General features: G+C 49.5%; 3 protein-coding genes and 2 long non-coding RNA genes across 13 annotated transcripts; 2 read left to right on the top strand and 3 right to left on the bottom strand.

The window, feature by feature from the left end:
* Positions 1-10,247: 10,247 nt before the first annotated feature.
* Positions 10,248-25,190, bottom strand: LOC132504820 (TSC22 domain family protein 4). Of its 3 annotated transcripts, XM_060122491.1 has the most exons (6): positions 24,395-25,155; positions 22,921-23,962; positions 20,501-20,667; positions 15,482-15,530; positions 12,450-12,839; positions 10,248-10,707 (listed from the first exon to the last, which is right to left on the bottom strand). In XM_060122491.1, the coding sequence occupies exons 2-6, from the start codon at positions 23,680-23,682 to the stop codon at positions 10,474-10,476; spliced, it is 1,602 nt and encodes a 533-aa protein (XP_059978474.1). In that variant the 5' UTR covers positions 23,683-23,962; positions 24,395-25,155; the 3' UTR covers positions 10,248-10,473. The 3 variants fall into 3 exon arrangements, with proteins under 3 accessions (XP_059978474.1, XP_059978472.1, XP_059978473.1); XM_060122489.1 differs by lacking the exons at positions 10,248-10,707; positions 12,450-12,839 and adding an exon at positions 14,368-15,045 and having other exon boundaries at positions 24,395-25,190; XM_060122490.1 differs by lacking the exons at positions 10,248-10,707; positions 12,450-12,839; positions 24,395-25,155 and adding exons at positions 14,368-15,045; positions 24,206-24,344.
* A 2,353-nt stretch (positions 25,191-27,543) lies between these two features.
* On the top strand, positions 27,544-35,918 carry NYAP1 (neuronal tyrosine phosphorylated phosphoinositide-3-kinase adaptor 1). Of its 2 annotated transcripts, XM_060122895.1 has the most exons (7): positions 27,544-27,629; positions 28,882-29,033; positions 30,509-30,864; positions 31,330-32,850; positions 33,697-33,915; positions 34,356-34,465; positions 34,949-35,918. In XM_060122895.1, exons 2-7 carry the CDS (start codon positions 28,966-28,968, stop codon positions 35,210-35,212), a joined length of 2,538 nt encoding a protein of 845 aa, XP_059978878.1. In that variant the 5' UTR covers positions 27,544-27,629; positions 28,882-28,965; the 3' UTR covers positions 35,213-35,918. The 2 variants fall into 2 exon arrangements, with proteins under 2 accessions (XP_059978878.1, XP_059978879.1); XM_060122896.1 differs by lacking the exons at positions 27,544-27,629; positions 34,356-34,465; positions 34,949-35,918 and having other exon boundaries at positions 27,838-29,033; positions 33,672-33,907.
* Positions 35,919-36,036: 118 nt separating this feature from the next.
* LOC132504823 (uncharacterized) lies at positions 36,037-79,433 on the bottom strand. The gene is made up of 3 exons (XR_009535118.1): positions 78,441-79,433; positions 73,629-73,736; positions 36,037-36,464 (listed from the first exon to the last, which is right to left on the bottom strand). It is a non-coding gene; the product is annotated as an uncharacterized LOC132504823 (long non-coding RNA).
* AGFG2 (ArfGAP with FG repeats 2) lies at positions 78,694-100,816 on the top strand. 4 transcript variants are annotated; one of them, XM_060122485.1, is made up of 13 exons: positions 78,702-79,054; positions 87,496-87,589; positions 88,439-88,554; positions 89,663-89,816; positions 90,383-90,548; positions 91,224-91,349; positions 91,994-92,026; positions 97,085-97,205; positions 97,394-97,476; positions 97,667-97,747; positions 98,615-98,758; positions 99,262-99,347; positions 99,676-100,816. In XM_060122485.1, the coding sequence occupies exons 1-13, from the start codon at positions 78,834-78,836 to the stop codon at positions 99,733-99,735; spliced, it is 1,485 nt and encodes a 494-aa protein (XP_059978468.1). In that variant the 5' UTR covers positions 78,702-78,833; the 3' UTR covers positions 99,736-100,816. The 4 variants fall into 4 exon arrangements, with proteins under 4 accessions (XP_059978470.1, XP_059978471.1, XP_059978469.1 ...); XM_060122486.1 differs by lacking the exon at positions 91,994-92,026 and having other exon boundaries at positions 78,700-79,054; positions 99,676-99,815; XM_060122488.1 differs by lacking the exons at positions 99,262-99,347; positions 99,676-100,816 and having other exon boundaries at positions 78,697-79,054; positions 97,053-97,205; positions 98,615-98,753.
* On the bottom strand, positions 88,219-99,501 carry LOC132504822 (uncharacterized). Of its 3 annotated transcripts, none has more exons than XR_009535117.1 (5): positions 99,088-99,501; positions 97,344-97,536; positions 91,438-91,620; positions 90,470-90,576; positions 88,219-89,975 (listed from the first exon to the last, which is right to left on the bottom strand). It is a non-coding gene; the product is annotated as an uncharacterized LOC132504822 (long non-coding RNA). The 3 variants fall into 3 exon arrangements; XR_009535116.1 differs by having other exon boundaries at positions 91,447-91,620; positions 99,088-99,500; XR_009535115.1 differs by having other exon boundaries at positions 90,470-91,620.
* Positions 100,817-102,375: the final 1,559 nt, after the last annotated feature.

The raw sequence follows: 102,375 nt of genomic DNA, 5'->3' as shown, positions 1-102,375 counted from the left end.
AGTCCCACCTGTGACTTCCTACTCCTGTCTACTTCAGAGCCGGGTTTCTCCTTCATCACCCCCTAACCCCTACTTCTGTGGAGCGGGCCTGAGACAGGGGTCAGCAGCCCTTCGGGACTGTGCTCATTCTCCTCTGCCTCTTCCTCGCAGCCCCCAGCTTTCTGCCTCTCCTCACTGGCTCCTGGGTCTTAAAGGTTCCCTTGGGGAGGGGAGCACAGCCTGGAAAGGGAGCACAGTTGGGGGGCCAGAGACAGGAGGCCAAACGGAAGGAGTCTGACCCCATCGGGTGGGCAGACTAGGACCCAGGGGTACATACTACCTACCTGAGTCATCCTTCCTTACCCCAAACCCTATTGCCCTGTGCATGCCAGGCACTGTGCTGAGGTGAGCTCTGGGACACAGCCCTGAACAAAGCCCAGGGGACAGGGGGACGGGAATTCAGGGAAGGCACCTCTCTCTGAGGTAGCTAGAGACTAAATCCAAAGGAGGAATGAGAGCAAGCCAAGTGAAAAATGTGGGGGAACCACTTTCAAAACAGAACAATCAGCATTTGCAAGAGGAAATGAACTGAGACTAGCCAAGCACAGCAGAAGTGACTGCAAAGGGACACCTGGAGAGATGAGGCCAGGCAGGTGGGCAGGGGCCACAGCCAGGCGCTGAGGCAAGGAGTTCGGATTTCATCCTAAATGCTACAGGATGCCCTGAAAAGATCTTAAGCGGAGAGATGACATGCTCCAAGTTACACTGAAATCTCTACCTAACCCCATAAGAATTTTCAAAAATATATCTGTGTGGTAAAAAATAAAATAAAATAATGTAAAATAACCTCACCCCTGTTGGAATGGCTATCAGCAAAAAGACGAGAAATAACAAGTGTTGGCAAGGACATGGAGAAAACGGAACCCTTGTGCACTGATGAGAATGCAAATTGGTGCAGTCATTATAGAAAAGAGTAGAGAGGTTCCTCAAAAAATTAAAAATAGATCTACCAGGGGATTCCCTGGCAGTCCAGTGGTTAAGACTTGGTGCTTTCACTGCCGTGGGCCCGGATTCAATCCCTGGTCAGGAAACTAAGATCCCACAAGCTTCGTGGCGTGGCCAAAGAAATAAAATAAAATAAAAAAAATAGAACTACCATAAGATCTAACAATCCCACTTCTGGAGATTTGTCCAAAAGAAATAAAAACACTGGGCTTCCCTGGTGGCGCAGTGGTTAGTAATCCGCCTGCCAGTGCAGGGGCCATGGGTTCGAGCCCTGGTCCGGGAAGATCCCATGCCGTGGAGCAACTAAGCCCGTGTGCCACAACTACTGAGCCTGCGCTCTAGGGCCCGCGAGCCACAATTACTGAGGCCGCGCGCCTAGAGCTCATGCTCAGCAACAAGGGAAGCCACCGCAATGAGGAGCCCGTGCACCACAAGAAGAGTAGCCCCCGCTCGCCCAACTAGAGAAAGCCCATGTGCAGCAATGAAGACACAGTGCAGCCAAAAATAAATAAATAAAAATAAATAAATAAATTGCAGCATTATTTACAATAGCCAAGACATGGAAGCAACCTAAGTGTGTCCATTGATGGATGAATGGATAATGAAAATGTGTATATATTATTCAGTCATAAAAAGGAAGGAAATCCTGACATTTGCAACAACATGGATGGACCTTGAGGACATTATGCTAAGTGAAATGTCAGACAGAGAAAGACAAATACTGTATGATCTCACCTATATGTGAAATTAAAAAACACCAAACTCATAGATACAGAAAACAGATTGGTGGTTGCCAGAGGCAGAGGGGTAGGGGGTGGGCAAACTGAGTGAAGGGGGTCCAAAGGCACAAACTTCAAGTTATAAAATAAGTCCTGGGGATATAATGTACAGCATGGTGACTATAGTTAATAATACTGTATTGTATATTTGAAAAATAAAATAACAGCTAAAATGAATAAAGTGGGAGGAATCACTACCTGAAGTTAGGGCTTACTTCAGTAATCAAGGCAGTGGGGTATTGGCAAGGGACAGACATATAGATCTATGGAACAGAATAGAGAACTCAGAATTAGATCCAACTGATTTTTTGTTTTAAAGAGAAAAGTGAATATATGATCCAACTTTTTAAAATTTTATTTTATTTATTTATTTATTTATTTATGGCTGTGTTGGGTCTTCGTTTCTGTGCGAGGGCTTCCTCTAGTTGCGGTGAGCAGGGGCCACTCTTCATCGCGGTGCACGGGTCTCTCACTGTCGCAGTCTCTCTTGTTGCGGACGGAGCACAAGCTCGAGATGCGCAGGCTCAGTAGTTGTGGCTCACGGGCCTAGTTGCTCCACGGCATGTGGGATCTTCCCAGACCAGGGCTCGAACCCGTGTCTCCTGCATTGGTAGGCAGACTCCCAACCACTGCGCCACCAGGGAAGACCCGATCCAACTGATTTTTGACAAAGGGGTGAAAGGAATTCAGTGGAGAAAGGATGATCTTTTCAAAAAATGGTGCTGGAGCAGCTGCACATCCATAAGCAAAAAAATGAACTTTGCCCTAAACCTCACACCTTATACAAAAATTAACTCAAAATGTATCACAGACTTCAATACAAAACTATAAAATATAGGGGAAAAAACAGATGAAAATCTTCAGAACCTAGACCTAGGGGAAGAGTTCTTAGACTTGATACCAAAGGCACAGTCCATAAAAGGAAAACTTGATAAATTGGACCTCATCAAAATTAAAATTTTTTACTTTGTGGAAGACCCTGCTAAGAGGATGAAATGGCAGCTACAGACTGGGAGAATATATTTGCAAATAACATCTCCAACAAAGTACATATATATATATATAAAGAATATTTTTTTAAACTCTCAACACTGTAAAAAACAAACAATCCAATCAGAAAATGGGCAAAACACATGAACAGACATTTCACTAAAGAGGCTATATGGGAACTTCCCTGGCGGTCCAGTGGTTAAGACTCCACGCTTCCACTGCAGGGGGCACAGGTTCAATCCCTGGTCGGGGAACTAAAATCCTGCATGCTGCGTGCCACAGTCCCCCCCCCCCAAAAAAAAAAAGAGGCTAAACGGATGGTAATTATTTGAACATAAATGAAAAGATGTTCAACAGCATTAGCCACTAGGAAAATGAAAATTAAAAGCAGAATGAGATATCACTACACACCTGTCAGAATGGCTAAAATTAAAAATAGTGATAAGAGCAAATGCTGGTAAGGATGTGGAGTAACTGGATTACTCACACATTGCTGATGGGAATGTAAAATGAAACAGCCACTCTGGAAAAGAGTATGCCAGTTTCTTTTTTTTCTTTTTTATAAATGTATTTATTTATTTTTGGCCGCGTTGGGTCTTTGTTGCTGTGCACAGGCTTTCTCTAGTTGCGGTGAGCGGGCTTCTCATTGCAATGGCTTCCCTTGTTGCGGAGCATGGGCTCTAGGCACGCGGGCTTCAGTAGTTGTGGCACGCGGGTTCAGTAGTTGTGGCTCGTGGACTCTAGAGCACAGGCTCAGCAGTTGTGGCACACATGCTCAGTTGCTCCGCGGCATGTGGGATCTTCCCTGGCCAGGGCTCGAACCCGTGTCCCCTGCATTGGCAGGCGGATTCTTAACCATTGCACCACCAGGGAAGTGCCTGGCAGTTTCTAACAAAATGAAACACACACTTAACTTGTGACCCAGCAATTGCACACTTGTGCATGAAATGAAAACTTACACAAAAATCTGCATACAGATGTTCGCAGAAGCTTTATTTGGAAGAGCTCCCAACTGGAAAAGCCCAAATGTCTTTCATTGGCTGGTTAAACAAGCTGTGGAACTATACCATGGAATACTAGTCAGCAATAAAAAAGAACGTGTTATTGATAAATGCACAACTTGGACGAATCTCAAGGGAATTATGTTGCATGAAAAAAAGCCAATCCCAAAAGGCTATGTACTACAGGATTCCATTTATATTATATTCTTGAAATGACAAAATTATACAGAGGGAGAACAGGTTAGTAGTTGCCAAAGGTTAGGGAGGGGAGAGGGAAAGATATGGCTAAGGATATAAGAGGGCAGCACAAGATAACCCTTTGATGGAGCTGTTCTGTATCTTGACTGTGGTGGTGGTGGTCACAGGAATCTACATGTCATAAAATTACACGGAACTAAATATACACACACACATACACAAATAAGTACATGTAAAATGGGTGCAATCTGGATAAGGTCAGTGGAGTGCATTAATGTCAATTTCCTGGCGGTGACATTGTACTGCAGTTACGCAAGATGCTATCACTGAGTAACGTCCGGATGAAGGGTATACAAGAGCTCTATTATTTCTGACGATTGCATATGAATCCACGTTATTTCTAAATAAAAGTTAAAAAAAAGAAAACAGAGGACTATGTTAAAATATTTGCAACTCATATCATAAAGGGCTGATGCCGCTCACATTTAAAGAGTTTCTCGACAAAGAAATAATAACAAAACTAAACATGTATACAGCACATAATATGTAGCAAGTACTGTTCTAAGTTTTTTCAATGCATTCATTCATTAAATTCTCACATCATTCCCATATCATCTCCATTTTATAGGTGAGGTGACTAAGGCACAGAGTGGTTAAGCACCTTGCCCAAGGCCACAGAGCTAGTAAGTGGTAGCGCCAGGATTCAAAACCCAGCAGTCTGGCTCCAGAATGCAAACTCTTAAACTCTGTGGGTCTCTAGAAAAGACTAGAAAAATTGTCAGAGCATAGAAACGGTAAAAGAAAAACAACTGGGTCTTACAGGAGAGGAGAGAAATCCAGAGAAGGGTGGTGCAGACCTCCCTGCACCCTGGGAACCAACCTTCTTAAGGGCCCCATCTGCCCCAGCTTGGGCAAGCCCAGCCCACGTCACACCTCATTACACAAGGCACAGACTCCTCCTTCAACACAAAAAGACCAATCCCCGCCTTCCAAAACCTGCCCCTCTGCAGCCACCTGCTCCAGGAGGAACTGAGGGAAAGGGAGACTGGCAGGCCAGGACTCAGCTTCAGCAGTGAGACAGACACAGCATCCCAGGTGAGCTGGGAGACAGGTGTGGCGCAGGTAGGCTCAGCTTTTGAAACAAAGAGGACAGAAAAGGGAAGAAAAGAGCCCCTCCCTTGGAGGTCTTACCAGCCAGTCTACCCTGTCCCCGCAGACTGACCCAGTGAGCAGATAGGCAGCTCCAGTAAGGAGTAGACAGCGCTGGCAAATTGGGCAGCAATGACCCAGGGGACAAAGGACTCAGCATGAGGCCACCACCAGAAACACCTGCTCCCAGGCCTGCAGCCCTCCTGGCCCCTTGGAAGAGCTCCAGCCCTCTGAATCCCAAAGGTGTTCCCCTCTCATCCCCCTCCTCCCTCAAGTCCTGGGGGACCATGTGCCTATTTTGGGGGGAGGGGGTAGACAAAGGAAGCTAGCCCTACAACAGTCCTAGAGACTAATATCTCATTTGACAGGTGACATCTTCCCTTAGGTAGAGGGTAGAGAATGCCAGCCCTGCTATCCTACAACCTTTTCCTCTAATTAATCGCAGTCCTGCCACTCCTGAGAGGAAAACAGGAACAAGTTAAAATATTACAGAGACCCACAAGTGCACACAGGCACATCTATGTGTGTACTTCCAGCTGGACACACACCCTGCCTGCGTGTCTGAGGCCAAGACCTTCATGCCTTTGCCCAGCCCACAGTGGGGCTCAGGACTCGCTCTCCTCCCCCAGGGCTCAAATACGAACGTGGATGAGGCTGAAGAGGAGGGAAGGACAGGGGTAGAAAGATGATCCAGTGTCCAGGGCTGGGACTTTGTCTCTGGGATCAAAGGCTTAAACCAAGAATATTTTACCCTGGGTCAACTCTCTCTGTGGCAGCTTTGAACTGTTAGCAAGCAGAGCTGAGGGAGCTAAAGGCACCATGTGTCCCCAACACTGAAAAGCATGCAGTGGATAAAGGGAGCACAGGACCCGACTGGAACCCCCTGGAAGCTGGCTGGGGACAGATCAACCAGCCGTTTCAACCCATCATTTTATCTGAAGAGCTTGAGGTCCAAAGAAGGAGAGGGATTCACCAGAGTCCCACAGCAAAGTGGCAGCAATACTGAGACCAGGACCAGGATCTCCTGACTCTCTCTCAAGTACTCTTCCTGTTACTCACGGCACATGCCATTCTTTGTCACTTCCAAAACTGGCGTTCCCTCCACCAGAGAGCTGTTTGGAAAGTGCTTCCCACACACTAGGTGAAGGTTTACTTTCTGGTTCATTCAGCACTGTTTTAGGCCACGGAGATAATAATCATAAACAATAGATCATAACCATTAGCATCATAATAGCACATAACATTTACTGAGCCCTTATGGTGTGCCCGTCATCACCTCCCTGACCCTCATGACAGACCTATGACACCAGTACTACTACCATGCCCCACTTCACAAACGAGGAAACCGAGGCTCAGAGAGGTTAACCAATTTACCCAAGATTACACATCAAGGAAGTGTTCGCTTAAACCACTTCCCATGCTCTTAACTACTGCATTCCACTGCTGCCACCCAAGTATACTGGTAAACAAATCAATATGATAATTTCAGATACTGTTAAGTACTATGAAAAAATAAAACATGGTGAGAGATAGAGGATGACCTTGACCAGTGGCTCTCTCCCAATCTGTAGGTCCGGTGGTCAGGGCAAGAGTCCACAAAGACATAGCGACGTCTGTACAGAATCCAGAGGGGCAAGGAGCCCACCATGACAAGATCTGAGAGAAGGGCATTTTAAACAAAGGGGACAGTTTGGGTTTTGTTCCAAGGGCGATGGAAAGCCATTGGAAGGTTTAAGCAAGGCAGTGACATGTTTTGCTGTGTGATGAATAGATTGTAGAGGGATCCCAGGGAAAAAGAAGAGATCTGACATTTTCAGGAAATCTGATGATGAAGGGGTGGAGGGGAGATGAGGCAGGACTGAGAATAGAGCAGGGGCATCTGGGACCAGCACTCTCCTTTGCTCCCCACACTTCCAGGGGCCCCCGCCCCATTAGGATGGGTGGATTTGAAAATCAAGACCCCTGGTCCCAGCTGGGCCCACCTATAGCCCTACCACCTCTGCCTCATGGAGTCCAGCAGCCTTGGGGGAGGGGAAGTGCTTGGGGTCTGATGGGGACAGGAGGGCAAGGTGTCCAAGGCGAGCTTTTTTTTTTTTTAATTAACATCTTTATTGGAGTATAATTGCTTTACAATGGTGTGTTAGTTTCTGCTGTATAACAAAGTGAATCAGATATACATATACATATATCCCCATATCTCCTCCCTCTTGCATCACCCTCCCACCCTCCCTATCCCACCCCCTAGGTGGACATAAGGCACCGAGCTGCCAAGGCGAGATTTTTTTTTCTTTTGGCTGTGCCACGTGGCATGCGGGATCTTAGTTTCCCAACCAGCAGTTCTGCACCCCCAGCAATGGAAACTCGGATTCTTAACCACTGGACCACCAGGGAAGTCCCTTTTTTTTCTTTTTTGTCTTTTTCTTTTTTTTTGGCCAAGGTGGGATTTTTGCTCAAAACTCTCATCAGGGGACTTCCCTGCTGGCGCAGTGGTTAAAAATCCGTCTGCCACTGCAGAGGACACAGGTTCGAGCCCTGGTCCAGGAATTTCCCACATGCTGTGGAGCAACCCATGTGGCACAACTACTGAGCCCGCATGCCACAACTACTGAAACCCTTGCGCCTAGAGCCCATGCTCCGTAACAAGAAAAGCCACCACAATGAGAAGCCCGCGCACCGCGACGAAGAGTGGTCCCCCCTCTCCGCAACTAGAGAAAGCCCACGTGCAGCAAGGAAGACCCAGTGCGGCCAAAAAAAAAAAAAGACTCATCGGCAGGAAGATTTCCCCAGGGGTCACACTGTCCCCCACTGCTCTCTACCAGGAAAGGGCTGGGTGGGTAAGAATCCCACCCCCCACACAAATCTCCACCCCAGGAGATCCTATATGCTATAATAATCCTATAATTCTATATTCCTATATAATCCTATAATTCTATATTCCTATATAATCCTATATTCCCCCCAGTTGGGAATATCGTCCTCACGTCCCAACATGGGCCTTCTCCAGGGCTCTGGACTAGATTACTTGGGATGGGGAGGAAGGAGGCTGCCTGGGTGCACTGGGACATCTAGGAAAAGCAAGTTCTATGGACTTTCCCCCTCCGTCCCATCCCTTTCGCTCCCATGAGTTTATGAGTTTCCTGCCCCCGCTTGGCCAAGCCCAGACAGGACTCCATCATGTCTGGGGAGGGAGAGACGGTGGGAGGTGCCAGCAGCTCCCGTGGCTGCTGGCTGAACTCACCTTCCTTTCCTCCCCTTGCCTCCTAACGACGCTGAAGAAGCCAGAGAAAAATGGGAGGTGTATTCCTTCCCACAAGCCCACAGCCTCAAGCCCATTGGCTCCTGGGCCTGTAGCTACTTGCAAGGCTATTTACTAGTGACCCTCAGGGGCGCCCAGCCTTCCTACCCTCCTCTCACCGAAATTTCCTATTAGGTCCCCAATAGGAAGAGGAGCGTATCTCTAAGGATTTGGAGGGGCTGGTTCTGGACCTTAGACAGTGAGGCACTACTCCAAAACCCTGGGACCCATTAGTCCTCCAGGCTTCGCGGGACAGACCCACCATGGCCTGTTCGGCCCCAGAACAGTTCCTGGCACACAAGGGAGATGTGGTGAATAATTGGTGATTGAAAGCCCCATAATTGAGCCACTGTGTATTAGAATGTTTTGAGGGCCTGACTGGCTTCAGGCTAAGCTCAGAACTGATTCCTGGAGAAGCCACCACATTCATGTATTGAACACCTGCTGTGTAACATGTATGTAACATGTCCTGTGTGAGCTAGACATTCGTTGGATGAATGAAAGCTGCACGACCTTAAACATGACCTTTCTGTCCCTCAGTTTTCCTCTCTAAAACATGGAAGTGATAATACTTCATCATAAAGCCACTGTGAGAATTACAGTACTTAGAACAAGACATAAAAATAGTCACAGTAGGTGTTTAATAAGTGGTGGGTGGTATGACGAGGGCTGTAAATGTTGGGGTGCGGTGCACAGCTAACAGGCTCAGGGTAGCAGAGCTGTAGGGCATCGGGCACGGCAGCCGGGGGCTGCTCCGGACTTCTGGGAAAGGCCACTCAAATTCCCAGCAATGGTGTCCAACTTTGCCAGAGCTGCGGGGGGTGGGGTTGGGGGCCAGGAGGAGAGTTTGCTGACTTTTCTAGTGAACTGGGCGCTTCCAGCAAACCATCCCTGCTGCTCACCCGCTCCCAGCTTTGCTCACGCCTCCTGCTCACACCTAATTTCTCGGTGAGCAAGACCCAGTAGCACAGCCGTCCCTCCCCCGCTCCCAGGGCCTCTGCTGCCCCCTAGGCTCGGGCGCGGCTGCCAGCCCTTGCACCTTCCCCCACCTCCAAGCCCTGTGAATTCTGACATCCCCGAATTTTATCGTCTCGTGAAATATCCCTGCTTTTCCTTGGGGAGCCACCTCTGCGCCCTCGCGTGGCCCGGCAAGACGGCAGGCTAAGGCGGAGAGGGGACTTGAGGCTCCACGGTCTCCCCTCGTGTTGCCCCCGCCCCCCAACCTCGCACCAGATCGCCACGGTCTCCAGCCTCTGCTCCCGCGGCGCCAGGCAGACACCCTCCCGCGCTCTCCGACCGCCGACACTGCTGGCCCCCGGCCCGGGCCCTCTGCGCCCGGCGGCCCACCCTCACCGTCGGGAACCCTGGGAGCTGTAGTTTTCGGCCGCCCTCGGCAGGGGCGGGGCCCACAGAGCCTGATGCGTGTGCGCGTCCGCCAAGTGAGGGACCCTGACCCTCGCCATGGCCGGGCCCAAGAGCGGCAGAGAGGCAGGGCAGTGGACCAGCTGAGGAGGCGGAATTTCCAGCGAGGTCTCGTTCTCCGTAGGGCCCTGGACAAGTCCCGTAACATCAGCAATATTCTGTCTTGTAGGATTTCCAGCGAGAGCCCAGGCTCAGCACCTGGTACCCAGCATGTCCTCAATGAACCGGTGCCTCTGAGACTATCGTTACTGGCCCGGCACAGTTGCCAAAGGCAATTCAGCCCCTATAAGTGTGTGGGGGGCTGCCCGCCACCCCGACCCCCGTTACTCCCACACATATTTGGGCCAGCGCCCCAGGTGCCCCTCCCTATCCCACCCAAGTTCCCCTCAGTGCCTCGGGCCATCCACAAACACACTCTACCTCTACTCAGAAATTTCCGATATTTATTTCCCAACATTTTGATAATTTTTTACAAATTGAATAAAAGGAATGAAGGAGAGTACGTGGGCCCCCAGGCCAGGCCTTGGGGTCCCGATGAGAGGTGACGGTTTGAAAACTTCTCCTCACCCACAACTCCTGGCCTGCTGCCCTAACCTCTCCTATCAACCTTACCTAAGAGTGAGGTGGGGGCTTTCTGAGGATGTGGGGTTCCCCCCTAGAGGGGACTCTGGGAATCCTGTCTCAAGCCCTGAACTGGGTCAGGTTGGGGACAGATGTGGGCCCGGATGTGGCGCCGTCGCTGCCTCTCCTGCCTGCGGGCCAGCCGCTGCAGTCGTTTCCGAACGGCCCACAGCACCAGGTACACTTCCTGCAGCATCTCAGTCCCTCTCGACTCCAAAGGGGACCCGGTCTTCATTTGGGAGGTGACTGAGGTAGAACTCACAGATGACTGTGAAAGAGAGAAGATGAGCACAGATGAACAGCTTGGTCTAGGGGGAAACCACTGGTGGAACCACCTGCAGATAAACGGCAAAGGCTTGTCTAATTCCACCTGCCCTGTCAAGCCTCAGCTTGGGCAACGCCTCCTCCAGGAAGCCTTCTCGGCCTGTCTCTACTCTGGTGTTCACCCTGTCATACCACATTTTATGCACTATTTGTTCTGCGGACTCATCTGTTTTCAATACCACCATGCAAGCTCCTGGAAGACAGGGACCATGTCCGACCCACCTTTGAGTCCCCACTAGGGTTCCATGGAGAGTGCATTAAAATGAAGGCCAGAATGACACCCCCAACTCTGTCTCCAACCCAAAGCTCTCGCCTGACCTCCAGGCCTGTATATCCCACTGCCTCCTAGGCGTCTCCCTGCAGATGTCCCTCTGACACTTCAACTCATCCTGTCCCAACGCCCTAAAGTCGTTACTTTCTCCCCTAAGTCGGCTCTCCTTCCAGTGAATGGCTCCAGCCTGTTTTCATGTCTGTCTCTCCCTCGCTCCTCACCGTCATGCAATCAACCACGTGGAACAACAATTCTACCTCTTAAATATCACTCCAATCCATTAACTTGTTCTACCTGATGCCTCTCTCCCGGCCCAGAATATTTTATTTTATTTTATTTTATTTTTGACCACACCGCGCGGCTTGTGGGATCTCAGTTCCCCGACCAGGGAGTGAACCTGGGCCTCGGCAGCGAGAGCGCCAAGTCCTAACCACTGAACTGCCAAGGAATTCCCCAGGTGAACTTTCAAAAATTATTATTAATGCAGTAATACCTAATTCAAAACCAAAATAAATTGACTTGGTAGTAACCTAGACACTTCCCTTTTTAAATTAAAATTTTGACTGAGATAATTGTAGGTTCACATGCACTTGTGAGAAATAATACTTATACTCTTTACCTATTTTCCCCCTATAGTAAAATCTTTCAAAACTCTAGTAGTATCGTAGAATACTGACATCAATACAATCCACTGATCTGAATTTATTCATATTTCTCCAGTTTTACTTGTATTCGTGTGTGTGTGTGTGTGTGTGTTGAATTCTTCCCAATTTTACATGATACGTGCAGGTTCATGAATTCAACTACCATAGTCAGGATACAGGAGATTTCCATTGTCGCAAGGATCCCTCATGTTGCCCTTTTATAACCAACACATCTCCCTCGTCTCTCCCTCCATGCGCAGCCCCTGGCAACCACTAAACCACTAACTGGATCCCCACTTCTCTAATTTGGTTATTTCTGCAATGGTATATAGTATAAATGGAATCATACGATATATAATCTTTTGGGATTGGTTGTTTTCACGCAGCATGATTCCCTTGAGATCCATCCAAGTTGTTGCATATATCAATAGTTTGTTCCTTTTTATGGCTGAGCAGTATCATTCCATGATATATCACAGTTTAACCACTCACCCGTTGAAGGACATTTGGGTTGGTTTGGGCTCTTATGAATAAAGCTGCTATGAATGTTCACGTACAGACTTTTGTGTGAACATAAAATTTCATTTATCTGGGATAAATGTCCAGGAGTACAATCACTAGGCCATATGATAACTGCATGTTTAGTTTTAGAAGAACTGACCACACTGTTTTTCCAGAGTGGCCACACCATTTTACATTCCCACCAGCGTGAATGAGTCATGGGGGATAGGAGGGGGGTGCTGCTGGGGACAAGGGGGACAACGTGCTGACCTTCCAGCTGCACATCTGCCAGCCAGACTGCAGGGCGGAGACCATGAGCGTGGAGACAGATTTGACGGCAGTCCGGGGCAGCTGCAACAGCGATCTCGGCCCATGGCCCGCCTCCACCGCAGCCCTGTCCGTGGTGGTCTTGGCCAACACGCAGGGGTCAGCCGCCTTGGAGGACACATCCATCTTGGAGACCTTAGCCTCCTTGGGGGACTCAACCAACTTGAAAGTCTCAGACACCTTGGAAGTCTTCTCCTTCAACTCATTCTCCTTCAACTCCTTCTCCTTCTCCTTCAACTCCTTCAACTCCAACTCCTTCTCCTTCAACTCATTTTTCTTGGAGTCAGTGCATTCTGCGATGGTTGACTTAGCTTTGTGTTTCCAGAAGAAGACCTAAGAACCGAGACAGGGAGAGGACAGACAGAAGTGAGGGGCAGAGCAAGAGACAACAGTCAGAACGGAAGGCCCAGAGGAGAAGGGGCCTCCTCCCCAGCTGTCCTGTCCCTCACCACCTCCCTCTCCATCTTGTTTGGCCACAGGTGGCCAGGAGAGGAGGGAGGCCAGGTGAGGAAGTGCGGGTTTCTGTGACCTAGAGGTCATTGACCAGCACTTCCCACCCCAGCAGGGCAAGAGGAAGGGGCGATCTCTGAAACTCACCGAGTGACTAATCTTGCGCCAAATCCATCGCAAGAACCTCAGGACCACGGCCATTTCTTCCGATACACAAGCCCCAAGCAGGGGGCAGAACCGGCATTCAGTTCAGTGGGGAGGACAGGCTGCAGGCCAGTGGCCGCCACCTAAGGGGTCTCTGGGGAGCCTCTAGCACAGCAGTGAAGAAAGAAATAGAGAATCCAGGAGGAAAACTCCCCCCGGTGACTCATCCTAGGCCCTTCCTCCCCTCCCTGGGACAGGGAGAGGAGTCAAAGTTGATGAGAACCCAGAGGGAGGGAGAGTTCTAGCCCATTGTGAGAGCCTGCCTGGCCCTGACCCCAACCCCCGAGACCCTTCCAGGATCCCCGGAGCCAATCCCTGCACCCTTGGCCCTCCTTCCCCGGAATCCAAGGAAGGAAAACTAACATTTACTGAGCACCTGGTACTCCTTGGGCATTTCCCATGTCTGATGTCACGTAACCCTCCCAGTTGCCCTTCAGGGAGGTATTATTGTCAGTACCATTTTACCCAGGAGGAAGCTGCGATTCAGAAAAACCAAAGAAGCTGCCCAAGTCATAAACCTAGGGAGCCACAGGGCGGGGAGTACAAACCAGGTCTGCCTCCAGGATCCCACTCTCAGCAGGTCCCCCCTAGTGGGGCCGGGGTTCTCCTCAAGTGGAGGCTGCCGCTTTCCCCGCTTCCCCACTAGATGGGGTCCGTCTCCCTACCTGCCTCTTCTGCCTGGGCCGGAGCCGAGGCTGTCGAGGCTGTCGGGGAGGGGCCTGCTCACCCACAGGGCCCCATCCTCAGCCAGCTGGGGGTGGAGGCCACGGAGGCCAGCCAGGCCTGGCGAGGGCACCGTGTGCCCGGGGAGCCTGGCCCACACCCAGAGCTGAGACAAGGGGCCCATTCAGGGCCCCCCGCCCCACCCCCAAGCAGCCACCCAGATCCAGCCCGCAGAGGGGACACGCTGGGAAGCCGGGGGTGGATCCTGCACAATCACCAAAGGCTCCATTGTTCTCCTGTCCCCCACCAGCACGTGGGCCGACGCCCCCCCCCGCCCCCCCCCCCACCTCGCCTCGCCTGCCCCTTCCCAGGACCCAGGCCGCTGGCTCCCTTTTCCTTCCGCATCTCCACTCTGAGCCACATTAAACCTCCGCAGTCTGGACAAGATCTCCAGGGGAGCCCACAGCCTCAAGTTGCTCTCCCACAGGTGGAAACTGTTGGTGCAGGTCCTGCATCTGGACACAAGCAACGAGATGCCAACCTCCAGATTCAAGTTTCTTCGGATTTTTTAATTATAATTATTATTTTAATAACAACCTGAATCCCAGAACTTCCAGATACTTTCCGTACTCCCTCCCCTGGGCAGAGGAGAGGGGGGCACTCCAGGGAACAAGGTGGGGATGTCTGCCAGGCAGCCTCCAACACCCCCAAGCCATCTATTGCCGGGGCGGTCCCAGAACACTGACCCCTAGGGAGGGAGGAGGGGGGCTCCATCTAACACCCTGTCCTGATGCCCTCCCTCCTCCATCAAGGTCTAGGGATGCCCCAGCCCAGTCCCTGGGCACTATGGGGAGATCAAGGAAGGGCAGGGGACAGGCCACTTCTGAGCCTTCAACTCCCATCCCCGGGGATCAGGGGGCATTAAAGCTGCATAGGAAGAGGGGGCAGGCAGCTGGCTCAAGGCCTAGCAGCTGTGGCGGCCCCCAAAGGCACATTGTGAAGGAAGGGAGGCTCAGACTGAGGGCCCATTGGGCGCTGGGGGCCCCAGCCGCGGGACCCCCGAGGAAGGCAGCTGGGCCAGCTGCTCGGGGCTGGCCAAGGCACGCAGCAGTCCATTCTCCTGCTCCAGCGCGGCATTCCGCTCGGCCAGGTCCCGAATCTGCTCCTTCAGCACCTCCACCTCCTCCCGGACCGCAAACATGAGGTGGGACTTCACCAAGTCCTGGGGGTCCAGGGACAGGCAAAGCGTCAGGGGTCCCAGGCCACCCCAACCTCATCCCCTGCCCAGTGCCTTGAGGAGCCAGGTGTGGGAGAGCGTCCTGCTCCCAGATGATGGGGGACCACCGGGGAAGAAGTCAAACAGGGAAGGCGCAGGGGGTGGGGTATCGGGATGGGCACGGATGCCGGACAGAGGCAAGGTCAGGGCTCAAAGACGGAGACGGGGGCCAGGAGCAGGCTAGGAAGCAAGGTATGTCAAGGGTTCAGGAGGGGGCGAAGGACCCCAGGGAACCCAGCTGGGAGCAGGCCGAGGAGCAGAAGCCAGTATTCCCTAATAATGAGGACAGCAGGGATGGAGTACTGGGCCGGCCAACAGAGGCAGGGGCCTGGGCATCAGCACACGAGCCGGGACCTGCTGGAACCAAGATGGCTTCTCTTACCATGGCTTGTTCGATCTTGTTGTCAATGCCAACCAGGCTTCCGGAGCCACTGGAGAGACACAGGGAGACGAGAGGTAAGGAGGAGGAACAGGTGCCAAGCCAGGTGTCTGGACACCCCAGCCTGCTGCCTTCCAGGTGCTTCTCAGAGCAGCCTCTGGCCTCCTCCACAAGCCCCATTTGCTGCAGCCTCCCACCCACACCCCTGCCTGTACCTGTGACAGTAGAGAATCAGGGAGAGGAGAGTTTTGTCCATCCCCCGACGGGGTGAGGGCCGCTGCCCGGGCCCCCCCAGGCCCCGGTGCGGTGGGGGTCCAGATGCCCCTCGGATGGGGGATGCTCCCCGAGGGGAACAAGGAGAGGAGACACAGCCCCTCTTCCGGGGAGGCCCCGGAGCCATCCCCACCACTCGGGTCTCATACGAGGACACCAGGGACTTGACTGAGACCCCTGGCTGGGCCATCCCCAAGGGGAAAGGATCCTTGGGCCTCCCCAGAGGGAGAGCGCTGTATCATAAGGACTGCCTGGGGGGCTCAAAGCCCCCCTGGGCAGAGCAGAGTCTGGCTGGTGCCAGGCAGGCAGAAAGGAGACAGCGCCTAGGGGGTGCTGGCCTGAAAGCTATATACCACTCCCCAGGGCAAAGCCTGGTTGCTATTGGCTCCTCAGGGACACGGGGACCCCCTCCCGCCGGCTCCATGGTGGGCGGGCATTCCCAGACACGGGCCGGGCCAGTGTCCCCTTCTCACCCTGGCACCAATCCCAGAGCGGAGGGGAGGGGGGCCGGCTGAGGACAGTCAGCTGGGGGGCCGAGTCGGGGGAGGGGCTGCGGGGCCAGAGGCCTGGGGCAGGGAAGGGTGTGAAGGGTGAGGGACAGCCTGGCCCCAGGAGGCCTCTTCCCACCTCTGACCCCATCCTGCCCCCTCTGGGCGAACACTGGCCTCCCTCAAGGCCTCAGCTGCTCTCAGCCGGGAGGTGAGAAAGGGAGTGGGGGGTGTTTCTGATATGCTCGTGGTCTTCCTTGGATTATGAACAGATCCCTGAAACAAAGCCCACAGCAGGGATGACCCCTGGGGCCTAGCCAGAGAGTTCCCCTCCTCCCACAGTGAGGGTGAGGAGGAATGGGCAAGTTACCATGGCAACAGAAACAGAGCCTGAAACACGAGTACAGCCTATGGACCTGGGACCCGAGTCTGGTGTTTGGGATCCTGGAGGGAGTGCGGGCATAAGGAGAGGTGAGAAGGTGAGGCTGGAGGTGGGATACTGGGAATAAGTGCAGGCGCTCTGAAGAGTCCTGGGAACGGAAGACAGGGAGGGGAGAGCAGGTCTGGCTGCAGTTTATTAAGTGGCCACCAGAGGTCGACTCAGGCCTGGCTCAAGAGTCCCCAAGCCCAGGCTTTGGGTCCCAGAACCTGCACCGTCCTTTGCACCCTGTCCTTTCCTCCAAAGCTCCCTCTCCCCACCACTCAGGCCCCAGGTTCCTACCTCACCCTGCGGCTCACCACCCACACCTGTCCAGCTTCTGCCTCAGCTGCCTCGGCCCCGGGGCCAGCCCTCCACCTATGCCTCCCAGTACCGCAGGATCACCAGTCCTGACCTCCAGCCCCCAGTTTTGCCCCTCTCAGGGAAGGTGGCCCCAACATGCCGCCTCCCTCACCCTTGCGCTCCCTTGTCCAGCCCTCTCTCCTGGTTGTCAGTTCCAACTTGCTTTCCTGTGGGGGGAATTAGCGCTCAATCCAAGGTGACCCTTGGATGAGGCCCTGCAGCCAGGAAGGGAGCACGAGGGCACTGGGAATTTTCCATTTCCCATCCAAGCTCTGGGTGCAGAAGGCGCTGACAGGTGGAGTAACTAAGAGGGTGACCAGGCCTGAGAGAGCAGGACAGGATGGGGTGGGGGACGGAGACCTGGGACTCCTGGGGTTGGGGGGAGGAAACAAGTTTGAGAGCAGAGGGAGAAGAAACAAGTTTGAGAGCAGAGCGAGGCCAGCCAGCTGCAGCGTCAAAGCAGTTTTCAAGCTATTTCAAACCGAGACACCTGGGTGGAGACTGGGCCACCACAGAACTCTCCCCCCAGCCACCGGTACACAGACACACAGAGACCAAAGAGAGGCAGATTCACAGGAATAGGAACACTGGCCTTGCTTGGCGAACACTCAGTAAAGATGCCAAGTAAGTTGTTCCTTCTTGCCAGAAATAAAGGAATAACACAACAGTAAACGTTTGTCGGCTGACAGATGATCATCTCCTGTTTGACTAGCGCTGGAGAGTTTCTGACTGCACTTTCCACCGGCACATTCGAACATTAACGCTTCAAGGGACCACGACTCTGGCAACCCAAGCCCTCCCTTTGAGAACCCCTGAGAGAAGGTCTGCCTGGCGCTGTGCTGGGACCTCTGAGCAGGGTCAGGAGTGGGAAGTTTGGGGTTGACTGGATGGATCAGCCTTCACCACAAGCCCTCAAAGCTACTTTGTATGAGTCAGAATAAAATTTTCAAGACTTATTGCCATCTTCTCGAAAACTCATGACTTCGAGTGTCAACAGTGACTTCAAATGTGAGTGGTGTCCCCTGGAGTTGTGCAGAGCACGACATGCACACCTGGGGACTCTGGCCCTGCAGGACTCTTAAGTCCTGGGGCAAGGACAGCTGTAGAGGCTGGTCTTCCTTTTTGAAGGTCAAATGAAACAGCTTCAAAATGAGGATCAGATGAAGAAACAGGACATCTGGGAGAGGTGGGGAGGTTCTGATGCCAGGGACAAGGGCCAGCCCTGTTCCTTCACTGTGTTTTGATGAGCCCCCAGGAGCCTGGCTGCCCCGTCTACACTCCCTCCTGGATCGGGGCGGGGGGGTGGGGGTGGCGGGGGATGGCTCTTTGCCCAGATTGGGAGAGCTGTCCCTGCCTCTGTCCTGGAGAGAAAGGGCATCGCAGAGATGTTTGCTTCCTCCTCTTCTCTTGGGACACAAGCATTCCAGGAGGAGACGGGAGAGAAAGTGGCTTTGGGGTCCGACCCAGGCTCCAACAGCAGTCCTGCCACTTACTAGCTGGTGACAGTGGGCAAGTTTCTAAAAACCCTCCTCCTCTCTGTTTCTTCATGTGGATAGTGGGGATCCTGGGGTTGCTCTTAAGAATTATGTGACATAAGAGGTAGCATCTGACCCCAAGGAAGCACTGGATAAACATACCTTTTCTTTCCTGAGTTCCTGGAATTCATTCCCCGTAATGCCTGGATCCCCCATGCTGGCCATCTACCCACCTATGCAACCATCCCCTCATGCATCCATCCATCCACTTATTCAAGTACCTCCCAACTGCCAGGCCCTGTTGGGGGCATGAATTCACCATGTACCCTCTGTTCTCCCATCCCCAGATTTAGGATTGGTCAGGCATCCCCAACTCCCCATCTGGGATCCAGGCACTTAATACCCCAGTCCACTTTCCCTCTCAAAAGGGAGGTCCCATGCCACTCAGACCCTGTTCTGCCAGCTCCCGGCACACCAGAGAGGTGAGGTGGGGGCTACACGCCCCATGCCAGGGGGCCAAGGAGGTGGCCCAGCCCAAACACGCTGACCCAGCAGGGTGGAGCACGAGGGGTTGGGCCTGAGCCCCAGAGGCTTGGAGCTCAGCAGAGTAAAGTGGAGGCTGGGAGGCAGACCGGTCAGACTGGGGTGTTTGAGGGAGTGGGACAGAGGGAGGAGGGGAGGGAGGGGACAAGCCAAAAGAATAGAGTTCAGGAGGCTTCTAGAGGCAGAACTCTCTAAGAGAAAGCTGGAAGCTGGCCTCTCAAATCAACAGGGGTGGGGGAGGGACAGGGAGCCCTCCGTGCCAGGGAACCTCCCAAGTGGGAGGGGAGCGAGTGGGAAGCGCTGAGAATAGCAGCGATGGGGGCAGGTGACTCTCCCGAGCCTGGCCGACCTCACACCTCACACATTCCTTAGAGCAGGGAGCTCAGATGCGGCTCCCTGCCCAGCCCTGCTCTGTCCCTCATTCTCCAAGTACCTTCACCAGGCCCCTTGCCCTCCATCCCACCGGCCCCTATCCCCCCTTCTCTTTTCTCTCTGCCCCCCCCAAGGCCTCAGTCCCTGACTGGAGAAGGGGGGGTGGGGGGCGGGGTCGCCACGTGACTGGAAGGCAGGAAGGAGAAACTCCGCTGAAATAAGTCCCTCACTTCCCACTAAGCCCCGCCCCCTAGTGCCTTCCAAACAGGAAGTCCCTCCCCCAGGCTTCGAACCGGAAGTCCCACTCCTCCCTCCAAAATAAAAGTGGCAACTCCCTGGCCCCTCTCCTGGGTTCGTATTAGTCTACAGCCAGAAGGGAGCAGCTAGGCCATCTGACTCGCGATTTTGTTCCTCCCCTTTCAGCTTTCTGACTTTGCTACGTTGAAACCTGGCCCTCAAAACAGGAAGTTCTGCCCACCGTGCCATGAACAGGACATTCTCCCCTGAAGGGCGAACCCCAGGAGATCCTGCTCTCCTGTGCCTTCCCTGTGACCGACAGCCAGCCTCTCCACGGCTTTGGCTTGGCCTTGGCCTCCGGGGAGTGCTTAGCCCCCATGGTGATCCTAGCACAGAGAACCGAACCTTAGGGACATGCTTTCTTGGTACCAGAGGTCCCAGGATCCTAAAGTAGTCTGCGTGGACCCTGCAGGAGTCCCATTCCCCTCGGCAGGGAGAGGGAGAACTGGGAGGAGACCGACTCCCTATTCTGGTCTCCTGAACATTTGCCAGTAAATTCTTCGGGTTGGCCAGATGATCGCTAAATCTGCAAGAGCTCTGGAATTTGACAACAATGACTCCCTTCAAACTCTAAAAAAGTCTACCATTTGACAGTCCTAAGCCAGGGAGTCCCACCCAGCTCTCTCCACAGGGAGGGAGTAGGTCTCAAATCAGCTTTGCCCAATGTGTTATGCCCAGGCCAGGCTTCTCAGTTTAAGGGGTCCTCCCCAAGTTCAAGTAGAGGGAAGGACACCTACCAGGCAGTTTCACTCAGCTTTCCCAGGTGCTGGGTGGGGAACCGGAGCCCACCTACCTATCGTCATCACTGTCCAGGTGGCCACTGATGGCCAGCATGGAGCGGGCGAAGCTGAGGCTCTGGGCAGCCGCTGTTCCAAAGGGGTCTGGAGACTTGTGAACCAGACTGGCATCGGGGAAGAAGTAGAGGGCTGGGGAGCTGGGGCGAGAGTCGAGTGGGGGCACCTGGAGACAGACAGGTGGGAACTGTCACATTGAGTGAAAGGATCCAGCCACCTTACAACTTGCCTAGTAGTGTTCCTCCCTCCCCAGCTCTCCCCACACACCCCCATCTTCTGAAGACAAGGGACCCAGGCGTCCTGCCCCTGCAGCCCCTCTTACCCCCGGATCTGGGGAAGGAGGTACTAGAGACAAGGGAAACAGCACCCATCCTGAGGACTGGGTGAGTGGCTTCGAAAAAGTGGCTCATGGGGTATCGGAGAGGGGCTCTGGTCTGCACTCCAGTACCCTTCCACCACCTGAACTAGGACCCCTAATCAGAGGCCAGTCAGAGACTGTGCCTTCTGTTACCTGACTTCTTAAGGTGACTCAAATGTCACTTCCTCAGAGAGGCATTTCTCCATCCTGTGACTTGTGAATTCCACTGAACTGTTCTATTTTTTTTATAGCCCCTAATATCTGAAATTAAAGTATTTTTGCCTCCCTGCTGCTGGAAGGTAAGCTCCAGAGGGCAGAGCCTGTAGTTTGTTCAACAGCCATTTGTAGAATGAATCCTCAGAAACTGGTCCTCCCCCTCCTCCCCCCTCCACCCCCTCTACCCATTCTAGCCTCTCCTCTCAAACTTCTAGGGACTCAGGTGAAGTTCTGCTCCTGAGCTTGGCTCTTGGGGGTTGGGGACCGGAGCGGTTACAGAGATGGAGAGAGGCGGAGCCTGGGTGTGGACCCACACAGCCCAACAGGCGCTGGGGGTGGCTGCAAAAGGGCGGGGGCCACAGGAACAAGACGCCTCTGTGAGGCCCCAGGAGGCCCCAGCTTCTCGGAAAAAGCCAAGAACAGAGAGTCCAGGGTGGTTGGCGGGACAGAACAGAGGAAGGGGGCCCAGGTGGTGCCCCCTGCCCTCCTCCAGGCCCCTGTTAGAGGCAACCCGGGAGAAGAGGCATGAGGGAGTGTAGGAGGAAGACAAACTTTGGGGCAGGGAAACAGCAGCACAGAGGCAGGGGCATAAGAAGGAATCAGGACGTGGGGGAAGGAAAGGGAACTGGGGGCACAGAGGGGAGAGGGGCAGGGTCTGTGGGCCCAAGGGAAGCTCAGGCAGGGCTTAAGGATAGAGAGAGCTGAGGCTGGGGGCAAAGGGAGCTTGCTTTGGAAGAGTGTGTGCACAGGGACCAGTAAAGAAAACGCATCTTCTCCCCTGGGGTAGGAACTGAATGAAAGAACTCAAGAAAAGTGGGGGGTGGCATGAGAGACGTGAGTTTGAGGCCAGGAGCGGGTGGGGGGAGCCGGTCCTGAAAAGGCCCAGACACACAGTCTCAGGTTATTTTTATACTGTGGTTTGTGCCCAAGGCCAAGAAGGGGAAAAGTTCTCATCCTCACACTACCTGCCTTTCGTCCTGCATCCAACGTGTTATATTCTCCTTCAGGACAGACACATGCAACACCCCTTGCTGCCCACCCCCCACCCCAAGGACCCAGGCATCCTGCCCCCCAAGCCCGGACTTGTTCGTCTTTTGGAGGCAGGAAGCAGAATGAGCAAAGGATTTAACTCTTTCTCGGCTGCTCCCCACCTCTCTCCCACCGCATGGTGGCCACCCCCAGTGATTGATCCTGGAGAGACCCAGACGCAGGGAACTGAGACTGACAGCTGGGAGTAGAAAAGATGAACCAGCCAACGTCCCGTCCTTGTAATGGGTTCCCTCACCCCCACCCAATTCTTCAATGTCTTGGGGAAGTCTGTTTTGGGACAAAGCTGGAGGTGGGGCTGGGTGGTGAGTGGAAAGAAGACCCCCCCCACACACACCCAACTGGAGATGGAACCGCAAAGGAGAAATTTACAGTGGAATGCCTACTTTTTGCCCTTCCCTCCCAACCCCAGCAGGCCCAACTACCCCAGCCCTGCCTGGGGCCTCCACCCTCAGTGCGTGAAGAAGTGAGACCAAGACAGAAGGTGAAGGCCAAAGTGAGGAAGTCACATCTCCATGATGGAGAGACAGGACTGGGCTACCTGGAGCTGGAGACTCGGGCCAAAGGCAACAAATGAAAGACCAAAAAGAAAGAAAGTGCAGAACGTGGGGAAGACGGAGCCTAAGAGAGAAAACAAGGGCCAAGTGAGAGTGCAGGAAGAAAAAAGACGGGGCTGTCTGATGTGACGGACAAGTGACAATGGAGCGGGGAGAGGTCAGTATGGAAGCAGAGGCCAAGGTCGAAATCGACAAGCACCACCCCTCAGGTGTCTCCCCCAACCCTGAACCCAGCTCTTACCTGCCCCATCTCCTCTGGAGCAACCAACTCCATCCTCAGCCGCAGAGCTCCATCCTTCGTACGCGACAGTGGAGGGGTCCCTGCTGTTGAGCCCCCTGCCTCCACTTCTACCCTCAAAGAGGGCAGGGGCGTGGCAGCCCGGGAAGTGCCCGCGCTATCCCCCGTCCCGGCCTCTGGGGGGCGCTGCTGGGGCGCGGAGGCTGACAGGGGGGTTGTCTCCAACTTGGCCTTGCCGGGCACTGCCAGCTGGCCCAGCCCCCCGGTGAAGGAGCGGGCCTGAGGTCCAGGGGAGGTGGGGGGCGGGCGGAGCCAGGAGGTGGGGCCCTGAGACAGGCCTGGCTGTGGGGTAGGGGTGGCCAGGCCTAAGCTGGCCAGCTCCAACCTGGAATCCAAAGACCTGCCCCCATTGCCCCCTGAGGCCCCTCGAATCCCTTCCAGGAGCCGGCCAAAGCTAGGGGGCTCCAAGTCTCTCTCGTAAACATCCACACATGTCCAACGGCCTCGGCGATAAGGCTCTCCCAGGCCTTGGGGCAGCTTCACCACCCGGAAACGGGAGGCGGGGGCCCCAGGCGGTGGGGAGCCATTCCGGGGGGTGCCCTTGCCCCCTGGCTCGGGGTTGGGCTCCTCGTTGGGCACGCGGGGCGGGGGCCCAGTGGGAGCCGGCAGGGCAGGGGGATCTGGACCCCCTGGGCTCCCCGGACCCTCGTAGTCCGTGGTGACGCTGGTGATTTGGAAACTACTCTTCTTCTTGCCCCCACTCATGGTCCCTGGGGCTCAGGACTGGGCCAAGGTGGGCAGGGGGGCGGTGGTGGCTCTTCGAGGGGCTCAGGCACCCCTGGAACAGGGGGGCCACATGGTGGGGACATCAGGGCCCCTGGGGATGTCTGGGTCCGACATGGCAGGAGGGCCTTACGGGAACTGGGGGTGCCTGGTTGGTGAAGGGAGAACAGGGTAGGGGAGGTGGCGGGAGCTGGGGGGGCAGGGGCAGGTTTTTCCTGCTGCTGTCGCTGCCACCGCCGAACTCCAGAGCTGAGTTTGCAAACTGTAGAGAGAGAGAGAGAGAGAGAGAGACAGAGAGAGAATGTGTGAGAAAGCAGTGGGCAGGCCACCTCCGGGGCTTCCTCTCTGGGGAGCGGAATGGGGGGAGGAAGGGGAAACCGCCAGAGACAAAGAGACAGAAATGACAGAGACCAGAGCAGAGGGGACAGATCCGGGCGGGCGCAGAGAGCAGGAAGAGGCGGCCCAGACCCAAAGTTGGGCATTTCTCGCTGGGATTCAAACTCACGGGACCCAAGTCGTCCCAAGAGCAAGGGCTCCAAGGCCTGGGTGAACAGGAGTGAAGCCGCTCCTCAGCCCGGCCAGGCCGCCGGGAGGCCTGTGCTGGGCCACCGAGGCCCCCTGCACCGCAGCTCCCCCATCCCTGAGGCAGGCCCTGCCCCGCCGCCCCGCCGCCCCGCCCAACCCAGAGCCCTACCTCTCGGCCGCGGCCACCGAACTGGGCCGGGGGTCCCGGCCGCCTAAGATGTTGGGTTGTCCCTTCCCCGGGGCCTCGTTGCCCCAGCAGCTTGGGGGCGCAGGCGGCAATTAGAGGCTGGCCGGTCCTCTTCGGGGGCCGCACCTCGCCCCGAAAGGCATCTCCGCGGAAAGTTTGCTGTCCAGAAAAGAAGGAACCCCCGCCTCCTTGGCGGAGCCCAGGCGCGGCCTCCGAAGCCCCAAGGGTCTGCGGACCGATGCGGGAGGGGGCGCCTTAGCCCCCGACCCTGCAGGTGGAGCCGCCTCGGTGGTCGTCGCGGCGAGTGGCTCTCCCAAGTCTCCTTCCGCGTGGCACCGCTGGGTCTCCCTCCGCTCCTCTCGGTCTTTCTCTTTCGGGGCTGTTGACAACCCCCACGCCAGGAAGTCCTGCCTCCTCGGGCCTGCTGACTGCTCCTCTCCTCCTCCTCCTCCTCTTTCCCCTCTTCCTCCCCTTCCTCCGCCCTTTCTCGCTCCTGGGGCTCCCAGCCAGCTGGCCCGGGGCCAGGTCTGCCCCGGCCACTGCTAGTGCAGTTGCCGCTGCCGCTGCTGTTCCAGGGGCCCGGAACAGGATGCCTTAACCCCACACCTGCTGGGCCCCAGCCCAGCTCTTCCTCGGAGGGAGGGGCCGCGGAGGGCGGAGAGAAAGGGGAGGAGTTTACGGGGAGGCCCGGGATTCCCTTACTTGTAGGCACTTGCTGCCATTGGCCTACGGACGCACGGAAGAGTGGGGAGGAACTTACCAGGATCCTGCTGGGTGCCTGCTACTCCGTAAGCGCCCAGTAAATTGTTCTGGTGCTGCTGCAGCTGTTATTGTCATATCGTCGCTGGTTTTCACAGCAACCGTACGAGGAAGATACTGTTTTTCTCCCCGGTCCTTATTTTTTCAAGTGGATCCTTATGACAATTTTCAAACATGTCCCAAACTACAGAGAATGGTAAAATGAACCCCTAGGGACCCAGCAGGGGGTTTCAACAGTTGTCAACTCACAATTGAAACTCAATCTTGTTTTAATATCTTTTGTTGTAGTGTGCTGGAGTATTTGAATCAAACCCCAAACATCGTACTGTTCCTCTTGTTAGATGTGGAAATTGAGACCCAGGACGTTCAGAAAGGCTATCAGTGGTAGAGCAGGGACATTTCTCACACTCAGGTGTGTCCTTGTCTGGCTCCCTAGATCGGGATAGAGAAATGACAGAGACACATTCAGGAAGGTGCTGACTTGCATTTTCTCTCCAACCGCGGGTCACACACAGGCACCCGTACAGATGTGCCTGCCGAAGGAGGAACCTGGCTGGCCACAAGCCTGGACCCTTCCCCACACACCCACCTCTCACTCTTCCCACCTCTCCATCCCATCCCCTGCTCACTGTGGAGAATCCACACACACTCATAAAGGGCTTACTATGTGCTTGGCATGAAAGAATAAACCTCCAACTTCCATTTTCTCTTTTTTGCGCCCCCCAACAACATTCTGAAAAGAATTATTTTAGCAAAAGCAGCGTCTAACGACCATATCTGCCTTCACTCCCAGGTTCAGAAGGAAATGGATTCTAATTAATTTGGGTCATATGGAACTCTTTTCAAGCATATTAAAATTCTTCATATTTGTCCACTCTACATAATTATCTCATGGATTCTCAAAACAGCCCTGGGCAGAAATGGGGTGGGTTTTGAGCTCCAGTGGCTCTGCTAAGGACACTGAGGCTTGGGTTACTTGCCCAAGGCCTCAGAGCCAGCATTTGATGGCATTGAGACTGGCTCTGGGCTGTCTGACACAGCCTTCCTTCCTCAGCTTTAGCTCATGGAAATTTTTAACCACCCTTTAGGATTAGACAAAAACAAAATAATGCAACCCCCCTTGCCCCCAGTTTATCTTTATCTCGTTGTTAAAATGCATCTGCCTGTCTCTCTCCCTTCAAATGGTAACAATGACTACCGGAGCTCGATCCTGAGGCCTCCCAAGTGGTGAGGTGCAGGAAGCAGCCTCCCACGCAACGGCCCCACCCCCACCCCCAGACCCTCTCCCCTCTGGCAATATTCAGAACACAGCCCCGCTGCTCCGCCCCCAGATCCTCCTTCCCTCTGCGATAGCTCGCTACAAAGTATTCAACCTTATCTTTGCATCCTCCTCTTCCCACCAACTCAGACAATCAACATCACCTTGGACTCCTCCGTGTCTACAGTCCCAGGGACATTGTTGGTCTCTGTGGAAATGTTTGTTGAATGAATAAATAAGAGTTTATTCACACTAAGGTGTAAATGTGAAAGGATAGTTATGTATTTTAATGTGTTAACTCTCCCAGGGGCATTTGTGATAGCCTTTTAATATATGGGGCCATTTACGACTTATTCTTTATATTCATTACTTTGCGGAGTCAAAGGTTACTGGATGACTTGGGCCGCGGGGGCGGACGGGCAAAAGATTTTGAGCCCTGGCGGTGAAACAGGCCTGGACCCCTGGGAACCTGCAGGGATTGGCGACGAGCACCAAGAGAGCCAGCTCCAGTGCCCTCCCTGTACCTGGGGGGCGGCTGGAAGACGGGGCGCGGCCCAGGGAGCTCGCCCCCTGCTGGACAAAGACGCGGATGGTCCAGCTCCCGACTCTCAGAGCCCCTCAGCCCGGAAACCGGCCCCCCCTGCCGGCCTCGCCGCCTCACTGCACCCCGGGCCCCGCAGCCGCAACCTCGCCCGGGCCGGACGTGGTGTGCGCTCCCGGGGAGCGCCGGCTGCACGGGGTACGCGCGTGGGCGCAGGCCCCGGGTCGCCGCTGGGAGGCGCCGCTGCGCGCTGCGCCCAGCTTCGCTCCGCCGGGGCCTTGGACACCAAACCCAGCACGGCCCTGCCGGGCAGGGGCGAGGGGCTACAAGGAGCGGACGCCCCAAAGCGGGGGCGGGCTGGCGCCGGGTCCCCTGCACCCCACGACGTTTCTCCGAGTCCCCCCGCCGGCTCCGCTGGCCCAGTGCCCCCCACCCCAGCCTAGCGGCGCAGCGCAGCACGGCCACTCCCGCTCCGTCCTTGGAGGGTGTGGAAGGGTGGGTTTGGGGCCGGGGGCGGGTCTGGGGGCGGACCCGGAGGCGGGGCTGTCTCTGCGGCAGGGCCCTGTTCGGCTTCCCCCCGGTCTCTCTCTGTCTCTCCTCCTCCCTCCTCCTGCTCCGGGCGGAGCCCGGCATGGGGGGGCCGGCGCCCGGCAGGCCAGGTACGGTGATGTAGAAATTGGGGAGGCTTGGTGCGGGGAGGTGGGATGGGGGCACAAGGGGTAGGGAGGATTGGCGGGGCGAGAGACGGAGAAACCCAGGGTAGCAGGACAAGGGGAAGGGGAGGGGTGCCCGGGAACCTGGGGCCTTTGGATGGAGAGGGGGATGAAGCCGGCCAGGTTTGGAACAAACAGGGAAGGGAGAGGACGGCAGTGAGGAGGGGCGCCTAGAAGGAGAGGTGAGGCAGAAAGCGCAAAGGAGAGTGTGTTTGGGGGAAGGGAAACCAGGGCAGGTATGGAGGCCGCAGCTCAGAAGGTAGCTATGAGGCCAGACTGGACACCCCCGGGTGGGATGGAGGGGCGGGGACTGCGAGAGGGAAGCCGAGAGCCTCCCAGATCCCTGAGGAGGAAGGTGATTTGGGCGCTCAGCGAGGGAGGCGGAGACCTTCGCTGAGGGGCCAGGGTGCAGGAATAGGGGTGGACGGAAGCCCGGGCCCAGGCGAAGGACTGGTGAGGGGGTCGGCAGGGAATGGAGAGACATGGATGGGTGGTCTTGTAGCTGCCCAACTCAGAATGCCCCCACCCTTTCTCCAGCATCCCCGCCCTGCCCTCATGACACCCCCCAGCCTCAGGCCCCAAGAGGGGGTGGGGAGTCTGACCGTCTCCCCCTTCCCCAGCGGGGTGCAGTGTAGGCAAGTAGGCCCCGGCATGACTCCTTGTCTATAGGTACGTCCAGTTCGGTGCGCCGATTTGTGTGTGTGTGGAGGTCTGTGTGTGCTGTGGGTGTGTCGGGGTGTTTATGTCTGTGTGTCTGGCTGTTCCTAGGTTGTGTTTACCTGTGCCAATCAGCGTGTCTGGTCCTCTGTTGGTAGATATGGGTCTGTGGCCCGGTGGTTTGTGGGTCTGAACGTGTGTTTGTGTGGCCGCAGGGTTGCTGTAGGTTGGTGGGGCCTGTCTGTGTGGTGGCTCAGGATGTATTTACAGGATGGGATTCTGTGTCAGTCTGATCTCTCCAGAGTGTGTATCTGTGGCTCTGAACACCTTTGTCAGGGTGTGTGACTCTGGATACATGTCCGTCCGTGTCTGTACGTGTGGGTCCTGGAGGCGGCGTTGGGTTTTCTGTGTCTCCATCTGTTTTCCTCTCTCTGAGGACCAGAGTCACATCTCTGCTCCCTTCTCTCTCTTTCTCATTCATTCCTGGCCCCGACCACCCCACATCTTTCTTTTTTTTTCCTTTCCATTCCCCCCCACCAAGTGGATCCGGGACCCAGGGAGGGTCGCCCCCCGGGCCTGGTGGCGCTGAGCAGGAATCCCCAGCACCTGCCTCCTGCCCCACGACATGAACCTCCTCTACCGAAAAACCAAGCTGGAGTGGAGGCAGCACAAGGAAGAGGAGGCCAAGAGGAGGTAAGGCCGCATCCCAGATTGCCCCCTCACCTGTCCCACCTCTGCTTCCCTCGTGGCGGGGCCACATCCCTCTACCCTTCCTGACTCCAACAGCCTGGTCATCAGTCTGATCTCAGAGCCCGTGCTCACTACAGAATTGCTGGAATTGCACACGCCCTGTCCCTGCCCGGCTTCTGGCTCCTGGCTCCAGCCCCTGCCCTGGCCTCTCAGGGGGCTTCCAGCCCAGGGACACCCTGGGGCTCTTCCCCATCCCCAGAGGCCCAAGACACTCCTTCCTGACTCACCTCTGGCCTGTGATGTCCTCCTCTCTGTCAGTGTGGGCCTGGCTCCTGGTTCCCCTGTCACCTGACCTTGGAAGGGGCAGGCCCTGCTGCCCTCACAGTCCAGGGATGGGTCATTTGAGGGGCACCAGAGATGATCCATTTGGCCCCCTCCCAGTGATGGGGCTGTGTGTGTGTGGGAGGGGGGCAGGCTGGCCCTGCAGAGGAGCCAGGGCTGGGAACCAATACCCCCCCCCACACACACACACACAGCTCGCCCCCTCTCCTTGCCCTCCCGGGGACCTGGCACCTGGCCTCTTCTGTCTTGCTCCTTTCTCTTCATTCCCATCAGTGGCACAGCCGCTCGGAGCCTGAGTCAGAGCCACCTCCCTGCTCCCTTCTCCCTCCTCAAAACTGTGGAGTTTAATTCTTGTTGTTAATTAGATTAATCAGAGCTATCACTGCACTGATCTCTCCCTAATGAAGGGTTAGCAGACAGGGCCTTAATGAGAGCCCACCCCACTGCAGCTCTCCCCTCTTCCCTGCCAGCCGCACCCCCTCTTTACTTACACAGAAGCTCAGAGACAGTGAAAGGGAATGGGGGGTGAGCCTGGGAGGGTGACAGAGAGAGGACAGCGCCGAGGGAGAGGGAGAGGGAGAGGGAAAGAGAGGGAAAGAAAGAAAGAGAGAGAGGCAGGGAGGAAGAAGGATCAGCTGGGGGAGGCCGCTCTGAGGATGCGGCGGTACAGCCCGGGTCTGGGAAAGGAGGCGGTGTGGGAGTGGAGGCCGCAGCAGCCAGACATGAAGGGAGGCCAGAGGCCAGGTGTGGGCTAGCGTGAGGGTGAGAAGGAGCAGAGCCAGGGTGGCAGAAGCATGTGCCAGGCGGGGCTGCGCTGCCTGGGTTTGCATCTCTATGTACGAAGTTGTCCACACGTGTGTGTGCACCAGAGATGCCCAGGCTGGGGTCGGCCAGCTCCAGGAATGCTCCCTTGCACACAGGCTCACCCCTTCTCTCATCCCTGCCTTTTTCAAAGCCTAGAAATTCAGTCTGAAGCTTCTTTAGTGCTTTGGACCCTCAGGCTCCCCCCATCTCCACCCCGGCCCCCCTCCTCCTACCTGGGAGGCCACAGGGTTGCAAACCCCTCTTGGGGTATGGGAGCCGGAGGCCCAGGCCTGAGGCCCGACCTCTGCTCCATCTGGGCCTTCTCTCCCCAGCTCCAGTAAGGAGGGGGCTCCTGCAGGCTCCTCGGGGCCCGGGGCCGGCCCAGGGCCGGGGGTCCGCGTGCGGGACGTTGCCTCGCTGCGCCGCTCGCTCAGGATGGGCTTCATGACGATGCCCGCCTCCCAAGAGCACACCCCCCACCCCTGCCGCAGCGCCATGGCCCCACGCTCCCTCTCCTGCCACTCGGTGGGCAGCATGGACAGCGTGGGGGGCGTGCCTGGGGGGGGCGGGGGGGGCCTCACAGAGGACGGCAGCACCCGAAGACCCCCGGCCAAGCCCCGGAGACACCCCAGCACCAAGCTCAGCATGGCAGGGCCGGGGGCAGAGACGCCCCCCAGCAAGAAAGCAGGTGAGACACCAGCACCCCTGCCCAGTAGGAGCCGGGAGCTGGGAGGATCCATTCCAGGCCAGGGGAGGCCTGCCGGGAGGGTTCATTCAGGGAAGAACCAAGGAAGTGGAAGGTTCCATTCTCAGAAGGAGTGGGGGGGTTCCTTTTTGGAAGGGCCTGAGATGAACCATTCAAGGGCAGGGGAAGATCCTTGAAAAGTTCATTCTTGGGAAAGGGGTGGCCCTGGAGGGCCTTGAGGGTCAGGGAGAATTGAGGGTGGGAGCTGCAGATTCTGGGGCGTTCATTAGAAGGACAGGAGGCAGACCGGTAGGAAAAGAACCCACTGGGGCTGTAAGTTGAGGGATGTGGGGAAAATGAAGAGGCAGAAATGTCCTTGCCGGTGAGTCAAGAGGTCACACTGGGTCTCCCCATTTCCTTCCTCGACTTACAGCCCGGTTTCTTGTTCTCTTTCCCATTCCTGCCCAGGCTCACAGAAGCCAACCCCGGAGGGCCGCGAGTCCAGCCGGAAGGTTCCTCCACAGAAGCCCAGGCGAAGTCCCAACACCCAGCTCTCTGTCTCCTTTGATGAGTCCTGTCCCCCAGCCGCCTCTCCTCGAGGGGGGAACCCGCCCCTTCACCGCCTCAGTAGGGGGTCCTGTGTAGCTGGGGACCCTGAGGTGGGTGCCCAGGAAGAGGAGCCGGTGTATATTGAGATGGTGGGGGATGTCTTCAGGGGAGGAGGGCGGAGTGGAGGGGGACTGACTGGGCCCCCTCTTGGGGGTGGGGGGGGGCCGACCCCAACGGCTGGCGCTGACTCGGACTCAGAAGAGAGCGAGGCCATATACGAGGAGATGAAGTACCCGCTGCCCGAGGAGGCCGGGGAAGGCCGCGCCAATGGGGCCCCTCCGTTGACGGCAAGCTCCACACCGCACCAGCCTCACGCCCTTCAGCTCCACACCCAGCGCCGTCCAGCTTCAGCCCTCCCGAGCCGGAGGGAGGGGACGCCCACGAAGACCACTCCTTGTGAAATCCCGCCGCCCTTCCCCAACCTCCTCCAGCACCGTCCTCCACTCCTGGCCTTCCCCCAGGCCAAGCCTGCTTCCCGAGCCCCTGGCGATGGGGTCTCGAGGCTACCAGTCCTTTGCCACTCCAAGGAGCCAGCCGGCTCCACCCCAGCTCCCCAAGTGCCTGCCCGGGAGCGGGAGACGCCTCCCCCACCGCCTCCGCCTCCCGCTGCCAACCTGCTGCTGCTGGGACCCTCGGGCCGAGCCCGGAGCCACTCGACACCCTTGCCGCCCCAGGGCTCTGGCCAGCCCCGGGGGGAGAGGGAGCTCCCCAATTCCCACAGCATGATCTGCCCCAAGGCGGCAGGGGTGCCAGCAGCCCCTCCTGCCCCGGCTGCCTTGCTCCCTGGCCCCCCCAAGGACAAGGCCGTGTCTTACACCATGGTGTACTCAGCAGTCAAGGTGACCACGCACTCCGTCCTGCCCACCGGTCCGCCCCTGGGCGCTGGGGAGCCAAAGACGGAGAAGGAGATCTCAGTCCTCCACGGGATGCTGTGCACCCGCTCGAGACCCCCCGTGCCTGGGAAGTCCAGCCCCCATGGCGGGGCTATGGGCGCAGCAGCTGGGGTTCTCCACCACCGCGCCTGCCTGGCCTCCCCACACAGCCTTCCGGACCCAACTGCAGGCCCCCTGCCCCCCCTCTGGACCTACCCAGCTGCGGCAGCTGGGCTCAAGAGACCCCCTGCCTATGAGAGCCTCAAGGCTGGGGGGGTGCTGAATAAGGGCTGTGGAATGGGGGCTCCATCCCCCGTGGTCAAGATCCAGCTGCAGGAGCAAGGGACCGACGGGGGGGCCTTTGCCAGCCTTTCTTGTGCCCACGTCATCGCCAGCGCGGGGACACCAGAAGAGGAAGAAGAGGAGATGGGTGCCTCGACGTTTGGGGCAGGCTGGGCTCTGCAGAGGAAGGTCCTGTATGGCGGGAGGAAGGCGAAAGAGCTGGACAGTGAGTGAGGAGGGGGTGACGGGGAGGGGACAGGGGATGTCCGTGATGATTTGGGGGAGGTGTTGAAGGGCATACTTGGAAGCCACAGCCCATTGTCCTGAACTGGGAACTTTTCTGGGAGACAAGAGAGATGGGGGCATGCAGCAGACTGAAGGGATGGGGTCCCCGTGTGTGCTCTGGAGGGGCAGGAAGACCTGGGATGGGGACGGGGTAGAATCTGGTCTCCTCCTCCTGCCCTGTCCCGCTCTGTTCCCTGCCCCTCCCTTCGCTGGGCTGCAGGGGTGTGTTTGTGAGTGTGCGCACACTAGGAGCTAAACACAGCTGCCTCCCAGCCGTTACCATGGCAACCCATCCAGACAGGAGGGAGAGGAGAGGGAGGCCCCTACCGTTGCTTGGCAACGCAATGCTCTGCCAGGCTTACTCTGGGAGATGAGCTTAGTTCACATGCAGCCCTTCCCCCAATGCCCCCCTTCTCACTTCCCGGCTTTGGGAATTCTCCCCCTCCTAGGGAACAGCCCCCCCGGTCTCTGTTTCAGACGGTGTTTATTCTGGCACTGTCTGGGGCTGGAGGGGCTCTGAAGTTAAACTGGGGTAGGGGAGACCCCTCTGAACAGGGAAGAGGGTTTGGCAGCAGTAAATATCTATGATTCTCAGCCCAGGGGTGGTGCCAGGACTGGCGTCCCTCCTTCTGTGTATGTTCTGTGTGAAGCAGGGCCCCCCCCCTTCCCAGCTGTGACCTGCAACGGGGCAAGTTACTTCTGGTCCACCCAGGCCGCGGTGTGTATAGCTGGGGGGACAGCAAGACCCTTCTCCTTGTACAGTCTCAGAGCTCTCCTTGTCACCCAGGAGAGGTCGAGGACAGTGTCCAGGCCTGGAATGGCAGTGCCGAGGGTGCAGGCAAGGTGGAGCGTGAGGACAGAGGCTCTGTGGCATCAGGGATCCCAGTGAGGAGCCAGGGGGCAGAGGGCCTGCTGGCCAGGATCCACCACGGAGGGGACCGAGGAGGAAGCCGCCCCGCGCTGCCCATACCCTGCCAGACCTTCCCCGCCTGCCACCGCAACGGAGGTGACACGCTCAAGCCCTCGTACACCAGCACACAGATGGGCGGGCTGGGGGGAATCTCTCAGGGTCCTCATCCTGGGCCCTATATTTTTTTTTTTGCTGTACGCGGGCCTCTCACTGCTGTGGCCTCTCCGGTTGCGGAGCACAGGCTCCGGACGCACAGGCCCAGCGGCCATGGCTCACGGGCCCAGCCGCTCCGTGGCATGTGGGATCCTCCCTGACCGGGGCACGAACCCGTGTCCCCTGCATCGGCAGGCGGACTCCCAACCACTGTGCCACCCGGGAAGCCCCTGGGCCCTACATTATAATACCACATCTCCAACCCCTTTCCTCCTCTAATGAGGCTGGGGGTGGGGGCGGCCTGGCACGGGCTGTCCTCAGGGAACTGGGGGAGGGGAACGTGGAAGCCCCTTCCCTTCTCACCCCTCTGTCTTCTGCCTCAGACTTCACGGGAGGCTACCGCCTGGGGCGCTCCGCCTCCACCTCAGGAGTCCGGCAGGCCGCGCTCCACACCCCTCGGCCCTGCAGCCAGCCCAGGGATGCCCCGAGCCAGGTGAGGAGGGAGACGGGGTTGGGCATTTTATTTGTGAAGGAACAGGTAGGCAAGAAGGCCCGGGTGAGTGAAGAAAGGCAAGACTTCAGGCTGGGGCCTGCCACAGACTAACGGGGACGGCTGGAGAGCGAGGGGGTGGGGGAGATCCTGGGTAGCCAGCCAGGGCCGCCACTGGCCGACGTGCGCCTTTGTGCGTTGCGTTTAGAAAGAGACATCCCCTCTGGGTGGAAAAATGCATCCTGCTGGGAAGACAGCTTTGAAAAGGCGCCCCTTCCTGGGGTGAGACACGCACCGCCTGGCACCAGGGCGCAGGGAGAGAGGACGGAGGCCTTGGGGGCAAGAGAGGACTTGTTTCTGGGCCAAGCATTGGCCTCGGCGCTCGGCGGTGGGGACAGGGCCGGGTGACTCTGAGGTCCTTGACCCCCTTATTCCTCCCTCCCCCCCCATCCCCGTCGGGGCCGGCGGCGGGAGGAAGGGACACAGATCCAGCCTGCGCTGCCGCTGCCGCTGCCGCTGCCCCTGCCGCCCCAGGCCACCCGCGAGCGCGACGGCAAGCTGCTGGAGGTGATCGAGCGCAAGCGCTGCGTGTGCAAGGAGATCAAGGCGCGCCACCGTCCCGACCGCGGCCTCTGCAAGCAGGAGAGCATGCCCATCCTCCCCAGCTGGCGGCGCGGGCCTGAGCCCCGCAAGTCCGGCACCCCGCCCTGCCGCCGGCAGCACACAGTCCTCTGGGACACCGCTATCTGAGGAGGCCGGGGCGCCGGGACCGGGGAGCGGGGCGGGGGAGACCGGCCTCGAAAGAGGGACGCTTGAAGGACCAGGTGAGAGAGAGCCGGGGAGAACCTCTGCCCTCCACCCTAGCCCCCGAGACGGGGAGTCGGCCGGGCCCATCGGGTTGGGGGCGCCAAGCAGCACCCCCAGAAACTTGGGGGAGGGTTGGCTTGAGGTTGGGAGTGAGGCCCTCCGCCGCTCTTCCCACTGAGCCAAGCAGACCCCTTCTCTTGAGGGGGCGAAGGCCAAGCCCAGGTCAGCATGGGGAAGGAGGGAAGGGTCAGGGAGGAAGAAGGGGGGGCGGGTCAGCGAGGGACAGGGACCGGAGAGTGAGAGGTAGAGGGGCTCTTTTAGAGAGTGGGGAGTGGGGGAGGTGCTGTTTATTTTGTTATTTATTTTGGGCTGGGGGGCAATTCTTGGCCCTTCTGATCTACTCCTGAACAGGGAGTGGGGAATTGCAGGCAAGTAAAGGGAACCAAGCTGGCACTCTCCCCAACGCCTAAAGGCCCTGCTATCCACGCCCCGCCAAAGCTAGGGACAGGTCTGGAGTGGGGAGTGGAGCAGGAGAAGGGTGGGGCTCGGGGAGCCCGGGGGCCAGAGGGCTCATTTACAGTATTTACAAGTCGCCAGTATTTGGTAGTGAGCTTGGCCTGCTCTGAAGCGGGCATCTTCCTTAGCTCCAGGGTGAGGGTCTGGCACCTGGGATGGGGGGGATGATGGGGAAGGAGGGAAATTTTCGCGGGTGGGGGGCGGGCAGGGTATTTATTTAAATTAAAAAGCAAAACAAAAAACTCAGAAGAGATGTCAGGAACTTTTTTTTAATTCCTTTCTTTTCAGAATAATATATTAAAAGACTAACGATCCTAGAACTGGCTTCTTATGTTTCAGTGCGCTCCGCCTTTCATATACCCGTCCCGTTTTCACTCTTGCCCCTGGTTGGTGGGAGCCAGAGGTTGTGCAGGGCGGGTTACTATGGCACGTGAGAGGGAGAGGTGGAGCTGGAGGAAAGTCTTTGGGAACGCCACCGTGCAGTGACTCAGCAAACCCTAATTGAGCATCTGATGTGTGCGTGGCCGTGCGCCGATGCAGAAGGAACGTTCCGACTGAAGCCTGTCCTCAAGCAGCTTGTAGTCTATTCAGGGAGGTGAGATACCTGAGCCGACACCAGGCAGTGCTCCAGGAGTAGGAGAGGGAGAGAGCTGGACTCCTCCGACAAGGTACAGTGAGCCTAAAAGTACAGGTAAGGTTTGGATGAGCAGGGGGAAGGTCCCAAGCTCGTGTCATGATTATCTGCCGTGGTGGGATGGGCACAGCAACTGTGTTTAAATGATGCTGAGGGCAGTGAGTCAACCTTGATGAAGCTGGTGGAGAAGGAGGGGCCTCAAAGCAAGAGGCTGGTCCTCAAGAAGGAATCCAGGGAGGAGGATAAAAAGAGTGTCTGGGAGAATGGAAGGCAAAGGGACAGTTTGCAAGATGCAACTGAAAGAAAACATCCTCTGATGGGGATGAAGGGGCCGAAGCGGGTATCCACGAAGCCCAAGTTTGGCGCTCAGGTGGCTGAGGAAATGATCAGCCTGACACAGCATGGAAAGTGGGGTTGAGAGGGGCCGTGAGGGAAGAATGTTGACTGGGAAGCAATGGCGAATATTCAGGTTTGTTACCAGCTAGACCAGAGATTCAAAAATGCAAGGATGATACCAGAGATGCCTTTTAGTTCTGTATTTATACGCATACATATTAGAGAAATTCTAATCAGCACATCAGAACACTACTTGTTATGTCACAGCAGTTATTGCACAAGATAAGGCTAAATTTATTTTTAATGAATTGGTTTAAAGAAAAACAGTAAGCAAATAAATAACAGTACAGGTGGAATACAGAATACGAAAAATTATGACAGTGGTGTGAGAATTTTTGAAATTTAGGAAATACCAAGTTAGAGATAAGACGATGATGGTTTGGGAGAGCCGACAAGACTGGATGTTAGGAGTCATCAACATAGAGATGGTACTCAAGGCCAAGACTGAGCTCCATAGAGAGGGTGTGGACAGAGATAAGAGTTAAGAACAAGGAATAGCTTTTAAATTATTTATGTTTCTTTTAAATTTCACTATATATATATATAGTGAAATGATCACCGTGATAAGTTTAGTTAACATCCATCACCACAAATACTTACAATTTTTTTTTCTTGTGATGAGAACTTTTAAGATGTACCCTCTTAGCAACTTTCAAACATAGAATATAATATTGTTAATTATAGTTACCATGCTGTACATGACCTCTTCAGGACTTACTTATCTTATAACTGGAAGTTTGTACCTTTTGACCACCTCCCGTTTTTCCCCACCTCCCACCTCCCAGCTCTGGCAACCAATCTCTCTGTATCTATGAGTTTGGTTTTCTTTCTTTTTTTTTTTTTTTCAGATTCTACATATAAATGAGATCATACGGTATTTGCCTTTCTCTGTCTGACTTATTTCACTTAGCATCATGCCTTCAAGGTCCATCCATGTTGTCGAAAATGGCAGGATTTCCAATAGTTTTTTAATAATTAGTTAGGAAGTTAATGGAAGGAAATATCTCATTTATAAGAGCAACAAGAATCATAAAATATCTAAGAGTACTTTAACAAGAAAAGTATAGGACCTCTATTCGATTAATCAATAAAACTAAAGTACTTTGAGTTTCTCAACCAAGGAAGACTTGAATAGGCAGAGTAATAACTAGTTCTTAAATAGGAAGACCGTAATGTAAAAGATGTAAGTCTTCCCTAAATCAGTAAATTCAATGAAGTCTCTAAATCTCAAAAGGATAATTTGGGAAACTTGACAAAACTATTCAAAAGTTTATCCAGAATGATAATGAGAAAAACCAGAACATTCCGAAACAGATGAGTAAGGGGGGGACCTGGCCTATCAAATATTGAAAGCACAGTGAGCTGGGATTGGCACAGGAATGGCACAATCTATCAGAACAGAGTCCAGAAATAGCAGCAAATGCACATGGGAATCTAGCATGTACATGATAAAGGTGGCACTTGAATAGTGGGGAAAAGATGATTTGATAATTGTTTCTTGAACAATTAGCTAGTCAAGGGAGAGTGTGGGAAGCTGGATTTCTATTTCATTCATTACATCGAAAGATTTAAATGTAAAAACAAAATATTAAAAGGGAGAAGTGGGTGAACATTCTTATAACCTTGGGAGGGAGGAGGCCTTTCTAAAATGATATGAAAACCAGTAACATGTAAATCAACTATACTCCAATAAAAATTAGAAAAAAAAAAAACTAACAAATAAACCAAAAGGCATTTAAGTTTGATCTCATTCACAGCTAAAACTTCTATATGGCAAATCCAAACTAGAAACATTAAACAAGGAAGTTATTTCTAACACATATTAAAAAGATTGATACAATATATGAGAAAGATTTGTGAGTTGATAAGAAAAAGAAAAAACAACCCCAGCAAACGCGAACAAAGGACATGAACAGACAATTCACCAAAGAAAGAGAAATTACCAACAAACGTACGTGCTCAACCTTAACAATGAGTACTGCAAAATAAAACCATAATAAAACACTTTTCACCCATCAGACAAAACTGAAAAAAATTCGTAACATCAGTCTGGCAAGTATGTGCAGAAGACAGGCATTCATTGTGTAAATGTAAATTAATACAGTCTCTCTGGAGGTCGGTTTAAAAATATTTATGAAAATCTTAAATGTGCATGGTTTTGACTCAGAAATTCCATTTCCAGGAATTTATCCTACGGAAATTGTTACACAGGTGTGCAAAGCTAAATGCACAAGGGTGCTAATTGCAGCATTGTTTGAAATAATGAAAAACTGGAAACAACCCCAAAGTTCATCAGTATGGCACTGACTAAATAATTATGGGAACAATGGAAAACTAAAACTGTTAAATAGAATGCAGGAAATATAGATGTTCTAAACACAAGAAGCAGTTCCCAATAAATTAATAAGTGAATAAAGCAATGTGCAGAAAAGGACATACAGAGAAAGCCCAGTTTTAGAAAAATTATTTATTCATAAACGTTTATGTAGGTCTGGAAGGAAATACACCAGATAGTTGATGGTGATGATTTTGAGGTCTGAGAAGAGAGGAGACTTAAGTTTACTTTTAAAAAATAGTAACATTTATATTGCTTGAATTTTTATGTCTTCATTCTGAAATCAGAAGATAGATATTATTTTCTAAAAAAGAAAAACAGTGCTCAGTGACAAGAAGCAGAGGCAGGCACGAGGTGTCAGGGACTGTGGAGCTGGCGTGTGTGGGTTCAAGTCCCAGATCAGCACTAACAGCTAAGTTTCTCACTTTCCTTATCTGTAAAATGGGAATGATTAGAGGGTTGTTGAGGAGATTGAATAAGATAGCACAGTGCCTCCTTTGAGGCTGAAGAGAGATGGGTAGGGATACAGACCAAGATGGGGGAGATGAGAAAGAGACCAGAACCTCAGCAAGGCTGGAGTGACAGAGTCAGGGTAGGAGGGGCTCAGGCAGAGGCAGGCAGCTGAGGCTGCCATGAGCCAGAGGTACACAGCCCTTCTGCTAGGTGTACAAGATCAAAGGCCTGAGAAGAGTTAGAAGTTGAAAGAACAGGGTGTGCTGGAATTATAAACCTCACATAGCATCTGGAGGAATGAGCATCCCCTGGGAAGTCAGCCTGGACCCAGCCCTGCCTGCCTGACACCTGGTAAAACTCACCTGGGACTCCACATCCCTTCCTGGGGTCACCAAGGCACTTCCGACGCTGACTTTCTACTTTTTGAAACCCCAGCAAAGCAGGGAACTCTAGGGCAGCACAGCCAGAGGTGAGAGGGCCCTGGAACATTCAAGTCAAGAGGGAGGCAGGAGCTGGGTCGGGGAGACCTTTACTGGGGGGGGAATGCTTTTCGAACCAAAGGGGAGAGAAAAAAAAGACCTCAGAAATAACACCTGCCTTATCTTTCATGGCCCATTTTACCCATTGAGATCATGTTTCAGCTCTGATGAGAGATTTCTATCAAAGATTACTAGGATCACATCAAAAAGACTCAGGAGCAAATCTGAAGAGGCTCCCAATGGCCAAAGGATGGGATAATTGGAGCATCAGGAAGGGTAAGAACTGCAATGGACTGAGTTAAATTCATGAGTTCATAATGGCTGAAAAATTGCTCGCCTTTGGAGGATGCCAGAGAATCACTTCATTATTTTGAAAACTCGTAAGTAAAGGGAAAAATCAAGCATCTATCTGCCTTTATCAGATCACCGATGAAGGGAAGTTTTTCTTTATAGAACTCTTCCAGCTAATGAACAAAGATAGAATTTTAGAATTGGAGCATCACCCTGAAGGAGTGGATCCAGGTAGAGTTTCAACAGCAGCTAACATCACATAGCACATTATAAGAGACAACCAGACATTCTATGCCTCCTGATGGAAGAATGCACCACCACCTATGAAGTGTTGCTGCCCCCTAAAAATCGAACCTAGGAATATGATCAAGCCTCTAGATGCCACTACCAATTACAGAAAATACAGGGGAGAGGAGAACACATTGAACACCAGCAAAATTAGGACTGTGGGAAACACCTCGGGGCAAACCACCTGGATTCCTCCACAAATATATCACCAGGGAAAATAAAGAGATGGAGCAACAACCCATAGATTAAAAGAGACTGCAAAAGACATATCATCCACTGTGATTTATGGACCTTATTTAGATCCTGATTCAACCAAATAAACTGACTTCTTACATTTATGGGACAATTGGGATTATGGCTACTGGCTGGATATTTGATGATATTAAGGAATTATTAATTTTTTAGGCATGATAATGTATTGTGGTTGTGTATTTTTGAGTCCTTAAAGAGATAGTACTGAAATATTAATGGGATAAATTATGTGAGGTCTGGGATTCACTTCAGAATAAAAAGGAAAGGGAGAAAGTGCATTGGGTCGGGAGGGGAGGGGGGATGAAACAAGAATGACCATGAGTTGATCATTGTTGAGGCTGGTAGAATGTTTTGTCTACACTTGGGTCTGTTTGAAATTTTCCACAATAAAAAGGGTTGTTGTTTTTTTAAAAGTCAGTGTGATGAGTCAAAAATTTTCCTCCTTTGAAAAAAAATGAGGGTCGTGATCAAACAATCTATGAAGCCCCTCCCAGACCGCACTCCCTCTCTAATTAAAAATAACCTTTTATTTTTACAAAGCAATATATATGCATTTTAGAAAGTCATCAAATATTGAAAAGAACAAAATAAACACCATATTTCCACCACCCAGAGGTTACCATTTCACAGCTTACTGTATAACATTACAGGAATTTTCCTATGCATATATATGTTTTTTAACAAAATGAGATTATCTTGCACATGCTGTTTTGAAAGCCGCTATTCTCCATTAATGGTCTCCACTTCCCCATGTCAATAGATTTTCTTTTTTTGTTTTTTAAATAAATTTATTTATTTATTTTTGGCTGCTTTGGGTCTTTGTTGCTGTGCGCGGGCTTCCTCTAGCTGCAGTGAGCGGGGGCTACTCTTCGTTGCAGTGCAAGGGCTTCTCATTGCGGTGGCTTCTCTTTGTTGAGGAGCATGGGCTCTAGGCGTGTGGGCTTCAGTAGTTGTGGTGCGTGGGCTCAGTAGTTGTGGCATGTGGGCTCAGTAGTTAGGGTGTGTGGCCTTAGTTGCTCCGTGGCTTGTGGGATCTTCCCGGGCCTGGGCTCAAACCCGTGTTCCCTGCACTGGCAGGCGGATTCTTAACCACTATGCCACCAGGGAAGTCCCAATAGATTTTCATTTTATCTAATATCCAGGCTGTATATACATTTCCCTAATTGTGCCCCAAAGTGTCCTGGTGTCTTAATCAGCATGGGCTGCCATAACAAAATACCATAGAGTGGGTGGCTTAAACAACAGACGTTTATTTCTCACAGTTCTGGAGGCTGGGAAGTCCAAGATCAAGGTGCTGGCCAATTCCGTTCCTGGTGAGAGGCCTCTTCCTGGTTTGCAGCCAGCCAGCCACCTTCTTATTGTGTCTTCAGTTGGTGGAGAGAGAGCGGCTCTAGTCTTTCTTTCTCTTCAGAGGACACTAATCCTCTTAAGGATTAGGGCCCCACCCCCATGACATCATGTAAACCCAATCACCTCTCAAAGATCTCCCTCCCAAATGCTATCACACTGGAGCATATTCAACATGTGATTTTCAGACCGAGATTCTATCCAGAACCAGGCATTGCAACCGGTGGTTATGTTTCTCTGTCTCGTCTAATTTGACACATTATCTTTGCTTCCTTTGTTCCTATAACTCACACTCCCTGCATTGTGCTTGGTTGTTTCCTCAGGGTGCCTCTAAGGTTTATAGGCACAAAGAGTTAGAGTCGCTTGCTATTCAGACTCGGGTGCCCCTAATAGATGCACCTTCAGAGGGGCAGCCTGTTTTGAGGGTACAGCTTCCATTCTTGCTTGCTCCTCTGCCCGGTCCAAACTGCCCCCAGGATGAAGTGAGGAGCATTGTGGCTGGGGACTCAGCCAGGCCACCCACTGGCCTCTGCTACCACCCCAGGGCAATCTTTTGCCACCAAAAATGGCTGCGAGCCAGAAACCGCAGGCTGGAGGCACCAGAGGTTGGTGTCACCACCATTTCAAAAACTTTCCACTGACCAACCGGTGACCTTATGCTGATTGTGTTTGACATTCCTGCCTTAAAGCCCAGGGATGGGTGGAACGGGGAGATGTACACATTCCAGAAATTTCAGAGTCATGAGGGGAGACTTTCTGGAAAAATTAGCAACCAGAGGGAAATTTTTAAATTATATATATTACTTATCTCACTGCCCATTCAGATCTGAAGTCACTTTGTTCATTTAGTAACATAAAATGCATCCTTGCATTTGGGTCATAAAACTGTCATGGTTGGTCTACTTAGAGATAAGGAAATCTAAAAAATGGAGGACACCTCCCCCCTCGATTTTGAGGTTAGGGTGGGTGAGTGGAAAGGTCTATGGGGAAAAGTTCCCCTGCTCTCCTTTTTTTTCTTTCTTCCTTTCCCACCTAGCAGGTCCTAAGGCAAGAGAAAGAAGACAGCTCCTAACAGGAATTTCTTATAGAGGCAAAGCCATACACCCGGGGAGGGAAGGGCCCCTGACCACAGAACAGACCTGAACAGGGAGAGTCGGCTTCTAGAATTCCCTGCTGGGGTGGGGGTTATCCACATCCTTCCCAAGAAGAGAATAGGTGGCTGCCTACCCAACATTGCTGCCCTCAATCATTGCTTTGAATGAGGCCTGCCCCCAGCCCACCCTTCTCATGATGGATGGAGGATTGCCCTTCCACTGCCCTTCTGAAGTGTGGGGGTGCCTCTCTGGGAGAAGGGGCATTGCCCCATCCACCAACAGACCACTGCTCTTTACACCTTGGAAAGGGAGTCCACTTGGGCTTTACAGTGTATGCAATGGGGGCAGGTACAAGAGGACAGCAGCGAGGCCAGCCATTGCTGGTGCAGATGAAGAAACAGCATCAAACCACCAGATCAATTCAGGGAGAGGATGGACGGGGTGCAGCTGTAGAGGCATCCAGCCAAGGAGGCAATCAACAGCTGTCCCTCCCAGAAGGGTGAGCGGGATGAGCTCAGGTGGCCAGAAAGTGACTGTGGCACCCTGGGTAGGCCCAGTGGACAAGAGTCCCTGACTCTGGTGGTACTGCGGCCCAAGAGGAGACTCTACCACCCAGCTGATGTGCTAATTGCATGGTTCTCAACTGGGCGCTTTTGCCCCCCCAGGGGACGTCTGGCAATAATACTATTGGTTGTCTCAACTGAAAATGGAGTTGCTCCTGGCATCTAGCAGGTAGAGGCCAGAGGGGCTGCCTGAATATCCTACAATGCACAGGACAGTCCCCCTACCAGCACCTGGTCTGAAAGAAGCTTCTGGTCTGAAATGTCAATAGCATTGAGATCAAGAAACCTTGTGTCTTGGGACTCCCCTGGTGGTGCAGTGGTTAAGAATCCGCCTGCCAATGCAGGGGACACGGGTTCGAGCCCTGGCTCGGGAAGATCCCACATGCTGCAGAGCAACTAAAGCCATGCGCCACAATAACCGAGCCTGCGCTCTAGAGCCCATGAGCCACAACTACTGAAGCCTGCGCGCCTAGAGCCCATGCTCCCCAACAAGAGAAGCCAGCGCAATGAGAAGCCCAAGCACCGCAACGAAGAGTAGCCCCCGCTTGCCGCAACTAGAGAAAGCCTGTGTGCAGCAATGAAGACCCAACACAGCCAAAAATAAATAAAGTAAAAAACAAAAACAAAAACCTTGTGTCTTGTGGTTAAGAAGCCCTGAGTTAGAGGATCTTAACCTTTAGAATGTGGTACCTTGAGATTCCTGTGGTAAAACCTAACAACTTCATTTCATCCACCAGTTTTTGTATGTTTTTGAGTGTGCCAGGAAGACTTCTTTCTAACTCAGATTGGGTGGGGGTGGGGAATTACACAAAATCTTCCTTGGGCTCTAACTTTATCACTTGCTAACACTTTATGTTTATATTCTGTCCTGTTAACAACTGGTTATTGACCCCTGATGCATGCACAATGAAAGCTCTGAAATCACATTTCTATTTTTTTAGATCAGTTTTATCGAGGTATAATTTACATATAACAAAATGTACCCATTTCAAGCCTACAGTTTGATGCGTTCTGACAACTCTATATGCCTGCATCCACAAGTTAAAAAAAGAAAAACCCAAACTATGTTTAGACTTGTGGAGTAAGGATTAGAAATGTGGACTTTGAAGTCAATCAGACCTCAGTTCAAATCCCAGCTCTGCCATCCACTAAGCCTGTTTTCTCGTCAGTAAAATTGGATTAATGATATCCACCAAAGGGGTTATCCTGAGAATTAAACTGACACACTTGAAGCATTTAGCTCAGAGCCCGCCTGGCTCATGTCGAAGGGCTTCAGCCGTGGTCATAATAATCATGGTCATTAGCGTCCTCACCGTTTCATGATATACTTGGCTAATACAGTCTCTTTTTTCTGTATCTACGTGTCTTCCCAGGATGATCACACCCTTTCCAAGATTACAATAATCATATACACACGTGTGATTCCCAAACTAGTATTTCCAACCTCTCTCCTGGGCTCCAAGAGAACAGGTCAGTTTCCTGCACTCGTTATCCTCCCTGCAAGCTACCTGTGGTGTCTTAGGCTGCCGCCTCAACAGCATCACATCCAGTCTCCGGAGGCAGAGATACTGGTATCCTTTCTCTCTCACACACACCCTTTATTCATTAGGATATCAATTTAACTGCTTCAAAACAGACCCAAACAACAGTGGTTTAACCTAAATGGGAAGTTATTTCTTGCTCATATACGCATCTAGACATAAGCAGTCCATAGCAGATCTGAAGGCTGCAGGATATCCAGGGCCAGGCTCTTGCTCTTTCTGCTTGGTTGCTCTGCATTCCAAGGGTGTTGCCTTTGTTCCACAAGGTCTGAGTGGCTTACTACCACGTCCACATTTCATGCAGCAGGGTGGTGCTTGCTTACGATTCAACATGCATTGCATATAATCCACATACCACCTAAGAGGCTGCAGTTTTATTAGGTTGAACCATATAAAGTTGCCATTTTTGTTGGTCAAATATGGTAGAATATTGGCAATATCGTATAACTCAACCCCATACTAGCTCTGCTTTACAGATTTAGGACCCTGACGCACAGTGGAGTCAAGTAACTTGCCCCAAGTCACATGGCAAGTGAATGGCAGAGAAGGTATTCCAATTCACAGCCTCCCTGGGAGCTGGGCCTGTGGCAGATTCCTCAGTGAGTAAGGATTGGCTCCTCTGACCACCATATGCTTATAACCAAGTTGAAGAGCAACGTGTGAACGTTGGAAAGCTAAAGAGCAACAGCTTAATATAGCTATGTTAGAATGTCACAAGGCCATCTATGATGTTTTTCCCCCAAGTGAGTGGCAAGGCAAGACCTTCTTTCTCTAGAAGTTGAGGAGACAGAACAGTGGCTCCAGACGGGTGTGGCCGGGAAGGCTCCCAAGAAGAGGAGTCTTCAGCTGAGTCTTGAAAGTGGAGGAGTTTCAGTTTCATGGTGGTGGTGGAAGTGATATTTAGCGGTAATAATCTAATTCTGTGCCATTTAACAAAAGCTTGAGATGTTACCTATGAAGACTTGGGTTTCTGTCCTTACTTGGTTGTGTGCACACATGTGGGGTATATACTCCAGTAGTGTACTTGTGGATTTCTTCCTGTTGTATCTCTTCATGTTTCTCGCTTGTGTATGTGCATCTGGGTATATCTTTCTGCGTCTCTGTCTTTCCGTGTCTTAGCATTGTTTCTCTCTCACTCTCCCCTTCCTTTCTTTATTTCTCTATCACTTGCTCTCTCTCATCATCTGTCTCTCCTCCTCTTTGCTCTATAATTGGTCCCATATAAATCCTATCTTTTATTATGCATTGCACATATTATATAGTTTGATGTGCCCTGCCCCTACTTAAAATGCAAAGGGACAGAATGTTCCATGGCTCCACCTAAATCTCTCCTTCATTTTATTGCTCCTTCCCCTGGCCTTTGATTTAATTAATTTGTTTTTATTTTTATCAAGTTAGACACATACATCATTTTAAAAGTCAAATACTCAAATACAAAGTCAAAGACTAATCCTGAAGAAAAACAACCCCAGGGAACTCCCTGGCAGTCCAGTGGTTAGGATTCTGCTCTTTCACTGCTGAGGGCCTGGGTTCGATCCCTGGTTGGGGAACTAAGATCCCACAAGCCGTATGCTGTGACCAAAAATAAATAAATAAAGGCAACCTCACCTCATTACACTGTCCACCTGCTTCTCAGATTCAATCATTTTCAAGTCTTTCAGCCGTTCCTTCTGGTATGTACCTCCCTGTTTCTAAACAGCATGCTTGTGCAGCTATTTCTCCATTTTGTTCAGTTTTAGATATGATTTCTTAAAACAGAAAATGAGAGCTTAACTCTGACACCTGAATCCACACACATACACAACTCTTCCCCTTCCCTCATCCTCCCTGAAAAAAATTATATCCTAATTTTTGGTCAGAGCAGAATACAGTGTTTATAACATTATTATTATTATACAAATATTATTTTCAGCTGAGCCACGTGATAGACTATGATTGTATTTTCTTTCTTGGAGTTTTCTTCCCCTGGAGTTAATTGTCAAATTAACAAGTTTTTGTCTAGTTTTCCAGGTACCTATCGCAAAGGTGATCGATCAGCCTAATCTTTTTTTTTTTTTAATTTTTATTTTTGGCTGCGTTGGGTCTTCGTTGCTGCACAAGGGCTTTCTCTAGTTGCAGTGAGCGGGGGCTACTCTTCGTTGTGGTGCGTGGGCTTCTCATTGCAGTGGCTTCTTGTTGCGGAGCACGGGCTCTCGGCCTGCAGCCTTCAGTAGTTGTGGCGCACGGGCTGAGTTGCTCCGAGACATGTGGGGTCCTCCCAGGCCAGGGCTCGAACCCATGTCCCCTGCACTGGCAGGCGGATTCTTAACCACTGCGCCGTCAGGGAAGTCCCCCAGCCTAATCTCCTTGAAGACATCTGTCTTGTAGCCCTTCATCCCGTTAGGTGGCTCTAGGTGGTTTGCTGTAGGCTGTGACACAGCTGTCATCCTAGGACACTGTTCACCTCTCTCCCCTGTTCCTGTTCCTGAGCCCTGTTTCCTCTCTCTTGGATTATTCCTTCATCTTATTGGAGCCTCTCTTCCAACAGCTTCCTGGGAAAGTGTGCCAGAGAGATAATTTTTTTGCGACTTCATATACCTGAAAATGTCTTTTACACTAACTGGACTGATAGTTTGGCGAGGTACAGAATTCTAGATTTTCAATCATCCTTCCTCAGACTTTTCCTTAAATTTCGTTATCAGTCTCTTTTGATAATAGTTTTTCAATAAACTGTATTAAGACTAATATCATGCTTTTCCATGGAAGGCTTGCTTTTTTAAAAATTGTGCTGTAATTGACATATAACATTGTGTTAGTTTTAGGTGTACAGCATAATGATTTTTTGTAAGCATATTTCCTCAGAATTTTGAAGGCATTGCTTTATTGTCTTCTAGTTTTCAATGATGTTGAAAAGTCAAGTCACTCTGATTTCCTGTTCTTTCTTTCTATAAACTTGCAGGATCTTTGCTTCGGATTCTGCATTCTGAAATTTCAAGATTATCTGTCTTCATATGGGTTTATTTTAATTCAATGTATTCAATGACACATGGGGCCTCTCCACCTAGAAATTTAGTTTCTTCAATTCTGGCAATTTTTCTAGAGGTTTATTTTATTTTATTTTGATAATTTCTTCCTGTCTAGTTTTTTGCTGTTGGATCAGTCTCCTAAACAGATCCTTGACTTTTCTTTTTCTTTTCTTTTTTTTTTACTGTAGTTGATTTACAATGGTGTGCCAATCTCTGCTGTACAGCAAAGTGACTCAATTATACATATATATCCATTCTTTTTTTAAATATTCTTTTCCATTATGATCTATCCCAGGAGATTGGATATAATTCCTTGTGCTATACAGTAGGACCTTGTTGTTTATCTATTCTAGATGTTATTGCATTTGCATCTACCAACTCCAGACTCCCAGCCCATCCCTTCCTCCCCCCACCCCATCACCCCTCGGCAACCACAAGTCTGATCTCTATGTCTGTGAGTCTGTTTCTGTTTCATAGATAGATTCATTTGTGCCATATTGACTTTTCTCATTGTTTTGTGTCTTTGTTATTTGTTCTACTATCCAGGAGATTTTTTTCACGTTTACTTTCCAACGCTTCTACTGAATTTTTCATTTTCAGTACCATAGTTTTAATTTTTAAGAGATTTTTTTGTTGTTCTCTGAATGTTCCTTTTTACATGGTATTTTTAATTTATTTCAAGGATGAAGTATCAGTCTTATCTATGCAACAACTAACAATATTAATTTTTTCTCTAAGATTTTCTTCTGCTCTGCTCCTGCCAAGGTCATTTTTTTTCTCTCTCTCTTTGTTGCTTTGGTTTCTGTCTTTTTTTTGTTTTGTTTTGTTTTTTTCGGTATGCGGGCCTCTCACTGATGTGGCCTCTCCCGTTGCGGAGCACAGGCTCCGGACGCGCAGGCTCAGCGGCCATGGCTCACAGGCCCAGCCGCTCCGCGGCATGTGGGATCTTCCCGGAACAGGGCACGAACCCGCGTCCCCTGCATCGGCAGGCGGACTCTCAACCACTGCGCCACCAGGGAAGCCCTGGTTTCTGTCTTTTATGGTCAAAGGCTGGTGTGACCTTCAGCTCTCCATTTATATGTCAGTATCCGAAGGTCTTTCTCTTGAGCCATCAGTTAATCCAGAAAGGACTCCACCGATCATCAGTGGGGATGTGGGAGTGGGAACAGAGGTCATAATCTTAGCTTCTAGCACTAAGAAATGTGAATGAAGGGAGAGGGGCTGCTGGAGGTCTCGCTGGCCCTGTTAAGCCCCCTGCCCTCAGCTGTGTTACATCCTCTGGCCCAGAGTTCCTCTTGCTCAACCTCTTCAGAGAGTCAGCATCACATCTTCACGCTCGATTGAAGGAGGGACCGCCATCTTGTTCAGGGTGAAGAAGGGGAGCTAAGAATCTATTTCTTTATCAACTTAATTTTAACTGGGTAAAATACACTTAACAAAAAATTCATCATCTTAACCACCTTAACCAGCATACAGTTCAGTAGTGAAAAGTCCGTTCACACTGTTGTGCAACCCATGTCAGCTTTCTGCTGAGCTCCCCCATTGCTAGCTTAGGTCTTAGCTTTCTTTGGTCTGCTGTGAGTCACGTGCCGTGGTCCATCTGCTTTTCAATTTCAAAACATTTTGTTATCATTTTCTCCTTTTTGTCTTCTTTATCCATGAGGGTTCATATCTTAAAAGAAATTTTTAGGGCTTCCCTGGTGGCGCAGTGGTTGAGAGTCCGCCTGCCGATGCAGGGGACACGGGTTCGTGCCCCGGTCCGGGAAGATCCCACGTGCTGCGGAGCGGCTGGGCCTGTGAGCCATGGCCGCTGAGCCTGCGCATCCGGAGCCTGTGCTCCACAATGGGAGAGGCCACAACAGTGAGAGGCCTGCATACCGCAAAAAAAAAAAAAAAAAAAAAGAAATTTTTAAACTATTTTTTCAGTGGGATTTCAGGAAGGAGAAGAGGTAAATGTGAGTGTACCTCCATACTTAGTCTCTAAATTGTGTTACTTCTGAGTGATATAATTTCTGATTATTTTTCCCCTTGTCGGTAAGTGGCTTTCAATTTTTTAAAAAGTGTTATTTCCTCAATGTAAAAATATACATGATTATGAAAAACAGTTTAGCATTTCCTCAAAAAGTTAAAGAGTTATCATATCACCTAGCAATTCCACTCCCAGGTATATACCCAACAGAATTATAAACATATGTCCAGGGAATTCCCTGGCAGTCCAGTGGTTAGGACTCTCCATGCACTTTCACTGCCAAGGGCCCGGGTTCAATCCCTGGTCAGGAATCTAGGATCCCGCAAGCAAATAAAAAATAAAAAGAAATAAACATATGTCCACACCAAAACGTATACATGAATGTTCATTGCAGCATTATTCATAATAGCCAAAAAGTGGAAACAATTCAAATGTTCATCAGCAGATGAGTGGAAAAACAAAGTGTGGTTTATCTATACAGTGGAATATCATTCAGCCATAAAAATGAAGTACTGACACACACAACACAGATGAACCCTAAAAACACGGTGCTAAGTGAAAGAATCCAGACACAAAAAGGTTACGTATTGTATAAGTCCATTTATATGAATATGCTAGAAACCACCAAACTGTATACTTCAAGATGGTGAATTTTGTGGTATAGGAATTACATCTCTTTTTTTTTTTTTTTTTTTCCGGGCCGCGCTGCGAGCCTTGTGGGATCTTAGTTCCCCGACCAGGGATCAAACCCATGCCCCCTGCAGTGGAAACGAGGAGCCCTAACCACTTAGCAGGGACAAAAAAATTTAAAGTAAGAGACCTAAAAATTTAATAGTATATCAAATTCTCTTTTTGTTATGGATTGTGGAGAGGCGGAATGTTAAGATCAAGATCTACCTTGTGGGCTAAACCTCTGACGCTCACACAATATTTAACACACAGCTGGGATTGGCCATGATGCTGAGAAAGGAAGAAACTCTGGTGACAGCAGAGGAATACAGCAGCAAGATCGCAAACAAATGAAAAGCCAGGATTCGAGTCTCAACTCTGTCCCTGAGTCTTTTTTTCTTATCTGTAAAGTGAGAAGTTTGGATTAAATCCTGAGCCCTACCCAGATAAGATTTAGCAGCTCTGGGTTGAGGCCCAGAAATCTGATTTTTTAAAAGTTCCCACGTGATTCTGATGCTTGTCTAGGTTCAGAAACCTCTTTTGAGAAAATGAAGTATTCCAATGTTAAAAAAAAAAAAATTATGTCAAACTGTGTATAGTCTGAGACTCTTGAACTTCAGAAATTCTTTGTATGAAAGGTCAACATATTAAAAAGGTCAGACCCCCGATCGTATGCTAAGTATATTTGCCAATAGGAAACTTGTAACAAATATAGTTATTCTAGAGCAGAACCAGGTGTCAAGCCCATCCATTTGGGACCCTATTCGAAGGGGGTAAGTTATATATGTAGCTCATTCCCACGCTCCATTCTTTTAAGCCTCCCTGGCCTTTACCTGTCCTGTCCCCCTATGCCTGAATACCCTTCCAATCTTTCTGGACAATTCTTATGCACCCTCCAAGACTCAGTGCAAATTTCCTTTCCTTCAGAAAGCCTCCTTGACCTCTCTTATTGAGCTAATTCGTGTTCCCTTAGTGTTCTGTGTGTCCACCTGCCATCATTGTATATGAGCTATAACAAATTACCTCAAAACATAGTGGCTTGAAACAATTATAATTTATTATCTCCCAGTGTCTGTGGGTCAGGAATTCAGGACATGGCTTGTCCCTGCCCCACAGTGTTTGGGCCTCAGCTGGAAGACTAGAAGCCTGGAGGGCTGAAGTCACCTGCAGGCTTGACTGAGGCTGGAGAATTCATTTCCCAGATGGGTCACGGCCCATGGCAGGTGAGTTGGTGCTAGCTATTGGCAGAGGTCTCAGATCCTCCCTGTGCGGGCCTCTCTGCTGTCTGCTTGGATGGCCCCGGATACGGCAGCTGGCTTCCCCCAGAATGGGTGGTGCAAGACAGAAAGGAAGCCCAGAGTCTTTTATGACCCAGACTCAGAAGTCACATACTATCTTTCCATCACATTCTATCTGTTGGGAGTGAGTCCCTAAGGCTAGCAAACATTCAAGGGGAGGGGAATTAGATTCTACTTTTTGGAGGGAGGAGCATCACAGAATATGTGGACATATTTTAGGACCACCACAACCATTTTGCATTACATAATATTTAATTACACGTTTCTCTGTGGGCACCCCCATAACAGGGCTCTGACACAGGGCCTGGCACCAAGGGAGCACTCAAAAGATAATTAGCTGTTGCTTGGATATCAGAGAATTTAATCACCCTGATGACGGAGCAGTTGAACCTTCTCTGGCTTCTGAGAATGGACTCAAGAAACTTGGATTCAGTGGTCCAGGCTGTCTGATGTGTCCTCCAAGTGCCCACAACACTCTCCTAGCAAATCCCTCAGGCTTGGTTAGGATATTTCAAGGTTTAGGGTGCGATATTAGTACAATGCTGTAGAGCTTAAAATATAACGTACACGTTCTAGAGACATGTGTGCCTGTCCCTCTCCCAAACTGTGTGCCTGTCTCTCTCCCAAACCTGCCGCTCCCGTCGTGTCATCATTCCAGTGAAGGACATCAAAAGCCTGGGCACCATCCTGTATTCCCACCTCTGCTTTTTCCCCCCAACCACTCAGATGTTAAGTCCTACAATGAGGGGCAAGGACCCAGGGGGAAACACTCAGTTAGTGCAGGGGGTGTTTGGATCCACATGTACACTGAGTATGGATTGGATAAATGATATCTCATTTATACATAGTTTCAAATTTAAATAACATGTTAATAACATGTTAAAGTACAAATTCACCTTAAAATATTCCTGAATTCAGAGAAGTCTTTGGTAATACGTATTTTTTTCCATCAACAGTTATCTTCATAGGGATCCGTGAAACTTTTTGGTGTTAAAGAGAGATCCCTAAAATTAGTGCCACAGATAGACTTGTACCTGTGAAAAATGTAAATAAATTATGGAATAACCAGACAATGAAATATTAGATAGCCATGAAAAAGAATGCAGAAGTACTTTAGGAACTGATATGGAATGACCTCTAAGATATATTGTTAACTGGAAAAAGCAAGTTGCAAAAGCAGTGGGCTACAAGTTGTATACATGCCCGTAACAGCACTGGGGACTCTGGTACACATGGTTTCCCCCAGAGAAGAAAGATGGAAGCAGAGCTGTAGACCACACAGTCTGGAGATGAGGGCTAGGCAGAGACATTTTTTCACAATATACCCTCAGCATCTTTTGTATTTTGAATGGTGTGACCGCATTGCTTTTCCTCTTTTTTTTTTTTTTGAATATTTATTTATTTATTTATTTGGCTGCACCGGGTCTTAGTTGCGGCATGTGGGATCTTTAGTTGCGGCATGCGGGATCTTTAGTTGCGGCATGCGGGATCTAGTTCCCTGACCAGGGATCGAACCGGGCCCCCTGCATTGGGAGCGTGGAGTCTTAGCCACTGGACCACCAGGGAAGTCCCTTGCTTATTTTTCAAAACCAAATTGAAATTCTAAGAAAGGAGAGTCCTCCAAATAGGTTGGCATCGATGGATTTAGATTCCATCTCCTTAACATCACTCACAGGCAGCCAAACTTCTCTCACAAAATCCTTGAGCAGCTCCTCACTGCTTTTTGCATCAATTTCAAATTCATCAACACAGCATTCACAGCCCTTGTGATCCAGTCCTTTCAGCTCGCTCTCTCTCTCTCTGCCTTCTCTTCCAAGATCTCTGGTTCAGAACTGTGAGAAATAAATGCCTGTTGTTTATAAGTCTCCCTAGCCCAAGATATCCTGTCATAACAGCACGAACAAACTAAGGCACCTCCCATTCAATCCATCTTCTAAACCACCACCATAGTTTCCATCCTAAAACTCAGACCTAACTGTGTCACTTACTTTCTCAAAATCTTTCAGATAATCTGAAGCCAGTTTACCTCTGGTTCAGGACTGCTGGCCTCCTTCCAATTCCCCGAGGGGTCTGGGTCTCTCATACCTCCATGCCCTTGTCACTTTTCCTCTACTTGGACCCCCCTTCCTCCCCTAACCTCCGGGGGCTCATCTCCACTCACATTCCAGGATCCAACCCATGTGTTACCTCTTCTAGGAAGTACTTCCTGCTCCCTCTCCAAGGAGAGTTAGACAACCCTTCCCATTCATTCAGCCTTCTGTAAAGATTTCTTGTCACCAGTAGGCTAGGACCCCTAGGTGCTGTAGGTACGGAAATTAAAAACATAGCCTTTATAGCGATTATCATACTAAGTGAAGTAAGTCAGAAAGAGAAAGACAGATACCATATGATATCACTTATATGTGGAATCTAAAATATGGCACAAATGAACATATCTACAAAACAGAAACAGACTCACAGACATAGAGATCAGGCAGGCTTGTGGTTGCCAAGGGGGAGGTGGGAAGGGAGAGGGATGGAGTGGGAGTCTGGGGTTGGTAGATGCAAACTATTACATTTAGAATGAGTAAACAACAAGGTCCTACTGTATAGCACAGGGAACTGTATCCCATCTCCTGGGATAAACCATAATGGAAAAGAATATTAAAAAAAAAGAATGTGTATATGTATATAACTGAGTCGTTTTGCTGTACAGCAGAGATTGGCACACCATTGTAAATCAACTATACTTCAATAATAATAATAACAATTTTTAAAAACATCGGCCTTACTCTTAAGAAAATAGCAGATTAGTGGCAAGGTATCCATTAGGATTAAGTCAATGCCTCCTCACCCAGTTCTCAGCCCTTGGACTGGGAAGTCAACTTGAGTGTGGAATTTTCAGTCTTTCAGCTGATGGAACAGTTTCTGCCCTCCACCCCTGGCCTCCTAAGACACGGTGCTCACAGCCAGAGTCTTATCACCTGGTAATACAGAACTCAATTGTCTCCTTTATCTCCTCTACCAGATTGTGTGCTCCAAGAGTGGGGAGTAAAATGAAAAAAAAAGAAAGTTACATGAAGGTGGTGTAATTATAACCAGGCCTTGAAGAATGGAGAGAATTTCCACCCTTGCTGTAGATGTGGAAGCAGAACATTCCTACTTGAGGGAACGGGCTGAGCAGAGGAGGGATGTGCCGACATCAAAGAAGTCACGTGGTTCCCTGTGGCTGTAATGAAAGATGCGTGCACGGTGGGGGAGGGGAGGTTGTGGGAGAGCTGCGTGAGGTAAACTGGGTACAGATTACTTGAAAGATTCTGAGAAAGTGATATAGTTAGATTTGAGTTTTAGGAAGGAAACTCTGGTTTAGAAGATGGATTGAATGGGGTGGGGGTATCACTTAAGGTCTGTCCCTTATATTATAACAGAATCCCATAGAGAGGAAATTTATTTCTCACACTTCAGGAGACTGGAAGTCCAAGATCAAGGCGCTGGCAGATTCGGTGTCAGGTGAGGGTCTGCTTCCTGGCTCGTAGACAGCTGTCTTCTCACTGTGTCCTCATAGAAGGGGCGAGGGAGTTCTCCGGGGTCTCTCTTATAAGGGAACTATCACGTTGATGAGGGCTCATGCCAAAAGGGCCCACTTCCCAAAGGCCCCGTCTCCGAGTACTATCACACTGTGGGTTAGGATTTCACTGTATGAATACGTATGAATACTGGGGGGACACGACATCCAGTCAATTGCAGGGGAAGAGGGAGGCAACAGGGAGATCTGTTAGGAGCCAGCAGGACATGGTAACTAATCGAACATGGAGAGTGAACAAGATTCTTACTGGATCATTCCTTTTCTCAGTCCCCACGCGCAACAAATCACCACGTGATTGTAGCACATTCATTGCTAAGGCCTCAGCTCAGTCTTCCCCATCCTGGTCTCTTGCCTGGGGCGGGCTGTAAATCTTCATGATACCTTCCGGTCACACTGCTCCCAACCACTGAAGAAAAGCAGCCTTGCTCTATTTGTTTTTGTAGGTATACATCTCAATCGTTTTTAGGGTATTCACAAAGTTGTGCAACCATTGGGCTTCCCTGGTGGCGCAGTGGTTGAGAGTCCGCCTGCCGATGCAGGGGATGCGGGTTCATGCCCCGGTCCGGGAAGATCCCACATGCCGCGGAGCGGCTGGGCCCGTGAGCCATGGCCGCTGAGCCTGCGCGTCCGGAGCCTGTGCTCCACAAGTTGCGCAGCCATCAGTTTTAGAACACTTTTATAATACTCCAAAGAAACCCCATACCCTTATCTGTCACTCCTCAATGCCCTCAACCCCTCCCAGCCCCCACTAATTCACTTTATGTCTCTATACACTTGTGTATTCTGACATGTCATATAAATGAAATCATACAATGTGTGGTCTTTTTTGTGTCTGGCTTTTTTCTCTTAGCATAATGTTTTCAAGCATCGTCCATGTAGTAGCGTGTATCAGTACTTCATTCCTTTTTATTGTCAAATAATATTTCACTGTTTGGCTGTCCCACATTTTGTTTATCCATTCATCAGTTGATGGACATCTGGATTGTTTCCACTTTTTTTTTTTTGCGGTACTCGGGCCTCTCACTGTTGTGGCCTCTCCCGTTGCAGAGCACAGGCTCCGGACGCGCAGGCTCAGCGGCCATGGCTCACGGGCCCAGCCGCTCTGCAGCATGTGGGATCTTCCCGGACCGGGGCACGAACCTGTGTCCCCTGCATCGGCAGGTGGACTCTCAACCACTGCGCCACCAGGGAAGCCCCTGTTTCCACTTTTTGACTGTTGTAACTCTTTGACTAACTTCCAGACTCTTTTCCAAAGCACTTTACATTCCCATCAGCAGTGTATGAGAGTTCCAATTTCTCTACATCCTTACTGATACTTCTATCGTTTTTTACTATAGCCATCCTACTGGGTGTGAAATGCTATCTCATTGATTTGCAGTTTTAATTTGCATTTCCCTAATGACTAATGATGTTGAGCATGTTTTTGTGTGCTTATTGGCCATTTGTATATCTTCTTTAGGGAAATGTCTTTTCAGGTCCTTTTCCCATTTTTAATTAGGTTATTAGTCTTATTAAAATTGAGTTGTAATAGTTCTTTATATATTCTAGATACAAATCTTTTATCCTTTGCAAAATATATGATTTGCAAAAATATTCTCTCATTCTATCCTGTGTGTTGTCTTTTTGCTTTTTGATGATGTCCTTTGAAACAAAGAAGTTTTTAATTTTGATGAAGTCTAATTTGTTTATTTTTTCTTTGGTTGTTAATGCTTGAGGTGTCATATCTAAGAAATTTTGCCAAATACAAGGTCACAAAGATTTATGCCTATATTTTCTTCTAAGAGTTTTATAGCTTTAGCTTTTACATTTCTGTCTTTGCTCCATTTTGAATTAATTTTTGTATACAGTATGAGTTAGGAGTCCAACTTCATTCTTTTGCATGTAGTTATCCAGTTGTCCCATTAGTGTTTGTTGAAAAGTCTATTCTTTCCCCATATAGTTTTCTTGGCACCCTTATCAAAAATCAATTTACCAAAAATATAGGGTTTATTTCTGGACTTTCAATTCTGTTCCATTGAACTATATGTCTAATCCTTATGTTAGTACCACATTGTATTGGTTACGGTAGCTTTGTCACAATTTTTTTTTGTTGTTGTTGTTTTAGGCCACACCGTGCAGTATGCGGGATCTTAGTTTCCCAACCAGGGATTGAACCCGTGTCCCCTGCATTGGGAACGTGGAGTCTTAACCACTGGACCGCCAGGAAAGTCCCTGTCACAATTTTTGAAATCAGAAAGTGTGAGTCTTCCAACTCTGTTCTTCTTTTCCAAGATTGTTTTGGCTCTTCTGAGTCCCTCGAATTTCCATATGAATTTTAGAATCAGGTTGTCAAATTCCGCAAAGAAGCTACCTGGAATTTTGATGGGGATTGTATTGAATCTGAAGATCAATTTGGGAAGTATTGCCATCTGAATATTAAGTCCTCCAACCCATGAATAGAGAATGTCTTTCCACTTATTTCATTCTTTTTAAAATTTCTTTCAACAATGTTTTGTAAGTTTCAGAGTATATGAAACTTACACTTCTTTTGTTAAATTTATTCCTAAGTATTTTATTCTTTTTGATGCTATTGTAAATTGAGTTGTTTTCTTTTTTTTTTTCGGTACGCGGGCCTCTCACTGTTGTGGCCTCTTCCGTTGCGGCGCACAGGCTCCGGACGCGCAGGCTCAGCGGCCATGGCTCACGGGCCCAGCCGCTCCGCGGTATGTGGGATCTTCCCGGACCGGTGCACGAACCCTTGTCCCCTGCATCAGCAGGCGGACTCTCAACCACTGCGTCACCAGGGAAGCCCTTGAGTTGTTTTCTTAATTTCACTTTCAGACTGTTCATTGCTATTGTATATAAATAGTTCTTTATATAGTCTAGATTTTTGTTTATTGGTCTTGTATCCTGCAACCTTGCTGAACTCATTTATTAGTTCTAATAGTTTTTTAGTGGATTCCTAAGGATTGTTGATATACAAGATAATGTCATCTGTGTACAGAGATAGTTTTACTTCTTCTTTTCCAGTCTAGATGACTTTTATTTCACTTTCTTGCCCAATCGCCCTGGCTAGACCTCCAGTATAATGTTTAACAAAAGTGGTGAGATAGGACATCTTTGTTTTGTTCCTGAACTTAAAGGGAAGCATTCAGTCTTTCACTATTAAGCGTGATCCTAGCTGTAGGTTTTTTTTGCAGATTTCCTTTATCAGATTGGAGAAGTTCCCTTCAATCCTAGTTTTTTTTAGTACTTTTATAATGAAGGAGTGTTAGATTTTATCAAATGCTTTTTCTGCATCTATTGAGATGGTCATATTTTGATTTTTGGTTTTTATCCTACTGATACGGTGTATTCCATTAATTGGGTTTTGGATGTTAAACTGATCTAGCATTCCAGAGATAAATCCCACTTAGCCATGCTATGTAATCCTTTTTATATGTTTCTGGATTTAGTTTGCACATATTTTGTTGATGATTTTTGTGTCCATATTCATAGTGGTCTATAGTTTTCTCTTCTTTGATGTCTTTGCCTGGTTTTAGTATCAGGGTAATACTGGTCTCATGGAATGACTTGGAAAGTATTCCTTCCTATTCTATTTTTTTGAAGAGTCTGTGAATAATTGGTATTAATCCTCTTGTCTATATTGGTAGAATTCACCAGTGAGGACATAGGGACCTGGGCTTTTCTTTGTGTGTAGTTTGTTTGTTTTGTTTTGTGATTCAATCTCTTGTTACAGGTCTACTGAGACACAGAAGAGACACTAACCAGACCCCAGCCCAACCTCAGATTCTGGGTAGATTTCCAGTTCCAGCCCACCTATATCCTCACAGTATACCCACACACTTTTTTTTCCTAATATTTTCAGAGTTAGCCCTATTTCTTGCAAACAAAATACCAAACTACCCTAACAAACATAGAAGTTTATTCCAGGAGTGGAGTTGCAAGCAACAGACTCTCAGAAGAGCTATGGAATCTTCTGTAGCAATACACTGGAGGAAGAGACAGACAATTTCTACATCCCTGAATGGGAAGTTAGAATTCCATAGATTAATAAAATAGTTAATGAAGTCTTGGTATTCCGATATTATGTCCACTGAAAGTAAAGCTTTGGTGGACATTATTGCTATTCCTTTAAAGTACATTAGATCACCTAAAGTACTTTAAAAAGCATGGGTGCCTGGGTTACATCCATAGATATTCTGATTTAATTGTTCTGGGGCAGGGGCAGGGCATCAAGATTTTTCAGATCTCCCCAACTGATCCTAAAGTACATCAGAGTTTAAGAACCACAGCTTGAGAGACATTCTAAGGGAATAAGGAGTGTAAGGACTGTAGGGACATTTTTCACAGCATTAGGTGATTTGAATCAAGAAGGAACAAATTTTAGACCCAGGGTACCTGGATAGAACCAGATAACAATATTCAAGGCTACTTTGTGGCCCTGTAATGAGAAACCATTTTACTATTGGAAACCACTGAAAATTAAATTTCAGTGAATTTTTATCATATTCTCTCTAAAGTGAATATTGATCATATTCTATTTTTCAGCTTGAGTGGCAGGTTTACCAGTGTTCATTTATTTTAATGCATCATAGATAATATGTGTAATATGTATTCTTTGCATATTTTCAAATATGTTATCATGAAATTTTCCTGCCAAATATTTTACAGTAAAAAAAGATATTGTAAATTGCCAAAGTACAGTGTTTGCTAACTTCACAACTGTCCTGGGTTTCTATGGTTAAAATTAAGGTCTTGATTATCAAAGACTGAAATCCTGGCAGTTGGAATAGCAATATCTTAAGGGATGGAACTCCCCAGTCTCCTGGGCCCCTCCAAATAATTTCTACTTCATTCACCACGATTGCCAAGCAAATGTGATGAGTCACCTCTTAATGAGGAACATCTGGTCATAGGAGTTTGGAAAAACTGTGAAACCAAGGATGGTGTGCAAAATCTGAGGAGGAAAAAGAGGAATTACAGGCAAAATGAATTGCAGAAATTTTCTAGGGAGTTGCTGCCGGAGTGACTATGTGGAATTGAATTCTAAGGGTTCATAATCAAGAAAGATGGAATAAAGGAGGCTAGACTATGACTTCATTCCCTTCCTGCCTCCTTCGTCCCTTTATTTCTCTGTCTCTGTCTCTGTTCCCTCCTCCCCACCCCGCCCCCATTTTCCTTCTCTTCCTGCACAGAGTTTGGCTGATGATACTTTGTTGAGCTGACACTGAAGAGCTTGACGGTTCTTGGTACACCATCCTAGATGAAAAAAATACCAAGACTGAAGGAGAAGGAGTGACAGTATGTCACCAGTGACCTGCTCATGGCTACTTCCCTCCCTCCCCACAACACACAAACCTCGTCTTCTTCAGAAAAATTCACCACTGATGAAAACACTAATTAGTATAGCCTCTCTGTTGGGGGGGGTCAGGGTGGTACACCAGAAGAGCTGTGCCAGCCAGGAACATGCAAGGACAGTGATTAACCACAATGAAAGCACCTCTTGCCTCAAGGAGTCAATTTCCAAGATGCCATCTTTCCAGACACTCAAGAGAACAGGATGTTTTCCAGCCTTTTCCAGTTTTCAAACTGTTCCCAAGGGCAGCAACTGGCAACTTTCTCCAGGGACTGGGAGGTCCAAGAAGACACGAGCACCATGACAGATTTATTGAGACGTCGCCTTAAGAGCCTCTGGGGAAAGGCTTACAAAGAACCTGGAAGGCTGATGCCTGGGTGGAGGATTCACCTTCTGTGCTGGAGACTCTTACTGATGGGCAGTCACTAAAAATGAACTCTTAATTTGCTTCATAGGACTCAATGGTTTATCATGCAGAGTGAATTCCATGCCGAGTCCCACTTGTGTGGGGTCTGCCTTTTCCACGTGCCACTTTTACAGCATCTACAGTAATGAAGCTTTCTCCCTGTGGAGAGCCAGCGTTGGGTTCTGTTTTGCATGACGCCTCCTTCTAGCCGGAAATCCCCACACTGCTGGCATCCAGGAGTCAGTGACTCAGGATCACAGGAGAAAAGAAGCATTACCAATGAACAACAGATCACTGCCTGGTTTATAGTCTTAGACTATGGTGGCTGATCGCTTGATTTGACTAAGATAAACCGTTAAGAGTCAAAACCATTGGAGTTTAATAAAAAGAGAATATATTTGCAAAAAAAAAAAAAAAAGGAGGCAGACTCAAAGGGAGGCAGGTGTAAAAAGCAAAGTGAGGGGCTTCCCTGGTGGCGCAGTGGTTAAGAATCCGCCTGCCAGTGCAGGGGACACGGGTTCGAGCCCTGGTCCGGGAAGATCCCACATGCCGCGGAACAACTAAGCCCGTGCTCCACAACTACTAAGCCTGCGCTCTAGAGCTGCAAGCCACAACTACTGAGCCCATGTGCCACAAGTACTGAAGCCCGTGCACCTAGAGCCCATGCTCCACAACAGGAGAAGCCACCGCAATGAGAAGCCCGCGCACCGCAACGAGGAGTAGCCCCTGCTCGCCACAACTAGAGAAAGCCTGTGCGCAGCAACCAACACCCAACGCAATCATAAATAAATAAATAGCAAAGTGAGTGGACCAACCAGTCTCTGTTCTCTGCTGAGGCCAGGCTGACCTTCTGCCTGTGGCCACACTCGTTGTTGATGGATTGAAATGCTCTCCTATCAATTGGGAAATAGCAGCCTAGAGTCCCCTGATGCCTCACCCCCACCTACCTGCCTCCAGGCCACTGGACCTCCCTCTGATCCTGCTTCTAAAGGGTTAACACCCAGCACAGCTCTTGGCCTCCTGGAATCTATCTCTGTGCTAAAGTCAGTGCCTATTCTAATTGGCTGGTGGCCATGTGGTAACCAGCTGCTAAATATGTTGAATATCACCCCTAGCTGTGGCCACAAAAAAGGCCAAAGCCAAGTAGGTGTGGTACTTTTGGTACAAGAAATGGCCTAACTCACTGAGTTGAGGTTTTGGCTTCTGCTTGAGGCATGGGCAGGAACAGGAGAGATGGGCAGGTCTGGGTTCTGCTTGATTTGTACAGCAAAATAATTCCTTAGTTTAACAAACAAAGATGTAACTCAAGCCAGCACACTACACAGTCACATGCCCTCTGACCGTAAACATCCCTGAGTCAGTTATTGACCTAGAGCTTGGGAACCTTGGAGCAAGGCTGCTAAAGCACCATTCCATTCTCCAGGCTGGTTGGTACCAAAGGTTGACAGGACTTGAAAAATAATGGAGGGTTACCTCAAGCTTAATTAGGTGGGTACTTGATATATGATAAAATTTTTTTTTTCCTGATCTCTTTACCCATACCAGCAGAAGCTATTTCTCTTCCACTGGCAGGTAGAACAGCATATCTTCACAGGGACCTAGTCCACCTTAGCAAAGATGACCAACTATCAGGTTTGCCCAGGGCTGTCTGAAAGTTCTGCATCCCAGGAAACCCCTGGGTCCCTAGCAAACAGGGATGCTTGATCACACTAATTTGCTCTTCCATGAATGTCACCTTAATCTGCTACATTGATGATATCATGCTGATTGGCCTGGACATTACAAAGGAACAAGCATCTTTGTTATCTTCTTGGGACATGAATGTAATGGGGGTGTGAGCGAAAATTTGCAGAAATAAAAGGACCTGCCACATCAGTGAAGTTCTTAGGAGGTCAAAGTATAATATAATGGAATCTCTCCCTCAAAATGAAGGGGCAGGGGGAGACCATGAAGGACAAGTTGCTACATTTTATACCCTTTCACCTAATAAGGAGTTTTGGAAGCACCGCATATCTCTATTTTAGCAGGGCTTTTTTTCATTGCAAGAAACAAAAGTTCACAAAGCTCAGGTAAGGGAAACATTGATGAGAGAGATGAAGTCTCCCAGATCTGAGGCTCTAGTGGGATCAGGCTTCACATAAATTGAAACCCAAGGAAGTGTGGAGTCCAGGAGAACTCTGGGAATAGGAATTTGTGGATTTTCTTCTATCCCAGATTGTTTGTGTGGCTTAGCCACTGTCTACCACTCCTGTTAGTGTTTGTCTCCTACCATCTGATTCCACATTTCTCACCTGAAGAGCCCGAGAAAGAGAATCTGATTACCTTTTCTTTTTAAAAATTTATGTTTTATGTTTAATAAAGTTTGGCGTGTACATAATTTAAAGAGTTAGATACTGCCAAAGGCTTGTTAGAAAAAAAATGGAAGAATCCTTTCAACCCTTCTTTATTTCCAGCTCTTCGGAAGTAGGCACTTTTTCAGTTCTTTAGCTGATTATTTTGGTACTTGGTATTTATCTCCATATTTCCAAATAATATGGTTATATTTAGAATTCTTGATTTTTCCAGTTTTAACCATTATCTATTGACTTACCACTGTTGGACAAGGAGATCTAGCTCTCTTCCATTACCCAGTCTCCACGCCCACCCACCCCCTACACACACCCCATGTCACCATGCTCCAAATATACATTTAGAATTTTAGTTAGAAAGATATTTAGGATTATAATTTTATAACTATGTAAATGCTATTCACAACTGAGCCATATGTTATAATGTTATTACTTTCCCACATGTTTTCCTTGGAGTTCACTGCCTTGGAGTTCATAATTGCCTCATCTTTTCGTTTGCCTCGTTTTCTAAGCATTTATTCCTAATTGACCCCCTGATACATAAATGTTTTCTCATTATATTCAAACATATGGAGTAGACTGTCACAGAAGTAAAGGTACGTTGCTGTGCCTGCCAGGTGAAGGTTAATTATGAGGTCTTCTGTCAGTTTCATCTTCTTAAAGAAATCCCTACTAGAACCATCTGACCTTCTTTACTCTGGGCTGGCTGCCATTTAGGCCTGTAGCTCAGCTGTCATCTTGAAATCTCCTTTAATCAACACCCCGGGGAGTCCCTTTATCTTTCTGGTGTTGGACCCTCACTCATGGATCCCAAGTCTTCCTCTTTCTTGCTTTAGCCCTTCACTTTGGTCAGTTGACCCTTCACAGACCCCACGGATATGGAGGGCCAACAATACTGTGCCATTTTATATAAGGAACTTGAGCATCATGGATTTTTGGTAGGGACGGTTCTCAGTCCCCTGCAGATACTGAGGGACAACTGTATACAAGTAGCTTCTGAAAAAGAGTGCTCAGGAAATGTTCACGACTGTGTAGCAGAGACTGCTACTTATTCCACACGTCTGTCTTCTATTTTTCCTTAGTAATAAAGTTTTTAGCTGGGCACAAGATCATCCAAAATCAAGTCTTTATTTCTACATTTCCAGCCTCCCTTGCAGCTTCGTGTGGCCATGTGGCCAAATTCTGACCAATGGGATGTAAGCAGAAGTGTCATTTAGCAGCTTCTGAGAAACTTCCTAAAGACATAGCTGGCAAATGCCCCTTGCTCCTTCTTCATCATCCCTTTCTCCATCTGGTGGCTGGTACTCAGATGCTACCATCCTGGACCATGAGGATGAAGCCCACACTCTGGGCATGGCAGAGTGAGGGCTGGAATGAACCTGAGTTGCTGAGAGTTTCATGGAACAGAACCACTCTAGTGACCTGGATTTTTATGTGAGAAAGAAAGAAAATTGTAACTATTGTTTTGGGTTTTCTGTCGCTTGCATCCGAACCTCGAATTAATGAATATGCCTTTATTCCAGAGTAATTCATAATTGCAGGTTAGCTGTGTACGGAATTGCAGGTTGGAAATTATTTTTTGACAGAATTTTTAATGCATTGCTCCTTTGCCTTCTAGCTTCCAGAGGTGCTATTATAAATACTAATTTGGACCATTTGTTTGTATCCTTAGAAATATATATGTATTAAATACATATATTTAATCTCCACTATTTTCAGTTTCACAAGGATGAGCCTTGGTGAGGTTCTTGGTTTTTCTCAGTTGTGTTGGGACACTTGATAGGCCCTTTATATCTAGAAACTCATGCCCTTCTATTCTGGGAAATTTCTTAAATTTTTTCAGTTACACTTTTCCCTCCGTTTTTTTCTCTTCTCATATTTTTTCGTATTTTTAATTTCCAACATTTCTTTCTCGTTCTCTGACTATTCTTTTTAAAAAAGCATCTTATTTTTGTTTCATGAAAGTAGTATCTTATCTCTCTAAGGATATTAATTATGGGGTTTTTTGTAAAATCTTCTCTCTGCATTGTATCTGTTTCTTTCAGGTTGCTTATTTCTGTTTTCGGTTTTGGTTTTTTGTTTGTTTTTGTTTTTGTATCTATGCCTTTCACACAAGGTGTTTCCCTCAGAAATACCAGCGATCCTTAGCAGGGCACCACAGTGAGTACTAAAAGGTGACTGGCAGCTCTGTGTGCCTGGGTAGAGCTTTCTGCCTGTGGGGTTCACTGTAGGGTGATCCAGCTCAACCATTTCCATGGAGAAACTCCAAACGCAATGTCTTTAAGTCTATTCTCTTCGGCTAGTCATATTTCAGAAAATATTTCTTTGGGGCTAGTCATATTTCAAAATATACTTTTAAGCTTCTGCCTGGAGGATAAAGGCTGGCTACCAGCATTTTGGGAGCGGAGGTTGGGGGCGGAGGTGGGTTTGGTGTCCCAACATTTGGTGCACTTTAGCTTTCTTTAAATCCCCATATTTTCAATAAGGTACCTTCATCTTCAACTGGGCTTGGATCCCACAGTCCAGAAACCTTCTCCAGGAATAAACTTCCAGTGTTCTTTCGAGGTAGAGAGGGACAGTCACCTACCTGTGGGCCCTAAAGGGGAATGGAACCTAGTTGTCTAATGTCTTTTTTATAAATTGAGGTGAAATTCACATAACATACAACTAACCATTGTAAAGTATACAGTTCAGGGGCATTTAGTACATTCACAGTGTCTGTCTAGTTCTAAAGCATTTTCATCACCCCCAAAGAAAGCCTCACAGACCTTAAGCCATCACTCCTCATTCCCGTCTCCCCCAGACCCAGCCACCAACATGCTTTCTGTCTCTATGGAGTTACCTATTCTGGACATTTCCTATAAATGGAATCATACAACTTGTGCCCTTTTGTATCTGAACTCTTTTACTTAGCATAGTGGTTTTGAGATTTCTCTACACTGTCACATGTGACGGCACTTCATTCCTTTTTATGGCTGAACAATATGCCATCATATGTATGTACCACAATTTCTTTATCCATTCAACCACTGACGGACATTTGGGTTGTTTCCACCTTTTGGCTATTGTGAATAATGCTGCTATGAACATTTGTGTACATGTATTTGTTTGAGTACCTGTTTTCAATCCTTTTGGGTGTATACAGGCATACCTCATTTTACCGCACTTCACAGGTATGGGTTTTTTTTTGTTGTTTTGTTCTGTTTTGTTTTACAAATTGAAGGTCTGTGGTAATCCTGCACTGAGCAAGTCTATCTGCACTATTTTTCCAACAGCATTTGCTCACGTCATGTCTCTATGTTACTCTAAACTCTAAATTACAGTTTAGTAATTCTCGAAATATTTCAAGCTTTTTCATTATTATTATATTTGTTACAGTGATGTGTGATCTTTGATGTTACTATTGTAATTGTTTTAGGGCACCACAAACCGCGCTCATATAAGACAACAAACGTAAGCAATAAATGTTGTGTGTGTTCTGACTTCTCCACTGACGGGCTATTCCCCCACCTTTCTCCCTCTTTTGGGGCCCCTCTATTCCCTAAGACAACAATATTGAAATTAGGATAATTAATAACCCTACAATGGCCTCTGAGTGTTCAAGTGAAAGGAAGAGTCACATGTCTCTCACTTTAAATCAAAAGCTAGAAACGATTAAGCTTAATGAGGAAGGCATGCTGAAAGTCAAGACAGACCAAAAGCTAGGCCTCTTGCATCAAACAGTTAACCAAGTTGTAAATGCAAAGGAAAAGTTCTGGAAGGAAATTAAAAGTGCTAGTTCAGTGATCATATGAATGATAAGAAAGCAAAACAGCCTTACTGCTGATATGGAGAAAGTTTTATGATCTGTACGGAAGATCAAACCAGCCACACATTCCCTTAAGCAAAAGCCTAATTCAGAGCAAAGCTCCAACTCTCTTCAATTCTGTGAAGGCTGAGAAAGGCTAGGAAGCTGCAGAAGAAAAATCTGAAGCTAGCAGAGGTTGGTTCAGGATGTTGAAGGAAAAAAGTTGTCTCCATGGGCTTCCCTGGTGGCACAGTGGTTAAGAATCAGCCTGTCAATGCAGGGGACACAGGTTCGAGCCCTGGTCTGGGAAGATCCCACATGCTGCAGAGCAACTAAGCCCGTGAGCCACAACTACTGAGCCTGTGCTCCGGAGCCCACATTACTGAGCCCACGTGCCACAACTACTGAGTTGTGCCTAGAGCCTGTGCTCCGCAACAAGAGAAGCCACTGCAGTGAGAAGCCCACGCACCACAACGAAGAGTAGCCCCTGCTCACTGCAACTAGAGAAAGCTCACATGCAGCAACAAAGACCCAATTCACCCAAAATAAATAAATAAAAATAAATAAAGAATTAGGCTAAATCTACTCTGCTCTATAAATGGAACAACAAAGCCTGCATGACAGCACATCTGTTTACAACATGGTTTACTGAATATTTACGCCCACTGTTGAGAACTACTGCTCAGAAAAAAAGATTTCTTTCAAAATATTACTGGTCATTGACAATGTACCTGGTCACCCAAGAGCTCTGATGGAGATGGACCACAAGATTAATGTTTTCATGCCTGCTAACATAACATCCAGCCCATGGTTCAAGGAGTCATTTTGACTTTCAAGTCTTATTTTCTTCCCTTTGCTTTGTTTTTTTTTAATTTTATTGAAGTATAGTTGATTTACAATGTTGTGTTAGTTTCAAGGGTATAGCACAGTGATTCAGATATATATCTTCTTTTTCAGATCCTTTTCCCTTATAGGTTATTACAAAATATTGAGTATAGTTCCCTGTGCTATACAGTAGGTCCTTGTTTTTACAGTAGTTCCCTGTGCTATACAGTAGGTCCTATTTTATGTATAGTAGTGTATATATATATATATATACATATATATATTTATTTATATAAATATATAAATATAAAGTTTATATAAACTTATATATAAACTTATATAAAGTTTATATTAAAATATAAATATATATTATAAATATATATATTTATTTATATATATATTTATAATATATATATTATTATATATATATTTATATATATAGTATAGCACTGTATAGCACTGCTATACAGTGCTATACAGTAGGTCCTATTTTATATATAGTAGTAAAGTCTTATTATTTAAGAAATACATTTCTTAAGGTTATAGCTATCACAGATAGTGATTCTTCTGATGGATCTTGGCAATCAACTGAAAACCTTCTGGAAAGGATTCACCACGAAGAACATTCATGATTCATTAGAAGAGGTCAAAATACCAACATTAACAGGAGTTTGGAAGAAGTTGATTCCAACCCTCATGGACAACTCAAGACTTCAGTGGAGGAAGCAACTGCAGATGTGGTGGAAAGAGCAAGAGAACTAGATTTAGAAGGGGAGCCTAAAGATGTGACCAAATTGCTACAATCTCATGATAAAACCTTCATGGATGCGGAGTTTTCTCTTCTGGATGAGCAAAGAAAGTGGTTTCTTGAGGTGGAAACTACTCCTGGTGCAGATGCTGTGAAGATTGTTGAAACGACAACAAAGGATTTAGAATATTACATAAACTTAGTTGATAAAGCAGCGGCAGGGTTTGAAAGGATTGACTCCAATTTTGAAAGAAGTTCTACTCTGGGTAAAATGCTATCAAACAGCATTGCAGGCTACAAAAAAAATCATTTGTGGAAGGAAGTGTCAATCAATGTGGCAAACGTCACTGCTGTCTTACTTTAAGCGACTGCCACGGCCACCCCAGCCTTCAGTAACCATCACCCTGATCAGTCAGCAGCCATCCACACTGAGGCAAGACCCTCCACCAGCAAAAAGATTATGACTTGCTGAGGGCTCAGATGATGGTTAGCATTTTTAGCAATAAAGTATTTTTTTTAAATGTTTCTCACCCCCTCTTTTTAAAAAATATTTATTTATTTATTTGGCTGCGCCAGGCGGGTCTTAGTTGCGGCACGTAGGATCTTTAGTTGCAGCATGCAAACTCTTAGTTGTGTCACGTGGAATCTAGTTCCCTGACCAGGGATCGAACCCGGGCCCCCTGCATTGGGAGCATGGAGTCTCAGCCACTGGACCACCAGGGAAGTCTCAGCAATAAAGTATTTTTAAATTAAAGTATATACATTGTTTTTTAGACATAATGCTATTGCACACTTAAGAGACTACAGTATAGTGTAAACATAACTTTTATATGCACTGGGAAACCAAAAAATTTGTGTGCCTCACTTTACTGTGATATTTGCTTTATTTCGGTGGTCCAGAACCAAACCCACAATATCTCCGAGGTACACCTGTACCTAGGAGTGGAACTACTGAGTCGTATGGTAATTCTATATTTACCTTTGTGAGGAACTGTCAAACTGTTTTCCACAGTGGCTGCCCATCAGCAGTGTACAGGGTTCCAATTTCTACACATCCTGTCTGACAACTGTCACTTTTATCTTTCCTTTTTTTGAAAAATTATAGTCATCCTAGTGGGGGTGAAGTGGTTTTGATTTGCATTTCCTAATGACTAATGATACACTGACCATCTTTTCATATGCTTATGGCTTTTCATATATCTTCTTTGGAGAAATGTCTAATCAAGTCCTTTGCCCATCTTTTAAATTGGGTGGTTTTTCTTTTTGTTGTTGAGTCTAATGCCTTTGTAAACTGACTTTCAATTAAATCTCACATCTTATTTTTAGTCTCTATATTAACCCCACTTCCAGAGGTACCTGCTGCCACCAGTTCCTGAGGGGTGCACCTGAAGTTGTGCCACAGCTTACTGGGGTTCTGTTTGTTTGTGGGTGTTTTCCCCATCTTTTTATCCCCCCTGTATTTCATTTTCAGTAGTTTCTATTGGTATGACTTCAAGTTCATAATCTTTTTTTCTGTAGTGTCTAGTCCACTGTTTACCCCATTCACCATACTTTTCATCTCAGACATTTTATTTGTCATTTCTAGAACTTAGATTTGGGCCTTTTTATATCCTCTTTATCTCCTCTTATCATGCTCATACTTTCCTCTACCTTCTTCAACATAAGATATATATTTTGAAGAGCTGTTTTGCTCTCCTTGTCTACTAATTCTATCATCTGTGTCATTTCTGGGTCTGTCTCTATTGTTTGATTTTCTTGCCTCACTATGGGTTGTTTTCCTGCTTTATTTGAATCACTGATTCTTTTTTTTTTTTCTTCCATGCTGCATGGCTTGTGGGACCTTAGTTCCTGGACCAGGGATTGAACCCGCACCCTTGGCAGTGAAAGCGTGGAGTCCTAACCACTGGACCGCCAGAGAATTCATATCTGATTCTTTTTATATTAGATGTCAGACACCGTGAATTTTACATCTGGGTGCTGAATTTCTTTGTATTCCTTTAAATATTTTTGGCTTCTCTGTTGGGATGCAGCTAAGCTATTTGGAAATAGTTTGTAATTTTTTTTCAAGGCTTGCTTTTAAGATTTGTCAGTGGGGACCAAAGCAGTCTTTAGTCTAGGGCTAATTTGGCTACAGTACTATTTAGCAAATACCTTTCGGAGTACTCTCAATGCCTTGCGTATTATGAGGTTTTCCATTCTGGCTGTTAGGAATGTGAAATATTCCTAGACTTGTGTGCTCTCTAGAAAGTGTTTCACCTGTTCCTTTCTGGTGGTTCAGTATCCAGCCTTGAGTAGTTTCTTCATCCACACGTGATGATAAGTACTCAGCCAAAGACTCAAGAGGAACCCTCTGAAGATTTCAGGACCTCTTTCTCTGTCTCTGTGCAGCTCTCCTTCCAATACTTTGCCCTGTAAACTCAAGCTCTCTTGGCCTAAGCTCTATCTCCTCAACTCAGGGAACCCAGTGGGCTGTGTGTCAGGTCCCCCTTCTTGTACTGCAGCCTAGGAACTCTATCCAGACAGCAAGCTGGGGCAATGATAGGGCTGACCTCGTTCTTTTCCCTTTTCTCAGGTATCAATGTCCTGTGCTGCCCACTGTCCAATATCTGAAAACAATTGTTTTATATACTTTGCCCCTTTTTTCAATTTGGCTGCACCGCGCGACTTGCGGGATCTTAGTTCCCAGACCAGGGATTGAACCCGGACCCTCAGCAGTGAGAGTGCAGAGTCCTAACCACTGAACTGCCAGGGAATTCCCCTTTGCCCATTCTTAAGTCATTTAAAGTGGGAGGGTGAATGCAGTCCCTGTTACTCCATCATGGGCAGAGATGAAGTGTCCTTGCTTGTCTCATCACAGCAGACAACTTTAAAGGCCATAGGTCATGGTATGATTTGTCTGTCTTAGGATCATGGGTCTTCCCACCTTTCCCATCAGTTGCGGTCAGTGACCCTAAGCACAAAATTCTACTGCTACAGTGGGCTGCCCACTCAGTGTGGGCCATGGGAAGACGGGGCTGATTTCCTTAGAAGAATCTGTGAGCCCGGATGGGCCCATGGCCAACTTGCATAGAGTGAGCCTGCTTAGGACTCCTTCTTTGACTCATTTACCAGTTGGCCTGAAAATATGTCCATTCGAGGGAGGAGAGGACAGAAAAAGGAAGTTTTGAAACTTCGAGGGAGGAGAGGACAAAAAAGGAAGTTTTGTCCAGGCTGCAGAGCAAAATGCCCTTATGGCCTTGCCAACCATAGTGCTGGAGGTGTCTAGTCCACTGAACTTTGGCATGGCCAACAGAGCATCACAGTGGGGCTCCTGCGGGTTTGAAGCAAGATGACATTTCAGCAGATTAACTATTCTCCCTTCAGGAAGCATCTTCTATTGTGCTCCTGAAGTCTGGTGTAAATATCGGGGACAGAAATTTACCATGAAACCTGAACTGAGCACTGTTTATCCATCTCGCCTCAGAATGGGGCAACCCAGAGCTTTCCATAACTAAGTAGACTCCAGATTCTGAAGGCCTAAGTAAGTTACCTGAGACATTGTTTACATCTTTGTATGCTTCTCCCCTCCCCTGTCACATATGTTTTCACTTGGCCCATTTGGGAGGGAGTCCCCTATGACGAGGTAAACTAGGGTAAAAAGACTCTAGCCAGATTTACAGATGGTTCCTTGTAGTATGCTAGTGCTACCTAGAAGTGAACTGGTTCAGCATTATTCAATCAAAAGCCCATAGACAGTTTCATTTTGAAGATGGTAACATAAAGGCAGCATCTCCTCTCTACCTTCTCGCAACCGTCCAAGAGCAATGGAGAGAATAAGAAACAAAAACACAAATTCCAATTTCAGCAAAACAATCACCTAGCTCCAGCTTCAAACCACAATTCCAATGGAATGGCTGCCGAAAGTAGTGGAGTTCTAGAGGTGTGTGTGGAAGGAAGGGTAGCAAGGTCACTGCTATTGCAGATCTCAAAAACAGCCAGGACAATACATGTCTCAAGGATGAGGGGCATACCATGGCACGCAAAAGCCCTTGAGGGTCTGTCTCAGATGTTTGAGATGGGGAACTGAGTAGGTCAGAGAGGAGCTTCCTGGACCCAGTTTAACTCAGAGAAACAGAAGAGTTGGAGTGAATGACAGTCAGACTGGCAAGTGTCGGCATGAGTCCCTCTCTCTCTCTCTCTCTCTGGGGTAGCAAGGTAAAAGAGGGACTTTACCGGACATCCCTGGTGGTCCAGTGGTTAAGACTCCGTGCTTCCACTGCAGGGGACGAGGGCTCGGATCCCTGGTCGGGGAAGTAAGATCCCGCTTGCCACATGGTGCAGCTAAAAAAAAAAAAAAAAGAGAGAGAGAGAGAGACACTTTACATTATGAAAAACTCTACAAGTAAGTAAACAGGGAGTTGGATGAACTCAACAGCATAATAAGGTAGGTCTGATATTATCAAACACACCTTAGTTTCAGGTACCCAAAGAAAATTCACAAAACTTGGCTATATATTAGGCTACAAAGAAAGCCTTGTTAAGCTTGAAAAAATAGAACTAATACACATCCATCATTCTCTGATCACTGTGTAGTATCACTAAACATTAAGATTAAAACTAAGAGAAAAAAATATGTCCCTATGACCTGAATATTTTTTTATTTTTCTCTTTTAAAAGAACTCTTTTTTTTTTTCAGGCTGAAGGCAAAGGGAACATGAACCGGCTGGTGAAGAAGGGAGGTTATTCATACCAGCTACAGCTTTGTTGTAGAAAAGTTCTATAGCTTCTACATATATTTCTTTAAAAGAAACTTGAGTCAATAAAGAAGTACAAATCAAAATGCAGAATATTTAGAAAATAACAAAACCACAACCTTACAGAATCTATGAGATACAGCTAAAACAGTGCTTTTAAAAAAAAATTTTTTTTTTTTGGCCGCACCATGCAGCTTGCGGGATCGAACCTGGACCCCCAAAGTGAAAGCGCTGAGTCCTAACCGCTGGACCGCCAGGGAATTCCCTAAAACAGTGCTTATATGAAATGGTTTTAGCCTCAATTAATAAAAAATTAAAATAAAATAAGTAAGCATCCAACGCAAGAAATTAAGATCTTTAAGACGTTGACTGGTGTATGGGTCACCGTGGAGCCACGCCTCTCCATTGCCTGCTGGGCTGCGTGCCCCCTCCTCACTCTACAGCCAGCAGTAAGCACACCCCACCTCACATTCTGCCTATGGCCCACCTGCCAGCTCCCAGCCCTTCCCAAGGTACATCAAAGGGCACTGGTAATACTTTGTGAAGACCCCTTTTAAAGCTTTACATGCTTTGCCCTAGTCCATGCTGTTACGAGTCCAGTCAGCAAAGGAGAAGTACCAAACCACCAGAATCCAGGCAGATGGTCACAGCCAGGGCAACTACAGCTTTCTTGTAGAGTTTCTTCTGACATTTCTCTCCTTAAAGAAGGGGAAAAGATATCCACTATTATTTAACTAGTTCTAGATGCTCAAAAACTAAATTACACAAGAGAAATTAGAGATTTTAAAAAATCAAAAGAAGTTAAAACTATCACTATTTGAATATCAGGGGATCTCTACCTAGAAAAAATGAAGAAAATAACCGAAAAAAAAAAGTATTATAAACAGTAAATGAAATCAGTAGGAGGTTGGATACAGTCCTGAGGCCCGAATGGAGCACCAGGTTTCTTGGGAAACTGTCAGGAATGTAGTGGCAGGTCATGTCTATCAGATCCCTTCACTGAGGGTGTGGTCATTTAAACATTCTGGAAGAAACACTTATTCTGTATTTGGGTTTTCTTTCCCAGCAGGTCATGCCTCTGAGTATTTCACCAACCCTGGAATTACTGACTTTGCATAACACAGGGGGGTCCAGACAAAATCTCTCCAACCAGGAAACTCATTTCCTAGTGAGAGAAATAAGACAGTTGGCCAGCCATGGACCATGATCATATTTCCCATCCACAAGAAGCAGCTGGTCCTATAGAACAATGAAACGGTGTTCTGAAAGCAGATCTAGCAGTACCCAGGAGACTGCACCTGTGAGGCTGGGACACTTTCTCGTAGAAAATGATACATGGAAAAAAAAGAAAAGAAAAGAAAATGATATGTGATCTCACACAGTGACTGAAACGCAGTGTCAATTCTCCCTCAGCCAATATTAGATGTTCAGAAACCAAGGGCTGGGGTCGGGGGTGGAAGGTGGCAGCTCTCACTATTACTTTGATGTCTAAAAATATTTCCTTTCCATCCCCCAAATCACTCATGTTCTGTGGACTTGACTGTCCAAGTGGGCGAGGTATTTTCACCAGGGAACCCGGTGAGGGTTCCACCTGGCCATCTGGGACTCCTCCCACCACAGGCTAATGGCAGAAAAGGGTGTTCCCGTGCTAGCTGTGCTCTGATTATACAGGGGAAATGGGGTTGTTACTCCCCGATAGGGTTTGGGAGGGGCAGAGGAGGTTGCCTCCTTGCACCACCACACCCAGTGGCACAAATTAACCGAAAACGATCACAGTGCATATTAACGTTCTAATTTTCCTCCCCCACGACTATCCTGTACACCAGGGTTTGCGGTAGCTAAGACTACCAATTTGTTCAAGGTTTCAGGATAGTAAGAAACAACCCTCGGCTGACAGGAAATACAGGAGGAATGGGCAGCACTTGGAAACTGTGAACTCCAGAAGGAATGTTTAAAGTGGTCCGAGATGTCACAGCTGCATATCTGGATGTGACTTGGTGTCATCTTTTTTTCTGGGGGGCAGGGTGGGGGCAGCGTTTAAGTGCATTTGTGGCTGTGATAACTGGAGAGATGAAACCAAGTACACATCGGGGTGCCCAGAGCTTAGTTCTGGGCCCTCTTCTCTGTCTACGTGCTGCACCTAAGCAACCTCACCCAGTCTCATGGCTTTAACTAGCTCCTGTACACCGATGACTCCTAAACCTACATTTTCACTTCCGGCCTCACCTGCAAATCCAAACTATATATCCACCTGCCTACTTGATCAACTACTTGGAGGCCTCACAAGTGTCTCAAATCAATATATCCAAAGCAAAGCTACTGATTTCTGGCTATCAGCATCCCCTAACCTTCTTCTGCCACAGTCTCCTTTTTTTTGTCAATAAATGGCACCATAAGCCACCCAGTTGCTCAAAACAAAAATCTAGAGCTGCCCTGTCCAATATGGTAGCCACTAACCACATGTAACCACTTCAATTTAAATTTTAATTAATTAAAATAAAGTAAAATAAAAATTTCAGGTTCTCAGCTTTATTAGCCACATTTCAAGTGCTCAATGGCCACACGTAGCTAGTAGCTACCATACTGGACAGTCAGATACAGAACATTTCCATCATCACAGAGAGATCTATTGGACAGTGCTTCTCTAGAGAGGTTGCCATTGATTCCTCTTTCCCTCACCTCCCACATGTAATCCATTGACAAACCCCATGGATTTTACCTCCAAAACATTCCCTGAATCAATCCATTACTCTCCAACCTACTCCTACAACCCTAGTCTCTGCCACCATCACCTTTCACCCCGACTGCTGAACTCACTTCTTAATTGCCCTAGTTTCAATCATCCCCACTGTAACCATTTCCGCTATAGCAGACAGAATGATTCTTTTTGAAACTGAACATCAGATCATCTCTTGCTCCTGCTACAATCCTTCCAATGGTTTCTGTGGCAGAGGCTGTGGTTTTATCCTAATATCCTTTCTCCCCTTCCACCTCGGTAATAGAACCTCTGAAGTTTAGGTGAGCACATAGAAGCCCAAAATAAAGAAAACATTTTCCAGAGTCCCTCCTTGCACTTAGGTGTGGTCATGTGACTGAATTCTGACCAGGGTGAGCCAACGAGGTTGTGTGTATGTCCTTAAAAAGAGCAGGTTCTTCCTGCTGCTGTAACAGACATGATGGCCAAAGCTGGAATAGACCATGAGGTGAACTTGGGAGGGGAGGTCATGCACTGTGGAGCAACAAGATAGAGGGAGTGTGGGTCCCTGACACAGTGGAGCAACCCACCAGCCCTGGAACACCTACCTAGACTTTTACATGAGAGAGAAATAAACTTCATCTTGTTTAAGCCCTGATTATGTGAGGTATTCTGTCATAGTGGGACTTAATTCTAATACAGCTTCCCATCACACTTAGAAGAAAATCCCAAGTTCCTTACTAAAGTCTGGAAGGTTCTACATGATCAGGTCCCACTCCAGTATAATCCCCCTCATCCCCCCCACACTCCAACCTGCTTTGTTCTTTGCTGCTTCCACACACCAAGCTTCCTCATGCTTAGGTCTTAGCTTTAAATATCACTGCTTCAGAGACGGTCCCCTGACCAATCTGAAATACCCAAGTCACTCTCTTTTACAATACCTTACTCTGGTTCTCTGCATAGAACTTACCAGAGCTGATGATTCTTTGTTTATTGTCTGCCTCTCCTACTGGAATGTAAAGTCCATGAGGATAGGAATTTTGATTGGTTGGTTCACTGCTGTATTCCAAGTGTCTACAACAGTTCCTGAAACCTAGTAAACTACTCAATAAGTGTTTGTCAAATGAATGCTCAAATACTGTTCCACGGATAGGGTGGTGGTTAAAAGCAGGGCTTCTAAAGTCAGACGTCCCAGAACAGAACACTGGCTGGGCCACGAATCAGTCGTGTGACCTACCTAAGTTGTATACCTAAGACTCTCTGTAAAATGAGATTTCCTACAGCATAGGGTAGGAGTAAAAAATATATACATATATAGCGTTTATAAAGCACTCCCTCTCCTTCTCCCTTCCTTACTCTGACAGCTCCCGTCTTTTCTCCCTCTCTTTGGCCCCTCATTGGCCACTTCCCTTCGGCTTTGCGTTCCTCTCGGCACAGTCTAGCTGAAACTAGTCCTTTGAAATTTAGCGGGAATTATCATCCCTCAGGAGGACCATAGCTGCGCACGCGCAGGACACCCACTCTTTCTCGTCAGCAATCTTTGCAGCCTCGACAGCCAATCAGAGTTATCGTCGGAGCCGAGTTCCGAAGACTCACCAATCGAGTGTGGGAGGCGGTCAGCCCTGGAGGCAGTGGCGAGAGGGGGCGGGAACAAGGAGAGAGCACGCACAGTTCTCGCAGCCAGGGTCTCAGCAGCCCAATCCGAGAGGCCTGAGGTCTGAAGGCAGTGGGGCGTGGCGTTGGCAGCTCCCGCAACTCGAGGCCGTCCAATGCCGGGCCAATCAGAGTGAGGAGGTGGAGGAGGCTAGCCAATCAGCGTGCAGGACAGGAGAAGCAGGGGGTTGAGGAGTCTCGCGCGGCTGCCGCCGGCTCCCTAGCTTCTGTCGGGGGAGCCGGGCGTGCGGGGGCGGTTGAGGAGGCGGGAAGGCGGCAGTGGTTGAAGGGGCGATTCCTGACTTGCAGGGAGGAGGTCCGAGGGGTTGAGCAGCCATGGTGATGGCAGCGAAGAAGGGCCCAGGGCCGGGTGGCGGGGTCGGCGGGGGAAAGGCGGAGGCGGAGGCGGCCTCGGAGGTGTGGTGTCGCCGGGTGCGGGAGCTGGGAGGCTGCAGCCAGGCCGGGAACCGCCACTGCTTCGAGTGCGCCCAGCGCGGGGTCACCTACGTGGATATCACCGTGGGCAGCTTCGTCTGCACCACCTGCTCCGGCCTCCTGTGAGTGGACCGGCGCGGGGGGAGGACCGGGAAGGAGCGGCGGAGAGTTGGCGTTGAGGACAGCGGGGACCCGGGGCGAAGGGACAGAGCCGAGGTCGGGGGCGGTGGGGAGGCCTGGGACGCGCAGGATGTGCCGAGAGGGTCGTCTGCTGCAGGGGTGTCACGGGGAAGGCGAAGGGTCAGGGGCGACAAAAAACGATTGGAGTCGCGATGCAGGGGAAAGGGAAGACAGCGTGAGAACTGGAGAAACTCCCTAAAGGAGGCGAGGCGATCCGAAAGTGGGGAGAATTGAAGGAAACTGGGGTCGGGTGGGGGTTAGAGATTTAAGGGGCCAGAGAATGATAGACACCTTGAAAGGGAACTTCATGTAGGTGGAGGGCAAACAGGAAAGAGGTAGAGCAAGCTAGACTCAACATGAAGGGGTACCTTTCTTCCTTCTGGCTTGTGCCCATCCTGGATTGTGAGACGGAGAAACCAATTTAAAATAGGTAAGTTAACCCAGGTTGACAGCACAACGGTAATGGCAGGTAAAGAGCCACGTTCCAGTGTTCAGGAACAGATCCTAATCTTGCAGGGCTTTAGAATGCTACCCAGAGGGAGATTTCTTACAATTCTAAGAGATGAATGCTGATGGGTTGCCCTGTTAGAGAACTTAACTTTTCCAGAGGTTTGGGGGTCTGGATGAGCCATCCTTAAGTGTAATAATTTACACCTTTAAGCTCCTTGTTACCATGGCTTGCTCCTGGTAGTAACATCTGGCGACTCTTTCTAGATTTGGGGGGGGGGGTTGTTGAATAATCTGCAGTGCTACCTTGGCACTGGCACTGAATTTGGTCATGCCTGAGCTAATTTAGAGCCACAGATTTCTAGCCCAGATTTCTGGTTATATAGTAAGGTTCTTTTTTCCCCCTAAGGGAGTTATCTGGTTAGATGCATGACTAACACTTGATACCAAGCCTGCATGTCTATCTTTATAAGCTTATCAGGGGCTTTATTTTGACTTTTTTAGTATTAATACATTAGTTTGGTTGGTTTCATTTTTAACTAGGAGCGCTTTCCTTGTTCTTACATCTTTAGGAGCTGAGGAGGGAGTGATATTGTTCTTGCGTGACAGATGGGAGAACAGAAGCAAAGAGAGGTTTAGTAACTTATCCAATGCCAGATGGGGGTTGCTGTTTTCAGCATTTGTTGTTCCATATTAGTTATGATCATGGCAGAGCAGAAATGAGGGTCCAGGTCTCCTCATGCAGTTTAGGATTATTTCTCTATTCGATTCTTACTTCCTTAGCCAAACTTCTATGTTTTAATCAACCTTACTTGTGTGTTGTGAGGATAGACTTGACTTTCGTCTAAGTAAAAGCATTGTGGCTCTTGGGATAGTGGTTTAGAACACAAACAGTAACGTGTCAAAAGTTGAGATAGAGGCTCAAAGGAAGTCAAAGGATAGAGACTCGAGACTGGGACAAGTACTTTGAGGAGAATAGGAGCAAAGTTTAGGAATATTTATAGTGCAGAGTACAAAGAGAGCAGATTCCTGAAGATCCTGTTATGAGAAAGCAAATCTGATTACAGAGTCTGGAGAGAAGTCAAAGGAAGCAGGGGGATAACACTGATGGCATATCAGAGTCTAGGTCCCAGGAAGAAAATATCAGGAAGCAGTGTTAACTCATTCCCCTAGTCAGCTGCGAAGGCGTGAAAGCTAAAACGCTGAATAAATGGAAAGTGCTGACATCATTATCATTATTTTATAGATCTTGGTTTAAAGTATCCCATAGACAACACTTCCCTTCTATAATGAATGTCCCTCAATCAGGACAGAAGGAGGGCCAAGGGATCTGGCTCACATTAAAAACCCGGTTTCTTTTGCTGGACAAGTTAACTCCTTAAACATCAGTGCACAATTTGCAGAGCTTTACCACTTCCTACTGTGGTCACTATTGTTGAGCTCACTGGTGAAAAGTCAAACACCTGTGATCTGGACAGACAGTGGGTGGGGCTGACGATGGCCTAAGGTTGCTTAATAGAGAAGTACCTCAAGAGGCCTGTCTCTGTCTGTGGCGCACGTAACTTCCAACTAGGGGCTTAGCTCCTTAGGACGCTAAGTTCCTATAGGACCAAGTGGTGGGAGTCTACCAGCCTCCCCCTTTTCTTTTAGTTTCAAAAGATTCTCGAAAGGACATTTTTGCTTAGTATTTTGGTAAAGCATTATGAGAATCACTCCGAGTGATTCTCAAGGTGGTAAACTTCAGGGAACGCATTTTGGTGGTTGGGAAATCAGAAGCTAGGCCAACTGTTTGTTAGCAGGAAGTGAGGGTAGAGTGAAGGGTCAAGAAGCTGGACCAATAAGTGAAGCTGAACTGAAGGCATGTTGAGATTATAAAGAGACAAATTTCAGAAGAAACTCTACAAGAAAGCTTTAGTTGCCCTGGCTGTGACCATCTGCCGGGGTTCTGGTGGTTTGGTACTTCTCCTTTGCTAATTGGAGTCGTAATAGCATGGACTAGGGCAAAGCATGTAAAGCTTTAAAAGGGGTCTTCACAAAGTAGTACCAGTGCCCTTTGATGTACCTTGGCAAGGGCTGGGAGCTGGCAGGTGGGCCATAGGCAGAATGTGAGGTGGGGTGTGCTTACTGCTGGCTGTAGAGTGAGGAGGGGGCACACAGCCCAGCAGGCAATGGAGAGGCGTGGCTCCACGGTGACCCATACACCAGTCAACGTCTTAAATCCACATGGTTGCTTGCCCACAGATTTGGATTTTGTGGTGCTAGTGAAAATCGTAGTAGTAGGCCAATATCTTGCATCAGTCTATCAGTCAACAAATGTTTGTCAAGTGTCTTTGAGCCCCAGACACTGTTTTAGGCACTGGAGTTGTGGTAATGAACAAAACTGACAAAGTCCTATCTTCATGTAGCTTGCATCCTAGGGGAGGCCTTGGACTCTAAATAAATCATGAAATATATAATTTCAGGTAGTGATAAGTGCTACGAAGTAAACTAAAGTTCAGCATGGGCTAGAGAGTGATGAGAGCTCATATTCAGCTATGATGATGAAAAGAGAAGAAATACTCTTGCTTAAAATAAAGAGGATACTGAAGGGGAGGAAATTGAAGTATCATACTTCACACCATAGCCAGAGAAAGGAGACAGAGGCTTGGCTTTCTTTTGAAAGCCAGTTTTCTGTTGAGTGTGTTACAAATATGTCGACCACTTAGGGGGCTGGAGTGTTCTGGGGCAGTGAGCAGAATTGTCAGGGTTCCCTTCGGGCTGGATTGACTGATAATAACAAAGTTGACTGTTCCAGCCAAAGTTGAATTTCCCAAGATCTGAAGAAAAATTGAGATTTTAATAGTGGGGGTGGGTATGGCTGTGCCTTCAGCTCTGCATATGCGAGCTCATTCTTTCTGTCTTTTTCAATGAGAAATTTTTTCTCAGCTCAAGCAGAAACCCACAGTGTTGGTGTGAGGGCCTGAGAGAGAGGCTGCTAATTTCTGCCGTTTCTAAATTTACATACATGCTGCCACAGTGGTAGGTCCCAAATTTGACCTAGTTTTATTCATTTGGTTTTCTTCCAATACCTAATTTCCTTAACCTGGATAGAGATCCTTTTACTCTCCCTAATCTATTCATGCGCTTGTCTGTTCAGTTATACTTCTAACTCTTCAACTAGAAGACGAATCTGCCATTTGAAGCTAGGGGGGGTAAAAATTGCCACTGAAAAGGACTTCTTTCCAAAGCAGTGCCTCAGTGTTCCTTCTTGTTCTGGTTTGCTTGGATGCCTCAGTGGAGAAATGAAAAGAAAAGAAAAATGCCTCAACTTTTCTTTAAAAAGGAAATAGATGGAGAGGCCTGAGATCTCATTGGCATCTGGGCTAGGCACTATCTTTGACACCCAGTTTTTCAGCCAAGTATGTGACATGCTTCCCTGACCTGTCTGTCTGAGTCTATCCTTTAACCCATCATCTTTCAGGTCTCAGTAGTGGCTATTTGTCTCTTCTACTTCTTTACAACTTTATTCTGACAGTGGGATTAAGTCAGGATTGAGGTGGACGGAGACCTGGACTGGATGTCAAGAGATGTGCTTGACAGCTCTTTATTTGTGACAAGTTGCTACCCTCCTGGTGCCTTAGTTTCCCTGTCTGGCTCGCTAATAGCTGTTCCTAACCGAAACACTTTTATCTCCATGGAAGGAAAAGTATAGTATGTTGTTCAATAATTCAGTACTTTTCCATCTGTCTGGGCTGGAGAGGTAGACGTATGCCTTGCCCTTATTTTAGTCCTGTCCCTCCATCCCCTCGCACCTCACCTTTCTTTTTTAAAAAAAATTATTTTATTTTATTTTTGGCTGCGTTGGATCTTTGTTGCTGCGTGCGGGCTTTCTGTAGTTGCGGCGAGAGGGGGCTACTCTTCGTTGCGGTATGTGAGCTTCTTGTTATGGAGCACGGGCTCTAGGCGCACGGGCTTCAGTAGTTGAGGCACAAGGGCTCAGTAGTTGTGGCTCGCGGGCTCTAGAGCACAGGCTCAGTAGTTGTGGCGCATGGGCTTAGTTGCTCCACGGCATGTGGGATCTTCCCGGACCAGGGATCAAACCTGTGTCCCCTGCATTGGCAGGCGGATTCTTAACCACTGCTCCACCAGGGAAGTCCGCACCTCTCCTTTCATATTCACTTCTGCCAGGCAGAGATGGACAGAGTCTCTAAAATTACAGATTTAGGCATTTTATTGTATAGGGCCTTTGGACAACTTGAAAAGCTCCTAAGAAAATAATAAATTAACAAAGGGGTGAGAAGAAAGGGGGCAAAATGTGAAAGGATTGAGATTGAGCCTGAAGAGGAAGGTAGCTGGTAGTATCAGGATTCCACGTGTCTCTACGTGAGGGCAGCTGTTTATTATTGTCACTGAGGAAGAACTTCAGGAAATGGATCGAAGCAGGGGACTTTCAGTTAGGAAGGAGTTCCTTAAAATTAGTGAAATTGACCCTGGAGCAGGGTAATGGGGAGCCCTCCTAAGAGGAACTCTTCTTGGTAATGTTTGGGTCCAAGATAAGAGCTAACCTGGTTTAGCTGAACCCTGCTCAGAGGCAGAGGAATGGAATCCCAGGGGCAAAGAAACACAATCTAGAGTGTATGAATTTGAACACAAATATTCAGAGGTAAGGAATGCCCGAGTCCAAATCTGGCGCAAATGAAGGAACTTGGGTGCTGGGTAGAACTGTTTTTTTCCACTGCCGACCTGGCAGAACCCTTCTTATCTGGGCAGCTGAGCAGGTTTGAGGCTTCTATGAAGCAAGATAGAAACAAAACATGGGCCAGGTTGAGGGTGATGACCACAGAGAAACAAAAGATGTGGTATTTGCAGAAATAGTAGTATGCTTAATACAAGCAAAGGGAAGGGAGAGAGGCAAAGAGAGGGAGGATTGGGCAGACTTTAGGATCTCTGCAAGTCGCTTCACTTGCCAAGTGATTCAGAGTGCTTCAGAGAGTGAGTCAGAGTACTTCAAGTGCCATTTAGGTGCCCTGTGAAAAGGAAACTGAAGTAGAAGAAGACATCATGACTGGGCTGAAGGCTTGAGCCCTAGTAATGTACTTGCCTTCAACTAGAGAAACTTGCCCTATTCTGGGCAAATACCTTTATCTCTATTTCCCCAGCTCCTCCTGGTTAGAAATAATAGAATAAATTTGCTGTGATAACCAAAGAGCAGTGCCTCCTTCAAGCTCTCACTTCTTGTTTTGGGGAGAACCTGAGAGTTATGTTGGGGAGACTGGCTGCAAGTTGGAGAGTTGGGTCTGTTTAATTCCAGGCCAGTGATTCCCATCTGGCCCAGTGCATGACCCTGGTTTGTACCCGGTAACACACAACACTCCTAGACCATTTGATTTCGGCTCCTGGGAGGAGAGGGGCTCTCATTTCTAAATTGCTTCTCTTGGCCAGCAGTGGCCTCCCTGTGATTCAGAGACAAACGCTCTGACTCATAGGCCGTGTAACGAGGCCCTCTTCCTGGGCTGCAGTGTTGCCTTGTAGACTCTCCCTGCCCCCAAACCGTGGCTCTGGTTATACATGATCCAGTCTACAGACATCAAGGTCAGAGCAGTGCTTTTTGTACTGTGCTATGGAAACATCCTGTTCCACCAGATTCATTTGGCCCAAAGCACCTAAATCACTTCTTTTCTCTGCCTTTCCTTTAACCTTTCTCCACCCCACCTCAAAACCCCTCCAATCCAAGCTCAGCCAGAGGAAGTTCTGTTGCTCTAAGCATCCCCTCTAGACTGATGAGTGGGTCAAGTTCCCCACCCCCCACCCCTGCCAAGGAAGCACACCTCCCTGTTTATACTTTGCTAACAGTTCCTGGTTGTCCTGTCAGGAAATGTCAATGACCTTTTTGTGATAGGCTTAGAATCTGTTTTTCTAGTGTAAACATAATACATTTTACTTTTCCCATGACCATTTCTCTTCCCTCACTGCTGCATCCTGGTGCCACGTCCTCCCCCATCTGACTGTGCGCCTGCTGCATTGCGAAGTACCCTCCCCGGGCTCTTTGGCTCCTTCTTGGAAGCAAGTGATCGAGGACTAGGTCCTATAATTTTTGCATCCCCCACAGTGCCAAACGCAATGCTTTGTGTTTTATTTAGCAAAGTAAATATTTGTCAGTGGGAGGTGATAGGGCAGCCTGGGATCATAGGAACAGAGAGGTCTGCTCTGGCTAGACCTCGGAAAGGCCTGGCATTTCCAGGGGGAAGGGCACAGTGGTTAAGGTGAGAAAGGGCAAGGGAAAGAGTATCAAAGTGGGAAGTCTGGACTGCGGGATGTCTGGACTTCAGGACCAAAACAGAACCAAGCCACTGGTAAGAGAGGCTTTAGGAGAGAAAACTGGAGTCTCTGAAATGCAATCAGAAGAGTCTTCAGGTCAAATCAGGTTTAAGAGCTATGGTTTGACACCGAGTTACAAAGCCTGGCTTTTGGTTTTCCCGGCTCTCATCTTTCCTCAGGGCATCCGTCCTCTTTGATATTGCTTATCTTTTAAAGGGGTATTTTGAAACCCATCCAAGTCTAGTAGCAGAATTGCTGAAAACGCCCCCAGTTGTAGCCTCCAGTGTCCTTCCTGTCCTTGGTTAGAATCCCATAATCGGTAACTTGTACAAAAGAGCAGCTGTCCTTCACTGTTTACCTTGTAGTCTGTCTTCTGTCCATTCTCCCCGCCCAGGCTGCCTTCACTTATGCTAACCCACGCACTGCCGTTCTGCCAGGCTCGCCTGGGCACCTGTATTCATCGTGTGTACCTGTAAGCCTGCATGTGTGATTTCTCCACCTTTCCCTAAGATTTCCATCTGGTAAATTTTGTTCGCTTTCCTGAGGGCGTCAGCCAGGACCGTATTCTAGAGTTACTTTTATTTTCACGTCTTGCTTTGCCCATTTTTTCCAGGGGAGTGAAAACCAGAAGAGGGCTTATCAGTTGAGACTGTCTTTCTTGCATGTGCCCGTGGTCTTTCACTCTGACCCCAGGGTCTAATTTATTTGTTTTGGTTCAGCCAGTTGTGTTTTCATGTGATGAGGGCCATAGGTTCAGACTAGAGTAAAACTGAAGGTAAGGAAAGGGGAACCTCTGAAAGCCTGCCTGGCTTGGCCCCAGGCTCCCGTTGGAGCACTCTGGAGGGCAGCTGAGTGGGGGCGAGGAAGCCTTCTCACCTGTAATCTCCACAGGGCATCTGTGGGCAGAGCTGGACTCCCAGGGAGTTTCCAGAATACACAGAGCTAGCACAAAAGCATCCCTACAGGGTGTATGTCCCTGACTCATGCCCGTCTCATACTCACGATTGAACCTGACTTCCTCCTGCTTCATTGAAAGATCTAGAAGTGAAAGAAAGTCTGGAATACTTCTTTTCCCAGAGATCACTCCCTAAAAAGGGGGGCGCGCTCCATCCCTCCACCACACCGCCCTCCTGTGTAGTCAAGAGGGGGAGCAGCCAGCCTAGGGACTCTTGTCTCCAAATCTTATCTGTGTTGGTATTATCAGGGATAGTCACGGGCCTTCGTTTTTGCTTTCCCTCATGCGTGAGGGATTTGTGTCTCCATGGGCTCTGGGACCCTGAGGATGTGCTATAGGTCTCAAACAGTGATGAAGCAGGAAACGGGAAGTGGGCCCATGCCAGAGTTCCCAGAAATACCCCTCAGCCTGAACACTCAGCTGCTGTGGTCTGAGCCGAGGTAGAGGAGGCTCCTGGATGGGCAGGCTCTACCTTTCTCTCCAGAATGACTGGGGTTCCCTGTCTCTCATGAGAAGCCTCCAGAACATTCTTGCCTCCCTTCTTTCCTTGAATTAGGAAGTAGCTTCAGTCAGAGAGTTTCATGTACGTGTAGTTTTATCCTTTCCCCCTCCCTCTCCTCCCATAAACAGACCTGCAGTGCTGGTGGCATTCTACTTCTCTTTTTTTCTATTTGTCTCCCACAGGAGAGGCCTGAACCCCCCTCATCGTGTCAAGTCCATCTCCATGACAACTTTCACTGAGGCTGAAGTAGTGTTCCTGCAATCCCGTGGAAACGAGGTGAGCCACCCCAGACGGAAGGGTTCCAGGCTGCAGTTGCCCTATCTGTCGGTGGAGCTTTGCCTCAAGAGTATAGAAAAGCCCTACAGTTTTCTTTTTTGTTCGAGTTTCCCTTATTTTTTAGTATGTAAGGTATCTTAACTTATGTCCAGGTGTACATTTACAGACTTAGTTATAAAATTTGGGGTTTGTCCAGGCCCCTTGTTGGAAGAATCAGGGGAAGAAGCAAAATCTCTGTCGGGGGTGGCTCCTGGGCACTCGAGGGGGGAAATGCTCCACAGTGACGAGCGTTCAGGGTTGACTGAGCCAGGCCCTCCGAGCAAGAGCTCCTGGAGCCAGCTCTGCTGACTGGAGCCTCGGCAACTGGGTCTAAGCCATGTCGTTTACTTGAAAGGGAGTTAAACCCCTTCTCCAGCTAAATCTGCTGGTGGGAAGATGCCAGCCTTGGTGTCAGCAGTATCCCTAGCTTATGGGTGACAGACTTAACTTGGAGGGTGCAAACAAGGGCCTCTAGGGGGTGTTCTGGAAGCCACAGTTATGAAAATTGCTCCTGACCCCACCTCCATCCAAATTTAGTCCCTCTTAGTTCTCATGGCCCTCTGTTTTCTTTCACAAGATGTGTCACAGTGTGTCATTATAAATGTATTTTTATTTATCTAAGGCATGACCTCCCCGTTAGATGATCCACTCTGCGAGGGCAGGGATCATGTCTGTTTTGTAGGTGTACCCAGATCCTCACATTGTGTCCATGCTCGATAAACGTCTATTGATGAATGAGCTGGAAATGGTTTGACTCCCATTTCATGCTTTCTGCCTCAGTTTCTTTGCCACCTGACTTCATTCCTTTAGGTTTGCAGGAAGATTTGGCTGGGTCTTTTCGATGCTCGCACATCTTTAATACCAGATTCCAGGGATCCTCAGAAGGTGAAGGAGTTTCTCCAGGAAAAATATGAGAAGAAGAGATGGTAAGGAGGAGGAAAGAGATTGCTCTGGAGACATGTGTCCAAGACACACTTCATCTTACAGTCCAGTTTCCAGAGCTGAACTGGGGCTTCTCTCAAAGGCTAGACGAGGGTTGAGTCTGTTCCCTTCAGATTCAGTTAGGGCCGAATTCTGACTTCAAAATAACAAAGGTACAGGAAAGAACAACTTGCTCTTGGTCACTAACCTTGCAGATTTGATGTCCCCTCTTTTGGGGAGACAGTAGACTGGTTGGAGGGGAGAGCTAGGGCCCCCACTAGGGAGTCTGGGTTCATTTTTATAGCTCAGCTGATCTCATTTATGGAGAGAGGTGGCTGGGAGCACATGTCCTCTAGCTTCATGCTTTTAACCCGTGATTCTTATGTCCCCTGTTTTCCTGCTGAGGAAACAGCATCTCTGTTCTCTCTTGCCTTTTCTCTCCCCAGGTGTCACTTCCTATTGTTCGATTTCTGGGGGGTGGGGGGCTGTGCACGGTTGGGGGTAACTCTGGGGTGGAGAAGAGAATTCAGGGAGCAAGACTGGTGTGGATAAAACAGAATTTTGGAGTCCCTTCGGGGGGCGGTCCTTGGGATAAAGAAAATACATCCGGAGTAGAGACCACATCCACTGGAGTGGAAGGGGATTTGATCAGAAGGCGCAGCAGCTGGCAGGATAGACCGTGAGCACTTAGAAGATGAGGTGGCAGAGAAGGAGGAACCTGAAGATACTCCCAGGAAATAAAAGGGGGCCCTTGAGTAGGAAGTTGGAAAATAGGATCACCTGTTGCTCAGCATGATTGCAGGTGTTATTACTTGAAACCCAGATGGTTTGATGTGTCAGAAAGAGGAGGGAGAGATGAGGGGAAGACCGGCACAAGCCAGAGCCAACTGAACATCCCTGCAGGAGAAAAATGAGCACCTGACAGTAAAGGGGAAGCTCAAGTTAGGCAGAACTTTGCTAAGTTGCTAAATTCCCTTTGGTTCAAAAAAGAGAGTCAGTAGGGAAAGTGAGAAAGGACTTTGACTGCTGTAACCTGTGTTTTCTCAAGCACCTAAGCTGACAAGGTCCAAGGTTTCACCCCTCTCCTCTTAGCCTAACTGTTCTTTCTCCAAGGTATGTCCCCCCAGACCAAGTGAAAGGGCCCACTTACACCAAAGGTGGCACCTCCACCCCCGTCCAGGGCTCCATTCCAGAAGGGAAGCCCCCGCGGACACTTCTGGGGGATCCTGTGCCATCTCTCTCGGCTGCTGCCTCCACTTCCAGCCAGGTAACTCTCAGATGTGCCCTGCAACTTATTTTGGGATTTGGGAGGCAGGGGTATCAGTTTCCTAAATCCAATCGCTTGAACTTAGCAGACGACGGTCCAAGAGGTGTGAGCAGGTTCTCAGCCCTGCTGTTCCCATGTCTTGCATCTCTTACCTTGGATCTGTATGTTTTGGAAGAAAGACCCCAACAGGAAGTGGTATTTAGGGAAGTCAGAGTATCAACTTCAAACGTGACCACTCCTCCAAGGAAATACAGGGGCCAGGACACTGCTTCAGGCGCCTGGGAAAGATGAGGAGGGGCTGTTGGGCGACATCCCTGTGTATCTCAGGGTTGCCTTGACTAACGTGCTCTAAAATATGTGGTTCTGGGAGCTGCTGCACTGAGAGGACAGGAATTAGGGCTGAGAAGGGCTCAGGCACCTTCTGCCCGGGAACCCTCTGGGTTGAGGGTAGTTTCTGCCTCTCTTCTCTCTCCACTCGCCTATCTGGGGGCAGCCCGGGGAGCCATGCAAGGGCCTGGGTCATGGCTGGGATTCCGAGTGCTATATGTACTGCCTTCTCCTCCAAGTCTGTCAGTCAGTCTCAGCCCCGGACGTCCCAGCCCCGGAGCTCTCAGCCACCTCCCCCCTCCTCGGTCAAGAAAGCCAGTACTGACCTGCTGGCCGACATCGGCGGAGACCCCTTTGCTGCTCCCCAGGTGGCACCAGCTTTTGCTGCATTCCCAGCCTTTGGGGGTAAGTGGGACTTGGGAAGAGAACCTTCCTACAACATATGTCCCCATCACACAAGGAATTCACTCGGCCCTAGCTCTCTGCACAGGAATGAACGTGATGGTAATTCTGAAGTATCACGGCTGGGAGGGTGTGGGTCAGATGAGTACAGCTGGGATTGGTTTTGGGAGTTTGACCAGAAAGCATGGCAGTTGGGGGCTCCCAGCCCTCCCTCTTAGAGCATTGGAAAGAGCCTTTTTCTTAGTTTCTCTCTCTGTTAAAATGGGGCAAGGGGATTGTCACAGGTTCCATTTCCCCTGCCCTCTTCCAGAAGATCAGTAGTAGCCAGTAGAGGGTGGAACAAAGTGATTATCTAGTTTCCCTTTTTCCTTTTTAAAGCCCTTCCCCGCGGCAAAATCTTTTTCCATGATTCCGCCTAAACTAGGCCCTGACAAAAATGTTAATGCCTCACGGAGTAAGGATAAAAAGTGGGGAGTGAACTTGGAGGCCTCTGAGGTGCCCTTTCCCCTGCATGTTCTGGCTCTCTGCCCCAGGCTCCTGCCAGCTCCCTCTGAAGAGGACCCTGCAGGAAGGCAGATGTCCCATTGAGCAGCCCTTGGCCTTCAGAACTAGTCCGTGTGATATGGATTACATATACATCATATATAAACATAACCTTTATATTCTCTCCACCTATAGGCCAGACGCCTTCCCATGGGGGCTTTGCCAACTTCGATGCTTTTGGCAGTAGCCCTGGCTCTTCTGCATTTGGAAGCATGCCTCCAGCTGGCCAAGCCCCGTTCCAGGCGCAGCCAGCACCCCCAGGTAAGCTCTGCCCCTCTGGCTTCCTTGCTTGCAACTGTGACCCACTGTCCACACCCATACATCACCCTGCATTCACATCCGCACCCACCCAAAGTACCGCACAAAGAGGAGAAGCTCCAGGAAAGGATGAGGGCAGTCTGATGAGGTTCTTGTCAGGAAGAAGGGGCTCTGTTCTCTTTCTTCATGTAAGGAAATGGCTAAAACTGCATCAGGAGTTGTGCAGGCTGTGCACTAGGAGGTCGCTGACTGGGAAGTAATGGAGACCCGAGTCCTAGAAAACATGAGAATGGACATGACCTTTCCCCGAGAGGGCCCCCAGGGCAAGGTCTGGGTCAGCGTCCTAGGTGGTCTCCAGAAGTCCTCAGGCATCCCTCTTAGAGCAGAAGCCTGCCAACACTGCGTCGTGTTGTTCCTGTGGGATGGAAGGAGAGTCTAAAGGCCCCTAAAGCACTCGGTCCCTCCTGAAGCTCCCAGACATCAATCAGGCTTCAGAGCTTTCGGGCTGCCTCCTTCCTTTGGACACCCTGCACACAGGAGGGCAGCCGGAGCGCTGTGAGGACAGATGTCTGGGGACGGCCAGTGACTGACACTCTCTCTCTCCTCCCCACCTACCTGCCCTTTCCCTGCCCTACCCTCACTGCCAGCCAGTCGGATGCTAACTGGAAGTCACAGCTTCGGTAAGTTATTCCTCCCACTCCACAGCCGACCCAAGGCAGAAGCCTCTGTCTCAGGTCCTCTGACCCTAGAGTTTTGAGGTCTGGAAGGAACCCCTCAAATTTAGCCTTTAACAAAGGAGGCAGTTAGCAGTTTCCCTAGTCATGCAGCCCACAGCCCAGCAGAGCCCATCCCACAGCGCAGACTTCCTGACTCTCTGCTCTGTCCACAGCGCCCCCACCTCCCACTGTTGCTCTTGTCTTTAATTTTCTGAATGGAACAGGAAGAGACATTTTATATTGACAGAATTTAAAATTCACAACAGAGTTCTCACATTGTGAACTTAAAGTAACTGACAGAGTAGCCTTGAAATCCATAAAGCAAAAACTATTAGACGGAAAGAAAATCTGATAAACCAACAGATGGAGACTATAATAGATTCTCTCACAAGATTCATAGGTGGAGTAGATAGACGAGGAGGGAAGAGAGTTGACCATTTGAGGAACACTTTAACAAGTTTGACCTAAGAAGTATAAGTAGAACTTTGTAACAAAAATACAGAATATACATTATTTTCAAACATATAACCCTTTTATAATTTGACCATATACTGGGAAACAAAATCTCCATAAATTCTAACAAGGAGAAATTGTTATGTTATTCTATATAACATGTTATTCTATATAACATGTTATTCTATATAACATGTCATTCTATATGGTAAAAGATGTCCTAAAAAATGTCCCCACACAATGTTTCATGTCCTTAAAGGCATGAAGCAGATGAGGAGAAGACACTTACAACATGGAAAACAGACAAAAAGCTAATAACCATAATGTGCCTTTTTAAACTCCTATTAATAAGAAAGACTAGAATAATGGACAAGGGATAGAAGCAGATAATACCCAGAAAAAACATGAAAATGTCCTCAACCTAACTAATCAGGGGAAACACAAATTAGAATAAGATAGTAATTTTGCACATTATATTCACAAAATTTTTAAAGATGAATAATGGCCAGTATTGTGTGGGGAAATAGGCCCTTTTGTATGCTGTTGGCAAACGTGTATACTGGTACAGGAATAATCAATTTAGCAAGAGGGAACTATTCCCAGGAATGGGATCTGGAAAGGAAACAGCCTATTACAAGGTGGTTATAAATTGGTTGGTTCAGAGATGCATTCCTAGCGCAACTGATTAGTTTAAAGGGAGTGCTTAAACTGCCAAGCTTTAAAGGAGAGAAGGGAGGCATCAGCCCTGGAGCCATCCCAGGCTGAACCTGGGATGGACCGTCTGTCCAGTGTCTGCTCATCTCAAGAAGCAGACAGCCCACGGCCGGACCCAGAGCCCACCAGCGCTGACGGTGCTTGGGGAGCATCCCCGTATCATCTCCATGAGGAAAGAAAGCTCTGTTTTGCAGCTGAGGAAACTGGCTCAGCTTGGCCAAAATCAAATGTGTGATCAGTGGCAGATCCCATTCATTCCCAGCCACACCATGACCACGAGGGGGTTACTGTGAGTGTGATGTGAGGAACCACTGGGGAGGAAGTAGGAAGATTTGGGTGAGAGGTGGATGTCTCTTCTGACAAGGCTGGTTGTATTGTTATATATCTGAGGGGGAGTATGGAGAAGGGGGGTTTCTAAAAGTGCGGTTTCCCCTGAAACTGTTAGAAGGCAAGTCTACTAATCCAGCTGTGTGGAGTGAGGCTCTGGCAGTGGATAGGAAGCAAAGGAGCACAGGTATTGGGAGCCTCGGCCTCCTTTCTGAGGACGCGCCCTCGGTGCAGGGAGCCCAGCCTGCCTGAGCCAGGGCCGCTCTGCCCTCTAGCGCCGGCCAGGAGGCACACAGCACTCTCTCCCCGCCCTCGGCGGAGAGCCTGGTCCTCACTGAGGGGAGCACCCTGACCCAAGGGCCCAGAGCAAGACTGAGGAGTCGGACCCCAGTAAGGACGGGGAGCTGTGTCCGCTGGGAAAGTCCATGTACCTCGAGTCCGTCGGGCAAAGGAAAGGCCTGGGGTCTGAGAAGCCAAAGATCCACCACCGCCCTGGTGGCCTCCCAGCCTTCCTCACAGCCTGTGGGTGCGAGAGGACTGAAGACCAGGGCTCGCAGTGGCCACAGCCTAGCACTGTCCCTCAGGAAAGCCCAGGGGTTGGGGAGGGAGAGGGGCTGAGGAGAGCACTGTCCCCTGAGTGCTGGCTCTCAAGAAGCGGCCCATCCCTGGAACCTCGCAGGCAGGCCCTGGGCACTCGGCTTCCCTGCTGGCTTCTCGGCCCTTCCACGTTACAGCCGGTCCCCCATCCCCATCAGGTATGCTCTGTGCCTGGCACCAGGAAGATACCCTTAAGAGAGGGGTTTGGATAAACACAGCAGCCTCACCCTTTAGAAAAGGAAGATCCACATTACAGTTCTGAGGTGCTCAGAAGAAAGCCCAAAACTGTACTGACAAGAAACGAGGGCTGAGGTTTGAGGGGACCAGGGAGCAACGCGGATTTGAGAACCACCCCGGCCCTGCCATTTCCTTCCTTGCCTTGTGTCTTTATCTTTTCCTTTCCCTCTTCTTCCTCTCATGTCTGAGAAAGAGAAGTATCTTCCCTTGTGAAGGTCACCTCCCTCGTCCTTTCCCACTTTCTGCAGGGCTTGGTCCCATCAGCTTTCCTATCTGAATTTCACCTCCACTTTCTCCACCTCTACCAGCATGTCCCCTTTTTCCCACAAATACACTTCAAGCTCCCATCCTACAAAATATCTCTGCAGCCTGACCCACGCTGGTCTCTCGTCTCACCTCTCCACAGCTGTGCCTCTGGGGAAAGGGGTCAGTAGCCTTCACTTACTCATCTTTTATTGTCCTGTTTTCTCTCTTTTTTTTTTTTACTGAGCATTTTATGGCATAATATACAAGCTGTTCTGAACCTTGATTTTTCTTTAACTTAACAGTACTATTAGGGACTTCCCTGGCGGTCCAGTGGTTAGGACTCCACGCTTCCACTGCAGGGGGCATGGGTTTGATCCCTGGTTCGGAAACTAAGACCCTGCAAGCCGCATGGTGCGGCCAAAAAAATAAATAAATAAAATAACAGTACTGTTAGATTTTTTTTTTTTTTTTTTTTTTTTAGCGGTACGCGGGCCTCTCACTGTTGTGGCGTCTCCCGTTTCGGAGCACAGGCTCCAGACGCGCAGGCTCAGCGGCCACGGCTCACGGGCCCAGCCGCTCCGCGGCATGTGGGATCTTCCCGGACCGGGGCACGAACCCGCGTCCCCTGCGTCGGCAGGCAGACTCTCAACCACTGCACCACCAGGGAAGCCCTAGATTTTTTTTTAGTAGTACATTAAGAGCTTCCTCATTCTTTTGTATAGCTGCACCACTGTCCAACTTATGTCTAGACCATAATTTATCTGCTCAGTTCCCTGTTGTTGAATATTTAGGATGTTCCAGTCTTTTGCTGTTAAACAGCGCTGCAGTTAATAACCCTGCTTTGGCACATTGGCAAGTTTTATCTGTAAGGGAATTCTTGGCAGTGGAATTGGTATAGTGGGGACCCAGTTGATACAGAAATAAACAAAAATACATCACTATAAATATGTCAAGTGCTAGGAAGGAAAAGAACAAGGTGCTAGGAGAGGAAAACCAGGATCAAACACTGGAGTCAGGAAGGCCCATGGAAGACATGGTTCTGTTAAGCCTGCAGGGTGAGTAGGAGTTAGCAGGCCAAGGCCATGGGCAAGGCCTCTTGTTCAAGGCAGCGTGGAAAGGCCAGAGCTGAGGGCTGTGGGTCGGGCCCTTTCCGCTCGTGTTTACCATCTGAGCCAGCCATCCTGTGTTTCCTTTGAGACCTTGTCTTGCTTCTCTGACCCTGGAAGTAGTATCTCATAGGTATGATAATACCTCACATTTGTGTTATGCTTTGTAGATTTCAAAATACTTTATCTCAGAGGGCCTTTACAGCCACCCTACAGGGGGCGGGGTTGGGGAGCAAGAACAAAAGTGGGCTCCGGAGAGTGAGAGAGATGGTTTGCTGAAGTCACAGCGGTAGCAGGTGGCAGAACCACAACTGGAATCCAGTTCTTCTCCCTCTGCCTGTTCAGCTGTTCATTCAGCAAACCCTTCCGGAGCACCGTCAGGAGGCGGGCACTACGTAAAGTGTGTTTCCCTTCGGTAACAAAAAGTCTTCCAGCACTCAGAAAAATCAAGCTTTTCCCCATTTGTAGCCTCATTTTACCCTCACTGTAGCCCAGAGTAGTTGGCAGGACCCCACACTACAAATGAGACTTAGACACTCAGATAAAGAGGCTTTCTTAAAATGACAGGGCCTCAGGCCTCTTCCTTCGAGACCAGGTTGCTGATTGGACCCTAACCCTAACCCTAACCCGCCCCGAGGGCTGTTCTGTAAAATTCCCTTGTGAGGCTCTTCCATGTTGACTATGAAGACCAGGGAGGGCAGGAGAGCCCTGCTGTCGGCCCTGCGCCGTGGGCAGTGCGTCCCAGCCCTGATCTGAGGTCCTGGCGTCAGGGGGCTCCCGAGAGGGGAGCAGGCGGCTCGATGGGAGTGAGAAGGGTGCTGGCGAGGCCGGAGATTTATGCTCAGCACCTCCAGTGCCATCTCCGCGTTCCCCGAGTCACCCAAGTGTCCCTGAGCCTTTCTGCCCTTCACAGCTCCTTCCCCACCCCTCTACCTGCCCCTTCATATGATTTATTCATAAATGGAAATGCTGGTTTAGGCAAAAGACAGACGTTTCCATCTCTTAAGGAAAAAAATGGGAAGTGTAATCCAGACTAGAGCAGGAGGGACGGTGACCTGGACGAGGAGGAAGAACTGCTTCTCTCTCTGCGGTGGCGGTTTTGAGCGCTAGGGAGATTAAGAAGGGCTGAGTCTCACATCGCCTAGAATTCTCGGTGGGAGACAAACTGGGTGATCCTGAACTGGGTGATCCGATCCGGGGGAAGAACGGGCTGCCTCAGAGGACCCCGTTTGTGCCATCCCTCCCCTCCCCCTCCACTGCACCTCTGCCTCCATCTCTCCTCCTGCCCTTTCCGTCCTGTCTCATGCCAGCACCCCCTGTTTTACTTCCTGTGCCTGCCCAGGGAGCAGCCAGGGGACTCCATTTGGTGCCTCTCCTCTGGCGCCTGCCAGTCAGCCCAACAGCCTTGCAGATACGGGCAGCCTCCTGGGACCCGGGGCATCAGCTGGAGGCATCCCTAGCAGGTAGGTCCAGATGTTGGGGAGCTTGCCATCGGGCAGGAGAGCCGGCCAGGAAAGCCTGGCCTTGCTTATACCAGCCACTCGGCTCCTCCCGTCCGGCAGGACAGAGTTTGCCATCTCCTAGTTCCTTGCCCAGCTCACCTCCTTGGTGCTAGATGATGTGCACGCCGACTTTTCTCCCCATATCACAGCATGTTCGGGATGGCCAGCCAGGTCCCCACGCTCCAGTCGGCCACCACTGGTGGAGGCGGAAGCACAGGGCTCTCCTTTGGAGGTGAGTCTTGTGTGTAGAGACCCAGGGAGGGGATCTAAGGCCAAGAGGAAATTGGGGACCCTGGAGGGAGGGGAGTGGGGAGAGATGCACACCAGGATTTAGAGGAATGCTCAGTTATCACGATATTAACCAAATGAGAAAAAAATAACCAGCTCTTCATCCCTCCTCTACCCCATTCCACCCTGAGCAGCCTTCAACCCTTTCACCACACCTGCTGCTCACGCCCAGCTGCCTTCCACCAACCCTTTCCAGCCCAATGGCTTGGCCCCAGGTAAGCCTCCCAGACTGTCCCCTGGCCCTGACTCTCTCCATAGTCACCAGCCCAGGCCAGGCTGGTTTAATTTCCAGTCCACCTAGTGGGCAAAAACTAGAGGCCCCTAAGTCACCAAATCAGAATTTCGGAGTTAGAAAAGACAGGCTGCCCCTTCCCTGAGCCAGTTCCGAAGGGTTAAGGCTGACTGGTAGTGGTGGTGATTCTTTTTTCTCCAATCCTCAGTTTCCCTCTGGGAGCCCAGCCTCCTTCCCTTCTGTGTCCCACCTGAAACCATGGCCCTGTTCCCTGCCCTCCTCAGCTGGAGTCCTGTGGTCTCCTGCCCCTCCCCAGCCCCTGCCTCTGCTTTTCTCTCCCCAAACTCACACTCATGCCCCCCTTCGTTTTTTTGTTTGTTTTTTGTTGTTTTTTTGTTGTTCCTCTAAAACCTTCAGGCCAGGAAGAGAGAATAATATTCGCTACCAAGCTGACCCACGTGGCAGGCCCAACACTTAGGGCTTTACATCCATTATTTGATTTTCACAGCAGTCCGAGGAGATAGGCATGGTCCCCGTTTTAGAGATGAGAGAACTGAGGCAGAGAAGGCTGGTAATTTGCTTTGATTTATGCAGTTTAAGAGGTGGCAGAAAGCTGACCCCATGATCATAACTACCCTGCTGTCCGAGCCACAGGCCACAGGCCGGAGAGGGCAGGGTTGACACGATGCTTGGACGCTGAAGGGTTTCGTGCTCATTTCGGGTACTTCCACACCTCTGGGTGGTGAAAAACTATATCCCATTTTTGTGTCTTGGAGGGACTTAGGAAGAACTGTTCTCCTGCCCACCTTCCAGAACCTCACCTACCTCATGTCCCTCCCTCCCTCCACAGGGCCAGGCTTTGGGATGAGCGGTGCTGGGCCTGGCTTCCCCCAGACGGTGCCACCCACCGGGGCTTTTTCCAGCCCCTTCCCCCCACCGCTCTTCCCCCCACCGCTCTTCCCCCCACCGACCTCAGTGACTCAGCAGCAGAATGGTAAGGGATTCAGACCGCGCCCTCCTTTCTTACCCCATTCCCACCCCCAGGGACTCTGGTGTGTGTGTGTGTGTGTGTGTGTGTGTGTGTGTGTGTGTGTGTGTGTGTGTGTGTGTGTGTGTGTGTGTGTGTGTGTGTGTGTGTGTGTGTGTGTGTGTGTGTGTGTGTGTGTGTGTGTGTGTGTGTGTGTGTGTGTGTGTGTGTGCGCGCGTGTGCGTGTGTGTCCGCGCGCGCGCGCGCGCCCTCCTTTCTTACCCCATTCCCACCCCCAGGGCATCTGAGCTAGTTCCCTTTTGGACCAGCAGGGGGAGACCAGGGAAGCAACAGACCTGCCTGTGTCCTCTGACTGTTCCACAGATTTCTTCCTGGCTTTGGGGAGGCCCCCGCTGGCTGCCCACCTTGGGATGTAACTGGGCCTGCCCTGCAGGGAGGCAGGCGAGCTAGGCAGCACTAGCCCCGAGGGGCAGGGTTCCCGTCAGCTGAGTTTTTGCTCTTCCTGCCAGGCTCTTCCTTCGGAGACCAGGGATCTGCCAAGCTGGGGCAGAGGCCACTGAGCCAGCCAGCTGGGATCTCCACCAACCCCTTCATGGTGAGTGGCTGGTGCAGGGCCCGGGCCTGGTGTGGGTGTGGCCTTTCACTCTGGGGGTTGGGACAGAATCCTTCCAGGAGAAGAGGGCAATGTGGGGCGGAACCACGCCCCTTCCTCGTGAAACTGCCTTGGCCCAGCCAGGGATGAGTGGGCTAGTTAAAGAGCCTCTGCGCTCCCCGCCCCTCTGCTTGCCTCCTAGCTCCCTTATTTTCCCTCTTCCCTCAGCACAGTAATTTTGAGGGAGAAAAGAATCCTGAGCTGCATTTCTTCTGTGGCCTCCAGCTTTTCCTCCCTAATCTAACAATTTGTGGTGATTGTTTCTTTCCAGACTGGATCCTCATCAAGCCCGTTTGCCTGCAACCCTCCAAACACCAACCCATTCTTGTAGCACTGTGTCCGGGGGGCTGCTCTCTGGGGCCCCTCTACTCCCTGGAGCTCCGATGACCACTTGCCTGTGGCAGTTTTGCGGGTCTGAGACCAGATGGGTCTTGTTTCGCAGGGTAGGGGTCTGGGGATGGTGGAGGTGCTAATGCTTTGCTTGGGGCTTGCAGATAAAAGGGCAGCTTCCCGGGTCAGCCACCCCAAGGCTTCCTCCTTCCTCCTCCAGCCCCCACCCAGGCAGGGGGCCCGGGAGGCGGGCTGGCAGAGCCTGGCCTAGAGGAGCCTTGGTGTTTTATTTTTCAAATTACTAATTATGATGACAAGAGTCCTCCTCTCCTGCCCCCAGTGCTCCCTTCACTCCGAACCCTGTGGGCAGAGGAAGCTGGGGGCACAGGCTGAGCTGTGCTCCTTGTGGGAACAACTCCCCACTGCCCAGCTGTCTAACACTGTTCTCCTCGTGGGAGGAAGCACAGTGGGGAAAGCAGGGCGGAGGTGGGGATGAGGCGTGCATGGTGTTGACATGGGATGGCGATCAGACGGGACGTGGAGGTCCTGGGGAGCCAGAGTGCCCTTGGGGCCCTGGCTTGGGACAGCACCCCTTTCTCCATGTTTTCGCTTCCCCAGCTCCCTCAGGATGAATAGTTTTACCTACATACTTATACATGCCCAACTTCCGTCAAGCACTTTAGTTAGCTGTGGTGTCATGTTTGGATACCAGTGTTTTATATTTATACATAGAGAATTTTCTAATATAGCCTATTATATATATATATCTATATATATGCATACACATACGTATCCAGATGCAGCCATTCTTCCTCTCCCAGACAGCTCTTTCACACGGGGAATGGGATCTGTGCCTCGCAAAGCCGGAGCTCCAGGGCATGGTGGGGAAGGAGGCACACTTCTCGACCACCCCGAGCCTGGGCTTTTCCAGAGAAAGGCTTTGTGCAGCTGGCTTGTTTTTTCCTTTCTTCTTCCCTTGTGCCTCCCCCGCTCCTCCCCCTGGCCCCAGATCTCTGCACCGAAGCTGTTGCAGGCAATGTTGGAAAAGAACTGCATTTGAAAGGAAAAAACGGCTCTCGTGGTCTTGCTTTGGGCCAGCTTGAGGGGCCTCATGTCAGTCAACGTGACTTCTTGGGTCGGTGCCCATGCTGCTGTTCGCCAAGGACAGAGCCAGTCCCTGTCTGAACTGGAGTCCAGTTTTAGCAGTGGAGGGAGCGGGGGAGAGGGTGCAGAGGAGGACCCGGCATGGGGGTCGGGCAGGGCCTAGTCAAAGTCCAGCTGTCCCAGGTCAGCTGCCTCCTCCGCCCCTCCCCAGACCCTTGCCACCTGGGGATGTTGTGTCAACAGTGTCTAGGCTGTGTGTGTGTGGTAACAAGACAGCCGGCTTGGGTTAGCCACCTCACCTGGGGGAGGAGAGGCCCCGAACTCAGCCCTGCTGTGCGCGCCTCTCCCTTTCCTAAGGCTGCCTGGGAACTCTGGCCCCTTCAGTCTTCCCTTCTTGGGATTTCTCTGAGTCTTTCCACCCAATGACCTTTAACCTGACAGCAAGGAGAGGCCGGGACAGTCTTATCACTGATTTACTTTGAGGATTTTTCCTGTAAATACCTTCAGCTGCTGTTCTTTGCACAGCCAGGCGTGGCCTCCCCACCTTCCCAGGGCTCAGTCCTCATCCTGTCTTGTGTCTGTGGTTCCCGTTCTCCAGCCTCTACTCTCCTTCCATCTCCTGGTGGCGCTCCCAGGGTGGACCATCTTTTTTTTTCCCTGGGTATTCTCTGTCACCCTTGATTATCTGTGTCTTCCCCATTCTCTGCTCAGAGCCAGGGACAGGAGGGAAGCTGGAATCTTGTGGTGGAGAAGGAGGGGGAGGAGGAGCCTTCTTTTTCCCTAGCTCCCTGGCGCCTCCTTTCCTAACCAAAAACACTGAGGTTTGGAGGTGAGATTTAAAGGACCAGCAGCTGCAGTGCTTCTTACTGTTTGAGTCACACTGCCGCTGTTTCCCAGGGATCTCCTCAACTGCTCAGTGCCTGGGCGCAGGACCTCCCTGCAGTCCCCACTCCACGCTTCTCAGTCACTCTGTCCGACATGGACCCCCACCAGCTCACTGGCCAGGGCAGGATGACCAGTCAGAGAAGTTACAACGGGTCAGCGTCCAACTCCAGGGCAGAAAAATCAAGAGTTCACAGGGCGTAGGCTGAGACCGGGACTGCAGCTGCCTGTCTCGGTGTGGAACAGCCTGGTGCTGCCTCCACCCGGCGTCCTCTCTCCAGGCAGGCAGCAAAGATGGAAGAACCCCTGGCCTCAGGAAATGTCTAAATGACTGGGCTGTGCTCCCCCCGCCCCATCACCCAGGGCCTCCCTGCAGGCCCTGCCTGGTGATTACAAATCTGGACCCACACCATGGGGCTGGAAGGACTCACCCAGACTGCCACCAGGCTTCTGACCAAGTGCTCATGTCCCCCTGGCCAATGCTGTGACAGTGCTCTGCAGGCAACAGTCCTCTGGCTTGACCCCAGCCTTCAGTAGGTCACTGATGGCTGCCTCTGCGGGTGAGGAAGCAGGAGCCAGTGCCCAGGACCTCTATCAAGCTCTCCGATGGAGGAAGGGGCTGGCGCTGTCCCTGCAGACCCCTCCAGAGGAGTGA

This window comes from Lagenorhynchus albirostris, chromosome 15 (assembly GCF_949774975.1).
Source record: "Lagenorhynchus albirostris chromosome 15, mLagAlb1.1, whole genome shotgun sequence".
Lineage (NCBI taxonomy): Eukaryota > Metazoa > Chordata > Mammalia > Artiodactyla > Delphinidae > Lagenorhynchus > Lagenorhynchus albirostris.
The sequence above is the reverse complement of the archived record's forward strand: the minus strand, read 5'-3'. Positions and strand labels throughout refer to the sequence as shown.

What these genes read in the sequence shown, in the direction of transcription:
- NYAP1 (XM_060122895.1), top strand. Translation starts at nt 28,966, where the DNA reads ATGAACCTCCTCTACCGAAAAACCAAGCTGGAGTGGAGGCAGCACAAG. An exon ending in CGCCTGCCACCGCAACGGAG is followed by an intron (nt 33,916 to 34,355) that starts GTGACACGCTCA and finishes CTTCTGCCTCAG; the next exon opens with ACTTCACGGGAGGCTACCGC. An exon ending in CCAGGGATGCCCCGAGCCAG is followed by an intron (nt 34,466 to 34,948) that starts GTGAGGAGGGAG and finishes GAAGGGACACAG; the next exon opens with ATCCAGCCTGCGCTGCCGCT.
- AGFG2 (XM_060122485.1), top strand. Translation starts at nt 78,834, where the DNA reads ATGGTGATGGCAGCGAAGAAGGGCCCAGGGCCGGGTGGCGGGGTCGGC. An exon ending in AAATATGAGAAGAAGAGATG is followed by an intron (nt 88,555 to 89,662) that starts GTAAGGAGGAGG and finishes TCTTTCTCCAAG; the next exon opens with GTATGTCCCCCCAGACCAAG. An exon ending in TCTCCACCAACCCCTTCATG is followed by an intron (nt 99,348 to 99,675) that starts GTGAGTGGCTGG and finishes GTTTCTTTCCAG; the next exon opens with ACTGGATCCTCATCAAGCCC.
- LOC132504820 (XM_060122491.1), bottom strand. Translation starts at nt 23,682, where the DNA reads ATGAGTGGGGGCAAGAAGAAGAGTAGTTTCCAAATCACCAGCGTCACC. An exon ending in CTGGACAGTGATGACGATAG is followed by an intron (nt 15,531 to 20,500) that starts GTAGGTGGGCTC and finishes GTGTCTCTCCAG; the next exon opens with TGGCTCCGGAAGCCTGGTTG. An exon ending in ACAAGATCGAACAAGCCATG is followed by an intron (nt 12,840 to 15,481) that starts GTAAGAGAAGCC and finishes CTCGGTTCTTAG; the next exon opens with GTCTTCTTCTGGAAACACAA.